Source organism: Fistularia commersonii, chromosome 8 (genome assembly GCF_037954325.1).
Source record: "Fistularia commersonii isolate RoL2024-O1a breed Wild chromosome 8, RoL_Fcom_v1.0, whole genome shotgun sequence".
Lineage (NCBI taxonomy): Eukaryota > Metazoa > Chordata > Actinopteri > Syngnathiformes > Fistulariidae > Fistularia > Fistularia commersonii.
Window position 1 is genome coordinate 18,603,649 of NC_141291.1, and position 139,279 is coordinate 18,742,927.

A 139,279-nucleotide genomic window follows, 5' to 3' on the forward strand; every position below is an offset into this window, starting at 1 on the left:
AGAGCATACCTCCGCCTCTCTAGATGATGAGCCGTTCAAAGCGGGCACTTCCTTTTGACTCCATGAAGGATTTAACAATATCCACATTTGTTCTGTGAGGGACTTTGACCTCAGCAGAGCAACAAAGAACCAATCCAGTGTTGTTAGATGCCGATCATATTATCACGTGTGTTGAAATGACGTCACACACAAGCAAAACGATGGGAAGCAGGCAAGCCGGAGCACCAGACGGACAGCATTCTCCCGCCGCACGGTTATCTCAAAGAGAGTTGTGATGATATGTTGTGTCTGCAAACAGCTCAAGTATTCATAAGCGATGGCCGGAATATTTTATGTTGGAGGTCGACTCCGGCATGCAAAGAAAATAACCGAAATAATAAAAAAAAGGAAATAATGCAAAGCACTCACGTGTGCACGTTTTCCTGTCGGCATTCAACATGTAACCCACTTGGCACTGGCACATGTAAGAGTCACCGCTGTTGATGCATATCTGCTGGCAGTCGTGTCCTCGAGCACATGGATCTGAGACTGCAGATAGACATTCTCTCAGACAACACCCTTTATTTCATCTTTTTCTCAGCCTAGGCTTCTACAACATCCCATTCATAACATTGCCTGGACTGGAGTAAAAGCAAGATACAAACAAAGACTCTTACTTGAGCACGTTCTCTTGTCCGGGTTCAAGACGTAGCCTGTCCAGCACTTGCAGGTGAATGAGTTGCCACTGGTGATACAAATATGCTGGCAATCGTGTCCTTGAGCGCACACATCCAACCCTGAGGAGAAAGGTTCTGGTGTTGGATCAGCTTGGGCCTGGCCGAGTCCATCAGGTTGCGTTAGAGGAGGATTAGTTACCGGTTAGTAGATATTAATAGCAAATTGAAAGTCTACGTGGCGACGTGAAGCTGAATTTTCTCGCTTGCTGTGCTCCAGATATGGAGACATTGGGAACTCTAGAGAAATCAATTAGGTGTTCCAAATCTTTTTGATTTTTTTGTCACTTGCAAACACAGAATTCCATCCATGGAGTCAATCAAAAAGCAGCAGAGCAACAGCGAGTATTAAGTACCACCTTAATACACAGAGGAATACTTGTGTTGTTATTTGTTGTTAGTCGTTCCTCCTTTTCATAGTGAAACAAGTGACTTGGTGAATATCGATGCTTTGTTTGAAGGAAGTTTTATACTTTTCTTCACTTGACCCTGGGTACGCCGGAGGGACTTTGTTCTTCCATTTTCCATCCTCAATCAAACGATGCGCTCAGAACATCGACCGTCATTTCAGCCTGCTGTGTCTTATCCACAGATACCTTTGAGTTTTTCTCCAAACACGTATTTTTCCCTCCAAAATGTCCTGCATTAAAAACGTCCGTACAAGTTTACTTTGAGGAAATATTACGGTGGAGAAGAAGCTCTACCGGCTAACCCGCTTCGCACACCTTTATGCAAATGAGCCGAACGCGAGGCAAAGGTTGCGTCTCAGAATCCAGAGCGGCTGTGAAAAGTACAGGCAGCGTCATATTGGATTCGAACCGTTCGCGTGTTGAGGACTGCGGGATTTGCCGATTAGCAGATCTGAGTGCGTCTTTCTTCTTTGGGTCGGTTCGTGCATCAGCCAATACGTGAAGCAGAGCTCCTTCAAGCCGTCCGCGTGGCTCGGCTTAGGGCTGACCCTTCGGACAACAATAAATCGACGAGTGGAAAATACCTCTGTTAATCTGGGGCCCAAAGAAGAGGACGTCAAATGGAAAGTCCCTCTATGATGCTGCCTATCCCATCACCGATCGAAAGGTCGATTACTTGACCTACTGTCATTTCTCTTCTCGTCGTTTGCATTTTCTTCCCCTATGACCTTCTTTCCTGCCCTCTAACTCTGTTCGTCCGTCACCTACTCCGCTCGCGATCGGGTTAAACGTTCCTCCCACATCATCCTTACCACACAAGGTCTCTCTAAATTTGGCAATGAGCTTCTCGATGACACCATACGTCTCCACGTAGAAGACGTGGTCGTCCAGAGGGTGGCTGGCCATGAGCCGGAGGGACATCAGGTCTGCTCGATCGACGCCCACCGCGTAGATTTCAATCCCGGACGCTCTGGCGGCTGCCGACACCTCCTCCACGCTGTCCTGTGGCCTCCCGTCGGTCACAATGATAGCTACTTTGGCGATGTTCATGGAGCTCGGTCGAGCTCCCGCATCTGCGACGAACACTTTCTCCATCGCGGTCTTGATGGCCACGCCGGTCATGGTGCCCGAAGCCAGAGGCTCCACCCGGGCCAGCGCCTGCTTCAAGGCGGCTTTGTCAAAGTAGGTCTGCAGGTGAAACTCGATCTTTACTGTGCTGGCGTAATTGACCAGGCCCACTCGGGTGGCGTCCGAGCCGATCTCCAGGCTGTCCACCATGTGCTGCAGGAACTCTTTGGCCTTCTCAAATTCTGCGGGCCTCACACTGCGGGAGCTGTCGATGATGAAGACCAGATCTATGGGCCGATTCCTGCAGTTTAACCTGGTTTCTGTTTGAAAAGAAACGGCAAAAGGAGGTTTTTTTTTAGAAAGACACACTGAACCCTTGGAGGAGAAAAGCTTTCGAGGCGTTTGTCAAAATCATGATCAAGAGGTGGAAGCGTTCACTTCACACCTCAACGGCATCAAATTCACAAGGGAAGATACCACTGATGACCAACTCCCCTTCTTGGACTGTTACGGTCACAGGACCAAGAACATCCCATCGACCACTGGAGGAAGGAAGACCGATATGCTGTACGCATCTAAGGAAAGCCCTGAGATCCTGTGACTACCCTAATTGGGCATTCGCCAAATGACAAACCACCAGACGCCGGAACGTAGAACAGGAGGAAGACACCAACAAACAGAAGAACATCGTCATACCGTATGTCGCAGGTGTTTCGGAAAAACTCCAAAGGGTGTTCAACAAACACCGTACATTTTAAACCACACACCACCCTGAGACCAAAACTGGTGCACGACAAGGACAAAACACCTGGGCGTGTGATAGAGAATGCGGGGTGTACTGTCACTTGCGCTGAGGATTGTGACGACGTTGACATTGGAGAGACCGAACAACCTCTGCACACACGGATGTCCCAAAACAGGACGGCCACCGCTTCAGGACAGGGACTCTGCAGTCCACCTCCACCTGAAGGTCAATGGTCGTTCTTTCAAAGACAGCAATGTTCGTATTCTGACTCCTCTTTCGAACCATCTGTTCCCTCTGGCCAAAGAAGCCATCTCAGAAAAAACGTCCCGAATAGAGGAAGGGGGCTTCAGACACGACCTTTCACCCACATACAATGCCGTACTGGGATCAATACTACATCTGCATCCTCCAAACAACCCGGAAAGATCCACCTCTAGAACCGTCTCTTGGTAACTTCCACAGGATCCTACACCACATTCTGTGAGGTTTGGCTTTACTTTTCAGAGTCTAAACCGGGTAATCCCTAAAAGTTGGACCTTTGTCCCCACCTAAGGACACCCCGATCGCCTTCCACGAAATTTCTGCCGATCTACTCCCTCATTTGCATAACAAGCTACCTTAACCTAAACCCGCGCACAACCCTGGCGGGTATATTCAGAAACTCCTCACAGGCCATGAGAAGGGAGGAAGCTTCTGAGATGAAGGGTGAAACATCTTTAGGTGAAAAATTCAAGTCCAATTGCCACAACAAGAGCATTTTTGTCAAGAATTCCCTGTGTCTCGGATGACTGAGAACCTCCGCATAACCTTCTTCGGTCACTGAACAATCTTCTCCAAGTAGAGTGGAAAGAAAAATATTTTTCACCCCAAAAAGAAGGCTCAGCGTTAAAGTGTCTTCGTTCTGCTGTTCTGGGAGCCTTAAGACGATAGAGAAGGAGAAAGAGGAGGTTTACAAATGTTCTGAGCAGAAATGTCCTCCTCAGAAATGTACCTCCATCAACCCTCGCACAGTGTGAGGGTTTATAAGCCGAACCTTCGGCGTGACAGAACCGAGAAAGACATCTTCTCGGTGAAATTTAATTTTTTTTGTATCTAAAAATGAACGCACGGTCCGTCGGTCGTGCGATGGCGGCTGCTCTTCCTGTTCTAAATGAGGCTCTAATTAAATTTGCTCTGTAAGTGATTTCAGCATTTTTTTGGACGGATGGCACCAGATCCCTTCAGACTCAGATTCTCCACCAACGGCGGGGAGCTTGAAGGTTCTGTTCTCCTCTCTCCCTCCCTCACACACACACACACACACACAAACACACACCCACCACATGGATCCCGACTTCTGAACCTGAAAGACTTGGCTGAGATCCTGAACAGGGTCGAACCCACGACTCAACCAACGGGTGTGAAAGACGCAGCTGACGAAGCGCCTGAAACCTGAGCGTTTTCTGCAGGACGTTCTCGGCTGCTTTAGATGTTTGGGGACGACAATCCCGAACCGTTAAGTCTGGCTGTTGGTGTGTTTTTCACCCCGCGGATTCCTCCAAAAGGCCGCACTGGGAGGGAGCACGCTGCTTTCCAGTCTGGGAGGTTCATCCATCGATATATTTTTGATTCCGAGTGGATTCAAAAAAACAAGACGAACTAAAATAAAGTGAAGTAAACTAAGTCAACTCAACCACATAAGGCGTTTGCGCATCATCTCCCATCTCTCCATCCAGCACGCAGGACGCAGGAGCTGAACCCACCTCCAGAGGAGGCTCTCTGGCCCTCCCGGCCCGGCCGTCCCGGCTGCGGGAACCCCCGCACGGTGTACCCGCTCATCTGGACCTCCTGGAAATTCTCCCGGTTCGGTTTGTCTTCTCCTCGGACCCTCGGTGGGGGTCGCTTCCTCACGCCGGAGGCTCCCAAGGTCTCCGACGCCAGGACGCAGAGGACGCACGCCAGGCTCCACGGCAACCGAGTCATTTCGCCGACACTGAGGTCCGATCCAGCGCCGGCCAGGACGCAGGAGTTTATACGGCCTCGTCCACAGCCCGCGGGGCGTGGACACCCGTGGACCAATGCACCTGCTGGAGGAGGCGCTGCGTGCTCTGCGGGAGGTGCAGAAGAACTGCTCCTCCACGCCCACCGAGGTGTACGCGCCAGGTCGGGGTCGGGATGAAATAAACCTACGCGCAATCCCGGGGGTCCTGGATGGAGACGCAGGCTCTCTGGAAGGAAGGGTTATCTGGAGACAGGACTCACACAGCTGCAGAAGGTGTGGCGGCCACTGTGGTGAAACCAGACGCAGAGGGAGTGCAGAGTTCAGCCGGTGCAGAGGGAGGGCGCTCCAAAAAAAAAAAAAAAAAAATGTAAAACCCACTTGTCCCTGTCTCATCACGGTGAAAAACAATAATAGTGAACCTGGTGCAACCTGATGTCATGTAAAATCAATAAATTCACACACACATAAAAAAAAATAAATAAATGGGCCCACATTTAGGCAGGTGGCGGATATTCTATACCGATTTGAAAGATAGAAAGGACATGTCTAAAATGTTTAAAAATACTCAAAGTTCTTGCTGTATTTGCTCTATGTTCTCCACACCAGCGTTTCTCTGTTTAGTTTTAGACTTCACTCATTTCTGGTTACAGTAGTAACTGGGAATAAATGTTATTTATTTCTCTCGTTACAATTGCTACACTCAAAACACAATACGTCTCATTACCATTTTGTTCTGTCTTATCTATATATGTGTTCTACATGTCGTTCTGTCTTGCATTTTAATGTCCGTCCAGTCTCCGTCCAAGCATGGGATGGTGAGAAACGTCATTTCAACTCCGTATGTCCAGTGCATGTGAAAGGAACTGACTATAAAAACTGACTTGACTGTATTTATAAGAAATGAGTTCATAAAATTTGGCGAAGTGACCCTCTGTTGTGTGCATGTATAGGTGAGTGTGTGATTGGTTTTGTCTGTGAATGGTTCAACTCCATCAATAAATCGCGATCGTGAATCCCCAAATCTCGGATCGAGTCAGTAAACAGGGAACCGTGAGCCCTCCTCCTCAAAACTGGTCATGATGTAGAACTCCTTTCATTGCAGAAGATCCATAGAACCAGTTTTCAGATCAGCTCCTGACTCTACGCCAGAACAAGGTACCGTAAATATGAACGGAGATCAAACTTCCAGGAGTTTTTTTAAGAGGAAACCAGAAACCCGGCCTCGCAGCTTTAGGCATCGGTTCACTCGGTCGAAGTCAAAGCCGGACACCTGGGGATAAAAATGCACAAGAGAGCCAAAATAATAGGAAATGATCTGGCTTCGGTCATTTTCCCCGAGGCCCAGAAGTCTTTCGGAGGAATCCAAAGCTCTGCAATTCTGCGCTCTGCTGGCCAATCTGGTGAACAACCATTTTTAGGAATTCCCTGATTTCCATGCACCGTCCACTTTTTATCACACTTCAGGTGTGTGTTTTGTCTTGATATATCCGCGGAGGGTTGGACGTGTCTAGCATAGGCCACTGCAGAGTTCCTGGTTAGGATTTTAGTGCGACACTGCTGATCTTTAAGAACAATGAAGGTGTGCGGAATTATGGCAACTAAAGAGGAACCAGGTTGATTGAGCCATAAAATGAAGTTATAGGAAAGAGCAGTGGAAACTAGACTGACAGCAGAAGTTAGCATTTGTGAACAGCAGTATGGCTTCATGCCTAGACAGAGAAATACAGAAGCGGTATTTACTTTTAGAATGCTAATAGAGATGAACAGAGAAGGTGTGACGGAGGCGTGACAGAGAAGAGGAATTCCTCCATCAGGGATCAGGTGGAGCAGGCGGAGGTATGAGTTGGAGAGGAGAGGAATGAACTTCGGACGGAATACATGCGTGTGAATGAGAGGGACCCAAACGGAACGGGGTGGAGATGAAGAAGGTCCAGAGAGAAAAAGTCCGGAGATTCGGAGAGTGTGGAAAAGGGATGAAGAAACGCGTTCAAGCGTGTTGGCACGGGTGGAGAAAACTGTCAGGGGTGACAATTACAGGAAAGGCACATGGAGATGTTGAGGATTCAAAGGATCAGGATGGAGTCCATCAGAGGGACAGTATGTGCTAGATATTTTGGGGAGAAGGTCAGAGAAGCCAGACTGAGAAGGCTATGCTAATCATGATTTTCTGTATGTATTGTTGACGATGGAACTGACACAGGAGAGATGTGAGCATTATGTGCTGTACCGAAAACAAATTCCACCAATGCTGTTGTGTGGCCTTTCATAAATGATTCTGATTTCTATGCTCTGTCTATGAGCATGACTATACTGCTCAAAAAAATAAAGTTAACACTTGAACAACACAATGTAACTCCAAGTCAATCACACTTCTGTGAAATCATAGTGTCCACTCAGGAAGCAACACAGATTCATTTTGACTTGTTTTAAGGGCATTACATCAAAGTTGGATCAGCCTGGAGTGCGTTTTTACACTTTAATTTTGAGTGTGATTCCTAATCCAGACCTCCATGGGTTGATACAATTGATTTCCGTTGATCATTTTTGTGTGATTTTGTTGTCAGCACATTCAACTGTGTAAAGAGCAAAGTATTTCATAAGAATATTTCATTCATTTAGAAATTAGGATGTGTTTTTTAAGTGTTCCCTTTATTTTTTTGAGCAGTGTATATACATATATTCATTTTATCCTTTTCTTATTTTTTTGGTGTGGGGGTTAAGTGCCATTAGTAAGGTAGTGCTTGATGAAGAGGTATGTTTTCAAGGTATATGTGCATGCGTGCTTGTATGCATGCTTGTGCGTGTGTGTGTGTGCATGTTGTGTTCATGCTGTGTCGAAGCACAACATGCACTTCCCGGGAACATTTCCCCTGGGACGGAAGTCTGTCTTTAACTATTAAAAGAGGTTTGGCCGGAATGGAGTTGGTTGGAAAGCAGCGAGTCGCGACTTGGGATGCGCTCAGTGCATGCTTGTGCGTGTGCGTGTGGCGTGCGTCCCGCCTTCCGCACGCCTCCCATCCCTTCCCGCAGCGCGCAAGCAGCCTCCGGTCCGAGAACATCTGCAGGCTCTCGGACAGGTAAGAGCCCGTCGTCTCCCGCGGCGTCCGAATGCAGAGCTCCGGTGATCGTGCACGGTCCGAGTCCGTGCACGAAGTTTGGAATTATGGTGTAGCTGGACGCGTTTTATGCTGAAGGTAACAAAAAGTCTGGGAAAGACCTTCATTTGTGAGGTTCAACCAGGTCAAACTATCGTTGCTTCTGCTTGCACGGTGTTTGGATGGTTGTTTTTCCTTTCGTCTTCATCCCGACGACGTCCTGGTAAATGTATTTTGCGTCCGTCGCCCGAAGTAACTGAGTGATCTTGTCCTTTGACTCGATGTCACAGGAACCCGGCCGGAACCTGATCCGTGACAGCGGCCGTGGAGGGCACGGCAGTGTGAGATTACACGGGGGGGGGGAAAAGGAGAAGAACTAATTGGAGTGTGTTTGTGCGCAGGCGACGAGCCCTCTGAGATTTCCGATGACGACGACCCGGCCGGCTGTGCGGGCCGCGTACGCCTCCGTGCCGCCATGGTGTTCGGACAGATCCGTCGTCACCGCGGCCCAGAAGATCCTTACATCAACGTGAACGTCGGAGGGCACAAACAAAGAATGGAGCTGAGCGTCCTGGAGAGATTCCCTCGGACGCGTCTGGGACGTCTCCTGTCTTGCAGCTCCAAAGAAGCAATCCTGGAGCTCTGCGACGACTTCAACCCCTCGGATATGGAGTACTACTTTGACCGCAGTCCCACTTTTTTCTCTTACATTCTCAACTTCTACGACACGGGAAAAATCCACCTCGTCGACGGGTTGTGTGTCGTTTCCTTCTTCCAAGAGATAGATTACTGGGGAATCATGGAGAGTCACCTGGATCTCTGCTGCAGCGGCAGGTTCTATGAACTCATGCATCTGGCAGGGGATAGAAGCTGGGATGAGGAGAGCGTGGACCAGCGGCCGACTAGTACGGGCTCATCCGTCGAGGATCTGTCACCTTCAGAAGAGGATCACGCCGAGCTCTTTGACGGCTCCTGGTGCGCCGATTACCGCAGAAACGTTTGGATTCGACTCGAGAATCCGTCTCACTCCACCTCCGCTAAAGTGATGGCGGTGGCGTCCTTAAGCGTTGCGCTGATCTCCATCGTTGCCATGTGCGTGCACAGCATGCCCGACTTCAAGCGGGTGGATCTCGACGACAAGGAGGTGGAAAACCCGGTGTTGACGTTTTTCGAGACTCTCTGCGTCTTGCTGTTCTCTGCGGAATTCGTTCTACGTCTGGCCGTCGCGCCGTCGGCCAGGAGGTTCTTGCGCAGTCCCCTTAATATTATTGACCTGATGTCGATCATGCCCTTCTACGTCACCGCCGCCTTCGATGAAGGCCCGGTGGATGAAGGCGAGAACACGGAGCTCAAGAACCTGGGTAAAGTGATGCAGATCTTCAAGTTGATGCGGGTCTTTCGCGTCCTGAAACTGGCTCGCCACTCGGCCGGCCTGCGCTCGCTCGGTGCCACGCTTCGACACAGTTCTCGCGAAGTCGGACTGCTCGTGCTTTTCTTGTTTGTCGGAATCTCCGTGTTTTCCGCTCTCATCTACTTCGTAGAGAAAGAATCGGTCGAGTCGGAGCTGCAGACCATCCCCATCGGCTGGTGGTGGGCCACCATCAGCATGACCACGGTGGGCTACGGGGACACTTTTCCCGTCTCGCCGGCCGGGAAGCTGATAGGAACTTTGTGCATAATCTGTGGGCTGCTGATCGTAGCTCTGCCCATTACCAACATCTTCAATAAGTTCTCCAAATTCTACCAGAGGCAAAAACACGTAGATCTAAGGTGAAGCAAAACTTCAGTCCCCTGCAGCATATTGGAGCGTTCCCAGGGTGAGGCTCAGAAAATCATCTGGCATCCAGTACCTTCATGAACAAGGCTTCTTTGCTGAGAATTGTAACAGGGGATCTCAAATAGTCCAATTCAAAGTGTAGAAAAATAGAGAAGTGTTTTGGTTTTCCTCCTCACAGGAGGGTCTGTGGTTTAACTCACCGATTAAAAAACAAGAGGCACGTTTGTTCTCCAGCTCTCACTCGTATCTTTAATAATAATGATAATTTATCGTTTATTAATCGCTGTAGGGAAATTCATTTTCTGCAATGAACCCATCATGGATGAACCATGGACAGTAGGCGGCGAGGGTGTTGCTCGACAACACTTGGACACACTAGGAGGAGCCGGGAATCCAACCGGGAACGTTCGGTTCCAAAGACGATCGCCGTACCAACTATTTACGACTCCAAGAAAGCCCCGGCAAACCTAAGTCGGTCAGTCAGTTCCGCTGTGGATCTTTGACCGAATCGGACGAGAAGTTTTCCTTAAGTTTCCAGTCAAAACCAAGGTGACCTGCTCGACCTTCTTCGTGGTCAAAGTCCTCGCACCATCTCTTTGGAAGCCAGTAGTTTTCAGAAATGTGCGTCCATAGCGCGGAGAAGGCAACCTAAATGTAAGAGCCTCTTTTGAGGCCAAAAATGTGGGTTGTGAGACAAAGTCCGAAGGTCCAACTGTCCGCCCGATCCACTGCTGCAGGGCTCGAGGTCATTGATCCCTGCATCCTGTTCTCAAATCTCTGTCTTTTGTTTCAAGAGCAGTGGCTCAGTGGCTCGATCCTGCTGCTCGCTGTGCCGTCAGTGGGAGGAGCTTCTCGTCGGTGTCCGCTTGAAGAAAGACGAAGGCAATGTTAACATCTTTACAAGGCGCTCAATTAACTTTCCATCCGACCATGACGTCGTGATCCAGACCTCCGCTCTCTATAAATCAAGAAAAGGCAAAACCCCGGGATCCGTTTTTTTCTCACTGTCATCAGCGAGTTTTGGAGTCCACCTTGTCAAAGTTGGTGGATCCACGTGAGTCGTGACTATTTCCTGCAGTCACCTTCAAAAAACCCATTTCTCGTAATCTCTTTCCCTGATAAGATGGCGCAGATCGATGAGAGGCAGCCAAACCTCAGAGCCGCCCTTCAAAGGATGCCAACGTTGAAGACAACAGAAAAAGCCGCCGGTTTATTCCCGCTGCCAGCGGATGCGGGCAATTTCATTGAATTCTGCAGCTGTCAGGAAGTTTCTGTAAGGCTGTTGGCTTCTGCCCCGAAATAAAGGTCCGCATCAGCACTCGGGTCTCCCTGGTCACCTTTCCCGGTGATCTTCCCTTCATGCTTAAAGTCCCAAAGTACTGCGGGGTGTTTTCAGGTCAGAGCCTGCAGGTTTAGAAATGAAAGTCACTGTCCTGGTTTTGATAGTGAAGGACAGGCAGGTGCACGGGAGCACACGGATGACGTCCACCGCTGAGCTTCTGCGTCACCGTAAATTCGGGCTCATCCCTCAGTAGCGGGTCATTGACAGGATCCCACCGAGACGAAGTCACAACATATCATCGCTTCATCGACGAAAATAAACTGTTTCCCATTTTTGACTGTACAGGCATTTAACTGTCACTCACAACTCCATCCCACTGTATGATAAAGTTCCAACTAATGACCATCTTTACAAATATACATGGGTCGACAAAGTGTTTACAAAGAGTTTAACACTTTTCATGTCAGGATTCTACAATAATGATCTGTACTGTCAACACAAACTTCTTTCGCGATAATGTTTCCCAGAATGCAAGCAGACGGACTCTTATACCTGCTCAACTTGTTAACACACTCGTTGGCTCATAAACGTTTAATCATAGTTGTTATTGTTGACCGTATTTAAATCTTACGGACTCGGTTAGCGCCGGTCTCCTTTTTGAATCACGGAAACACTGTTGATACAATGGATATACAGATCTCAAAGAGATCATCTCGAGGAGCAACAGCGCCTCCTCCTGAGAAGACTAGCAAAGTTCAGCAGGCAGCTTCAGTCAGTCAGTCTTGTTTTGAAATTGAGTAAAGAAGCACATAGTGTCACCAACACAGTGTGTGTGTGTGTGTGTGTAAACACTGAACATGATACACCCTGTCATTAGTTTCTGTAGTTTGTACAGCTTTACAATCATGCTTTATCATTATTAACACGGTATTAGTCATTATTACAATAATATCCATTAAGCCAAACCACTAGCGCCTTATTTAGCGCATGAAGATGTCATGAAGATCAGGAGTGCGTCAGTAAAACATGGTGTCCTCAATCAAAACAATATTATGTGCACGGGCAGCTCAGGATGGAGACGTAGAGATAAAAAGAGTGTGCATTGCACGTCAGATAACTGTCAGACTTGACTGAAGAACATGATTGTAAAATAAACCAAGACAAATCTTCAGATAGAGGAGGTGAACTTGTCAACTTGTATATTGCAGTTCTGAGGAACCAAAAAGATGTAAGGAGTCAATCCGTGGAAGCTACATCTTGGGGAGAAGACCGTCACAACTGTCACCAACAAGTGTGCATTTCATTCTTTGTATTATAAGTACAGTGGGTCGGGGAAAAATAGCCAGTCAGGCTTCATGAACTGACATGTTGTTAATAGAAGATTGGACACAGAGCTCTGGATATTTTGACTGCTGAATAAAATGGTGATTTAAGCCTAAATATCGTCTGCTATTGCTTCATCGACAAACACGCAGGATCCAACCGCTCAGGGTGCCGAGGCAGAATCCGACAAGATTTAATGTACAGTGATCCCTCGCTATAACGCGGTTTACTTTTCGCGGATTCGCTACTTCACGGATTTGGGTCGTGCATTTCTGTTCTGCATTCTGATTGGCTAAAAAGTCACTCCACTTCTTCTCTACCTGTGCGTCAATAACGTTGCAGTTTAATACGTACACGTACGTAAAACAGCTTGCCAAATTTACATCACGTACGAGCAAATTCTCTCGCAATTTCGAGTTTCTCTAAAACCCATAATGTTGACGAAACGTTCTGGAGCGACAAAAGCACCTGCGGCAGGAAGATGCTATCTATCGCAGATAAAGTTAAACTTCTGGACATGCTAAGGGAAGGTAAAAGCTATGCGGCTGTAGGTCGGCATTACGGAATTAATGAATCTTCTGTTCGTTCAATAAGGAAGGAAGAAAAAAACTTAAGGATGACAACAGCCATGTTTAATAGAGTATTTAATTGTATAATAATTGTAAAAAAAAAACAAAGGTTCCACGGGTTCTTTTTGGAACGTAAGCCCCGGGAAAAACAAGGGTATGCTGTATTTGCATTTTTCCGTCACGACTCAAAGAAAAGAAGCCATTGCACGCGATCGTCTCTCGATGCCACAGTGAGTTAAAGCTGCGCTGATCCGCTGATTCACATCCAGTCTAGTTTGATCCAGAAGTCGGACCTTAATACGAAGGAACTGATCTAAGTATCAATGCGGAAGGAGGGGTCAGAGGGAGTTTCAACTCCCACCTCCGGCAGAGCTACAACCACGTTCCGAGGGAGGCGGGGTGACATTGAACTCCCATATCATAGGTATCAGAACATGGCGCTGGAAAAGCAGGTGGAGGTCGATCCTCCATTCGGCTCGCTTCTCGTCACGTTCATGTGTTTCGATTGATTTCCACCCTCCGATCCGATTTTACCTCAGCCAATTAAAAGATGTCCTTTTGGAGCAGGGGTGGGCAAACTTTTTGGCTCAGGGGCCGCATTGACTTTTAAAATTTGACAGACGGGCCGGGTCAGCACAAGGTACGATACATATAATAAAAAACACATTTGTGAACCGTACATATCAGACTCGACTGACATTGCTTGCATTTCATGCACAAACCGTTTTTTCCCTTGTAGCTTCACGTCCGGCTCATTCATGTGTGTCAGTATATCCACAGTAAAGGCTGAATCACAAAGCCAATCTGTGTCATTCAGCTCAGGAAAATTCTCAAGTAGCTTGAAAAATGAAACTGTCTCCTGTTTGAGCTCCCACATTCATTGATCCAATCACTCACATCAAGTTTGAATTCCGCACCAATCTTTGGCGGGCCGGATTAAAAAGAGCAACGGGCCGGATGTGGCCCGCGGGCCGTAGTTTGTCCACCTCTGTTTTGGAGCTTTGGACTTTATCAACCCTGATATTTCAACAGCAGAAAAACAAGACCGCATTTAAAGGACAAGTCCCTGACGTGAATCAGCCTCCACCATTATGCTGGAATGAGTGTGTGATAAGGAAGAGGATCAGCCCACAGCTGGGGAGTAAACTAGAAGTAGAAGTGATTTCACTGTTGTGTAAAACCAGCAAAGCCGTTTCGTAACTCGGAGCAGCTCATTTCTGACATATTTCAGAGAAAACACTGTGTGGTAACTTTCTGAAGAATTGCGTTGTAAATGTGCAAAATAAATAAAATCAGAAAATGTCAAACGATAAAGACCCATTCTGCAGACATTCTGCAGACCTCCCAAATCCCCGAAAGCAGATGTTTCCGGGACAGAACGTGCTTGAAGAGCCTCGTTCTATTCGCCCCTTTTTTGACCGCTTTTCGTGTAACTAAGGGACCGACGGGTCAAGAATCATCTGCTGTCTCAAACTTTAAGAACACATTGGATTGAAGGCCATCACATTTGTTCTTCTCAAACTCTGCTCTCCTGACTCCCTCCCTCCGACTGAGTTAGCCATTAAATCAATGGCACTCTGGCTTGTTTTTATTTTTCTGTTAGCTAGTCTGAACTCTCAGGAGCTCTCTGAGATGGACTGTGGCTGCAGGCAGAGGTTCTGAGGTGCTGGCTGGCTTCTCATTCAGTGTCACTTCACATCACCTTCATTTTGTTTGTAATCAGGCAACACCGGGGTTCCAAAACCCATGATATCCCGTGGGGTAAGGTAAGGACTCTGTGCAGGGACTTGTATCTCCTGCTCATTCCAGGAAGGATGAAACTTGACTGAGATCTCATCACAAATGTGTAGGAGGTCCAGACTGGACCATCAGATGTCCACCGTTGGTTTCAATGCAGATGCTTGTGCTCCTTTTCCCTTCAGCTTCCTTTCAAGATTCAGATTCAAAGATTCGTTTCTTGTCACATGTACAGTGTAGAAACATGTTTCCCGGGACAGTGAAATTCCTACTTTGCTGGCCGCAGTGCGTTTTGATATGTGCTGATAGGAAGAGTGTAAACATTGTTATGAATATGATTCTAGATATGAATATGAGCAGTACAATAGAACAGTGATGTTTGAGTGCAGCTTGGCATGCAACTCACAAAATGCAGGTGCAAAGAAGAGTGCAGTTAAAGTGGGCAGTAGACTTTACATGTGCAGGGAGAAGAATGAGTGTCTGACGGTAGTCGGGTAGAATGAGTTATTTAATCGTGTCGTTCACATTTCACAACCCTGTATCTCCAGCTGGACGGTAGGAGTGTAAACAGTCCATGTCGGGGGTGGGCGTGGTCCTTGGTAATAGAGGCAGCTCTCCTGTGGACTATCATGCTACTGACAGGAAGAGAAGTGGAGCAGGAGTTATCTTGAAGGAGGAGCTTGTTAGGAATGTTCTGAAGGAGCAAAGGGTGTCAGATAGACTGACGAATCTGAAGATAGAGACTGAAGGTGTGATGCTCATTGTTGTTAATGGCTATGACCCGCAGATGGGACGTAAGGTAGAGGAGAAGGGGGACTTCTGGAGGGAGTTAGATGAAGTGATGCAGAATATCCCCAAGAGATGAGAGAGTGATAATTGGAGCAAACTTCAATGGACATGTTGGTGCAGGTAATAGAGGGGATGAAGAAGTGATGGGCAGATTTGATATACAGGATAGGAACGCAGAGGGTAGATTTTGCAAAAAGGATTGAAATGTTGTGAAGTGTTGTATGGTTTTCAGGGAGGAGTTGAGAAAGGCTCTGGGTTGTCAGGGAGAGCTTCCAGATGATTAGACAACTACAACTAATGTGATTAGGGAGACAGGTAAGAGAGTACTTGGTCTGTCGCCTGGAAGGAAAGTAGATAAGGAGACTTGGTGGTAGAATGAGGAAGTGCAGGAGTATATACAGAGAAAGCAGTTGGCTAAGAAGAAGCGGGACACTGAGGAAACAGGCAGGTGCACAGGGAGATAGACATAGACATAATGAAGGTCAAACAAAGAGCATATGATGACTTGAATCTGTTGGCAAAACAGAGAGATGGAGATGGGAAGGATGTGCAGCAGGATCAGGTGACTAAGGACAGAGAGGGAAATGTATTGACAGATGCTAGAAGAGTGATGGGAAGAGTACTTTGCAGAGCTGAGGACTGAGGGAAAGGACACAGAGGGATGGGTAGAAGAGGCGACTAATGGGGACCACAAAGTAGTTAAGACTAGTAAAGGTGAAGTGAGGAGGGCACTGAAGAGGATGACGAGTAGCAATGCAGTTGGTTCTGATGATGTGCCTGTGGAGGTATGGAAACATCTAGGAGAGGCAGCAGCCAGAGTTTTGGGTTAGATCGTTCAACAGTATCTGAAAGAGAGAGAAGATGCCTGAGGAATGAAGAAGTGTGACGCTGCTGATCTTTAAGAATAATTAAGATGTGCAAAGGTGTGGAGAATACAGAGGAATACAGTTGATGAGCCAAACAATGAAGTCATGGGGAAGAGTAGTCAAAGTCAGCATTCCTGAACAGTAGTATGGCTTCATGCCTAAAAAGAGTACTGCAGATGCAGTACTTGTTTTGACCTACCCTGTACTTCTCGACCAGCATTCTCAGAGGGCGCTGCATTGTGCCTTTGCAGACCTGGAAAAAGCGCACAACAGGGTGCTGAGAAAGGAACTATGGTACTGTACGAGGAAGTCTGGAATGGCAGAGAAGTATGTTAGACTGGTGCAGGACATGTATGCTAGCTGTGAGACAGTGGTGAGGTGTGCTGTAGGTGTGACAGGGAACTTCAAGGTGGAGGAGGGACTCCATCAGGGATCAGGTCTGAGCCTCTTCCTGTTTGTAGTGGTGATGGACAAGTTGACAGATGAGGTTAGACAGGAATTTCCACGGACTATGACATTTTCAGTTGACATTGTGATCTGTAGTGAGAGCAGGGAGAAGGCACCAAGAGAGGTGCGGGTGTGATCTGGAAAGGAGCGTAATAGAGGTTAGCTGAAGCAAGGCAGAATACTTGTGTGTGAATGAGAGAAACCCAAGTGGAAACCACAGGGAGCTGAGATGGAAAAGGTGGAGGATTTGAAGTACCAGGGGTCAAGAGTCCTCCCCACATGGAAGAAGTGGCTTCTGAATATTTCCAATGCCACAGATTCTGCTCTGATATTTTGCTTTTAGATTTAAAGTGAGCAAAGACCTGATATGCCACCAGTGAACACACCATCCCAAGCAAGCAGGAAGAAGTCCAAACGTGACTTGCAAGTTATCTCCCAAGTGGAGGTCATCGAGAAGAAATCGCATGAGGAGCCCACCCTCAGTGACAGAACTCTCGTAAAGTATAGCGCATTTGGTATTACTGTGTCCAGAATCATTTGCTTCATATTCACTGGGGAGGTTTATCAACGGCAGGAAGGAGTAGCCATGGCTTCACCGATAGTAGCCAATGCCAACAGGGAGCAGCATGAAGTTAGCCCACATCCAACACTGTACCAGCTTTTGGGGGTCCATACCTTGAGGACACCTTCGTCATGTCATAACAGAGTGGAATGGAGAATTCAAAACCAACAATAATAGCCTCCACCGTCCATCAAGCTCACGACAGAAAAAATGGGAAATTAGCAGACCGCTATGCAGCACAACCTGGGCAACTCTATGCAGACAATCGTCTACAAAAGGAAAACACTCAGACCAGCACCTGGCAGCTAACTTACAACACGGTTTACAACATAAACTGGGCATAATCAGAACATTATACCACTGAACTTGAACAGTCAACACCACCAAGCAGGGCACGTACAGAAAGAACATCAGAAAATCCTTGAACAAGCGGAGCTCCGAGAATCTGGCAATAAAGAGGGCAAGATGGAGGACTCCTGTTCCATCAGTAGGCAGTATCACCCTTCCATACTTCCTGGAATGCACTGAAACGCACTGTGATAGGGTCATTTTACCAACAAGGGATCCGAGTCCCAAAGAAAGCCTGGGACACCGTGAGGGAGAAACTGGTAACACCTGAGGACTTACAGGAAAACAGAGCTATCGCCCCCAGTGAGCAATGACTGGGTGAAACCAGGCCGGAGGCTCTAGTTAAAGGCAATCGGTGAGGCGCTCACATGTATTTGTAGTGAGAACCTGTTTACACACGCATTGTACTCAGAAGTTTAATGTAGATAAAGTGTGTGATTGCAGTCAAAAATAAAGATAAACAAATACCGCATCACGAAGACAAACAAAGCTATGCAATGAAGCTAACATTTAAGTAACCACCCAAATAATCTCAATGAAACACATTTAACAAGAAATAATGAGTTATGAGTAATATGAAAGCTGGGAAATAATATTTCTCACCGATGATGCAATGTGAAAGTGCCGAGGAAAAGGATGGCACTGGATGGCGGGGAACTGTAGTAGACATGGACCTGCGGTCCCTGACTCATAACAGGAAGTGACCTTGCTTCCCTGCTTTTGAAGCATACTGTAAGAAAAACTAAAAGCACATAGTACCACCACTTGGGGCAGAAAACACCACTGGCTCCACAAAAAGAGGTGTGAGTCATGCGTTGGTGTCGGTTGTCGGCATGTAAATAACTTCGGTTTTGTCATTCAACACTAGAGAAATACAAACCTGTGGAAGAGGGAAGACCTTCATCACTTCAGGCATTCCCTTGGATGTTTACGTGACCGGTGCGGCACAAGTATTACAGGCATACGAGTCAAAAGTCCTGACATGGGTCACCAGGTGAACCCACAAGCAGCAGAGTGACCAAGTACTGCTGTATCCAAGTATCCATGCTGTATTTATTTCAGCTCCCCCATAACCACAGGATGGCACTAAAGATTCATGCTACCGCTTGAGCACAGCGCCATGAGCAAGGATGAGGTTTTCTGATCGGCGCTGACCGATGGATGGAATGAAATACCGGCACTGGGGTCGGCGATAACTTAGGGAGTGTCAGACGAGGTATTTTCCTTGAGGAAGTGAGGTATCTGTAAGTAATTCGCTCGAGCTCTTGGAGCAGAAAGGGTATGAAGAGACAATGTCCGATACACCGTTGCGCCTAAGGAACAACGCCGCTCTACGCTCAGATATGCAATCGCACGTCGAGTTGTAGAAGTTGAACTTTTTGACAGCGATATTCAAAATCCTCCCATCAAATCTGGAAACCCGATTGTCTTCAGAAGAGCTGCTGATCCAGAAATACAGGAAATATCAGGAAACAGCGACAACTCCAGTCCAAGATCAAAGGGTTTTTATTATTATTCATTTAAATTAACAAACACTGCTATACATATTGCTGTTTTTATTAATTTTGAATCATTTTTGACAGTTAAAGCATTTGAAAATAGTAGTTGACACAGACGACAGACAGAGACGGTACAGTAGAAGATCTACAGTCAATGGCTTTTCTAAGAGAATCTCAACATATAGAAACGTCCGATTCAGAAACAACGGAGGCTTTTTTTTTTTCAAATCACGTAACACGTTTTGTCGTCTAAGATCGGAGACCTTTTTTCATTGCATCCAAACAAAACACAACACAACCAAATGATAATCCGCCAACGTGTCCTCTCCGAACCGACGACAGCCGCTCGTCCTGAATCAAAAAGTCAATTTTCTGCCTCCGGGGCAACAAAAGTCTTCCAGTCGCAACTCGATTTCCGAATTCAGCAAGAGGGTCCGGGCAAAGACGACACCTCCCTTTTCACCCCTGACATAGAATTCATTAGGAATGTTTGAAGTGAACACAAAAGTCCCAGATGTCACTGTTCTGTCCCTCTCAGTGCACAGAAAATCAAACCCTCATCCCTGCAAGACATGAAAAAAAAGTCTTTAAAAAGAAGTGCTTCACAGAACTCCAGAGATACCAGGTGTTCTCCAGGCGCCCTCTCTCTCCTGTCAGACCAGCTGTATAGAGTCTTCTGATCCCTTCCTTATTATAATAAAGTAAACTCCTCACTGCTTCTAGTCCTTGTTGGAGCCAGGAAGGCTTCCACCAGTGGACCTTAACACCAAGTACCTGGACGATGGCTAGTGCCTGCGCGCTCAGCAAAGGAAACAAAGTTTGACTTCAACTCAGATGTGTTGACCTCTAAGAGTGACAGATTTACAAACAGCAAAAAAAGAGGTGTTGGCCCCGGTGGCTATTTACCGAATCCCTCCTTTAGAGACAATAACAAACAGAGTACAAGATTGCATGTGTCTGGCTTTGTGAAAGCTAACCTGCCTTGCTGCAGGGAGGGGGGGCAGAGTTGAGCAAGGTAAGATCTTTATTCACAGAATGAATGTCAACGGAAACTGCAGAATCTGATGGAAGAGGGATTTTTCTTTTTTTTTTTTTTTTTTTTTTAACTTTTGTGTTGGATCAGAAATATGGGAAGTGAAAGGCAAAGCTCTTAGAGACGTGACATAAATAACTGATGAGGTTTAGTACCGACGCAGCGAGCCTTTGGCTGGACCGCACCGCCCCTGCAGTCCTGTGATTGGTTTCCACTACACATGAGAGAAATCCCTGACATCACTGTAAATCACATACACTTTGTCATCAACATGTTCAAAGATCAGGTACAGAATCACCGAGGAAAAGCACACCGATACTACTGTAGTCAAGCCACAATGGCAAAAGAGAAGGAATAGAGTACTGAGGAACTAGTCATTGATTGAATATTGGCTCGTATCCTTTGCAACACTGAGAAGGAGTGGGTCAGCCTCTGCGGGACCACGCTGCTTTTCTACAGGCGTGTTGAGGAGAGGACGAAGTCTCAAAAAATGCATTTCAAACGTTCTCGGCGCAGGTCGTAAATACGGTCCGAGACGGAGAACGAGACGCCGACGCGCTCCCGGACGGAGGTCCGAGTGCGCGGGGTGCGACAGGACAGATCCAAAAAAGGGTAAAAGACGGAGGAAGTCTCTGCTCGGCTCGGGCCTCTCCTCGGGCGCTCCGGCAGAACGCTGACCTCGCTTGGCGATTTATTGATTCATCTTGGCGGAGTGCAAGTGTTGACCACATGGCTTTTAATTACATTTCTCAAAAATATATATATATATTTAAATCACAAACACACTCTGGTCATTTGAAGTCATCTCAACTCACGACGGCCAGGCCGGACGCGGCCTCTCCCGATGAAACGCCATCGGCCCCGGAAAGGAGAAGACGCCGTGAAGTTGAAATGGCGATGGGTGTCGCTCGGCGGGCGCGGACACGCTTTTACGGGTAGAAAAATATCACGCTGAGGAGGAACACGGGGAAAGACGCAGCGTAGCCCTTGCGAAGGGGGAGCGGCTCACACGGTCAGCTTGGTCTGGACTTCGATGTGCTCTTGGGTTGTTCCTCGTGTCGACTCGGGCCACAGTGTTCGTTTCCCGGCCCCCCTCAGAGGGCCAGCAGGGTGGGGGAGTTGAGCGAGTCTGACGACTGGTCGCCGCTGCTGCTGCTGCGCCGGTGGGCCTTGGAGCAGGACTCGGAGGAGGGCGAGGGGCTCTCGGGTTCCAGCATGCTCGGGTAGGTGAATATGAGGCTGGGGGCGTTGGGCGTGGCGGCCGGGGTGGACGCCGCCACCACCGGCGTGTTCAGGCTGTCTCCGTCTGTACAGTACATCCCTCCGATGCCGCCGCCGCCGCCCAGACAAATGGGTTTGATGACTGAGCGCTGGGGCTTCCCCACCTCCTCCTCCATGTCCTCCGGCTCCTGCTTGACAACCACCTGGTTCATGTGACCCCGGGTGGCCATGTTTGGGCGCATGGTCAGAGGGAGCGGAGCGCACTGCTGGTGCGGGTGCTGCTGCTGCTGCTGCTGCTGCTGCTGCTGGTGCGCCGGTGGCGCATGGCGCTCCTCGGTGGGCAGCTTGCAAACAGGGTTGTGGGCGACCAGCATGAACTCCAACTTGTCCTTCTCCTTCTGCAGGTTCTCGATCTCCTTCTGCAAGTCGGCTTTCTGCCCCTCTAGTTTCTCCGTCTCCTGCTCGGAGAGAAGGAAACAGCTGGTGAGCAACGAGGACTTTCATAGAGATTTCGCCGAAGAGACAAGGGCGCAGGCGGTCCACCGAGCAGGCTAGACGAAGGCGCGAGATTCAGCGAGATGATGTCGAGAACGGAGAAAATCTCCAGCCGGTGATCCCGAATTACCGGTTCCTGTTCTAAGAGACGGCAGAAGAGGGCACTGTTTCCCAAACCTGGACGGCTTCGCCGCGCGGCTGAACCGCAGGCAGCACATTGAAACTAAAGTTCCCCCCGAACCTCCTACATCTACAACACTTCCTCACCCAGACCTCCTCTGCCGGAGCCTCGGAGAAGACCCGCATGCCATTGGCGTGTCACCGGCTGCAAACGCGAAGCCACGCTGACGTGCTGTCTGAGACCTTTGACTCAAGGGCAAAGGTATGAGGAAGTAGTTGAGGAGGAGGCAGGAGAGGAGGTGCCAGAGTGTGAAAGCCGACGATATCGACCAAAGAGGACACTTCGTTTCACAGGAAGCGGCCACTTCCTTATTTGGAGATTTACAAATACGCATGTTAAAGCCAGGGTGAATTTCCGCCCTGGAAGCCGAGGCTGCGGCGTCTGTGTGTTTGTGTGTGGGATTCCGAGACGAGCAATTTGCCCGTTGCACTAAATGTCCCGCATTCATGGAGACGGCTGCCTACAGCGAATTCCATTCCTGGGAGTTCTAAAGGTCTGACAAGCTCAACCTCACTGTAAATCGGTAATTAGTCCATTTAGATGCAGTTACTGTCTGCGTCCCCAGCTGCCGGAGACAAAAAGCCTTTGAGCCTTTCCTGCCGCGCTGCAGCTCAGAGTCAAACCAGTAACGCCAGCTCGTAGCTTTGGGTGGAGCTCAGCGGCTCCTCAGAAGCCCGGGCGACCGACAGACACTCGCGAACACGTCGCCCCTTTGTGCTTCTCCTCTGCACAAATCATTTCTTTTCCGGCTTTGCCCAGAAGATCCGAGGGACTCTGCCCCACAGCCCTCCGCTCACCCCTTGAAGCATTTCGGTGAGCTCCCGTCTGCGGTTACGGCATTTGGCGGCGGCCAACTTGTTCCTCTCACGCCTCACCCTCCTCTTCTCCTCTTCCTCCGGGGTGAGCTGAGGGTGAAACAGAGCAAACGGGGCGGGTGAGACGAGTCGCCCGAGCGGGAACGATAACGGGAGCTGGTTCTACAGCCTGCGAGCGGAGCCGCGAAAGATAGCTTTCCGGAACCTCTACCTGCTCGTCCCTCTTGCGTCGCCCTCTGGCGTCTCCGATGGAGCGGATGACGCCGGGACGGGCCAGCGTGTTGTGGCCCAGCAGCCCCGGTCCGTTGCTCAGGTGATGGCTGTAGGGGTGGGAGCGGGAGTAGGGGTTGGACATGGAGGTGATGACGGTGGGCTGCACCATCCACTGAAGGTCTTGGCTCGTGGTGATTGCATTGATCGTGGGGATGAAGGCACTGTTGGAGCCGGGCATGTCGACCCTGTACTTCTGGGAGGCAGAAAAAAGAAATGCGGTGAGGCGTTTTCAGAGAGCAGGGTGGCATCCGCATGTACGGGCATGAACCTGGAGGCGAGGACCGGCAAGAGGCCCGCACCGACGACGGATCGCATCAGACGCCCGCGCTTTTTCCACGAGATCACCGTTCGGTCCCCGGGTGCGTGCGGACCCCACGGAGGAGGGAAGCCAGAGGTGTCCTTTGCGGGGACCCCCACTCTGAGGGTCCCCGCCGACGTGGCGCCCGGCCTCCTCTCCGGCTGGATTTCAGCGCTTTGGCTTCTGAAGCCTTAAAAAGGATCCAAAGGTGTTTGGGATCCTCTCCACATCGTGAGGAGAGCAGACAGCCCTTCACAATAGAGGCATGTCGGTTGAGCTGAACATGTTCGAACGTGCGTGAGCAAACCTTGGACCGGACCCACGAAGGTTTCTGTGGACTTCCCAGTAGAGCGCGTAATTGACGCACGTCCTGAAATCCCTTCCATCCCCGACTTTCCGCAGGGCCTCCTGCGGCCTCCCGGCGCGGTGACTCACCGTGGACGGGATTTGGTAAACACACGTGAAGAACGCGCACAATTCCAGTAAACCGACGCTCGCCCAGCCCTGACGGGACGCGCACTTCTCCTGAATTACGTGAGCAGCCGCTTTGGAGCCGGCCTTCAAAATAAGAGCTGGTTATGCAGGGGGTGGGGGGTGGGGGGGGCGAATAAACCCGGAGACACGGCGGCGGCGGACACGTCTGTCTGACCTGAAAATGGGGAAAATGTCAAGTTCGTGTTTGCGACATAAATGGGAAGAGAACCCGCTGGGAGATCATTTAGAGATCGTCGAGAGAAGATCCGGCCAGCTGAGACCGAGTCTACGAAACGCCGTGTGAGCCGTGGCAGGACGCGCCGCCCGCGGCTCTCCTGCTCCTCTGCGGATGAAACGACGGTTTTCACAGGAAAGATATGAACCGGCGGCTTCGGCGAGATCTGCGGTTTAGGATAAGGGGAAAACACTAAACGTCTCCTGGTTTGTGACCTCCGGAGGAACATGGACCTCCGGGAGCTCAACCCGTCTGGAAAGGACGGCGTCAGCGGGAACCGACGGCTGCCGAAGGCTGTGGCCGCCGCGGCAGCCTGTTGCACATCGAGTACCCACATAACCCCCGGGAGCCCCCGTTAGCCCCAGAGCGGACTGCTGGTTCCGGGTTCGGTCTGGGTACATGCAAAGTTCGCGGAGGAAAATGAGCCCGTCGGTCACGTTCATAACAGCGGAAGGCGGCGAACAGCGGCTCCGGACCCGGCCGCGGGGTCCAGACGGGAGTCCGTCTGACGGCTTTCAACGAGCCGCCGTTTGAGGGCCATGCAGGTCTCCGTTCCTGGGGGATTCGGGGGGTTTCGGACCGCCGGGGTTACCTGGTAGCCTGAGGTAGAGATCGGACTGCCGATCGTGCTGCTGCCGCTGGTGAAGGACTCTGGCTGGGCCGGAGAGGTGCTGCTGCCGCGGGACGAGGTGTCGTAATTCCCGGGGTAGTCCTGGTACATGGTCCGGGTGAGGAGAAGGTCGGGGGGGGGGTGACGTGGAGCCGGACGGCGGCGTTAAATCCCCGGGAAAATCCTCCGGCTGGAAATCCAGGGAGGACCAGGTGTCACGGGTGGCCTTCTGGTTCCGGATCTTCTCAGGAGTCCGGGTGACTCACAGGTAAACAGTCTCCTCTCCGAACCCCCCCGAACTGGCGGTTCCGCTGCGCTCGCCAAACTTCTCCGGTGACTCACTCCAATGGCACCGGCGAGACCCGCACGCGCTTTTCAACGGGGAACGCGCTGACGTCACGGCCGGGCGTCGCCACTCCTCCCGGGGAGGGGTGGGTCCGGACCAAGCCGCGGACGGGAGGGACAGGCGGCCGCCGTTTCCCCTCAGTCCGCGGACCGAGGAGGAGCGGAAGCGGCGTTCGGAGAGCGCCGCCGCCGCCGAAGCCGCGCTACCGGGACGTGGACCGCCGCCCGCTTCAGCGGCCAGCCCCCTCGCCGGACACCTTCCTTCGGCCGCCGTGAGCCGGTCCGCTGACGCGGGGCTCCGAAAATGGGCAGTGACGTCAGCGGCGCGAGCGGGTTTCCTTGGCGAAAAACGCGCGCGACTCGGGAGGGATTCCCCCCACCACCACCACCACCACCTCGCGCGCCGATCCACTTCCTGTTAAACCCGGAAACGACCGGACGGACGGACGGTCCCTCGGAGACGTGCGTTTGTCGTCACATCCGGTCGCGGGTCCAAACAGACCTGCTTCCTGGAGGGGGGGGGAGACGGGTTCGGATCCGGATGTCATGAGCCTCCATCAGCGCACCGATCCGGAACTCCCCCGCCCTTAGGCCCCCTCGCAGATGTTCGATCAATTCCTCCGTGAATGATATTAATCGGTGATTAATATTTATCAGCTGCCGGCGGTTGCTAAGCGACGCCCCCCTCCGCCCGCAGCAATGTAATCTGCCACAATCCCGTAATTAATGCAACCTGATTGGAGACGCGCCCGTCGGCAGGGGGCGGGGCTCCGAGACGGGCTCCGTTCCCATTGGCCCGCGGCTTTACGTGCACGACGAGCACAAACAAACGGAGACGCCCGTTCATCAAACATGCAGCCAGGAAGTTCTTTACTCCCCACGCCTTATCACCTTCTCCGGTTCACATCACCTCCTTCACCCGGAACGCAAGGCACCTGCAGCTGGGTTGAGGGCCAAAGGATGCAACAGGTCACTGATGCACCCCTAAGAGCAGCACACACTCTGCAGTGTGTGTGTGTGTGTTTCAAAATAAAAGGCAAACGGACCAAAGAGATTTTGAAGTGTGAGAAGAAGTGGAGCAAGAGCGCAAAATGTGAAGACAAGCGCCGGTGAGGAGGACAAACGGGAATTAGAGGACATGTGGGAGGGTCACACCTGCGGGTCATTTTACTCGACCTCTGATTTGTCCTCGGATGTTGTCAACTAGATAATCAGTGGATGGAGAAAAGCTCCCTCCTCTCTCTCTCTCTGTCTCTCTCTCTCTCACACACACACACACACACACACACACACACACACACACACACACAATGAATTACACCCGTTGCTGTGACATTTGGTTTTATTCCTCGGGTCGGAGCTGAACTTTGGAGCAGAGGTCGGCTCCGATGAAGGATCTGCGAAGGTTCTTCAGTTGGTTTTCTCCTCAGAGCCTCTTGGCTCGTCGACTCGGAAGCAGCTCCGGATTCCCGACCCACGTGAACACGACTGAGACGAACTTCCTCCCGGTGAAGGGTGCGTTTGCCTCACCCTGGGCTTCCAGAGAATAGCCGCTCTTCTCTTCTTGTCAGCATTGCTTCATCGCTTTCTGTCCTGATGATTAACTGGAAACCAGATAGAGAAGAAGGCTCGGATTTCCTCAGCGCGGCTCCTCCCGGGCCGAGCCCCCCTTCTCCTCGCCTGTCAGCATGGAGCACCTTAACCCAGATCCAAGCTCAGCCTGATCCTTCTGCTAATCCCTCAGCTCAGGTGCAGCCGGGGGGGGGGCAAAGTGCTGACACTGGAGGTGGAGAGGGTTCAAGAACATCGGCGAGACCGACTGGTTAGCGGGACATCTTTACGCGCGATGATGCTGCTGAGATCAGGAGGCCGCCAAGCTGCCGTTCAGGAGCAGAAGGTGGACACCTGTCCTTGGACTGTTGGGTTTCCAGATCTGGAGTCTGGAGGCCAAGGAGTCAAGTTTCTCCACAGTGAAGATAAAATGGTTCTGACCATCAGGTTAGGTCTTTCAGCTCAGAGAGCAGGCAGTCTGCTTCGGCCCATTTCTTTGAGAGGCAGAACCAGGGCTGAGGTAAAGGTCGATGTCCTTCCGGACCTTCTCGGACCCAACACATGGAGGACCTTTCAGTTTTCTGAACCTCTAAGAATCAGGTTTTGTCCCGTGAGGTCCTTAGGAAACAGAGCGTTCTGCAGAGGCCACCATCGAACCGGCTGGTGGAGCTGGAGGTGTGTGAAGAACCGATCTCCTCCTCAGACCTGTTTCTTGCAAACTTTCATTGACCAAACTGGAACATTTTCAGAGGAAACTTTAAAGTACCTGTGAAGAACTAACAGCCCCTTCAGTTCTTTCTCACACACACACACACACACACACACACACACACACACACACACACACACACACAGTTGACAGTCACTCGGCAGCAGTCAGACATGGCTTCCTGATACAATGGAAGGAAGTGCGTCACGGCTGTCAGACAAAGGAGAATGGAAGCCGCTCCGCTCGGAGACGAGAGCGGAGGAATGTTCTGGAAGGAGCGAACAAAGAGCAGAAACCGTGACGAGCCGTTTGGGGCGCCGAGCGCCGGCCGACCACCTGCAGGACGGTGGTAAACACCAGGCGCCGTGCGCGTGGGAGGCGCCAGCGCTCTGGCAGAGGAGAGCTTCCTCTCATTTGACCCTCCCCACCGGTCTGAGGACCTCCACGGACCTCCCGGGTTCTGCTATAGTTCTCCTGTGGAGCCGCGCTCCTGTCCTCCTCAACCTGGGGAGAAAGGCTTCAAAACACAGAGACACTTTGGTTTCAACTCTGAGATCAGTTTCTATTTCTCTCTCCACTTCCTGGAATCACCTGCGCTGATGGTGCTCTGTGTGTGTGTGTGTGTGTGTGTTCCCTGGTCGGAGGGAACCTTCAAATGGGTTTTGGAGATACATGATCTCATGAGCATTGCCCCCCCCCCCCCCCCCCCACACACACACACACACACACCAGAGGGGCTTTCAAAGCAAAAGCTTTCCTGCACAGGAACTGAAGACGTTCCATCTTCATCACCTGGTTTCTGACCGAGAAAGAAGATCCAGGCTGCTGATGCAGTCACACAGGGACTTCATCCTGTGTGTGTGTGTGTGTGTGTGTGTGTGTGTTTGAGAGAGAGAACTTTCAGCAGGCACACCTCCATCCTGCCGTTGTTAAACCCTATGGGCCATCAGGTCAGAGCTGGAGAACCTCTGGGATGGAGGTGAAATGTCTCCTGTTGCTATCACAAGAAGTGATAGGACCTCCTTTGACACCTCCATCCCGCGTCGGCACGTTCCTTTGTGCTCCTTTTCTTGTATTTTTCTTGGTTTCTCATCATCTTCCGTGGCTGCAAAACCCTCCTGACGGTGAACAAATGTCTCGACCGTGTCCTCGGGTGACCGTCGTCTTGGCCGATGGGTGGAATCGGTAATTGAGGGAGCCGGATCCGCTAAGATCCCGGTGCTGACTGCGGTGGGAGTTGGTGGGGGTGGGGCGACTCCATCTCCTTCCTGGGGTGGCCTCCTCCAGTGCGTCCATTCCTTCTGGCTCGGTGGACGCCTAATGTGAGTGTGGAAAAGTGGAAGATTTAATTAGGCTGCCAAGGGGCGTTTGTGTCACTTGGCACGAGCCCCCCCCCACCCCACCCCACCCATATCCCCCTCTTAACCCCCCACTTCCACCATCACCCCTCCTCCAACCCCCCTTGCCATCTAATGTGCAGCATCAATCCTGCTGTTTGCTCCCCCAGTGTTTTGATGGGAGGTGACCTGCTGGAGGAGGAGCGGCCAGACGCTGCCGCACTCCAGCCAGCAGAAACGCCACCGAGCAGCCGGAGCGAGGGTCCGGATGCAGCGAGACCTTGAGGTCCTTAGAAAAACAAGATGCTCTTTGGCTTCTTTGTTTCACCTCGTGAGCTCTGAAGGACCTCAGTGCAGTTTGAACCGCTCTTCAGGGGCGGGGCTCGTCTGGCCGAGAGGCGGAGATGCAGAAATCAAAGTTCGACGATGCTCCTTTTAGACCTGAACGTGATGAAGAAAGATCTTCTTTTTTTGTTCCTCTTCGAGGCCAACAGCTTCTCCAGCTGATTGTCACATCCACCCGGATGTGTCTCCAAACTCTCCATGGTGACCGACGCATGAGAAGATTTGATAACATCCAGGACTGAGTTACATATCACCTTCTCCTTGTTATTAGTCCAAGGTCGGTCCACGAAGGCCTGCAAATGTCTTCATCAATCGCAGTCTGATCGGAGGGGAAGTCCACTTGTTGCTCGGCCAGAAGAACGCACCTAACGAACTACAGAGAGCGAGTGCGACAGTTCCGGAAAAAAAAGCTGAAAAGTAAACGGGCGGTTCTGGTCTCGGACCTGGTCCGCGGTGTGGAGCCCGCTGATCCCGCCGGTTAGAGGTGAGACCGAAGCTGCGGATCCCGGTCCGTCCCACGTTCGGAGCACGGGAAGGACTCGCCGTGGCACCGGATCGGGAACCCGCGGGGCCTCGTTCCCGGCGGTTTGAGCAGAATAACATTCAACCTTCGAGGAGACGTGAGACAGAAGAGCTTCATCACGTGGCCTCTTCACATCCATTCAGGCTCAAAGGACAACTTTCCTCCAACTCGTCCCTCATGGCCCCCCCTGCTCCCGACTCCCGATGCACGGATATTTATCATTCGGGCGAAGGAGTCTTGTCACATTACATGTCCCTGTCTGCTGGCATCTTCACTGGTGGTTGTCATCTCACCTGACAGGTCTATCAGTGTCCACGGCCCATCAGAACACGTCCCTCAGCCTGACAGGCTGAACCGACAGCCCGGCAATCCAGACTGACAGCTCCTCAGGTAGCGGCGGAGGGAGGGATGGAGGGCGAGAATTGCGAGGAGCCGCCAGGGAGTGCGAGAAGACGCGCAACAACAGGAGTCAACCAAAATCAGAAGACCCTCGGAATCCTCCCAGCACGCTGCTTCCCGGATCCCGCCATCCAGGACGGCGGACGACTCCCGGCGGCTCCGCCCCCCCCCCCCCCCCCCCGCCAGGTCGGGAGGGCCACGCTTTTACGGCCGAGGCCTCCGAGTGCAACGTCGTGCCCAAAAAGACACCCGTCTCTCCGTTCCACAGGAACGTCTTCGTTCTGTGAAAAACAAGCCGTCGGTGTGGGACGCGCTGCAGAGAGGAGACGTTTGATCAGCTTAGCCACGCTCTCCTGGCTGCTCGTGTACGAGGAGTAATTAGCAATTAACAATCAGGGTTTAGCTCGATCCAGTTATTATCTGGGAGATGGGGGGGGGGGAGGTCTGCCGCTTTGACTCGAGAGTACATTAGACTTCCTGTGCTACTTTGGCGTCAGAAAAAAAGAAGAGTGAGGGACCGCAGCCGTAATTCTCCTGTTTTCACGACATCTCTGGGCCATTTTTTTCCTGTTCCCAGATCAAACAGGAGGCAACAAAAGGCCCAAATCCCCCCCACCACCACCCGCTCTCCTCCTCCTGCTCCCTCTTTCCAAAATTAGTTAAGCCTCTCAGCTCCATCATCCTCAACATGGCTCACATCAACAACCCTACGCTGCATTGCAAATTCTGCATAGCCCCTGAAATCCCCCCCGAACACACACACATACACACACACACACACACACACATACACGCGCCTCCCCTTCCCCCTCCCCCTCCAAACACGCCGAAGACAAGGGGGGGAGAAAATTCCCCAAATGTCACTCTGAATTTGTACTTGCAGACGAAGCCAGGAGTTACTGGAGTTTGAGCGCTGCCTTGGTGTTTCCCGGGGCCGGAGGTCAGAGGTCGCGCTGCAGGAGCGCTGATGAATAAGGGCCGCCTGACGGACGGGAACACGGGGACGCAGAGACAGAGGACAAAGTAAACACCGGAATCAGATTTGCGCGTCGGGCCTCAGCGCGCTGACACATTCAGGGCTTTCTGCCGTCTGATTACCTCCTCCTCCGAAGACGGGTGGTGATTCAGGATGTCCGATCGCTTCCTCCGACTTCCTCCCGGTCCTTGTCCGCGAATGTCCCCGCCCTCCACCCCGCTGAAGTTTACGCCGTCGCCCCCCTCCCCCCCCCCCCCTTCGGAGGTGAAGCCGGGTGAGCCGCGCCAGCCGCAAACGTGGGGTTTTGCCCCGAAGGTGCTTGTTCCTCAGCTTTCGGTGATCCTGTTTCACACATCTGTCAGTTCTCCGGGCTGGCAGGTCTTCGCTGCCTCTGAGCTCGCCGCTCAAAGGGCTGTCAGCTCCTCTGATGCTAATATGAATGTTTGCCAGCTCCCCGGAGCGGGCGGGCCTTCGGCGCCGCCACGAGAGTCCCTGTCCCGCCGGCGGCCGGGCTACGGGCACGGAGGACGTTTCCGTGACCTTGAGCGAGGCGGCAACGGAGGACCGACGGCCCGGAAACAAAGTCGGACTCGATGTCGAAACACCCGTCGAATGTCTGCGCCTCCGAAAGGGCCGTCGCAGGACGGCGCGCTGGCGCGGACCACCAAACGTCCCTCTCACGGTTTAATCTCCCGTCCGGATTCAGAGCTAATTATTCAGCCTCTAATGATCCCATCCGGCTGCAGCTGAGATCTCGTAAAGACGTCTGGATTAATGGATTTGGAGAATTAGCTGGGAGGGTTGGCAGACCTCTGCTCTGTGATTCAGGCTGAGAAGCACATCTTCAAAAGCTACCTTGTGCAGCACCTTCACGGGATCATTACGGCGGATAAATCCGTGTTAATTTGCTTAAGACGTCTGTAAAGGTGAGCCACGTTTTGGCGCAAACACTCCAGGAGGCGAAGTAAATGTGACTTTGGCTCTGCAGTCACTTCCAGACGCGTCGCTAGTTCCCGTCTTTCGGTACCCGGGACCGACTCCGAGAGAGATGTCCTTCGGACGCTCTCGATCAGGGTTCCGATCCGGGAAATACCCCGTGGTCCAAACGGCGTTTGACAGGTGGATCGGCCCCCGGGGTTCATCGCCGTGGAAACCCTTTGACCTCTAGGGGCGGCGTGAACCCCGTGAACCCCGTGAAGCCTCTCCCGGGAGCGGCTGACAGAGATGTTTTGTGCGCGGGCAGGAAAGGTTAGCGCTGGAAACATAGAGCGGGGCGGCCAAAAGACAAAAAGAATCTTGCTTTTTAATTATTTCATTAAGAGCCTTGATGCTATTAAATGCCCCAGATACACTCAGCCCGCAGCCCCGATGAGACCTGACAGCTGCTGCTTTAGCAACAATAAATATAGCAAAGGGCTGCGCCCGGGGACACGAGGGACCCCTGCCCGTGACCCTCATCTTTAATGATGAAAACAAGCAGGCGCACACACACACACACACACACACATTCTCCTTGTTACTGAAGTGTGCTGGAGGCTTGCAGGAGCACTCCAGTGCTCTGCAGCTTCGCTACCATCTGATGGAAAACTTGAAGACACGCACACTCTCTCGGTCTTAGCAAACATTCATGAGTCAGGGGTTTGACAAGTCTGTTTGCAGGTGTGTGTGTGTGTGTGTGTGTGTGTCTTGGTCCTGGGACAATCAGCGAGATATCTGTTGGATTTTTGGTCGAAGTGATCAGGTGGAATATTTGATCTGCTGCCACAGAAACAGCATGGCGAGCTCCACGTGGAGGTAAAGTCTGAGAGAGGCCGCACTACGAGGAGAGTCTTAAGCTGAAGGTAAAACTGGTTCCTTCAAGAGGACGAGCTTCTGGCGGGAGACGAAGAGCCGAGCCGACTGGACGGGCCTGAACGCGATCTTCAGATTGGTTGTGTATCTGAACGAGCTCCAAACACACACCTTTGAAAAGTGGCTGCACCTGTTTGTGGACCTCTGCTCCCGCAGCTCCACAAAGCCCTTCCTTCCGTGTACAGCAGGAAGCAGCTGATGGTCCTGGTGAGAAGAATGTTGTTGTGAAGCCGTGCATTTTGTTTTCACAGGATTCCAGCCTGCAGTCCTGACGTTCCCGCGCAGAAGACAACTCTCTCAAGCTTCCTGCTTTCCAAACATGGAGGGAATGGAGGCAAACCAATTTCCTGCCCTGTGGGGATCATCTCCGCGGGGTGAGGAGGACCAGCCAGCAGGTCTGAAGGGGGAATCCATTCCACACTGTAGCTACGTCACACCTTCTCCTCCCCACTGGAGTTTGAAGCAGCTCAAACCCACAAACTCAACACACACACACAGGATTACACAAGGTAGGGCGTTGGAAAGCAGATTTTTATTGGGTTGGAACCGGACAGAACGGAAACACATGACAGAACTTCCTGTTGGTCGACAAGGCAGAAAAAAACCTCACGTGATTCAGCATGGTGAGGGTGAACTCTGGAGGTCCAACTCCATGGAAGGCTGTGTCAAACTGGTGCGCGCACACACACACACACACATACACACACACGCACACACACACACACTCACATTCACACACATCAAGCCGGCACTTGACTAGAGCTTCCCGTTGGCAAAGGCCCCTTCTTGAAACTGAGGGATGAAACTCTTAAAGTACGCCCTGAGAAAAGAGGAGGAAAGAGGACATCATAAGCACTGAATAGTAACATTAATTATGATTATTCTGAATCAAAGCATCCACCAGCTACAAATAATGCTGCGTTTACTTGCAGTAGGACAAGTGTGCGCTAATGAGTGAAGGCGGGAAACCTTCCTTTGAACGCCCCTCTAAAAATGGAGACCTTTGTGTCCAGAACATCCAACCGAATCATTTTCCTGGACTGGTTGGAAATCTTTGGATCTCCCCACAACGTCCATCCATCTCCATGGTGATTTTCCCACTTTCCGTCCACTCACTGCTAGCGACACCTCCGGCTATGCACTAGAAGGTCACACTAGAAGGTCCTCCACTAACAGCCTGATCCTGCATCACAGAAGGAAGCTTACTTCGCCCTCTTGGCCATCTCGTTGCCGTCCCAGCGCGGGCTGTAAGGATAGGACTTCTGCACCTGGGAGTAGAGCTGCCCACTGTTGGTGAAGTGGTAGACGGATTGGAAGGTGAGGGTTGGCTGGTCTCGGGGGAAGTAGAGAGGGAGGTCCACTGGCCGAGCGAAGGAGAAAAGGGCCGTATGTTAGGGGTTCGAGCCGGAACGAGAAGATGTGTTTCGGGGACTTCCTTACCGTGGACTAAGAAGCAGAAGTCCTTCCACATGAGGAGAAGAGAGAGTTTGGTGAAGCCCTCGGCGTCGTACTCCACCACCCCCCTTCAACACACACAGACCAGACAGGTGAGACGGAGACGGCGGCCGCTGGAGGCCCGGGCGGTCTGGGGTCTACTCACATCCCAAAGTGGCTGAGGAAGGCGGCGATGTACTCCCTCCTTTTGTGGTAGCCCTGGATGACGTACTGGACCTGCAGGAGGACGAAGCAGAGCAACTCCTTACCTTACGAGCAAAACACTGTGCCAGACAGCTGGACCTCGGTTAAATGTCCAGGACGAAGAAACACAAACGTGTCCTTTTGAGTGGCTGACCTGATGGCTAGACCTTCACCTTCTGTCAGTGAGACCCCCGAAAGAAGACGTCGGGCCTCGACTACAACTGACTCTCTTCGCCTAGAAGCATTTTCCGCAACCCGAAGGGCTATTTCATTGTTTGACTCTGAGGAACAGGACAGGGGGGTCTACTGCGCTTTCCGCTGTGAACGAGGCCCTGCCTTTTAGTGAACCGACCCGGAATGTCAACACGGTCTCCGTCGGCAGAAACAAACAAAGGCGGGGGATTTCGTGATCGTTTTCAGTCGACGGGCGGGCGGCTGAGAGGGCGAGAGTGGAATTACAACCCATCTTTGTGTCGGACCGAAGAGCCGTCAAAGGGATCCAAAAGCCATCCAAAAGTCGGGTGTGTTCATTTGGTACTTGGGGTCTTCACCCAGAGCCTCCAATGCAGCTGCTCATTGGTTCCCTCTTAAACTTGACTTCCTCCACCTTCATGAACATGACCTTTTCAGGATCGGACGGAAGAAGAGTCCGGCTTGACCGATGTTCACTGTCCACAAAGGACAGCGGAAATGTTCCACCATCAAATGGCATCCATCCATCCATCATACTCCTCATTCAGAGACGGACTTTGACTCGTGCGGCGTGTTGACAGGTAACGGATTATCTGCGGGTTGAACGAGGGAACTCAGGACCCGTGAGAGAACATTGACATGCAACAGTTATTGGCAGCAGGGGAAGTGAGCAGTCGACCATTCGGCCATGAAGGTCACCTCTCTCTTCATCTGCTGCGAGCAGTCCTCTGCAGCAAGGGGTCACCGCTCAACAGGTCTGGGACCAAAAAGTTTCCATTTGTGCAGAAGGTGAGCGAACAGCTCTTTCAGCGGGAGGTCGGTATCAACAGGTGAAGATCAGCCCAAACCAAATGGGTTAAACGGTCCAGTCCGTCACTGGGACAAAGACGGTCTTCTTCTACTTCCTTTGCGGTATCTTGAGGAACAGTTCTGGACCAGCTGTCCATGAATTAGGATCATTCACCTCCTTGTTTATCACTTCTTGTTACCCGAGCTAGCTTCCGTATGTAGCTGTGGCCGCTCTGACCCTCTGAGCTTTAGAGGACAGGCCTTGGAAAGGCTGACAGAGGGCTGCCACGCTGGCTCCGAGCAAACGGGCCTCGTCTGGGCGGGAGTGGTTCCGAAACGGGAACCATAGCTTAGCTATGATCTGAATGTTTCTGAAAAGCAGACCCTTATCTCCTGAACACCATGATGCCTTTGTACCGTCTCTTCAGACTCCAGATTCACATTGAATTGTACTTTCTATCTGAGCAGATACCTGATAAGAGTCAATGAAAGGCTCTAAGAGGACCAGGCCTGCTAGAAGGATAAGTTAGAGCATACAAGTGTGATTACTACCACAGTGGTCTCCTGTATCGCCACACATACAACATGCAGTGAAGCTCCAGCTCCATGTCTTTGTCTCTAAGGTCCAGAAAGAACATCTAGTCCAACCAAGACTCAGCCTTGGACATTTATGTGCGATGTGTGCTGCCACGTGTGTGTGTTGGGAGGGGTCTTATCTGTGCAGCCTCCTGTGCGAGGTCTTCCTACAGATGCAGCCCATCAGGGAGGTTCCACAGGACAGCAGAGGCAGCGATGCAGCATTTGGAAAAGCTGCAAGGCCGCATACTCAAGCTCCGGTTTATTTAGCCACACTGCGTGTGTGTGTGTGTGTGTGTGTGTGTGTGCACATCTCACAGGAACTATGCTTTACTGAACCTTCACGCCCATGCAGAGACAGGATTTCCCACCTCCAGCCCAGCAGGTTTCAGAGCCCGGCCCTTCCCCTGGCGGTGTGTTGGGTTGATGTGGCCCTGCAGGCATTCCAAGCCGCCTGCACACAAGGCTGCTTAACTGTGTGTGTGTGTGTGTGTGTGTGTGCGTGTGTGTGTGTCGCAACCCCACCGGAAGTGCTTCCTGCTGCAAGATGAAGAAATGCATCGTGTCACGTGTTCACGCCACCCCTCCTTTCCCCGCTTAGAATGAAGGACCTGCTATTGGGCTTCTTCCCTTTCTGCGGCTCAAATTCCACCCAGCCTCCGAAGCTCCTCATGCTCGGTCAGATCTCAGGAGGCAGGAGACACTGAGGATGTAAGCTTTTTGGACCTTTGGTGATCTACTCAGTGCAGGTCACATCTTCTCACCCCAAGTATCTAGGCTCCTCAAAGTCCTGGCTCTCCTAGGATTAATTAGTAGTAGCTCCTCCATAACCAGCATTCTACATCCTTCACCATCCTAGCCTGCGGCCGTCAAGCGTGGTGGCTCTTTTATTCGGGTATTTCTTTCTGAAGACGTCCGCTGTCCGTCTGTCCCTGTGGAGGGGAGCTTCTCCGGAGGCTCTCCCTGCAGGTTTCCTTCACCTCTCAAGCTTTGCTATTAGGGCAGATGGCTTTCAGTCTCCACTGGTCTGCGTTCCTGGGCTCCTGAGAGGAAGGAGATGATGTGAGGTCCACAGAGCAGGCGTGTTACTTTCAAAGGTCTACCCTCACCATGGAGCGCTGACGGACATCCCTTCGGCGTAGGGCAGCACGTCTCCTGTCCGATGCCACCTGTTGGCTAGTTCCTCAGGAGGTTAACAGCCTGACTGACTCGAGGCCAAACAACCCCTTCATTAAAGACTCCCTGGACATCTGGTGTCTAGAAGCGCATTCGAAGAAATCAAGAGCTCCTCCTTCTTCGTTGGATTTTCCACAACAAGACGCACCACCCAAGTGATCACTGCGTTGTTCCTCCGGGAACTTCATGTCTGAACGAAGCGCCGAGATCACACGAAATCACGGAACATATGATGAAACCTTTGTGCAGAAGAGCCGAGAGATGATCAGCTCCACCAGTATCAGGTATAATCCAGACTGGAGACCGATGACCGACGAGCAAGGGGCGAATGTTCTGCTGGAAATGAATTGAAGGTTCTCGCGCTCTTCTCTGGATGATCTAAACTGATCGGCCCGCCGACGTGACCTTCGGACATGTCACCTCCACAACGCTCATGAGGTGGCTGAGAGAGCAGCTCCTGGTCCTGGATGCCCATCAGAAGGTCGGACAAGGAACTGCCGGAGGACCCAAACTACAGATCGATCTGGATGCATGATATCTATGCATCAGTCCGTGTGTGTGTGTGTGTGTGTGTGTGTGTGTGTGTGAGGCTGTCCTCTGTCCCCAGGAAAAATGGTATTCCATCCCGTCTGCACTGCAGAGCTACCTGTCAACCTGTGGAGACCAAGCAGCGCTCAGATGTTCTCTGGAGGCTGGCCAGAACACCCACGCCAGCAGACAGGCGACACGTGCACGAACACACGACCACACACACACACAGAAGGCACACACAGGCAAATGTCATCAGACACTAGCTGAGCTGCACCGAGGCTGAAGAACATCAGGCACCGCGTGATCCCAGAATCTGTGGCTTCAACGAACAAACAATAACAAATACCTGCGTGGCAGTAAAAATAAACAACCATGGCGGAAGTAGCGCTAGTTCTAGAGCAGGGGTCGGCAACCCGTAACACCCAAAGAGCCATTTGGACCCGGTTTCCTCGGAAAAGAAAACACTGGGAGCCGCGATTACTTTTTGACGTCTAAAATGAAGGTACCGCTGTATATATTGCTTTTTATTACCTTTACACTTTTTATACATAAGTGTGTAGTGTGTTGCTTCTGAAATTCACAAAGTGTTACAGAGAAAATTAAATTTTATTTATGTAATGAACTCATTTTGAGCTTTGGGCTTTCAGAGCGTTTAGCTTTTCATTTTAAAAATAAATCGGGAAAAAAATCACTGTGTCAGTAAACAATAATAAATAAATATTGGCAAAATATCTTCATAAATATTTATTTTACCTGGTTTATGGGACTTCTGCTCCTGAACTTCTGCGCACAGCATCCGCAAATCAGGACTTTACCGGCTGGCGGGTACACCGGCTTCCGCGAAGGTGACGTTATTTTAAGCGGCGAAAAATAATAAATATAATTTTTATTTAATATTTAACTATAATATTTAACTATAATATAACTAAAAGTTAAAAAAAAAAGGAATTAACACAAATGAAATATACTTCAATTAAATATTTATCATTTATTTTCCCAAGCCACTCGGAGTCGCAGTGTAAAGATGCGGGTTGCCGACGCCTGCGCTAGAACTAGTAGCCCTCATAGTAGCAGAACTAGTAGTACCTGAAGCGCAGCTCGCCCCGGCAGACACTCACCTTGTTGGTGAGCAGCTGGCAGACCTGGGGGACGTAGTCAATGAGGCAGCCGCCGCTGGGAAATGCAGGGATGTGGAGAGCAGAGGAGCCCCCGAGGGCGCTGTGTGGAGGACAGACACAGGACAGGGTCAAGACCGATCCACGCCGGATCCGCTCTCCTGGATCAGAGCTCAGAGCGGAGCTCATTACTTCTATCTGCTTAACTTGTTGAATTAAAGGCAAAGACGTGGCGCCGCCCCCCCCCCCCCCCAATTCTCCTTCACTCCGACATTTATTCTTCTGACGTGCTCCTGACTCAGTCTTCAGCGCGGCTCCATTAGTGATTAGTGTACGCTTGTATAATCAGGAAATCTGCTGCAGCGTCCCGATGACTAACCGAGCGCGGCGGTCGCTCTCTGAGTTTTCCCGGGCCGGGGCGAATACGAGGGAAAACCCCGAGGACGGGTCAGAGGTCCCGAGGAGCCGCTTACTGCCTTTTATTGCTCATTTTTCACATAGAGGCGCATTTTCCTCCGCCGCTTTCTATTTTCATTTCATCTTTCCTTCCAGCCGGACGCTCGCAGTTTACCCGGGCTCTTATGTCATTGCCCGGGCGGCGCTCGGGAGCACCTCCTGCGGGGGGTTCCTCGAACCATCAGAAGGTCCTGGGAGGGGGGGAAGGGGGCAAACAGAAACGTGGAGGTGACGCCGTGCCGTCCTGAGCGGGCGACATCGAGAGACCTTTCCCGGGTTTGCGCCGGACGGGCCGAATCCCGAGAGGAGCCTGAAGTCTGCGGCGGAGCCGTGGGAACGAGCGGAAACCCCCTCGCTGTGAGGGACAGGTGTCAGGAGAAGGTCGGGGGAGATGGAGCTCGTCGTCGCCTCCGGTGGCTCGTCGCACCCGAACCGCGATACCCGACGAATCCACCGAACATCAGCGAGGTCCTCTTTTCGGAGGAGCGCCACAACCCGCCGTGAAGGCATCTCCATTGTGAGCCCTCCAAAGAGGCTTTGCGAGCATCATTTGCATTATCCCGTGCGTCTGTGCGCCGACAACAGACGTGTGAGAGGAGAGGCCTCGCAGCCATGAGGAGAAGCCTTTCAACATGCAAATGTGAGCGATGCCCCTCGTTCCTCCCACAGCTCTAAGAATAGCTCCACAGCTTTCACATGGAAATGTGGACAGCGGGACAAAACGCACGCCGCCGCGTTCGCCGCTCGTCTTTGTCGGCGGCCGACGGATCCCCGCCGCTGCTCTCTCAAATCACCGGGAGCTGCGGCGGGCGTTTGGACCGTTAGCCGAGGAGCAACTCGGCCCAGACGTCCAGATGTTTATTAGATGGAGGACGGCGGGCGGAAGGGCGTCGCCGTCTGCGGCCGCCCCGTCAGTCTACCTCCAGCCCGTGGAGAGGAGGAGGTCTGTGGAGGTGGAGAACAGGGGGGAGTTCAAACTCCTGTTTTCAGTGAAACGCCTGCTCTCTCAAGGTGAGGGATGTTGGTTGTCATGGTTACCATCAGAACCTCGGTCTCACCGCGCGGCATATACGGAAGATAGCGGGTGATGTAACGGCGGGCCGAGGAGGAGCTCCGGCGCGAAGAGACCCGAGGGGACGGCGTCCGCCTGACGGACCCCTTCAGACCCGGTCCGTCACGCACAAGAACACGCGCATGAACCCAAGACGCGGAGCCGTCGTCCTCGGAAGCGAACCTTCCCGGTCGGATTCCCGGCTCCTCCTCGAGCGTCCGAGAGTTGTTGAGCGACACGCCGAAGCCCTCAGCAGCCTACTGCTCATGGCTCATCCGTGATGGCTTCGATGCAGAGAAGGAATTTCCCCATGTGGGATTAATAAAGGATAAATTACTAGTCTTTTTATTTATTTTTATTAACCTGCACGTTCTCCTCAGGGCTTCCTCAGGATGCACCTGCTAGAGGTAGCAGTAGATGTTCCACAAATGGCTCTTTGTCCATTACAGATAAGAGGATCCCTGGTGGGGCTGAGGAGCAGGCCGGTGGAAGAAACATCTGCTTGCCAAAGTCTTCAAACCAGAAGAACGTCAGCCTTCAACGGCTGGTCTTCGGACTGATCTGAGGCTCAAGATACCTACTAATTGGAGCTTGAGGGGACGGACCAGATTCTCGACGTGATGGTGTTCTACCGTCACCCTGAAGAACCCCGTCTCCACCGGTGACGCTGCTCTGAACACCACCCACACGTTCTGGAGTCACCACACCGAGCAGTGGACTCACACGACCCTCTGAGCAAGGCGGCTACTGTATGACATATTTACAGTAGCAGTAGAACACACACACACACACACACACACACATGTGCAATGACAGGGTTGCCTGTGACTTCATCAAGCAGAGAAATTATCCTGTGTGACTCAGGTATGTGTGTGACAGGGATGCGCTTGATTATGTGGTGTTTTGCGCCGTCTGTATGTGTGTGTGTGTGTGTGTGTGTGACATGCAGTGATACTCCAGAGCCAGGATGAGCTAAGAAGACAGACCCAAAGAGAGAGGGAGATGGATGAAAAAGATCCCAGAATCCGTGAAATGATCTTGAGAGAAACTGATTGGAAATGAAGGGTTTCCAAGGATCTGGCAAGGAGGTCTCCTGGTGGCCTGAGGAGCAGGGTCCTGTGGAGAAGCAAGATCCTCCATCCTTCCTCCCTCCCTTTTAACCAAAGCGGTTTCTCCTGGCTGCTGGATCGCAGTTGGGGTCGAGATCTGTTGGCGATTTGTGTCACCGCTGACGGATGAGGAAACGGGAAGATGGGTTCCACCTCGGCGGCTCAGGATGGACATCCGACCTTCATTGGACAGGCGATCACAAGAATCCCAGTCTGGACAGAGGAGGAGACGCTTCAAGCTCGGCGGCAGCCGAACATCCACGGCGTGATGGAATTCACGGAGGGACCAGGAGATGTTCACAAAGCCCAGAAACACCCTATCAAATACAAGCATTTTTCAAAGCTATAAAACACCTCTACAGACCCTGGAGAAGGGACACGCTCAAAGTGAACACCCACACAGGCGCGTACACACACACACACACACACACACACGCTTGCACATACACACACACACATGCACGCACACACGTACACACACACACCGGCACCTCAAGGCAAATGCAGATACACAAACATTAGTGCACCGCAGCCTCAAACTGTCTGTGCGCGTTGGGTTTTCTGGGCTGCTGACGGAGCTTTGGGGGCAGAGACGGTGCCCACTCCATCCTTTCATGCACGGCAGCAGGTTTTCTGGGGGAAGCGCAGACGGATCCGGCTCCTCTCATGGGCTCCGACCATCAGGTGGAGGAGAATTCAAAGTGAGCAGAGCCGTGGGTCCGCTTCCTTCCGACGCCGCGCCTCAAACGGACAAGCGACGGGTCCGGTCCGAAGCCGGGCTCCGCTCCGACGATCTCGGCCACGTCGGACCGGATCAGAAAACGAGGGCCATCGTCACCTGTCTGCATCCCTCCTACTGATGAAGAGAGAGAGCCAGGCCTTTCGAGGCGCGAGGACAGAAATGTCCCAGAAGACCCCGCCGGTGGAGAGGACAAACAAGAACTTGAAGATCCGGAAGGGTCTCCTAGTGAGGTCGGCGGAGACCGGCTCTAAAGGGACGGACTCCCTCCGGAGTCGATCATTTTGACGTCTTCATCTCCTCCGCGGTTTCCGGCCCGGTCGCCTCCACAACCGACGCTCCTTTACATCTCATAAACGTCTCCTTCCATTACCGATTGCATATCTTTGGTGAGATTACCATCATGCTTCTCACTACAGATCTTCTTCTGGGGCCTGTGAGGCGTTATATAACCCGCGCTGAATGCTAAGCAGGTGCAGCCAGAATTAGAGCCTGGTGATCGATACGCTCCCAGAAAGAGCAGCAGATCCGTCCCATCAAGGAGGCGGTCCGTGCACAACACTTTACATTAGCGCTGGAGGCGTGGGTGTCAGTTAGGGTCTTTCAACATCTCTTCGTCTTCCTCCTGCCACTGCGCGGAGCGGAAAGCCGCTGTGATGGTGCGTTTGAAGGCAGAAGGAAGGAAGGAGTGGAGGTAGAGCGCTGTAGCTCAGGGGTTTTACCGGCGCTCTTCGCCGCGCTCAGACTCGAGCCCCTGCTGAAACGAAATAAAAGTGAGATATCAAACAGCTCGGGAATGATGGGAGAGAAGCGCGGAGAGGCGGAGGGGGGGGGAGGAGAGAAGCCGAGAGAGGGGAAGCTCTCCCCTCCGCTGTGTCAAGTGTGCTGCCTTTTTCCTGCTCTGTGCGAGAGGAGCCGGCGACGACCTTGCTGCTGGAGAACAGGCTCCTCTCGCTTTCAAGTCCCACTCACTCTCTGGCTTCCCTTTGAGGATCAGCCAGAGGGATCGGCGGAGGAGAGCGAGCGATCGAGAAGCAGAGCGAGAGAGAGAGAGAGAAAGAGAGAGAGGAGACGGGCTGCAGACGTGCGGAGACATAAGGGAAGGGGGGGGGGGGGGGGGGGGGCGGAGGTAAGGCCGAGGAGACAAGAGTTAAAAACTGGAAAATGAATAAAAAGAGACAGACGACCCGGGGAGGGAGAGGATGACGAGCGCGTCAGCCGAACCGGGGTCACAAACGGAACCGACCCGGGAAGTGACGGCGGTCCCGGCGCCTGCAGACGCTCCAAGTGATTTAAACAATTTCCAAAGCCGCTTTGACGTGGCTTTCATTCTCCTATTATAGGAACATTTGCGGCGGCCAGGGTTAATGCACAACATCGCCGTCTGTCAAAAACAAGAGAAATGTGGCGGCGAGCTGCCGACAAATGACTCTTCCTCTTCAGCGGAGCCGATGCGGGGCTAATGGGCAGCGCCGCGGCCGGGCAGGGAGGGTCGGCGATGACGCGGGGGGGGGGGGGGCGAGCGGATCTGCATAAACACGTGCGGTAAAAGGTTGTCAACGCGCGCGTTCACGAGTTAAATTAAGGGGCGCAATGCAGACGCGGTCAAGCGCGAACCCGTGCACACATGCAATCTTTGTCGACGAACGGACGGCGCGGGAGACGTACGTTTGCGCCCGGGGTCATGAATTAACGCCCTCCCACACAGCTGACAGGAAGGTGCACGGAGGCAGACAGGACCTACTCCGTCCGCAGAGGAACACGGGGCCGGAGAAGGTGTAGACCTCGGTTTGCGCGGAGCCCCTCCCTCAAAAGCCACCCCCTCACGCATCGGCGGCACACGTTCCAGCATCGCTGAAGCTTCGGTTGGGTCTCCAGCCTCGGTAAGGTCAGTCTCACACACCGACGTGACACGGACGCGCGATCGCTACTTTCCATTTCGGAAATGACCCGGGTGGATTTTAGCGCGGAACAACCGTGACCTTCGGCATGTGGTTCGACGACAGGAAGGAGGAACGGCAAATATAGGTGGGAGGATTCGAGGTGTTTTTCCGACATAGAAAACTCAGATTTGAATGTTGTAACTAATGAGGAGGAGGAGGTGACCTTTGGTCTGTTTATCGTCAACCCTATACGTTGTTCACAAGGTGCATGAATCTGTGATAACGCTGAAAGTGCGCACACACACATCACAGAAGACTGGAATAATCTGCAAAACCGGGATGAGGATGTCCTGAGACAGATGAGGAAAGGATTATCGGAAAAGAAAAAAAAAAAGCAGAACGGAGCCGAGGAGTTACAACTGAGGATGAGGATGAGGATGAAGAGGGAACGCGGTCAGACAGGAGGCGGGAGGGGAAGAGTGCTGGAGTCCAGGGGAGGAGAGCAGAGGTCCGCTAACCTGGTGCGACGGGGCGTGTGCTTGTAAATAAACATCAGATTATTCCGAGCACGAGAGCCTGGACCGTAGGGCCCTGAGGTCAGAGTGGGCCCATACCTGGCGCACATACACACACACACACAAAAACAAGCACACAAAAACACACAAGCCCGCGTGCCCACACACACACACACACACACACACACACACACACACACACATGCATGGAATGTGTTCGTGGAACGGCCTTTTTTCAAATGCAGCACGCAACAAACACATAACACAGACTCATACGTTCACGCAAGAACCTCCACGGCGTGCACGAGTCCAAACACACTGCGCGTCCATCAGCAGACCGGAGCAGAACAACAGCTGACAAATGAATACGTGCACACCAAATCTACCCAGACACAACAAGGATGGAGACACACACACACACACACACACACACACACTCCATCTGCAGACAGCAGTCATCTGAAGCAGAGCAGAGTCTTTCTTCTCATTGTTTTTGAGGAAACCACTGAGGATCCCACTGAATGCTCATGGAAGCCTCCCTCCACCCGGCAGGAGGTGTGTGTGTTCTCACAGGCAGACACACCGCGGTGACCTTTAACACAGGTTCCACTGCCGACGGGACCAAACCTGGCGTCAGGTTTTACCCTTCCAAACACTCTCAAAGATGCTGGATTAGATCCCGTGCCAATCTGAAGCCCGACCTTGATAATGGAGATCCAACATCTACTGGTATCATGGACATCAGAACATGAAGGTAACCCCAGACAGCTCCAGTAAATTGCAAACAGCTCCAGTCCAGACTGACTTTTCCACCTGATGACACCAGACGGGGGGGGGGGGGTGTACTCACTGCTCCACACTGGGGGAAAGGTAGAGCTTCGGCAGGACCTGCGTGGCTTCGGCATCTTCGAAGCTCACTGACAGCAGGGCCACATCTTCTCCGGGGTCCAGCGCCGTGTCCTGACAAACACAGAGGGAAGATAAAAACGGTCCAGCAGACAAAAAAATCAGCCGAGCCTTCACTCCCCTGGACCTGCCTGTGCAGATGTCTCACCGGGTCGAAGCTGCTGACCAGAGGTCCAGAAGAAACATGCACTAAGAGAGCATTACATTCATTCTTCTTCAGAGACTTGTCCTGTCCTTCAGGCCACACACTCCAGAGGACAATATGGCCGCTTTTCCTCAAAACCAGTGTGGTCTTATGAAGATGCCTTTACATCCATCCATCCATCCATCCATCCATCCATCCATCCATCCATCTTGCTTTCCTTCCTTCCATGTAAAATAAGTGCTATCACACACACACTCTTGGTTCAACAAGTGTTCTCTTCCTCAAATATTGAGTGGGAGGAGAGGAGATGAGCGAAGACACCAGGAGAAACATCTGCATGGTTTCATGGTGCATTGCTTCCAGCAGCTGCAGCCGGAGACCTCATGGCAGCCGGGAGCACCGATGGGATGGTGTGTGAGGCCGAGGCCGCCAGGAGCTCGGCTCCCCGTTCTCGGAGGTTCTAATCTGTGCATTTCCTGGAGCGTGGCGTGGACCGGCCCGCCGTCATTAGCGAGGCTCCACATTAGACACGCCGGCCGCCCTCCTCCTCCCACGGAGGCTCCTTTCATTAATCAGATGTCTTACAGATGGTTTGAAGTCACCCATTTGTTAAAATCGCCGTCCGGCGCCCGTCGAGGAGTCGTGACCACCATACATGTCAGACAGAGGCGAAGTGGAACCGGCGCCCTCCATCCAATCAGGCCCTCTTGCTAATTGAACACCCCGGTCTGCTGACTACAGCGCCCAGGGAACTGTGGCTCAGTGGGTGGAGGAGAAACCTCCTCGGAGAAGATCCACGGCGGAGTACGACTCATTTCTTTGGTGCGATCCAGGTTGACCAAAATCTGCTCGCTCAATCAAATCAGCTTGATCCAGAAAAGACCAGATCTGACAAGAGGATCTGAGAGCCTGGTGTATGATGGCGGGTCAGAAGGCGGGCCGGGGTTTTTCTGCTTTGCTCAAACTGGACCGGCCGGAGGACACGGTGGAGGAGTGCACCAGTGCTCTGAGTCTTGGGTGCAAATCCACACAGCGAGGCGGAGAGGAAGCTCGCCTCCCGAGGTGCACGAGCGCTCTGCTCCGTCTGCTCACAAATAAACACCCGGCAGGACGGTTAGCGGGGCCGCGGTGGAGCCTCGGCTAATGGGAAGTGGGACGTCAACAGACGGATGGGCCACGGGCGGGACCTTAATGAAGAGCTCTTCATCGGGGGTGGGGGGGGGGATGAGCTCAGAGACGGCCTCGGTCAGAGGAGCCGGGGACGAGGGCGGCGTCTTGCGGGGACGAGGGCGGCGACGGAGCGCTGTTTACCACGTCCCCTAGGAGAATGTGACTCAGCTGCTCAGGGACTGGACTTGAGAAGGCGGGTGAAGAGTGTGCACAAGCGCGTAGACATCAAGGTTAGAGGCCGCCTGCGGGACAAAGCCGTCCACGTGGCCACCAACCCTCTTCTTCTGCTCCCTCTCCCTTTCAAACGCACGGCGACACGGACGCACAACATGGCAGCGGCGCTGTCTTGTGTCCGTCCTTGTGTCTTCCCGATGCCCCGGCCTCTGGCGTCTCCTCTGCGCCGCATGTGACAGGTTGGAGATGTGACAGCTGTCCTTATGCCAGACCAAGTCTGGCCAAAGTCACCACACACACCGACACACTCATCCACACGCGCTCCATGGGGGCTCCACTGCAGGCCTTGTACGGAGGAGGTAAGGGCACTTTGTCCGCCTTCTTCGCCCAACTTTAAATGTCACGGCCGATGTAATGGGCAGCTTGAGTGACAGCAGGGCTGCAGTGCGCGGACGTGTCCGGTTTCTAGGCCAGCGCCGAGCACGCGTTAGAGGCACAAAGCGAGAACCCCGCATCCTCGAACCACGACGAGAAATATCGAGCGTCCGGAAAGCAGGTCGAGCGTGACGAACCGCCCCGCCACTTCGTTTGAAATGAATCCACAAGACATTGGCTCACTCAGAAACAGAAACAGAAATGAAAGTTAGACGCCGGCTTCTCATTTCAACGGGCTGTCCCTTACTTTGGCTTTTGGAACATCAAACACGGTTGAGTCCAATCCACCGGCTGGTGGATGGAGGTTGGTGTGTGAAGGCCTTCAGGAGACCGGTTCCTCTCGCCGTGAGGTTGGACTTTACCCCGGCCTGTTTGCTTGCCGTCCAACTGCTGGTATTTGTGTCAGGAGGGAAAAGTCAAAGCTGGAGTTCAGAGCCTCCTTTCTTTTGCTACAAAGAGGATAAGATTGCTGTCCTCCAACAACAGGCACCAAGGAGGTTGATGACCTGGGAAAGAGGTTGGGTCAATATTTAACTTCTCCTTCCAAACCCGCCCGACATGCCTCATGCCTCCGAGTCACAACAGTAAATCTGGACAAAGGTAGGCACTTCTTGTTGTGGATGACAGGAGGGGGGCTGAAACCCTTCAGTCCAGGTCCCTCCAGCCAAGCCCTGGGATGTTGTCTGCACTGACATTAAGACGGCCTCCGGCCTCGAACCCCCCCGGGGTCCGGAGCTGCCGCATCTCTGACCTCTGACCTCCAGCAGAGCTGAGGGCCAAGAGTTCGAACCTGTGAGGTCCTTCCTGAACATGAACACGTTTCCTGGTCCAAATGAAGAGTCAATATTATCACAGTCCAGAATGAACAGAGCTGAAGGGAGATGAGGGCGAATCCAAACTGCTCATCGCATTCATGCACGAAGTCCAACCCATCTGGAGCCTCCATCTTAGGATACTACGGATCGCCGTATGTACTCGGCTACAGGAGTACTTTATTCTCAATGTCGGGGTGGAAGGAGTACTGGGGGGGGGGGGAGAACCATCAAAGTAGTCATATGATGTTCTGAGCTCCATGTTTGCGTCAGCCTCCTGGTAGGTTTGACAAAGCCTGACGTCATCACAGCTTGAGGCCCAGAGGCACGAGGTCAAGGTGGCAGCTGCCAAAACGTCCCGCCGTGTGACGTGAAACGTTCTGATGGAGAAGGAGAGCGCAGCGTTTCATCCCTAATGATGTCCTGCTGCAGCTGCTCGTGGGGACCGCGCTGCACTCCGGGTGCACGAGGATCCCGATTCCCGGTCGCCGCTAACCAGAGAGGTGCCGCCGTCCTCCACACACACACACACACACACACACACACACAGGTCGGGTTTTCCTATCGGTGCTGCGCTGCCTCCCAAACCCTGATGGGACCTTCGGCTCCAGACCCGACTTCAGGCCAAGGTGAAGAAACTCCGGTTAACCATTAACCAGGCCGCTTTGTTCGGCACGGGCTCGGCCCACCGCAACCTCACTCTGTAACAGGAAATGGACGGCCGATTTTGCAGCACACACTCCACACCTGCGGCACCCAGACACACCTCTGCACTGCCCTACTACCACAGCCACCCTGTGTGTGTTTGCACACTGAAGAACACGAGGTGTTTGTTAAAACTGCAGCTCTGTCACACCAACGCAGTTAATTTTTCTCTGTTGTTTTGTTCAAGAACACAAGGGCTGGGAGATATATGTATGTGTGTGTGTGTGTGTGTGTGTGTGTGTGTGTGTGTGTGTGTGTGAGAGAAATAGAAAACAAATCACATTGTATTGCAAAAATATTATCGAATGTTGTCTCCACCCTTAAAAATGACCCTGGAAAATGAATCCCTCCCTGTTCTTTCGCTCGGAGCGGCAGGCAGGTCAGGCACTTTCATGGAGGAACCGAGCAGCGGTCAGGCTTCCGTGCACGTTCTGAACCCACGTTCACACTCGAATCCACGTCTGCATGTGTGTGGAGCGGGCGGGAGAGGCCGGGTGACAATAACGGCCCGTGGCGTCACGGCGACGGTGCCTCTGATGGGATGTCCGAGTCGTGTGTCACGGTGTGAATGCGGAGCGTGATCTCAGAGCTTCCAGCCACCACAGTGACTCAAGCATGTTTGTTTGCATGTTGAGAAGCGCACGCCTGGACCGCTAAGGACATTCATGCATTCATGCATTGCCGCCGCACGGTCATGATGTCACAACGCGGTTAAGACACCACGTGACCGGGGAGGAGCGCAGAGGGTGACATCCGACCATCTTCCGTCTCACATAAACGGACCGGGAGTAGTTTTTTATCTTCTCACTGTTGACATCGGATTGGAAAAACAGTGGACTTTGAGGAGAGGGCCTCACGCACGGTGGTGTCTGTGGCATTTTCTGAGGCAATAATTGTAATTGCGTTAGCACTGCTTGACTGACGATGTTGGAGGGTGTTTTTGTCCCAGTGCACCGTTAATGAGATGATTACGCTGATTTGAGGCGGCGCAGCGACGGGACGCTTTGGAAACACACTCACGGCAAATCATTTCACTGGTCAGAAAACGCCGCGCTTCCTTCTGCGGCCTTCTCGTACTCGGGAAATCTCAGGATACCTCCTCCGCCTCCACCTATGATCCGGATGGGACATTTCCATGCGGACATTCGTCGATACCGGACATGACCTGGGGTGGATGGGGTCTCATTTTAGGGGCAGAGCTGCATTTATCACTTTGCGCACGGACCAGCGGGGTGAGATAACGCTGACCCTCAAGAAGAACACGCCGGAGGTCGATCGACGTCTTCGGAATGCCAGACGGGAAATGCGGTGCCGGAACTTCATCCGGAGACACAATAGGTGTGCTCCGATACTTCTCCGAGTCCACTTTTGGCTAAAATGTATTATTCATTTCCCCGCTCCGCACGATTATCAGTCGGGCAGAAATCGCAGGCTTTCGGGAGCTCTGTCCGGGGAGAGCAAAGGCCGAGCCCTTGAGGTGAAAACGGGAGGCGCGGAGGAGCGCCGCGACCCCGGCTGCTACAGACGTGTTAGAAAACACCAGAAGATCTGAGGAAAGAGGTGGGAACACACAAAGACAACGGGCTGAGCGTGAAGTGGAAGCTCCACAAACCGGGGATGAGATAAAAAAAAAAAAAAAAAAAAAAAATTCCACAAAGGATTAGGAGGGGGAACATTTGGAGATGTTTCAGAGAAAAGATATAAAAAAAAAAAAAAAAAAAAAAAAAAAACCCATCATATAGTGAACAAGTTGATAAACAGTGAGGGCGGAAAGTAGGCCAGATGGAAGTAATTCCGCAGAGGCGGAGAGGAGTGTGGGGGAGGAGAGGGAGGTTCTCCTCCTGAGACAGGAATACCGGGAAGCTCCACAGCTCTACGGGGGGTTCAAGCAGGTAGGAAGGGATCTGGGTTCACGCCCGGCGCGGAGTCGCTCGTGGAGGACCGTCGCGGATCTCCGTCCCCGGGGGAAGACGGGCGGAAGTCGCCGTGACCTTTAGTGCGGCGGAGTCACGTCAGGGTCAGGGAGCATCGGGGAGCGTCGGGGACCGGAGGAACTTCACGCTCCCCGACTAACAATCCCGAGGCTGATTTCTCCCTCTCTTTTTCTTTTTTTTTTTTTTTTTCCGAACTGCTCGCCTTCATCTCCTCAAATCCTGTGCCATTATTGTCCTCTCTTCAGAAGCCCACCCACGCATGCACACGCCCACGCATGCAAACACTTAACTCAAAGCATATTTTAAAACATGTCAAATAAAAGCAAAAGGTCTTCGCCGCGGCGTCGGGATGTTCTCCCGATGATGTGCTCGGGATCCGCGACGGACGAGATGACTCGCGTTTCTCATCCGCAAACAGTTATCAATCCGGCGGCATCACCGACACCCGTCGATCGATTCTCATTTCTGCTAACTAGCTTAGCATTGCAGATAACGGTAGGCGGCGTTGATATGGTAAGAACATGAGTAACGGGGAGCAAAGGAAAGCGCAGATGTGGGCCATACGGCAAAGAGGAAGTGGGAGAAATTAAAGGTCAAGCAGCTCCGTTGCTCTGTTGTTGCTTAGCACCTCATCAAGCAGGGAGGTTCTGGTGGCAGCAGTCATGTGTCACAACAAGGCATGACGGAAGAGGCCTGACTCCTGCACCACAGGGCAGGACCTTTGTGACAACACGCCTGTCAACGTGGCACTCGGGCTGCTGCTATGAGTGACAGGTCAGAGGGAGTGCACTGAAAAGGTGACGATGTTCATTCTCTTCCACAGAAACCCCGATGCCGCTGATAGATCGTAGGTAACGTCGGTAGGCGTAACGACCGATCTTCTCGGAGCGTAACAAAACAAACCCGTGCAGAGGAGATGAAATCAGTATTTCCCGTTTAGGTCTTGAAGGTAGCGAGGACAAGTCTCTGCCTGAACCGCTTGGTTGTTGCTCAACATTCCATCTGCGTTCTGGTTTACGTACCAGGCTCTGGTTGTTTCATAATGAGGGAACATCCAGGCAAGTCACTGGGGCCCAGACGGGAAACCTTCTGTCAAAACATATGAGTTGTTCCTTCTTTATCTTCTAATCATTTTGATCCCTCCAGACTTCTGGCTGCCCCAGTGGGTCACGGTGGGTCCGGGTGTTTCTTTCGGCATTCGGGTTGGTGGGAAACACAATTCCACAATGGTTCCTGACACCGAAGACTTCCTCTCACGTCTCTGCTCGCCCAAACCGGCAGGGTTACCTTTCTCTACAGCCGAGCGGCAGACGATTGCCAGATAAAATGCTGTTTTATCTGGGACCTTACATCAGAGTCCTCTTCCCTGGCACATCTACAGGAGGTCTGTCATTGTGGTGCCATGGGAAACATGGCCCTTCTGCATGGGGTTCACTCACTCACTGGCCTTGGTGGGCTTCTTGGGGTCACCTTAGACTTTCTGGCCCCCAGAAGTAAACATGAGGGTAGGGTCGGTTTGAGACCGTCCATCGTCCACGGGAATGACCACAGGTCTGAACCGCAGGTCTGGTTTGGAGCAAAGTACTGCTGAGGAACACGACTGATCTCAGAGTTGAAGAGTGGTGAGACCAGAGGTCAAGCTTGTCAGGAGTTGCACCTGGCAAAAGGGAAGCCGGTGAGCGGCGTCCACCCCCCAGGATCAAGACAGGGACGCCAACCCAACCTCCGTGGTGGGCCTCCTCCGTCATGGCCGTCCAATAAAACACATCTCTGGGTTGAACAGTGGAGAGCTGAAATCAGACAGTCTGGGGATTTTTTTGCCCACTCGCTCACAGGCTTTTATTCCAAAGCCTTAATCTGAAGGTACTTAATCCAGCTCGTTGTCTTTTCTCTTGGCGTCAGCCAGCGGAGGCAATGTGGAGTGCGGTGGAAGCAGACGGAACGAAATACAGAATATCAGCCTGGAGCCGGAAGGGTGGCGAGGGTTATTAGACGCACAAATGAACTTGAAAGCAGAGTCCTGGCAGACTTTACGAACTGAAATCATACCAGACCGCTCCGAAGGGAACAGGCAGGATCTGATGAATTTAGACAAAACTGGACTAATGTGAGAATGAGGGGCAGATGAAAAAGCAGGAGGGCGAACGGGAGCCGGTTATCTGCAACAGGACGGGACTGAGGAGACCGAGGGACATAAACAACCTGGAGCTGAACATCAGAATGCGCCCGCTTCAAAATAATGTTTATTTTCCCGAGTAAAACATTCAACTGGGAAAAACCCCACGAGACTCAGGACCAAGAGGAGCGACTCCATGACACCCGAGGTCCGGGTCTCAAAACCAGCTGGACACTTTTGGATAGGTTTTGTCCTCAAAGAGGTTTCAAACAGAAAGTGTAGCGGATGCCGCTCTCTCCGAAGCCGATAGGACATTGTCCCTTCCACGCTGAACCGGTGGCGGTCAGCTGCACTGCTCGGCGCCATCCAGGAGGGACTACGGAACCAGTCCTCCCGGGAAGCCCGTTGACGGAAACTGGACCCTCAAACTGAGCCGGGCGGGTAAACCAACACACAGGGGCGGTTTGATACACTGCAAGGAGCCCGCTTCCAAAGCTCTGGCAGCATTCGAGTATCTCCAGCAGCAACATCAACAAGTTTTGACAACCCCGAGTCAGGGATCGACACGAGGAGCGACACGTTTTTAGATTGCGGTGAACTCAGTCTGTATTGTGTAACGCCCAGCACAGCTTTCACTGAGTTTACCCTCACACAGCTGTTTCCATAGGACACACACACACACTGCATTTTGTTCCTGTTCAGCTCTGCGCTTTTGGTGTTTGAACGTTTATCTCTGGAGGATATTTTAAATACGAGTCGTAGATCATTTTCTTCCAAAGTGATGTATGAAACAATCGGCAATTAAAAAGCAAAGCAAACGAGCTTGAGAGAAGAGAAAGCGCTTTTGAGATGGGCCTGCTGACAGAGGAGTTTAACTGGACCTTCAGATCTCAATCAAATATTGACATTGGGCTCTCGGCGTTCCAGGGAGTGGGCAGCACCAGCCGTAATTTCGTACTTACAGGCACGCGGGCTTTATACTTTTAGGAATAAGCCCGAGATTGACTACAAGCCCGGTCATATCTATTCCAGGATATTTGCCAGCCAAACTTGCAGCCTCTATTAATTATCTCACACCCTTCAGGTCAGAAGGAACAGCCTGGACCAGCTGGACGATCGCGGCTACTTGAGCATGCTAACATTAAACATAATATTTGCGTTATTAAGTCATGACTGAGCTCTTTCCACAAGTGTCAGAATTAGGGGAAGGAGGTTGGAGGAGCTTTGGATGGATGGAAGGTGATTTCAATGCATCCGATGGTGTCCACTGTTGGACCACGCCGCTTCTTGCAAAACCCGGCGAGGCCAAAACCCGATAACGTGACGGAAACCATCTCGTTCTGCTCTGGTAGCAGGAAGCCCGAGGACTGGGGTTTTATGGGAGCAGGTGCTTTTCAGGGAGGCCTCAGAAGTTCTCCTCAGCCATGTGATTAGCGGCGTTAACTGTCTGGGGTCTCGGGGCCGCTTTTTCCAGATTATTTGTTTACACGGCAGCATACAGATGCCCTTTGATTTCTATATGGTCATTATATGGCTTGGCTCTGCCTTCTTCGTGACAGCGTGAAGCTCCAGGGAGATGAAAGCTCGCTCTAATAGGAGGGGCAGCTTTCAACTTTCCCGTTGTACGACATTCTCTCAGAGGCCTGGGAGTTGTGGAGCTCCAGATGTTGAAGCACCTGGCTGTAATCTCAGCGGGGGTTTGCAACCAACCCAGCTGGTGACTAAGACAACTTTAGAGGGATGCAAGCTCTGAGGCCTAGACTTGGAAATCAGACCCTGGCTGATCTGGACCTCCAGGATGAAGCAGCCGTGTGATGACAATTGCAAAAAGTTGCAGATGAAAGCTTTGGAGATAAACCGAGGTGAGCGGGTCCCAGCGTGACATGTTGTCAGCTGTTAGCCTAGCCATTATTAGCTATGACTGCAGCATTATCTGAGCATGTTCAAGTGGCGCAATCCAAGCTCCCCAAAACACCCAAGACTAAATATCACAAGAAGTGCCTCAAAGACACTCCGCTCTGCAGATTCCCCCCCAGGTCATGTCAATACACCGATTGAAGTATCTTTTTGTCCCTTTTCTGATTGCCGCTGGCCTAAGCGAGCACGCAGGAACCATCCCTTGGTCAAACCGGCCAAAACGACCCACCGACACAGTTAGATCTCTTTCGCAACTCCAGATTTTCAGATCTGCTGTTTCAGCAACCTGAGGGAGGGTGTTCGTTTCCTGGCATCACTCTGAACTGACAGACCACGGGACGCCGCTGGTGGTCACTGTAAATGCCAGACTTTGTGTGGAAATGCGGAGACTTATACTCACGATGAGGGTGACTATTCTTAAGAACATCAACCGTTCAAAGGCTACCTTGTCATAAAGTCAATCCTAAAACCAGCTGCCTGTTCTTCAGGGTGTGAAAAGTCCGTTCGATCCGGAGCAGCTTTAATTCGTGTCAATCGTCGTTTAACCTTCATGTCCGGTGGCTTACTACAGGCCGCAGAAGGCGTTCGGTCAACTGACAGTGGGGCCGGAGACGAGAAGGAGATGGGACTGAGAGGGCTGAGGTAAGGAGCCGCACACCCTGGGCATTATGGGAGGAACCTACAATTATTTTATAGCTCTAAAGATTCCTGAGCTCTTAGTCAGTGTTTACCGTGCAAGGACATGGCGAGGCCACAAATTACAACCACTTGCTTTGGCACCAAATCTTCGGGAGTCACGCAAAGCTCCGAGTTTGCTCTGTGAGTAAGAGGCATGTCAGAAATAGAACGGCGAGAGGGTAGTGGACGCTTGCCACTTTGCAGCTTGTCATGTGATCGACACATGGGCCAACCTCGGCGCAGCACCACTCAGAAACAAGCACTCGCCGCAACTCCTCCGTCTCGGCGGGTTGAGTCCGAAGGCTGCTCCGAGAGAACCTTCTGGGACCTTTGACCTCGGCTGCAGGAGGAACTCTGGATGTTACCGCTTGAGCCGCCTCCCTAGAACTGGTATGCTCCTGTGTATTTGGGCACGTCACTGTTTTGCTGCCTGTGCATGTGCGCGCGCGCACACACACACACACACAGACCACAGTGTTGTGAAACAGTCATGTGACGCAGTCGGCCATCTTCAGCCACAACTTCTCCAAAATCCCAACTGCCATGAAGGCGGCGGACGTGAGTGGGACAGAAAACCGCAGCAACAAAAGCCTCATGCAGAGTTGGGAAAGGAGCAGCAATTATGTGGCAAGAGGAAAGACAAGGTAACCACAGCTGCTGCGGGCTGAGAAGGTCTGGAGCTCAGGCCTGCACAGAGTCTTCAAAGAAAACAATCACAAAACCGGTCAGCTAGCGGGACGCTATCCCAGCTAGCGGGATGCCATCCCACTGTAATCCAGAGCTGCAGTTTGCTGGGGTCCAGGCCCTGGCGAAGGCTGGAATTGCAGCAGAGTCCGCGGACATCTGGGTTTCTGAGGAGGCGGTGAAAAACCTAACTCCCCTTTCCAAACGGCAGTCGGGAGATAGTACAGCTCTGAGGATGGAGAATCTGCGGATGCGGTTCCAAGGGGATGGACTCCACAGGCTACCTCCACTGAAGAGATAGAGGGCCATGTTCCCGATGCTAGGCTATCAAGCCGTCTGAGATCTGAGGACCTTCTCCTGGTCTGAGGACCAGGAGAACTCCTTATCCAGCTTGCCGCTTCTCCAACAGTCACGTTATCGGAGGTAAATGAGTAAGCCTGGTCAGGAACGTCCGCGGTAAAGCTGTGCTGTGATGCGTGGTTGACGAGTGGGCTGTTCCAATCAATTGATTACACCAACGAACACCCACATCATCCGGCCCGCATTAATCAGGAGCTGACCTGCCGCTCCAGCTGATAACATCATTCCTGACCGACATCGAGAAGAAAGCTTCAAAGCGGCGATGGGTTAAACAGATGCTCTGCTTTCCATCTTCACGTCAAAGCGGGATAGAGCAGAGGAGGAGCCGCCGGTGAGAGGCCCCGAGGCTCGGCGGCACAGAGGAGAAATATCAAACAGGTTCAAGGAGCGAACATGGGAACGTTCAACTGGTGGTCTTTTCTGGAGGAGGTATGGATATTGTCAGAGAGAAAAACTACCTGTGCATTTCCAGACGCAATAAATCAACAACTTTGACTTTAAACGACTGGGTTCTAGCTGGGAGGACCAGGACTTTAAAAGCTTCTCCCTCGTCTCCTCCTGAACGCCCCCTGCCGGCCTGAGCTCTGGCCGTCCTGATGGCGAAGGTGAGGACAAAAGCCCGCGCTCGGCCAGGATCGCGCCAAGAGCACTATAGGAGTCCTGTTCTAACACAGGTGTCACTAGCAACCTGTGATGCCTGGGCTGGCGCGCTAGATCTTATCAAAAGTTACTTGCTGCTTTGTCGACTCTCTGTGACAGAAAGCTCAGCGCCAATAAACATTCTTTTGGTGGAATCAAGAGTGATCTATTTATTCCACCTGAATGCAATACATCATATTAAGCAAAGTATCCACAAGCCAAGTTCCAACTGAAAATGAGCTAATGTAGCCTATAGCACTTAGCGTTTTACAGCCTGCTTCAGCGTCCTGTGTCTTCAGCGTAGCAGTCAAACACCCTTCACAATTCTGGGTAGGACACAAACCAACAACAAACAGTTCCCACCTTTTATACCTGACAAATGGCCAACCCACATGCGCCCCCAGTGGACAAAATAAAAACAAATAAATCACACCCAAAACATGGTGAGCCTGGAACGTCCGTGTTCTCTGCCCGCCTGCGAGGTGTTTACCGAGCTCATTCCACGGCAAATAGCGCTGTGATATGGCCGGCGTTAAAACAGCAGCCAAAATCCTCACGACTTCCACTGATAAGCTAATTTCTATTAACGGACACCGAGAGCGGCGGTAGGTGCAGGAGGGAGACGGGAGGAGGCTCCGAGCCGTGTGGTTTCTTTTGGTCGTCCCTTCGTATTGGGAGAGCTATTGATCAGCTGCGTTTGTGTGGGCTTTGCGCTGGAAGCCAAGAGCAAAAGCATTTGCCCAAGCTAAATCCTGACGAGGTATATCTTTATTCTATACCCCTTCCGCTTTTAGTCGGCTGCAGCGTTTACCTGCTGTCGTCTACCGGCTGCGGGTCAGCAGATCCTCTCAACTACATCTTCACTTTTGACTGTGAATGCTGATGGACTGATGAGGGGAGGAGATGATTGGATGCCAGCTGGGGACACCCGCATCCATGACAACCATCCCATGAGCGCAAGCATCAACTGGACCAGTGTGTTTGACACATAAGGGAGACTGCGGTAACCTAAGAAGTCTTATTGGCTTCACAGCTAAACGTCACTCCATTAAGCGGCAGACCAACTCTGGATTTCAAATTTAAAAACACATAAAATGAAAAAAAAAAAGATAAACAGAAGTATTGGAGGCAGTGACAAATGAGAAAGAGTGAGCGAGAGCCCCGGGGGTGGAGCAACCCCACCCCACCCCACCGCACCCCTCCCCACCCCCACCCTCCGCAGGCTGCTGCAGCCTGTGGAGCTGCAGAGGTTAAAGTGTGTGTGTGTGTGTGTGTGTGTGTGTGTGCATGCATGTGTGTTTGTGCATGTGTGCATGTGTGTGAGAGAGAGAGAGATGGATGGGGGAGGATGCAGTGCCCAAATTAAGTAGGGTAAAAATAATGAGATGTAAGTCCTCTTGTTGGAGCATGCATGGCTTACGGAGGAGGAGCGCGGGAGCAGGGACGCCCTGAGCTGCAGTCGGCCCTGCACGGCACGGCACGGCACACCGAGCGCCAGGGGGGTCACGCACCACGCAACCACAATGTGGAATACAAAGCGGACCTTGATGCGAGGGAGGTTCCTGGACAAGAGGACGAGCAGAGCGCCAGATTTGACAAACAACTGTTGTTGTTTGGCCGCGAGCCCAGGCCATCGGGCAGCTCCAGACCTTCACGTTCACCAACACCGCCATCCTTGTAGGACGGATCTGTCCCCTGAAAGCCGCCAGGTCCAACAACGCTTGGTCTTCACACTGGAATCCACAGCAGGAGAAGATCTAACTTCCTGTGAGTGCCTGCTGTTGAAGCGTCACCTGAAATGTAGGACACATACTGATACCAATCCCAACCTGGAACCCAGGCACAGATACTTGGAGACAGCCCTGATGTTCTCAGCCTGGTCTGTCCTCCAGAGGCAGAGTAATCGGTGTCAGAGAGACGATTTGTGCAAAAACACGCACGACTATCAGGTCCGTTTCACTTGATATCCCACCGACCCTTTGCAGCAAAAACTGCATGAAGGGCTGGATCCTCCTTCCCGGGAACATCAAACTTCCATTTTCAAGAGCGACCTAACCCGCACTGTGGTGGTCCATCGCTGGACGCCATGGGACAGACCGAAGACGAGCGCGTTGATCGTTACCGAATTAATTCCCCGTCGCCGCGTGCACCGCATCACGCCGCCTGACACACATCCTCTCTGAGGCAGGAGCAGAGGGCTCGGTCACTCAGCCCTGATCCGTGTGGACATTCGGAGACAAGATGCCGCTGCGGATTTCGGAGCCGAGGACACAAACAGCCTGCAAAGACGCAAACAACCAGAAAAGGCAGGGGCTGTTACCCGGGGAGTGTTTGCGTTCTGATCTTTAGAATCCTGAAAGCGCAGAGCTGTGATTCCACATCGAGGGAGGCCTGAATGAGGGTCTCTGGGCCAAAAGGGAGGCCCTGCGTGACCTTGGAAAGGAAGGCCTCGGTTATCAGATGTAGTCACATTCAAAGACTTGAATGTTACACCAACACGACCCGGGGAGGGAAACATCGACCCAGAGGAGGAGGTTCAGGGGAAGAACAACCACAGGACCACGTCCCCTGTAGATGAAAAGAAGAACATCTGCTCTCTGTGTGGGCCTCCAGCCCAAAATGATGAAATACATAACCAAAGAAGTAATCCAGTAGACCCCCCCACCCCCACCCCCCACCTCACCCACTTCCCCGAGGCTGGGCCGTCCATGCAGGAAGGTAAACATGTCCACTGTGGTGAGTTCAGACCACACGGATGCTTTGCTGCAGGTAATGGTCGTCCTCCACATCTCAGCATTCACAAGCGGCGTGGAGGTACCCGTGTCTGAACACATTTCTGCCTCGCTGCCAAACCCACCCTCCTCCTCCAGCAAGGACAACTCTAGACCTGATGGGAGGTTCACTCAAATCACTGCCAACTCACTTAGCACACACATAAGACGTGCCTGGCACCTTTTATTCTCTTTGCAGAGAAACACCTTCCTGGAGGGAGTAATCTATTACCAATTACTGCTGGTTGAGGACAGCAAACAAACTTGTGTTTCGTGTACACAAATGAACAAATATAATCATGAATATACCAGTCAAAACCTAAGTGGAGGAGAGGCGGAGGTTGTCTTAGTGGATTCGGGCAGCTTCACCCGGAAATCCCCCAGATGAACACGTGGGCCGTGCTCCGAGCTGTCGACCACGGTGACCACAGTGTGCAGCTTAAATGCTAAATGCTAACTGAGACCAACAAGACAGGAATCGCCCGGAGCGCACCGCCTTGGTCTGCTCCAAAGTAATCGGCCAGTCCCTCAGTCCTCTCACTTGCTTTAACCACACTCGAATATTAAAAACTGCCAAAAAGATCCTGGCAGATCAGTCCGACATCCTACACCCGGCTTAAAAGTGGCTCCCCTCTGGTCTCAAATTCGGCTGCCCCGCCTGCAAAACCCGGAGGAGAAGGGCAACCTTTGTCCAACTCCTCAATTCCCCCTATCCCACTGAGTGTAATTAATGCTGCTCATGTTATATTTATTATAAAAATTTAGAGCGATTTTGTACCAACATTTTGCACAATTTCGTAAAGTAATTTATTCATATATACACACACACACACACATACAGACACACAGACACACATATATATATATATATATGTATGTATGTATGTATGTATGTACCGTAATTTCCGGACTATTGAGCGCACCTCAATATAAGCCGCATCGGCTAGCCGATCGCTATCTCGGTCTTCCTCCTGCGCACTAAAACCGTCAAAGTTGTCTTCCTCGGTGTCGGAGTTGAACGGACTCAGAATTTCCCGGTCGTTTCATCGGTCCGATGTGACGAGGATAAATGTTTTAGTGGCGTGAAGCTTGTTAGCCCCCCCCCCAAAAGTCCATATATTAGCCGCATTGTTGTTTACGTGAAAAACGTCGCGGCTAATTGCCCGGAAATTACGGTATATATACACATATATATATATATATATATATAAAATTCTGATTTTCTTCTTTAATTTTTTTTTTTTAATTTTTCTCTTGATGTTCACATGTTCCCAACTTTGATGCTGCGAACCCGTGTCCCCCCCCCCAATTGGCGCTCGAGGACTGATTCTGATTCTGACCTGCTGAAGGAGCTACCGATGGAGCTGTAGCCAAAGACTAGGCCGCTCAGCTCGGAGAGGAAGTGCTTTCCGTCTCGTCATGCGACACCGATACATCTATTAGGACTGTAATTTTAGCGATCATATTGTTACCAGCAGCCGACTGTGCAGCTCTGCCGTCCACGGGGCAGTGGCTTAGACCTGATCTCCAGCGTTAGGGTCCCGCCCCGGGTTCACATGAAGGTCTCCACGGCCCGAGCTGTATCTGACCGGCGGCCCGGTGGATCTCGACCACTCTGGTTCTGACAGCCAAGATCCCGCTCGTGTGCTCCACTCTAGTTTTCACGATGAGTCCCGAAGCGGTAAGTCTGTGTGATCTCAGCTCGGTCGGAGCTAGCTGTCATCTCGATGAACGTCAGCTAGCCTCTTAGCTGCTGGCGCTGAACTCAATATATGGTGGTGCAAAGCGGCCGGCGTTGAGTTAAGACCTTCTATGCGTCAGAAGGTGTGTCACACAGGTGCAGACACAGGCTCAGGTAGGCACACAGGTAATCCCAGGACTTGGCACAGAACCTGAGCCGAGCGAGCGAACAAAAGGAGAGCCGGGGGCCGCTTGTGATTGGAGGGTGGAAGCGGCCCGGCCCCCGCGACAAAGGCGGCCATGTTGGGGAGGGGCTGAGAAAAATGAGGAGGTCACACCCCAGAGCTGTCTGCTTCCGCCATGCGGACACAAGCGGGAGAAGGCGCGCCCTCCCCCCCTCGCTGCAGGATCAGACGCGGACAAAAGGAGGGGTTTCAAAGCAAGAGCGGCAAAACCAGACAAACAAACATCCTAACACGGCGGCGAAGCCCTTTTCCCTGCATCCAAAGTAGGAGAACGCCAGTTGTCCTGCAGAAAGGTCGAAATCGCTCGGGGTAGAGTGACATCATGCAGGAGTGCTGAGGGAAGATAAGAAGTGAAAGATCATCGGAGAGAGAGAGGGAGACGTCGGCGTCCAGGTTGGACCGGCCGCCCGTGCCGTCTAATCCCCTTTCCCTGAGTGTGTGGGTGGACAAGGTGTGGGCTGATGTTATTACTCTCCAGGGATGTCGGCTGGACCGTCTGCGAGACGGCACGACGGCTGAACTTTCGCCCGTGGCCGGGATCCGTCCGATGAACCCGCACCGGCACGCCAACGCGACACGCTGGGTACACGCACAAGCAGTACCGGCTGCGGCCAACAGGGGTCAGCGCGCTCGGATCGGGGTTCGGCAGAGAGGTCGACGTCGGGGCTGGGACTCGAACTCCCGGCAGAAGACGCGGAAAAAACCCTCCTCTCCGGTCTGAGATTGGAGGGGCGTCTCGAAAATACGGCCGGATGAGAGTCGGCCTGGCCCGGCGCTCCGGGTCGGAGACAGGGGGGACGGCGGCTGACGTGAGGACGAGGAGGACCAGGCTGATGATGATGATGGAGGCTGTTTCCCTTATGTTTACCATCATTTCCCTTCACAAACACAGCCTGTGGTGGAAAAGGCCAGAGAGCCAAGGCCTCCGGGGAGGGGGTGAGAAAAAGACAGAGAGATGGAAAGAGAGACAGAGAGAGACAGGGAGAGAGAGGGATGGAGAGGGGAAAGGGAAAGAGAGAGGGAGGCTGGGCGAAGCTGCCTGCAGACACCACACAGCTCAGAGCAGATCAGGAGTGACGGCTTGCTGATTAGTCAACTTGCAGCCCCAAGACCAGAGACAGCGCGCACAGGCACGCACACACACACACACACACACACGCGCGCATGCATACACTCATATGCACACATGTGCAAACACACACACATGCTTGCAGTCTTTATTTGAATAACCCATGATAAACCATCTTCCTATCAAATACATGCCATCCAACCAGCATACAGACACATTTGCAGCAAACAGCTGCCCATGAAGGTGTGTGTGTGAAGGGTTCACCAGCTCCGAGGTGTGAGGAGGCGTCTGCTTGCTTACCTTGAGCAGATACACAGGAATATTGCTGAAGTCCACGGGAAGTTTGAGAAGGAAACGGGCTGAAAACTCTCCTGTCTGAAAGACAAGACGATTCACATTCAGGAGGAACATTTTACAACTATGAGATGTTCAGGATGCAGGAATGGATGTCCGCTCGCGCACGCACACACACACACACACACACACACACACACACACACACACACACACACACACACACACACACACACACACACCACAAAGGAGATCATGTGATGGATAATTCTTCATTGATATTTACATTTTGCTGTTCAAAAACAACCATCTCTTCAGAGTGAGGAATGACTGACTTGCTTCATAGCAGACCAAGGTCTCCTGGGAAGGTCACCTTTAAAAGAGGCTTCCGTGGAAATCTAAACAACTCATTTTCTAAATCTGTTCCTGTTCCTTAGAACTCCTCAGCTTGCATTGTATTCACTTCAATGTTTCCTGTCCTGCAGACGCCCACTGGACACCAGGATGATGCATGGAGGCAAGTCCAGAACCAAACCACCTAAAAACGTCTGACTTAAAGACTTCAGGCTTTGTTTCTTTCCGTTGCCGCTCTGCCAGTTTGATTATGAAAAAAAATCGGAGCTGAGGTAACCTTTGTGCCGTGGACTTTGTGATAGGACGTGCACCTTGTACTGATCTCCGTCTCCTTACCCAGCTGTTCTTGTGTCCGGCGTAGATCTCCATGTTGCGACCGTAGTTGGGATCTTCCAGGAGGCTGTCGTACTCAAACAGCAGCCGGGAGCTTTCCCGGAGGCGCTGGCACTGGTAGAGGTGGTACTGCTGGATCAGCTCCTTTACCAGCTGAAGCAAGCACTCCGGGTTCCCGGCATCCCACTGGACCAGGTGCTGAGGTCCAGAGAAGACACACAAGCAAACATTGGGACTGCGTTAGACTGGAAATGGTCTCAAGAGAGCTTTCATCGCCTTGGAATCCAAAAGAGCTTCACACCGGATCGCATTCCCACACTCATGCACTGGCGTTAACCCTCTCAGGCTCAAATTAAGTTGTAGTTGCAGGAAAAATCTGATATTTGGCTGTCGCAAATCTGCAACATCTGCCTGGAGAAGGTTAACCAGACCATTGGGAGCAACTGGGAGTTCAGTGTGTTGTCCAAGGACACTACAGTACGCAGACACGAGGAGCCGGGACTCGAACCGTCGACCTTTGGATTTGACGGCCGCCCGCTCTCCCCGGCAAGATACTCAGACGGACATGAGGGCCAAACGCCCCGTGAATGATCATGGGTTCATGAGAAAACCCGAGGAGAAAAACTCAATGTTTCCAACCCGAGTAGGTTTTAATCGGCGGCCAAAAGCAATAAATCTCAGCGGGAGGGCTTATTTACACGAGCACTTCACGGCTCTGTAACATGACAAAACTGGAGCCATTTCCTCCTCCACTTCTGGTCAGTTCTCAGGAAGAGAAACAATACAATGATACGACAACAGCTACTGCCAGAGGTGAAGGCTACATCATGGAGATGACTGGAGAGACAACCTGATGTGGGCCGGAGGTACGAGCGGGGTCAGCAGGGACCTGTTCTCCAGGAATGAAACATGCAAAGACCAAGAGCTGGATTTAAAAGTTCACTTTCAAATTCAAGAGTTTCGGAACTACATCTGCATGTGTGTGTGTGTGTGTGTGTGTGTGTGTGTGTGTGTGTGCGGAGCTGAATCAGTACGAAAAGGAGAAAAGGAAGAAGCCAGGGATCAGTGGCTGACACTTTTGACACATAGTTCAAGTGTTAAATCTCCTGAGGATCCAAAGTACCTTCAAGTGACTAACTAAAGTGAGGGAGCCTCCTTCTGGCTGGCTGAGGGTGCAAGGAATCAGGCTGAAACCAAAAGCGTTCTCATTGATCCATCATTCGATTTTCTAGGATCATGGAAATTCAGACACATGTACCCAATTCCACTCAAGTGTGTGTCAGCCCGACCTCCTGCAGCGCTAGTCCAACCAAACATGCGGCACCATTGGTGCAAATACGAAGAAGCGGGAAGATGCGGCTCTAAGGGCGGCTCAGCTTTGTCAGAGAAAGTCACAAGCCTGGTCCGATGGAGTCGTACGGCATACAAGTAACGACCGGAGCGGAACAACAACAAAACAAAGATAAACTAACAGCCAATTGATCTGCAGAGTTGACTTTGGACCTTCAAAGTGAGACTCTGGAGGGATGCGAGGAGCGAATGTTTACCAGGGGAAAGTGTTTTTCCATAAAGTGAAGAAATGTATAATAACAAGGACAATGTGTGTCTCGTGTTTGGGGATGATTCAGCCGCTGAGCCTGTAAAAGTGAAAGTGGTTCCTTTCCCCGGCTCCTCCTGATGGCGAAACAGCTGACGGACTCAAACTGGGATTCGACAAACAATAAGCTAAGCTAGCCCAATGACATAACTGCAATACCGCGCAAATGTGAAACTTGTGTTCATCATTGTGCCTGCCCTGCTGATGCGTGCGAGTCAAACCGAGGTCAGTTTACGGACTGGATGAATCAGAGCTCTTTCCCAATGTCTGCAGGATGGAAGGTACGTTCGGAGCAGCTGCGAGCACCCGAATTTGTCGCCCCGTGACATATTTAGGTGTCAAAGCGGGATGTCTTGGCTTGCCGGAACACGTCTCCACGGCCGACTGTCTGTCGGCCCCCATCGGCCCCGCGGAGAAAGCTTCCATTGTTCTAGAGAGACTCGCAACACTCGCAACGGCGAGGACAGGCTAAACAGAGACGGTGACCTCATCGCCCCGATCCACTGGCGGTTACCAGCAACGCCGGGATTCCCGAAATGAGCGGGCAACGCAAACAAGGATGGGCTTTGTCCAAAACAGGCAGTCAGCAGCCTGGAGCGGCAGCAGCGGCGGGCTGAAACGGAGGAAGTGCTGTGTCAGGGTTGTGACACAGAATATCAGTGGAACTTCAAGGAGGGGGAGGAAGAGGAGGAGGAAGCTTTAGAAACGGGACAAGAGGAAGGAAAAACTATTGGGAGAGCTGAAGAGTCTAATCTGAGGCAGGGAAAAGAAAGGCTGCTCTCCTCTGGATTGTTTTTATTGGGTTCTAATGAACAACAACTGCAAACACAGATGAGGTCACGGCGTGAAGCAACTGATGTCGAGCAGCAGCAGACCTCCTGGGAGACCGTCCTGGAGTAAAGGGGAGTAGTTTCACGTCGACCCACGTTCAGATCCGTCCGCGGATTATCGGAAAAGCCAGACAAGCGCCGTAATTACACCTCGGACTCATGACTGCACCTCAGTTATTCAGACACACCTCAAGGAATTCTGTTCACGGGAGAATCTTGGCACAGATCTAGACGGGAAACTTGAGAATCATTAAAAAATAGAAACAGTGAAATCCCACGGCGTTGATACGAGTCTAAGAGCCGGCCAGCCCCTCTGTCAGCGGATCCCGACTCCACTCCTCCGATCCGTTCGGATCAGAGATCCGAGAGATCGAACCTGTCCGGGCCTTCTGGGGCCAACCTGGACCGCCGTCCTTTTCGGGCCCTCCTGAGATACGAGCGGAAAGGAAAGGATGACCGACCAACGGACAAACATTTGCGCAGCCCACGTCGCCGGAGCGGGCGGACGCTCACAGCTTTGGCAAACAACAGAACGATGTGCTGATTCTCTAGGCGCTGTACTGACTGTTCTGACGTCGGGTTAACAAGGTAGCGCTCTGACGCTGCAGAGAACCGTTGGTCCGACGTGCAGGGGAACGTTGTGAAGAGTGAAGAGCACTGAGCCAAAAACCAATGTCCATGTGTCGCAATGTGCGCGTGTGAAGACGAGCGAGACTCTTCCCCGAATTGATTTTATACGCTCTGCTGAAGGCTGCCGGCGCCAAAACAAATCTGAGGTTGTTTTTTTCATGAAACGGATAAGCCCTTTGGAAAATGTACAGTTCTGAAACACGCAGATGAATCCGTCCCCGCCGTTTGAGAGCTGAGATTTCACCCGATGAGCTGATGGAAGAGAATCCTCCCTCCTGCCCTCCGCATCACTCCGGATGGGAGGAAAACGTCTCAGGGCTTAAATCCACAGGGGGTAGAAATCGTTGCCCTCCACAGCACCGGCTCATCCTGGACCTCCTAATCCAATTACTTTGTCACAACGCACCGGTTTAACATGTGTCACATGATTTAGTCGGAACTTGGCTGGTGATAAACCCCGACACCTCCGATACATAAAACGACATCCTCCTCTTTGAAAAACAAAACAAATACAGAAAGAAAAAAAAAAAAAAAACAAGTACAAAGCGATCCATAATCATATTAGCGCGAGATATTAAGATTTATTTCAATAAATGTTCGAACTGCATATTTAAAAATATATTGGATTAGCACTAGGATTAATTTCTCTAGCGGTGTTCTAGTGTTCTGGCGACTGTAACTAAAAAAGTAAAAGACCAGATGTGTGTGTATGTGTAGATATATATATATATATGTATACAATGTTCAAATATTATCGAGAACGTGCCCTGGTAGGACCAGGCTTGTGTTTCCAGAGAACATTAAAACATTGACTTCTTGCTGGTTTGAAGCAGTTTGGTGTTTCTTTCTTAAAATGTAACTCAGGCCATGAACAACAACAACAACAACAACAGTGGCAGCTGGTTCAGTCCAACTCTACACTCCTACACTCCAATTCTGAGACACAGTTCGAGAACAACACTCTTCTCCTGGCACTTCCACCACACTGTCATGATGTTCTTCAAAAGGTTTCTTCCAAAGGTCTGCGTCATTTTCTGGAGCAGACAGGGCCTACAGTGGGTCCACTTCGCCATCAGAAGAGAACCCACGAGTCTGGGGCTCAAGAGCATAAGGACAGACCAGAAACAACAGCAACCGATCACGACAAGTCTGGGTAGAACATAAATCTGAGGACAGAACTCCTGCCTTCGCAGACTGCCGGGGACGTCGACCCGTTGTCCCTTTCGTCACAAGGCAACGATTGCCTTCTTGGGTCACCTCGCGCCGATTGCTTCTTGTTTTATCTTCGGGGATTTCCTGCTGATTTGAGCGACTCGCTATGTTTACTTACAAAACATCTGGTTGGTCCGACATTTGAAAGACACCGCGGAGCTGTAGCCGCGAGGAGAGGACATCGGCACGGACCGAGAAGACCCGGCTGGATGACGAAGCGGAAGGTCTGACCCGAAAAAAGGCTGATTCGGTCTTCGATTTGTTGAAGGATCAGTCGCGGTCGGGGAGAGAGGGTTCACGTTTGAGCAACAAGTCTATGGGGTCTACTGGATATTTGTCGAGGATAAGGGTTTTCCTTTAAAAACAAAATGTGCACCTAAATTGGGCATCTTCACACTAAATAGACCCAAGTTGACAGAATTATGTCTTCCTGTGCCATCCGTCTGTACCATCTTCGATCCAATAATTATCTTTGGCCAATAAGAGAGGGGCTGGCATCTGAAAAGGCAAGATAATTATATAGGCCAAGAGAAGATATTTGTTTTTACGTATTTAATGTGATTTTTATAGATGCTGGCAAGCTGATCCAATAAATCGCTGTAGACTTGAAAGTGTAAGGCATTAAAAAACTCCCAAGTATTAAATTAATCTCTGTTAGTCTCTAATTCAAGTGTGGGCTCACACCCTGTTTCGCCCCCGGAGAGCGCCAAGTCTAAGATCATGCTAAATTGCTCTTGTCATGTGTTGAAGACATTTGGCATTCTCAGCCCCCTGTTTTTAACTGCGATTTGCGCAGTTTGTGTCCAACACAGTACAACTTGTTGACTCTCTCCGCACTTTTAGAGCGACTTCCGGCCCGGAGACGTCGTAGCCCGGGGCCGTCGCGCGTCCATGGCAACTGCTGTCGCATCCATGGCGACCACTGTCGCATGCATGGCCTGGCGCCCGGCCAGCCCATGTTCTTCCATCCTTCGGCTGGTGTTTAGGAATTGCCAAAGCGGTTTTTATCAACCATCTCTAGCTGCAAACAATAGGCTGCCCACTAAAAGCTTTCCCAGACCTGTCAGTGAGTGTTGCCAATAATAAACGCCAATAAAAGCTGGAACACATTACTCCCTGAAGCAGGAAGGAAGCAGGGTAGCGGCTGGTACGCCATGCCCAGGTTGACATAATTCTGCTTTACGGGCCATCTGAGGTCCATTGTTAGAGCGGGAACAGGGGACGAGCTGCAGAGGTAGATAGGAAGCACTCATCGATGCCTGGCATTCAGGACCGCCGGGGGTAGTACGTCCTCGGAAAGGTTTCCTTTTCCTCGACGGGAAAAGGCTTCGATTGGCTTTCCACTCCATGTTCCTACTGGGAGTTGTCCTGAAGTTGAAATGGCAAACAATGTCTCAACCTTGTACAACACGGCACCTTCTGAGGAGCATTAACGATGTTTCTTGAAGAAGATTCGAGGGGAACCCGATGACAGGACACCGACGATGGCCTGAGATTAGTCGTCGTTTCCCGACAGGGACGCTCAGGGACAAACGTCCTGATGCCGCCGCTCTTCGGATCAGAAGTCACAGTGAAGAACACTGGAAGTGAAGATGGAGCTGGCGTCAAACAAGTGCTCGCCAACGACATCACCACGGTTCAATGTTCTGACCGTCCCTCAGTTTACAGGGGGGAGGGGGGATCTATTGGTCCTCGATGTACGCGATTGGTCTCAGTCCACAGAAGCATTTCTTCCAGCCCAATGACATTTACTACAGGTTTGAAAGGAAACCTGCCCTATTTCAACTGCCATGTGGAACTATAAGAACATTATTCCAGTCAGATGACACTAAAGGCTGGGGGTTAACCTGACCATCATTACAGCTGTTGGTCATTGGAGAGGAAAACAAACAGGTCTATTAGGCTTATGAACCCTTCCTTTCAGGCTGTTAATGTCCATCAGTACAAACGACCACTCATGCTGTCACTAATTCGTTCGGATGCGGCAAATTGTGTGGACTTGGAGAAGCGCAAGATGCAGAGCGGGCCATCTCAGCTGGATATTCCAGTGCCTGTCTCAGAGGCTCCCTGCTGAATGGGCAGGTACTCGGTCGGTTCTGGGCCTGGGGAGGACTTGCAGGCCAACCCTTAGAGCCTCAGTTAAACACACACAGAAAAGGCTGAGGCACGGCGGGGAACTCCCCAAATGTTGAGTGCTTGCTTTGCACCGTCAGACAAGTCGAAACCTGACAAATCACAGGCTCTGCACAAACAAGAGGGCAGGGGGGCAGGCAAGTTGCGGCACCGGAGGAGGAACAAAGAGGCTTGATCAGACATACTTCGTCTGATCCACTTTCCTTACCCAGTGCAGGGCAAAGGCTTCCTGGTTTTTGCAGAACTTTTATGGGGAGCACTTTATAAACAAATGTATTATCATCATGAGCAGCTGCTGAGGAACTCGACAACTGCGACCAGAGGCGGCCTGATTCTCGGGATCAAATGTTTGACTGAAGGCTGTGATGGATAGATGAGGTGGAGTGTATCAGAAGATCCAGCGAGAGTCGATAATGTGACGGGTGTTCCTACTCGACTTTCTCCTGACGTTTCACTCGGCCACCATGGCCCAATTATGTCATCCTTTCACAACTTTCAGAGATGCGGAGGATACTTGATCGTTCCTCCACAGGGTGTGTGTGTGTGTATACAAAGCGGATCACGTGGGGGAGGGGGAGGGCAAAGATAGTTTATCTATTCATCTAGTTTAAAGATTATTTCAGAAGGTTAGTGTTAAACTTGGGAGCAGGGTACCTCCATTCAATCAAACCGTCTGCAACAACAGAGTGGACTTGGACATCGTTTTCCCTTTTCCCAATTTCGAAAAGCAAAGACAGACCTCCGGGGGTACCGAGGTCTTTGCAGGTACGGTGAGAAGAAACATGGCAGAGACGACAAATATTCAAACTACAAAAACAATACTGTGAGACGGACCGATGGACCGCCAATGTCTGGATTCGAAGGGGCTCCGTGGACTCCAGCTCACAGAAGGTCGTGAAGGAAAGGGGATGAACGACATGGATTCTCCAGCGACATGTTCCTTGAACTTCACCGTGAGATGACTTTTTGTCTGGCACTGAGTCTGCGCTCGCAGACGTCAGGGGTCTGCTCAGGAGCATCCAGAATGTTGCTTCGACGCTGGCTACGCTAACTGTGATCTTCAACGTTGCTCACAGGACGGGAGATGGTGAAGGATTCTTCTGCCCGTGTTAAACTGTTCAACAGCTGCTAGAACCCAAAGCTGCTCATCCTGCGGTGGACAATTCAAACTAAACAAGTCCATTTTCCAGGTCTGTTGGGCTCTCCTCAGAGGTCCCATCTGTCCTTTGTTTTCAGACCCCATTTTGTCCTGGTTTGCGTAGCAGACAACAACCGGGCTCAACATCTGCAACAGCTGGACAAAGCGGGCCGCTAATGATACCCTGGGACCGCCGTAAACAACTGCGGCGTGTCGCCGAGACATCAAGAACTCGGGCGGGACTGAAATTAGCCTAATGTTTGCCCCGTTATGTTGGACGGGTCCCTCTCTTCAAACGTCCGAGTTTATCACGAGAAGGACTGGAATCTTAACCGATCATTTTGTTAATGGACAAGTGGGTCAGACTTTACTGTAAGTACTCGAAGGGGAAGAAACAGCCTGCAAACAAGCAGCTCCTTTTTATACATTCTTTTGAAGAGCCGTCCCAGGAGATATGGGGGGAAATTTAACAATTTGCTGGGAATTCAGGGTTTTAAAGAGCAAGAGGGGGACGTACTTACTGAAAACTTACAGGAAAAGAGAGGAGTGAGCATGGGAGGAGGGTCGCTGGCAAAAACAGAGGCAGGAAAATTACTAAAGTATGAAGAGAAAAACACAGTATAAGCGAGAAAATAAACACAGGAGGGGCTGCCAAGCACTGGCTGCACGGCGGTACTTCCCCTTATGTGCACAGCTGGATTTATGAGACGGTGAGCAATCCTCCGCTCTCCTCTCCCAGACTCTGACACAACAAGGGGAATTTAGCTGCTCCGTGCTAGCCCGCGACAGAAATAGCCCCGGACGGCACCCACGGCAACGAGGAAGCGTCCGTACACCTGGGCCGGCGACTGAGGGCTTAAACACACACGGCTCGGAGGGAAGGGAAGAACAACACGAGGTGTGTGAGGTCACACACGCACACGCAATCCAGCTCTGCAAACAGAGCGGATTGTTGTGGAGACAGAGGGGCCTTCAGGCCGAAGCCCGAGCCGACCGGACGGTCGTTTCGTCCGCATTCTTCGTCTCTAGGGACTCGATGGCAACCCCGGCACCTAATCCAGCCTCGGACCAAAACATCTGAAAAAGTGCACTTTTAACCCAAGGTGCACATGTGGCCTTTAAAGTATTCAAACTATTTCCTCTCTGAGAAGGCCGCGGATCTCAGCAAGTTCTCAGGAACTCCAGGACTGCACAATCAAACTCCCGCCAGAGACCGTTAAGTTAAAAACAACTGATATTTATAAAGAGCCCTCCCGGCTCCCCACTCGTGGCAGAAGGTTCAAAGTCTCATCAGACATGACGGGATGTGACTGTTCTGTGCGGGTCAATGCTCTCAGGCCCTCCAACTTTGGCCGCACTTGTCCCTCACTCGCTGGTGTGCGCAGTTTGGACCTCCGAGGCCGGATCCCGGGTCAGAACCGAGGACAACACCTCCGCCTTCGCCACGGACTAGCAGAATAGCACGTGCTGGTCATCCGCGGAGCGCTCGGATACTTACAGGTAGTTGTGAAGGCTCTGGGAGAAACTCGGCATCTTCTCCAAAAATAAAGTCCGGTGGCAATTCTGGGTATCGTGCATTGAAGATAATATCCCCTGGAACAGGAGAGGGAGAGGGGTCATTGTCAGCAGAATGGCGGGGCCACGAGACCCGACCTAGAAGATCTACATCCGCTCTTCTGAAAAGGTGAGATGTGTTTTCGCAACCGGGGACAAAGGTTAGGACCTGGACCCTGTCGCAGAGAAGTAACGGAGTATTTGGCTGTGCCTGAGACTCAATATCAAAATTACCGTCGCCGTTAATTGGTAAACGGACGTCCTCACCGAGGGCACAGATCACATGACGCCGATATTATATTTCACAATTCTATTTTTTGTGCTGCAAGTCTTCTCCTTCTTCTTTTCTGTGCCATCAGACGGCAGCAAATATGGAAGTAAGTTTCCAGTGAGGAAGAGTCCGTCCAACAGACAGGAAGTGCTCGATGTGTCAGCGGCAACGCGTGGCTCTGGTGGCCCCTCAGGTGCAAATGTAGGCCTTATAGACAGACTCTCCCACACGTAGGTATGTGGGCATGCACGTGCACGCACACATGCACGCAGTTGCCAAAAGAAATCTATCCAACAACTGAGAGCGCAGCTCGTTGTTTAGCAGCGCCAGCCTGCACGGTGGGGGACACAGAGGCAGGGCAGCCCTGCAGCCCTGATTACACAAACATTCCTCCTCGGGCCGAGTCACAACAGAGAGCGGCGACCAGTAGCGTGGCTGCAGAGAGGTCACATGACGCCAGGGAACGCCGGCGGCCTGTTTTGTGTTTATCCCAAGTCGCAGCCTTCGTGACGCCGTGAATTAAAGACTGCCGAACCTGTGGCGGCGTAAAGACAGGGTGGGCTGCGCCGTCCCGGCGCAGAATCAACAACCTTTTCTGCGTATTCTCATAACAGATCAAAATCTGCGGCGTCTTCCTGGCGGCACCTCCGCTGAACTTCTTCCCCACTGGACGGTTAGATTCGAGCTTCTGTCCATGCAGGTGACTGGATGAATCAGCCGCTCCTCAAACAGCAGACGCATTTCGGGAAAGCAGAATATTGTTGGCCTGCTGCCTGCAGGGCGTGCTGCTGCACGGCTCTGTGTGGATCAACAACACCGCAGGTAGGAGGAACTGGCTGCCGCCGTTGACGCGAAAGCAAGAGAAATCTGTCGCGCCGCCGCACGGAAACTCAAATATAGTTTGCGGCTGTCGATCAAGGCTCTCGTATCATGATATAAGCGCTCGGCATGTTTAGCTAGCAGCCAGCTTTAGAATACAGAGAGCCGGCGTGCCAGCGAACGCATGGCGTCATCTTGGTGTTTTTCCTGAGACCAGGGAAAGAAAGTTCAGTCTCCCTAACTGCAGTCACACACTCCTGCGGCCGAGGAGGATCACGGCCTCGCTGACAGTCACTATCGCAGAGCAGCCCCTTCCACGGCGTGTAATTTGAAGACAGGTTTGAGTGTCGTGGAAGGGAACGTGACGCAACGGCAGAACGCTCGCTCTGTTGCTATGGTTTCCACCATTGACTCGCTTCATAAATTCAATTCAGGGATGGTTTATTAACATCCAGGTGGACCCGTTTGACCTGAGGACGGGGATGTCTGAAGCCCGTCTGACCTCCGTGATCTGCCGGCCGACATTCTCCCGCTGTTTATATCTCCAATCATCTCGATCATAAAATTTTTCGAGACCTTTGCACCGTTCTATCTTGGCTCCCGCTTCTTATCAGGCTGAAAATAAACCTTTGGCTTGTCTTCACATTTGGTTGTCTGACAAAAGCCCTCATGGTTCTTTTCAGGGTCATCTGGCTGGATTTGGAGAGCACTTGTAAGAACATTTCTTGAAGAGAAGATATTTAAAGGGCAATGTGTATGCGACCCTTTAAAAGACCGTTTTGAGGAGGTTTTCTTTTGATATCCGAATAAACTGTGGTTCTTCATCTCCGCTTTACCCGACAACCTCCCCACTTCATGTTGACGATAAACATCTGTGGACTCGGGTCTCGTTGGTTTTACTGTAGGAGCTCTAAACACACACGCACAGAAGTGAGGTTTGATGACTGTACACGAAAGCCGAGCATGGCCTGCTGACTCAGCAGGGAGCCAGTGACGCCCCGCTGGAAACATTTGGGAGCTGTTCCCGTCGAGGGAACTCCAGCAGCTGGTTTGGACGCCCGAACCACTGGTTCACTTCAAGTGTCTCCATCAACGTCATCAGAAAATACTCATGCTTTCAAAGTCTTGATGCCTATTATAGTTAAATAAACAACTTTAAAGATGTTTTAGAGGGAAAGTAAGAGAAGCCAGACTGAGATGGTTGGGTCATGTACAGAGGAGGGATAGTGAATATATTGGTAGACGGATGCTGGGATTGGAGCTGCCAGGCAGGAGGTCTCGAGGAAGACCGAAGAGAAGATTTATGGACGTAGTGAGAGAGGATATGAAGGTAGTTGGTGTGAGAGAGGAGGATACAGAGAATAGGGTCAGATGGAGAGGGGGGATGTGATCGTTCAGTAAATGTGCTGTGAAGGCATTGTGACCCCTGAAGGGAAAAGCCCAAAAGAAAAGGAGTTCTTGAACAAAAGATTTGACTACTGTCTTTTTGAGACACCACACTATTTCCACTCCAAATGCATTCTAATTGGTATTATTATTATTATTATTGTTTAGCACTAACAATCCAGAGTGACGAACTCTGGCAGCCATCAAGCCTGTTTCTGAATGCCTTCGCAGCAGATTTACATCATTCATCATTCAGTGAGATGTATTAATACAATATGGACTCAGCTGAAGATTCAAACGGCCGTGCATCTGGATACTTCATGTGTAGTAATGAGGTGGACCTGTCAATCTGTTCAAATCCAGTTTTCTAAAGTGTGGTCACACTGTCCTGGACAGGAGACTTTTTTTTCTGTTTTCAGTTTCTTCACTTACACTTGAGGGTTTCTCCAGCGTAGGGGATGTGAAGTTTGAAGCGATCGCAGCAGGGCCCGGGGGTCAGGGACGTACACCTGAACACAAGATGGGACGAAACCGGCAACAGTCAATCAGCTGCCTGTGCTTTCATCATGATGCTCACCAATAAAACCAAAGTCGCAATGCAGCTCCTCCATTAAACATCAAACGTTCTCGTGGGAAGCTGGGCTTCGTGAGTCAAAGGCTGAATTATTCCCGCACTCAATGCTAAACGCTCCCCGCGGCTGAAACATCGCTCGCTCATTATGGTCTTTCCATGTAAGCTTGTTCAAGCATTAGCATCTTCTGATGTTCATGTGAGTTCGTCCTCCTTCACCCAGCCCTCTGCTCACACAAGACATCAAGCCTCGACCAACGCTGTCCAGAAAAGTCTTCTCATTGACAGATTCCCGCTGTGTTAAAACTAAAAATCAAACAAATGTCCATCTGTTTGATGGACTTTGGCGGGTGAAAACTGGCCTAGGGTCATTAAATGCTTGCAGAAGAGCTCTACACCACAGGGACGTTCCAGCAGCACAGAGTTTATCGAAACAGTCCTTCCAGAAGCAGGTGTCAGCGATCTGCCCCCTGCACTCGAACGAGTGAAATTAAATTTGACCGGATTGTCCCCGAGTGCACTCGTCTCCCCGGCATTCCAGTTCAGGAAGGTGGGGGGGGGGAAAAACTAGCATCTCACCCCGTTTTGAGGTCCGTGACCCGCAGACAGTTTGTGGAGTCCAGTCCCACTCGGCCATTTCGCACCACGCTGCACAGCAAGGGCCGCAGCTCCGAAGAGATCCTGTGCAGGGCCACCTCTGGGGACATGTTGTTCATCTTACCCACTCTGTGGAGATGGACCAGGAACATGGGGGTTCTCAGGATGATGCAGCCATACAAAATATAAGCTCACTGAATTATTTTCACAGGTGAATAAACAAAAGTCCGATTTCATAGCGTCAGCGTGGCGAGCGTACAAGACAATGAGTTTGAGATCAAACCCACTCAATATCCTGCATCCTTTAGGTCAGTGTTATTTGCATTTTAAGATGAACTTATACTTATATTCTAACTAATGCAGAATGCGTTGGAAATTGTATCGCTTTAGATTTTGTCACAAACAGTTGTCTGTCCTGCAGCTGCCTATCAGGCCCCAATAGAAGTCACTGGCCATTTAACTTATGCATGGGTGGACTCGGAAGTTTCTGCTGAGGTGGTTCGCGGTTCGTAACATTTCCGCGTGTCAGGGAAACGCCCAGAACCACGTCCGGACCTGATGTGTTTCAGCCTGTGAACCAAACTAACTCGTGCAGAGGGGAATAGACCACATGTCTGTACTAGGAGGAGACCAGGTCGAATCCTGGTGAACTTTAGAGCAGATCGTTGTTGGCAGTTTGCATCAGAGAACCCACGAGGTGTGGAAGAATCAGAACCACTGATTTTAAAGTCACATCTTCTGAGGAATTCGTTCAGACGTCAGGCTAGTCATTAGCCGGTTAGCTTCAGCAAGCGATGCTAAAAACTCTATCAGTAAATAAAATCCGATTTTACCGAAGACAACACTTTCTCGTTGTCCATTGCAATAAAAGACACAATGTGCATGCAAGTACCTGAGAGGACTGGAAGCAAAATGATTCTAGCGTTCACGCTAATGTTTACTTCATGCTCTGAAAAGTTCCTGTTCGTGTTGTTTGGGTCCTTCAGACTGCTCTTCTGTGGGTGTCTGTTGCGCTGCCTGACGAGAATGCGGTTCCTTGACCACGGAAATCCAGATTTATTGTAATATTTAAGCCACAAGACAAGCTCAAGTTGACAGAAAGTAACTCTTTATTTTATTTTTAAATCGATAAACATGTGCTTTTTCTGCATACGTTGAAAAGATGGTTTTATTTTGAGGCACCTGCTTTGGGCAGCTATCAAATGCATCCTGACCGTCGGGGTCTTCCAGATGTTGTAGTCCTGCTGCTGCGGCTGATCGGAGAAGGTAAATGTCATGTTGCATTTCTCTGCAAGTTTATCTCGGCACGATCGGACCTCCAACGGATCTTATTCTCGCTGTCTGCAATACACGCAGACTCTGTGACATCTCTGAACAACTTCAAATCATAGTGTTTATGCTCTATGACATTTGATTGGCGAATCAAAAATCCAGTTTTAGGATATTTATGTAATTACATGCGCATTTTCGTCAGGTGCATCAGCACTGCACAACGGTTTTATGTCAATATAACACCATTTATCAATGAAGTGGTGAGACTGGAATCACTCTTTCAAACTCCAGTGAATGAATCAGCTTTGTGTTACTGTCGAGCACAAGTACTTGACTGTTGACCCATGTCTTTTACCATCCAAACATGTTACAAATGTTAATGATTACCATCGAGGCGTCAGAGATGCTTGTTATTGTGGCGACATTTATTATAATAAATATTTCATATCAACCAAAATGAGTATGGGCTAAATGTCCATTTAAACACACACACACACACACACACACACAAACACATATACATATATGTGTATGTATGTGTGTTGCTAAGTCTTATTGTTGTCCTGATAACAGCAGTTGATATGAGACTTACTCCTGTAATCTGAAGAACATATTTTTAATCTGCCAGGTAATTAGATTAAGTCTCCAGAAAGATGTAGAAATGAAGATCTCAGATGATTGCTGACAGTTCTGTAGGTAATAAATATTTAACTCAGCACCCGTGAACATAATTACATTTAAAGGGATAAGGCACTTTTTATAATACCGGAGTAAACACAGCCCCAGGGTTCTCTGTGAAGCGGTTCAAAGCTGAGGCTTGTGTCTGGACGGGCGTCCAAACAGAAAACCTGTGTCAAACCAGACATGGGAATCGAACCTATGACTTCCATACCGGGTGGGTCGGGGCCCGGGTTAGCGACGACCGACAACTGCGCTCATAACTTGAGACTGTGGGTTGGAGAAGAGAATAATGGAGGAGTCTGGAGTGGCAGAGATGCATGTTAGACAGGTGCACCACACGGAGGAGAACCGTGAGACAGGACTGTGCGACAGTGGTGAGAGGTGACGGAGGACTTCGCAGTGGAGCTGGGAGGACATCAGGAGCAGCTCTGAGCCCCTTCTTGTTTGCTGTTGAGATGGACAGGCAGACAGATGAGGTTGGACAGGAACCTCCATGACCGTGATGTGTGCAGATGACACTGTGATGTGTTGTGAGAGCAGGGAGCAGGCAAGGTGGAGGAACATCTAGAGAGGTGGAGGTATGAGCTGCAGAGGACTGGGATGAAGGTTAGCTGTAGCAATACACCAAATATGTGTATCAGACTGAGATGGTTTGGACAGAGGATGGTGAAGATCCGGGTAGGAGGATGCTGAGGTTGGAACTGCCGTGCGGGAGGTCTGAAGGAAGACCAGAGAGGAGGTCTATGGATGGAGGACAGGAAGTTAGTTGATGCGAGAGAAGAGGATGCAGATGATTGGCTGTGGAGACTCATGAGGAGAGCAGCCCATAGGAGAAGAGGAAAAATGATAAGATATACTTTATTGATCCCCATAGGGTAAATTCCTTTGTCACAGCAGCGTATCAGTTATAATGTCAAAAAAAAAAGAAAGACATATGAAAATAGATATAAATAGGGAGGCAGAAGATAGCAAGATGAAAAAATTAATGAATAAATAGACAGCAGACAACATCAACAACAACGTCAGGGATGACAATGGGAAACATCAAGGAACAGTGAGGGTGAAAAATACAAAACCAGAACTAAACAACAATATTTAAAAAGAGTGACAAAAATGAATAAAATAAATAAACAAAAATAGTCAGGATGTGTGCTGGCTGGTACAAGCAAGGAGAAGAGAGACAGTAGAGTTAGGACATGATGTGAATGGGGAAGGGTAGTGAGATTGTGTAATTGTGGAAGCAGCACAGATGCACCTCAGGCCATTCAGAGTCGTCCAGACTGCTGTCGTACTGTCTCACGGCCGTGGGCATAAAGGAGCGTCTGAGTGTCCAGAGTAGTTCCATTGGAATTGTTCATTCACGTCCATGAATGTGGATGAATCTTCTACTTCCCTTCCTTCTATTGCAGGAGAACTCAGAGTCAAAGGAACTCCGACTCAAAACCTTAGGGGCGGCGTGCCGCGGGCGGACGCGCGATCGTCTTTGGAAGCGAACAATCCTGGTTGGATTCCCGGCTCCTCATAGTCTGTTCAAGTGTTGTTGAGCAACACACTGAGGCCTTCGCTGCTCCCCTGGCAGCCTACCGCTCATGGTTCATCCATAATGGCTTCATTGCAAAGAACCAATTTCCTCATGGGGATCAATAAAGGATAGATTAACTGCCGCCACTCTGTTGCAGAAGCACTCCTGCAGAAACTGCAGTTTTAATCAAAGACATACATTTATCGAATTTCACGTCTGGTGGGAGTTAAGTTTCCTGACCTCCTGCCCAGTTTGTAGGAACATCAACCGAACCGCCGACGTGCAGCTGGCAAAAGGATGTCGTTGCTATTAGCCAGATGTGGTAGCAAGAATAGCACACGCCAACAGAACGCTGACACGGCAACGGCTTCTGGAGAAGGAACTGCTCCGGTGCCTTTGAGCACTCCAGTTCCTCCGGATCAGATCTGCCCATCAGGAAGTCACTGATTGCAAGCAGAGCTGTGCTGAGGGATAAAGTGTGCAGTGTTAGCATTGGCTCCGCTGCGAAATTAACCAATAAACCCATTTTAAACAAAGTGATCCATCCCTCCCGCTGTATGCGACCTCTCGTCTGTTCTGGATCCTTGTAGTATCCAACTGGACTCGGGTACTTCCACGTAAGGAGTGGGTCTGGACAGCCCCGGGATTAGATTGGATTAGTTTAGTCGGCGCGTTCACGTGCCAGCCATCTATCTTCTGACGTGTTTACCGTTCATCCTAAAGCTGGGCGGAACCACATTGTCTTCACAAACTATGACCAGGTGTGCAATTAAACCCCGCATTAATGCGCAGATTGTAATTTTCAGAGGCTCCTCTCAACGGTCGGACAATGTTCTGCGGTTCTCCGGTTAGCCTCCCGCAGCGGAGGCGCGGAGGCTTCTTCGCTCGCTTTAGGATGCCTGCAGAGAGAGAACAATATGCTGCGAGATGTGGGAGAGAAGTGAACCATCCTACAGCCAGCGGCCAGGCTTTCCAAGTACTCCACTGCAAAGGAAGAGATTTGAAGAGATTAACACACTAGCATTAGCTCCGATACGAGCCGAGGATTGAATTAATTAAAGACTTTGCCGGGCTGCGGAGCATTCATGCGCCTCAGCGATGAAACCTCCACACCCACATCCCCAAAGACTGGAACCTGTCCAACTCAGCCAGTGATGAATGCTCTATTTTTACTTTCATCCTCCATTCAGTCAAGCTAATGCTAATGTAGGAGATAAATAATACGACTCGATTCTGGTTTGGAAGCCACCGAGACGCCGGTTTACACACTGAGACTGAGATTCCCCGGAGGAGTCCAACGTGGACGTGCTTGTCCTGGTTCGTGAATGCGGAGCGAACGCAGAGAGATCCTTGTTCATCTATTCATTCTGAATCCTGATCTTCCACTTGCAGATACTGTAACCCACAAATAACAAACGTGTCTCGACAATATGGCGTCGGAGGAGGCTTTCGATGTGACCGTGGTCGGTTCCTGCATGACCGACTTGGTGAGGTAAGAAAAGTCCCCCTTCCTTACCTTCATCCATCCACAGACCGCCGGCTATCCAATGTGTGGTTCATCCGCACGCCTTCAGATCCACAGAAAGCGGTGGGTTAGCTTACCAGAAGAAGCACTATGGCGTGGACGTGTCGGGGTTGGATCTCGCGGGAAACACTTTAAAAGCCCACGCCTGATTCAGGCGTGTATTTTCATACCACACGTTGTCCACCTTTGATGCAGCCTGGTGTGTAAATGATGGACGGGACCAGTGTGAGAACCGCTCTGGTACAGCTGGTGCACAGATAGCTGAAGAATCTGCTAGTCTGCACATTTTATTTTGAATCTTGTGGCTGACCACCAAAGGAACCGGGGCTCCGGCGGGTCTTGGGATGAAATGAAAAACAAGAAAACAAGACCATTCATCAATGAAATAGGAGTATATGAGTGTGTGCAGACACAGCGATGATTTTCACGCAGAAACTTCCGGCACGAACGAAGACGTCGATAACACAAGTAAGGCACGAGAGCTGTGACCTCGGTTGCATGGCTCATCCCGATTGGTTCCCGATCAGTTCCGAAAGGTGACGACACCTTCAGAAAGCACACAGGTAGAACCAGCTCTGCCAGCAAAGCAGCTTCCGGCTCCGTCCAGCTGGACCACGGTGAGCTGATGGACGGCCGGATCTGGTTCTGGTTCCCGTCGGCTCCTCTTGGTCGCGCAGATCATAGGCCATCCATAGATTCGAGGGGCGTTCAACCGTCGAATGAGATCCTGCTGTCTCTTTCAACGCCGCCCGATGAGAAAGCAGGTTTTTAAAGAAGATCGCTGGAATTCTGAATTCTCTGCGCTCGGGAATGAAGAGACAAACACTTCCAGACAATGTGGAATTTGTCTGGCCATTAATAACACAATGGCTGTTGACGTTTGGCTGACTCAGCAGCAGACCCAGGTCTGGCTCCTTGTCGCAGAGATCCAAACGGACTGCTTCACACCTGCTTGTCCAGCTCTGCTTCCACAACTGTTTTATGCCGTTTATTCTCCTGCATCTCTTTGGACGTTTGGATGAATTGTTTCCATACAATGAGACAGATGGAAAAGGGAAGCACGTGGACAGAGAAGGTTCAGGAATGTGAGCAGAAGAAGCAGAGCGAGGAACCAGCGAGTGACCCGGTCAATCCCGGAACCCTGTCCGGGATCCCTCCTCACCGGGTAATCATGGACCATCCCTCTGCAGGACGTCCTGTAGGGTGAGAAAACCAAACCGGTAAATGTTGGCACACACCATCGGAGAGCAGAAGTTGTCGCGTCCACCACTGACGGATAGCCTGAAGCATCTCCGCTTGACAACCTCCTCTGTTATTTCCCAAAACCTGATCGGTTCAGAGCTCCTGCTCCGACTACCGGCCCGTAATGACAGTTGGGTTTTCTTCAAGGACGTTTCCTTCTGTTACCATATTCCTCACCGCCGCTTTCCTCCGACAGGCCGCTCTGTGGAAATGCTGGTGTGCCGAGGCACGGGGTGTTTTCCACTGCGGCTGGAAATGACTCCTCCGTCTCCGCAGAAAGGAGGAAGTGGTCTACTCTTGGCTGACGCTGCTAGATCTCAGGGAACATGTGACAGGGAACATCTAGGGGTTGACGGGACGGAGTCCACCGCTCCAGCGCTGTGGATGGACAACGAGCAGGTTCCTGTCACAAATTATTTTAACCCTCTGCCGCCAAAATGAGGAATCTGTTGCGGCCGCAAGACCGTCATCCATTCGCCATCTTTCTGTCACCCATCCATCAATTATCCATGCACCATCTCGCCATTCTCAACCCAACTGCAAAAACGGAAGGTCGGGTCTTCACCTCTTCACCTTTAACTTGTTTTCGGGATCCTTCTGTCGGCCCTCCTGGCTGACTGCGCTGCCGGGGTCGCATCAGGCCTGCATCTGCTGGGATGTGTGGACCAAACACAGCCCTGACATGGAACCAATCAGAGAGCATTGCCACCCCTGCGTTCAGCCTCGGCTCAGCGTCACCCCCGGTTCAAAAATCCGTGCTTCGCTTTCACTTCAAATGAAAGGAAAACCCGGGTGTCAGCCGGCGGATCCGGAGAGCATCGGTGCAGATACCTTCTCCAAAGGTCACATTCAGCTGTCACTCAAACACTTTGAGGAATCCACATGGCTCTTCAGCTGCAAAGGATGTTCTCCTGCTCATTAGCATTAGCAGGGGTTGTCAATCCATCTCTAATCAGGAAATGGGAAACTGCCTGCTTTTGCGGTGTGTGTGTGTATGTGTGTGTGTGTGTGTGTGTGTGTGTGTGTGTGTGAGGGGGGGGGTCATAATGCAGGCGGGGGTGTAGCTGGAATGCTGCCGCAGCCCTTCAAAGTGATATGCATCACTTTGAAGTTTAAAAATCCAGTTGTCTTGAGCAGACAGTGTTTGTGCATTGGTGCAGTTGACAGACACACACACACACACACACATGCCTATTCTGCCACCTTTCTGGAGAGTTGAGGTCATGTCTGTGAGGATCAGGCTGGTTCTGTAGACCACGGAGAGCCTGTGTGCTTGCGGTCCACAGGCAGATGTGCAGCAGCTGCCAAAGCCATGCAGCGCCTCCTACTGGCCCGGCACTGAGCCCGGCCGGACGTTCCTGCGCTTACAACCCCGCTTACCTGGCTGATTTTTACCATTTGTTAGTCTGAAGAGTTCTCCGTCTGGAGCTCAGTGTCTGTCCCTGAAGGCAGAACTAAAGGGGGTAGAGAGGTCGGTCTGGACTGAGTCCAAAGTCAGCTGTGCGTTCCAACCTGTTTGTAGAAGTCGAACTGTTGAACTATGAAGTCCTGAGAACCAGTTTGGTAAGGCAGGAGTTGGAAGAGTCCGCCTCTGGCCGGCCCGCGGGCGCCACACCCCGCCGTAATGCCCTGCTCCACAGGTCGTCGGCCCGTGGCGGCGGCTCCACGTCACTGTTTCAGGTGCTCCTCAAAGCCCGCCCACCAGATGTTCACCGACAGGCTCGCCTCGCAGACACTACTTCTAGAGAGCCGGTCTCAAAAATTCAAACCAGGTACACGTCTAGCTCACCACACGTGTGATCGCCCGGGACGGAGACCCAGCTCTTTTCTCTCCGTTGACTCGTTGGGGCTGAAAGTGGTGTCGACCTGCTGCTCTTGCAGGTCATAAGAAACCAACTGAGGTGTTTTGGGCAGACAGGCCTCCGGCATGACTTTCACTTGTCTGCACCTGCCCCATGTACATGTAGGAGGCCCTTTCTGGAGAATGTTGCAGGATTGTTAATCTGGGCCGGGCTGGAGAATCCTTCAAGACCATCAGGTGCGGCTGCATTTTGTCAGCTGGCGCACGGGTTGTCCTCGGCCTTCGCTCTGTACGGTCTGACGTGTGGTCCTACAGTGGCTTCGGTTGAGTCCGCCATGTCTTTTTTTTATCCTTGTTTTTCAGGTGATTTATTTCATAAATCTCAGGTGAAGTTTCTCCTTCTCCCCTCCTCCTTAACAGCATGAGCTGTGTCACAGAGAAGGTGCCATCGGTGCAAAGAGTCCAGGGAGTGAATAAGCGGGAGAGCTGCTCGTTTTAGCGTGGCGCCCGCAACCCCGGAGAAGACCATCCAGGTGCGCCAAAACAGACGCCCACGTCTTCTTCTGCATCGCATCTCCTGGCTTTGTTCGACCTGCCCTTTGTGGAGGCCATTACCTCCTCCTGCTTCTCTGCAGTGTGAACCGAAGGGACTTTCGTCGCCCGCAAACTAAAACCAGACCAGACAGAAGTCCTCTCTGTGGAGCAGCAGCTTCTCAAAGGACCTCAGATGGTCACAATCCTGCAGACGTCTCCAGGCATAGATTTCCAATTAACAACACGCACATACTGTATGTGCACATATAGATAGGTGCTGTGCTTAGGGTGAGGGTTAACATAACCTAAGGTTGGGTTATATCTGGGTTAGAGTTAGCCAGGCGTGGCTGGGTTCGGCCGTAGATGAGGACTTTCCTGATGCTCGCTTCCAGATCTTTGCCTGTAGACGATCTTCCCTCCCGGTCTCCCGTTTGGGTGGAGACCTGGACCCGGACCTGGGCTGCCGAGCGTGTCCTCCCCGTCTTGAAGTGGGTGCCTGCGTAGAGCAAACGCTTCCTGTCAGCAAACATCTGCCGCAGCTCCGTGGGAGACAAGGTCCCGGGGGTCGCACTTCGACAAACGACGTCCTGTTTGTTTGGCGGACGCCGCCGGCCACGCTTCCCCTGGGCGTGAAGGGCTGCCCTCCCCTGGAGTCTCCTCGCATCTTCGTCTGTCCTCCTTCAGCTCACGCGGGCAGGAAAGCATCGTCTGCCATCTCAGATTTTCCAAAAGAAACCTTTCAACCAGCCGGCCTGTGTCCGTTCGGCACGTGAAGACACGTTTGATGTCTCTTCCGTTTGTCAGCGGCCGGACAGGGTTCCCTCATCTTGCACTTGCATGTTCTCCAGCTCTTTGCTGTGGAGACTCCTGCTGACGCCTTCAGACTTTATATAGGAGCTATCGGGTGATTGAAACCTTTAACCACCAATGAGGCAGCTTGTAACTGGTTTGTGTGTGTGTGTGTGTGTGTGTGTGTGTGTGTTCGGTCCATCTGGGAACCACGGTCCTCAGGGTTCCTGTTGTAGCTCTGGGTGAAGGAGTGTTTCCACACACAGCAGCCAGTCTTCCCACCTCCTGCGTTTGCCTTCAACAGAGAGCCTGACTCTGAACGACCTTCTGAAACCACACACTCGCTCACACACCAGTGAGGAAAGAGCAACACCCGTTTGGAGAAATCACCAAATAAATAAACAAGTAAAGTTTATGACATCATTCTGCCATCCACCAATCCTCTGGGTCCGGGTCGCTGCGGCTGGAAGCCCAAACCGCAGCATCCTGCCCCCCCCGGCCCATGGAACGGGAAGTTCCTCCTGGAATAGTCCATCCAGGCGGAGGGGAGAGGGGCCATCTCAGCCAATAGGGATGGCGGGAACAAGAACATCCATGACCTGTCTGGTGGGTGTGAGGACACAAACCACTGGACCACGATATCCAGAGTATGGACTGGCGGCTGGAGAGGTGAAGGTCCATCTCCCAATCACTGCTAGGTGCCCTGGAGCAAAATACAGGACCCCTGCACTCACCTCAACAGTGAGGCGTATTTGCAAGTTTTGTGTATGTTTGCGTGTGTGTGTGTGTGTGTGTGTGTGTGTGTGATTCAGACCTGCATATCTTAATGATAACAGGGTGTTGAACCATTAGTTCCAAAGCGTGTGACTGAACTTCAGGGGCTCCAGTGATTTTTTTCAAAGGTTGTTGACTTTCTTGTGAAGGAACCTCAGTCAACCAAAGGAAAACTCCTGCTGATCTGCAGAGGAGCCTGGAGGTTGTGTGTTTCCAACTATGGAGAACTGTGTGAACCAGGGGAGGGTTGTTCCGGAAGGATCAGCTTCAGTATTTGATGTTGGTCTTTGTCTTTCGGTATTCGCAATGAAAACGTCCATGGGGCTAATTTTCGCATAGACGAGTAATTAACACATGGTACGTAGACTTGTATACCTTAACATGAAGATAAAGTTCATGTCAGCTCAGATGTTGAAAACAAACAATTCCAGGAAGTGACAGGTCCTTTTGTGAGTTCTTGGGATTTTTCGGAACAGAAGCCTCTGTTTGGACAGAGCTGTCGTCCTGGACTTATGCTGACTGTCTAGCTAATGCTACGTACTCATAATCCATTTGTCGTCAGTGCCTTGGAGATGGGAGGCTACTTTGTTTTGATGGCACCCCATTCTTCCATGTAGTTGTCCTGTTATACGGCCAACAAAATTTGGTGAGTTTTTTTACTGCTGCCAAAAAAATTACGAGCTCATCTAAGCCCCTTTGTTTTGGCCCGATTGACGAGTCCAGGCCAAAGAAGCGCTTTCGGTATCGGAACATCTTTGGCCCTTACTCTTCTCACCCTCAGTCAGGCGCCGAGGCTACCCAAAGAAGGGGAGACCATCCATGGTCACAAGTTCTTCATTGGCTTTGGAGGCAAAGGTGCCAACCAGTGCATCCAGGCTGCCAGGTTGGGGGCGAAGACGGCAATGGTCGGCAAGGTACGTCTGACACCGCCGGTCGCGGCCGATTGATGCCGGCGGATGCTCGTTGGGAACTTCTGCCCGAATTTGGGCACCTTCAGTAACTAGTTAGTAAGTCTGAAAAAACTTTAATTCACTCTTGAGTCAGTTTACTACATCAAGCCTCCATGTCTCATTTTCTCTTGATCAATAAAGTACTGCATGCATACGCCCACCCACACTTGCGCGCCTTCAAACAAGCCTATTCCCATACCATCCAACCCTAAGTCTCCAATCAGTAAGTGCAGAGTGGCCTTTCAACCCGAACACTAAAGCACGGAAACCCCACCTCTGTCAGAACAAAGAGTCCCGATCGATAACAACCCAGTGCGGGAGGAGCTCTCCGGGCATGGGGAGAACCCAAAAATAGACACCCTGGCTTGTCAAAAACATCCAAGACAGAAGGCCATTCTTCAAAGAGAAGAGGGCCAAGCAGCCGATACCAGCCCAACCCACTATCACAGACAGCTAAAAGTGCCCACGTTTTGGCACGTTTTTTGGTAAGCGTGGGTTCGATGTTGGTGCCTTAGGGCAAGGTGGGGACCCCTTCTCCAACCCAAAGAAGCTACAGATGTGGACATCCCAGTGCGGATCCGGAAAAGAGCGGAAGGAGGGAAAAAAACGATGCGAGGTGGGCTTGAAGAGGCGTAAAGGCGGGGTAATCGTGTCTTCGAGGCTTGGCGCAGCTGGTCGTGTGTTTGCACGTGTGTGCTTTTGTTTGCTTTTGTGTGTTGGGTTTTGCACATTTTCGGTGGCGGCACCATGCCAGTATGCTGGCAGGGCACACGAGATCCAGCCCAACTGAGGTTTAAGTATACCACTTTTCAAAAGTTGCCGCTAACCAAGTCTGACCCCGCTTGACACTCTCTTTGTTGTAAATGTTTTGCCTTCCATCTGTTCTAGGTTGGTAAAGACTTCTTTGGAGACAATTATATCCAGAATTTCAAGGACAATGGCGTACAAACAGGTAACAGAAGCCTTCTCCGCTTTTATGAATGGCTGTTTCAAATTGCGTGGCACCAAGAGGGAACCTCGGGCGGTTTTTAAGACGTGCTTTTGCGAAATGTTTCGGGTTGCTCTAGGCTTTTACATCTACTGTACCTTTTCGGACCTTTTGAAACAATGGCGTGATTGTGAGGCGAAAGGCTTTTTGGGTGGACTTGCTCTTCCCAGCCTACGGTCAGCTAGAAGAAGATTTGCAGAATGACAGTTTACTGTTTCCAATTACCTTTCTCAGGGTACCTCCACAAATTATTGATCATTTCTAAACTTGCATCTCAACATGTGCTGTCCCATTTTGTCTCAGACTTTGTAGGGCAAACCTCCGATGCAGCTACCGGAGCTGCTTCCATTGTCGTCACTAACACAGGTAATTGGTTTATCTCTCATCTCGATCCAGATACTCGAGGCTCCGATGCTTGTCGAAATTGTATCTTCCAACGTTCACTGGATGCCCTGTGGTTGTCAGACATACTGTAGAGGCAGGAGTACATTTGCAGCGCTAGCCCTACCAACAAGCCCTCATGTGGAGAAGTGCGTCGTGTCGTGTCCTTACCCGCTTGCTATAGTCTCTCATTTTAGGATTTTTGCTCAGACGGGCAAAACACCCCTTTACTGCAAATTGAACAGCTAACCTTGAAATGTAGCTTACCTTGAAATGAACCGATGCGAAGTAGACACAGGTGCGTCTTAGTGTGGTACACACAGAAGCTAATTCACTACAAATAGATGCAGGCCTTTGTGCAAGACGACGGCTCAATTATTTGAATACGGTTCATCATTCCTTCAATTAGTCAATCGCGAACGGCATGGCGTACAAACAGGGAACAGCTGAGAACCTCCACAGACATGAAGGGAATTAAAATGCATTTGAAAGGTGCATTTTTAAAATGTGATATTGAGTGCCTTAAAGCTACAATTCCATGACAGACAGAGTCCATGAATGCCCTTTAATTTGCAACCCACGAATCAAGTCCTTTAACGAATGTACAGAGCCGCCAGCAGGTGGCCCGGTGAGTCATGCGGTAACGGAAGAAACCGTTTCGCATTCGAGGCTTTGGGGTTCAAAAAAACGGTCCTGGTTATTCATGGCCAGTCTTCAAAAGTGTATAAAATAGCATAATGGACTCTGGATTCTGTTCCGCAAGGCCCGATGTTTGGAACCAGAGAGTCTGACAGAGGCTGGAGGTCATCCAGCGCTCTTCGCTCACCCTCAAGTTCCAAAACGCTTTGCACTGCATCGCCTTCACCAATTCACCCATTCGCACGCTCACTCACCGATGGCGGCGGAGCTCCCGTGCAAGGCGCAGCTCGGGGTTCGGCGTTTTGCCCAAGTTCATGGCACGTGGACTCGGAAGCCGAGGACCGAGCCGCATACCTTCCGATCGGCGGCTCCGGCGGCTGAGCCACGACCCCCCCCCTCAGGGCGGTGGTGTCCTCAAACATCTGCTCTGCACGGACAGGTGAGAACGCCATCGTGATCGTGGCCGGAGCCAACATGCTGTTGAGCAGCGAGGGCCTGCAGGAGGCTCTCCCGGCAATCAAACGAGCGAAAGTACTGGTTTGCCAGCTGGAGATCAGCGCCAGGACATCCTTGCAGGCACTACGCTTGGCTCAAGAGTACAAAGGTCAGTCGTGCTGCAATCAATGCAACAATTTGTGATTACTAGGAATATTCCCGATTCCATCTCAAACAAAGGTTACCAACCACCTTGCGTCGTTCAAGTAGCAGCGGGACCGTGAGCCTGGGGTACGAGGGGAGGGCAGCCGGCCCTGCGTACCCTGTGTATTATATGTGTACGCATGAGTCCGTTGGAGAAGGCGTTTCAAATGCGTCTTCCAGTTGGACTGTCCCATTTCAAAAGCTCTTTCAACGGCAGGCAACGGTCTGAAATGCTCCAGACAAGTCGTGTTTGCAAACTTCACATGCAAACTGCCGGGTTACTGACTTCCCTGTGTGAGTTTTCCCGCTGTGAAACTTCACAAGTGAAACTTTTGCACTCTGTTTTTATTGTGTCAAAGACGAACACAAACTTCTTTCCCTCTGCTGGGAGCCCAAAGGTCAGTGCGCCGCGAGTGCTGCTGCAGATGTTTCAATAATCATACCCGCCACGCTCGTGGTCTCCTTGTCCCGCCGGACCGGCCGGGGTCCCGGGGTTGATGTAATCGTCGGAGTTCAGTTTTGAAACATCTGACCTCTGTGTCACGGCACCGTTTGGCTGAATGGAAGAAAGTAAAGTCAGAAACGGAAGATGAAAATGTACAGCGCTTTGGAGTTTGTTCTTCCTCTGTGAGCGGCAGCTCCGATCGAACGGCTTCACCTGAACCGTTGGATCGGCTACCTCCCTCCGCCTTCCCCCAGGTGACAAAGCCCGTCATTGCAGCCTCCTATTATTAGAAACCCGTAGCGTCATTCGGGACGTCAGGAGGCCGCTCTCCCCTGTCATCGGGGCCCGTCACCAGTAATCGCTTGCCGGGGGCGGCCGAAGCCAAAGAGTCGCGGCCATAAGTGTGCTGCAGATGGGATACCCAGATGGCCTCCGCGAGCGCCGCCCTCCCTCTCCGAGCCCCCTCCTCCCCGCAGCCACCGCGATGCGGGCCCGGGATCGGCATGTGGCGGGCGGGCGAAGGCGCTTGGCAAAGACGCCGCCTCGGTGCCGCCGCGCTGAATCATTGCGTAAACGGTGCTCTGCAGGGATCGGGTGTGAACGAGTGTGACGCCGAAGGCTGAGGCGCTGCTCAAATTACGCAAATGTCACCGTGGAGCCACACGTGCCTTCGCTGCCAGTGTTCACAGGAGGTGAACGGAGAAGACCTCCAGAAACAAGCACAAGACTCCGCAGCAGCTTTCACTTTTCTCAGCCACTCCTATAGTGTACTAGGTGTGTGAGTGTGTGTGTGTGTGTGTGTGTGTCACTTTCCTCCTGTGAGGCTCCTGCGCTGAGGTCTTCATGCAAAGCAGGTTCTCAAAGTTTTCTTTGCCACCTTTCAACATCTGAGCAGCGTCTGAAAGTGAACAAAAGAGGCTGCGGCTGTGACACACACACACACACACACACACCAGACATGACTCAGCGTGTGATGTCCCAGTATTACCACATATGTCCCGCCAGCTGTGCACAGGTGTGTGTGTCTGTGTGTGTGTGTGTGTGTGTGAGACCGACCCGAGACTTAAACCCCAATGACTGTCCTGTTTTTGTGCACCGCTGGGGCCATTTCTCCGTTGCGCTGTCGGACCGTACGGGTCCCAGATGGCGGCCCCGGCCTTGGATGGAGGACCACATGGACCGGCCTCCCCGGTGGTCCGGGAGCCCGTGGTTGACCCGATGTGGGTCAACCTCCAGCCCCCCGTCTTATCTGCACGCTGCTCGTGGACAATAACACACATCAGGACGCACCTCTGACTTCAGATATTGGACCTTCATGCCGCCGTGCAGCTCAGAAGGCGGCTTCGCTCACGAGAGCTTGAAGACATCTCCAGATGGTTGCTGGTGCTAAACGGGGGCACCTCCGTGGAGCAGAGGTTAGCCTGGTCGCGGAGTCTCCACGTTCTCCCCGTATCTGCGTGGGGTTTCTCGGGGTTCCTTCACCGACACTCGTCTCCGGTGTTTGGCCGCTGGTTGAGATGTGAAGATCCAGCCGTCGTGTGAGGAGAGAAAATTAACACCCGCCGCCGCCGCCGCCTCCGGTGGGCGAGTGTGTCTCTTTGTGTGTTGGACTCAGAGCAAAATATATGAGAACATCTCGCTGGAGGCTTGCCGAGGTATCCTGGAGAGCGCAGACACCAGAAGGACTCGCGGTAACGTTTGAAACGAATCCCGTCGAGAACATTGAAGGTCCCGGGTAAAAGAAGCCCTGCTCAGAAAGGTGGAGATACTAAGCGATGGTCAACATTGAGCTCAGCAGCAGTGTCCAATCAGACGCGCCGTTCAGGGTCCACTTATTTTCCTCGCAGACACAATGCCGGCTGCTCACCCTCCACCCACCGGCCCGAGATTTGAACCCGAACTCAACCCGGACTAAACCTGAACTGAACCGAAGTTGAACCTGATCTAAACCTGAACGTAACCTACACTACACCTGTACTAGAGCTGAACTGAGCAGGAACCTGAAGTCACTCTGAAGTGAACCGAAATCAAACTTGATCTAAACCCGAACTTAACCTGAATTGAACCTCAACTGAACCTGAACCGAACCTGACCTAAACCTGAGCTGAGCAGAGCTCTGAGGTTGGTCTTGGAGAACGTGGCCTTTTGCCCACCGGTAATGAGATGGTTGAAGATAAAGGCAATCTTCTCTCCTCAAGCCCTGAGTGAAGGTGCTGTGAGATGTTGGATCTGGTCTTTTCTGATCCAACACAGTCCAGGTGAGAGTCTGGCTGAGAGCAGACGCCTGCAGAGCTCTTCTTCAGTGTTCTCCATCGATGTCCTGCAGAGAGAGAGAACCAGAAGATGAATTTTCAGTTCATCATGAAAAACTAGAGGAGATCCAGAACCTCCAGGCTGAGGAACGGAAGGGAAGGCTGTGAGCTCCTGGGTCCTGGACCGGAACCTATGTAGAGCCACACATAGAGTAGGGTGTGTGTGTGTGTGTGTGTGTGAGACAGAAGACTAGTTCCTTCTGGTCTCTGGTGATCAGCCCAACATCCACCTGGGAGCTCCAGGTGGCCAAAGCCCTTTGCAAACCCACGCAGCTGCTCTGCAGCTCCCACGCAAACACTCTGGAAAGAGCTACACACTTTCACACAACAGACTTTGATGTCACCAAGACTGAGCGCACCCCCCCCCTCCCACGTGCACAAGCGCATACACACGCTCACATACAGACATGCACAATCTCACACATGCACACACACACTGTCATAAATGGACATGCACCCTCTCTCTCTCGCTCACACACTCAAACACACACCGGCTGCGTCTCCAGCAGCATCCATGTTCTGCTAATGCTACCTTCTCCGTTGGAGGTCTCCAGGTTCTTCATTCCCCTCCAGCTGTGGCGGCGAAGGGAGGCGGCGGGACGGTGGCGGCGGGTCAAAGTGCTTTGAGAATAAAAGCCAATGAAGGACGAGATCTTTGTTCAGGACTTTGTTGCTGCTCCTTGTTCTCCAGTTTACTAGGATCAACTCATCACAGCAGACATCTACTGGAGACTTCTCTGCTACTCAGACACCTTTAGGTCCTCCTTGACTGATTTCTCCATGTATCTACCCCCGAGGGGAGGCAACACACACCTCGTCCCCTTTCTCAGTATCGAACCCTACTTCAGTACCTGCTCCAGACACCGTCAGAAGAAGCTGAAAACACAGAGGACAATGGATGGAGGGAAAGTCGAGGAGGCTAGTGGGTGGAGAGGGTTGGATGGAGAAGAAGAAGATGATCTCAGTAATGGCTCCATAGTTGTCCCCCCCATCAGTCCAGGGGTTCAGGGTGATCACTCCTCAGGACGCTCCTGAAATCAGAGGGGAGCGTTTGGGGGGCTTAAAGTGAGACAGTAGGAAAACAAAGTGGCTGTTTTGCTTTGTTCACTGTGATGGAGAAGATGTGAGATGTTCTCCTTTCATAGAAAAGTAAAGTCTTCTGTCCTTCCAGTTAGGACCATCTTCAACCCGGCACCTGCTGCTCCATACCTGGACCCTGGGTTCTTCTCCCTCTCTGATGTGTTCTGCTGCAACGAGTCCGAGGTCAGAAAGCACACACACACACACACACACACTGGGTCCAAAGTGCTCTGCGGACACAGTTGGTGTCGTCGCCGTTTGTCGGACGAAGTGAGTGGTGGAGCAGATCTAACAGGCCAGACTAGCCGCTGATTCCACAGAAGACAGGAGCACGCTACTGAGGTGGTAGATATCAGCAGAACCTAAAACAGTCAAATGGAGATGTTCTCCAGGAGATCGTGAGCAGGCTCTTCTCCTGGGCTCAGCCTGCCGGAGCGGTTGCTCCTTCAAATGCCGCCGCTTGGCAACCGCGGTCGGAGGGTGGACGTAGCCGCCGTTCGGATGCCGCCCGCTACGGTGAGAAGGTCGCCGAGATCAGAGGCTCCCAGGCCTTCAGGTGAACTCTGGAACAAGAAGCGGCCCTCTTACGGTAAACCCGCTGTCGCCGTGACGACCGACGATGACGGACGAGTATCCGAGGGCAGGCCCGGGTGGGAACCGAGTTAGAAACTCAGAGCAGATGTTCTCCTGGGCTGAGTCAGCTGCCCCGGAGGGGTGATGTGGCGATGACGGGCGGGCGAGAACCGAGGCCAGGTGCTGCCGAGAAGGTGATCTGGAGGAGGACATTTCTACTCAGAAGATCTGCTGGAGCTCTCTGCTCTCAGGGTCTCCTCAGCTGGAGAAGAACTTCTCCGTCAGACTCCAGAAATCGGAATTAGCATGGAAAGATGAGCATTTGTTTCTGAACAAGAGATTCATCAGTCAGACTGGGTGCGCGCGTGTGTGTGTGTGTGTGTGTGTGTGTGATCTCCTGCCTGGTGTGAAGCTGGTGATTCATGTGAGGGGCTCCTCCCCCCGCTGCCTGCAGGGGGTGCCGTTCTGAGGCTCCGCCTCCATGTCTGAGGTGATTGTTCCCCTGACAGCACCTGGAGCAGAGGGCTCGGGTTCCACGCTGAATGTCAGCCACACACTCCACACAGGTGTGTATGTGTGTGTTTTTTTTGTGTGTGTGTGTGTGTGTGTGTGGTCTCAGTGTACCCAGGTGGGGGTGGAGCAGACAAAGTGCAGGCGTTCTTTGATGGTTGCCCACGTTCTGCACCAGAGCCTCCAGAGTGGCCATGTTTGAAGTCACCTGTGCCCAACACACACACACACACCTCGCAGAGCTCACACACACAGCGTAGAGTTACAGTGACATTCCGGGCTGTGTGTGTGTGTGTGTACTCTTTGATCAGGATCTGGTTTCACCTTCACAAACATGCCAGAACTTTGAAAGCAGGTTTGAAGTGGAGACGCGTGGAAATCAAACCTTCATCTTCTCTGTGTTCAGCAGGTCATTCAGTTCAGAAGGTGTTGTGGAACAAAACCAGCATCTTCTCATCCATGTTTGAGCGACTATTGGAAAGACACACACGTGTGTGTGTGTGTGTGTGTGTGTGAACCCTCCAGGAGAAAGTGAGACCTCCTCCTCCCTGTCTGACTTCATCCTGTTCGGTCTTCTGAGGAACCCTTTTCTCTTGCGATTGAAGTTCTCTGATGTCTACTGATGCTGAGCAAAGGAATTATGGGATGTCTCAGTCAGCGTCCTGTTGCTGTGGAGACAACTGATGTCCGTTTGAGGTCCAATTATCGCCATAATGACCGCTTTGTCGCGCAGAGTTTTGAGATGTAAGAAGACCGTCGGTCAGTCAGAACACGTAGGAGAACCGACGTGAGATACAGAACTTCGGGTCGGCTCGGTGAAACACGGCCTCTTGGAATCCGCCCTCGTTTCCATCCGGCTCCTCTTCTTCTCCCTCAGGCGGAGCTCCTGACGGGCGTCAGCGTGGCCGGCGTGGCCGAGGCGGGCCGGGCGGCGGAGCTGCTGCAGAGGAGAGGCTGCCGCTCGGTGGTCATCACCCTGGGAGCCCAGGGCTGCGTGGTGGTGGAGAGCCCGGGGTCGAACCCCAGGCACGTTCCCACGGAGGCGGTGGCGGCGGTGGACACCACGGTGAGGACCGCCGTCTCTCTCTGAAACTATCTGGAGCCCCCTCCTTTGGCGCCACCACCCCGTGGTCGCGGGCTGGAAAGGGTTAATCGATCGATGAGGGCCGAGGTCTCGAGGAGGTCGGTGACCTTTGACCCGTGAATCAAACGCTGTAATCCTGTCTTTGAACTTGAACTTTAAACCTGAAGAAGCTCAGATCCTCTTTGATGTCTGCAGGTTTGACTTTGTCTCTTTCATCTGCAAACATCAATGAGTCAAAGAGCGGGCAGCAGCTGGACCTCCTCTTGGTTCCTGCAGATGTTCCTCACCACTTGGTCTGCTGTGAGCAGGTGTTGTCCTCTTCTCTCCTTCTTGTCCCGCTAAAGGTGACCGTTTCTCAGGTTCAACCTGAGATGAAGTCCCCGCCTGCTCCTCCTCCAGATCTTCATCTTCTCTTGGTTCTCCGGATCGAGGTGGCGAGGAGGCGCGGTTCTCCGCCTTCTCTCGGCAGCAGCTCCTGACTCATTTCCCAGCAGCCTCTGGGGTTAGTGAATTTGATCAGTGCATCCTTGGCAACACGTCTGGTATCGGTCCGTGGATTATCTTGTGCGACGGACCGGCCAAGTAGACCTTCTCCACCTCTGGTGAGGAGCTGCCCTTCCGCAACCCCAGCTTCTCACCACATCTCCAACCCGTTCTGCTCCCCCCCCCCGGAGAATGTGCCCCCCCCATACCCGCATCCTCTCACATGACTCATCTCTGAGGCTGACTACCCCCCTCCTGCGCGCACACACACACACACACACACACACACACACACACCGCAGTCTTTTGTTCTCTGATGGACTCATAAATCCTGAAGTGTTTAAGGATTGAGGACATCATGACCCTCCTTCCAGTAAAACCCTCTTCTACTGAGGGGGAAAGGAAAACAAGTTGCTATCATGGCCTCCTGCAGGACTACCGCCGTTCGCCTCCCAGGCTTTGACTCGACCTCTGAGTCCCAAGGTGTTTCCGAGTCAGATTACCGAAGGTCTTGTTGGAGCGAGAGATCTCCAAGAAGAAACGCTGGACGGAGATGGTCATCACAACAGATCCAGGGCCTTCAACCCCCAGCGGGTCTTGGGTGGCCTCGGATTCCGGAGTCCCAGGAGGTCGGATAGAAGGTAGACCTCCCCGTCCGACCCAGAAAACATCACCGCTCTGCTTCGGCCGGGGACGTCCGACTACCTCCCGCCAGATCTCCGGCCGCAGGAGCCCTCCCTGGGGGGGGCGGTGAGGAGAGTGGAGCTTCTGAGTAGGACATTCCTCAGGTCTGCCCAGTTCTGCTCTTCGTGTCCCGGTGAAGCCGCCACGTCAGCGGGTTGTAATGGGCCGCACATGCGCCGCCAGCTGCTGCTCACCGGCCCAGATGTTTGGCCAGACCCCTGCCAGAGCACCATCATGGCGACCAGAGCTCCAGAGAGAGCTCCGGATCGGACACAAGGAAGCCGTGATTGGATTCCCGCTCCGGACGCTCCCTGTCCGCCATGCCAAGATGGTGGTGAGGACGGCAGGAGAGACGCACTCAGCGCTCGTGGAAACCTGGAGTCTCAAATAGGTGCGAGGTCTTCTCCGCGCTTCTCGTCTTCAGCACGTCTGCGCTGCACTTTATAAATATCAGCTGTCAATCAAAATGTGTGGGCGCCGCTCTCATCTTTGTCCTTGGACTCTGTTGATGGACTCGGGAGCGCCGGGATGCGGCGCCTCGGTTGCTCCTGTTAGCTCTTTATTTCAAAACACGTCGCAAAGCGTCAGGCAGGGTCAGACGGCCGGCACCGCCAGCCAATCGGACGAACCGCCTCGGACGGACGCGGACGGAAAAGCTTTTATCGGCCGCGCTGCTCGGCGGCGGCGCTAAATTGGCCGACGGTGAGCGGCTGAGATGCAGCGCTTCTAATGTTCTCAACCAGGAGGAGGTTCCTGTTGGGACTAGAACAACAAGAAACGGTAGTCAGTAGTCCCGGGGTTGGAGACGGCGGCGCTTCAGACAACTTCTCTCCGACTCCTGGGGGCGGGTACAAAGGTCACAGCGGACAAACACAACCAGCGCCGGCATCACGCTTCATCCTCGGCGAACGCTTGTGTCACTTGATTGACAGCCCTCCAGATCTAACCTTCGCCAAAGTGTGTCTCGGGCGGCGGCGGGGCGGGGGGGGTCTGTCAGCCTCACTGAGCCTCACGTAGGAGATCCGGTAGCGTCACGTGCCAGTCTTGGAGCAAGAGACGACAACGAGACGCTCGGAGGCTGGAGGCTCGGAGAACCCGGAAACCAAATGCAATGAAATCTTCTCAACGGTTGAGAAACTTCCAGTATCTGGACACGGAAAGGAAGCGGCGCTTTCTGGGGACGGGACCCCGAATCTGAACAGACCAAAGGAGGCTCCCGATGATCCCCGCCCAGACGTTCTCCTGCTCTGCAGCGGTCAGAAGCTCCACGCCCAGGCAGGCGCCAGTGCGTGGCGTTAGCGGGCCGAGTCCGGCGGCCTTCAGCCCCTTCGTGGCCACCGATTTGGTTGCAACCTGAGCAGAGCTCCAGAGCGTCACCATGACTGAGTGTCAGAGCAGAAAGCCACAAGATTCTACTTTCTGATCACGCAATTTATTTGTTGCTGTCATTCTGACCCCCCCCCTCTGGTCATGTTTCTGGGCCTCGACCCACACGCCGGTGACATCACCGCCGCAACAACGCCGTGATCGGGGCAACGGGGCCAGGCAGAGGCTGACCGCAGCCGGCCAGCAGACAGGAGACATAAACACCCCCGGGTTTAAACATGGAAATCCACCAGGGCCGTGAAATGTCCGGGCCCTGATCTCACTTTTTCCAGCCTCCCCGGGCCACGAGCCGCCCATGGCGTGCACCGGCGTGGGGGCGGGGCCATCTGAGATCTCCAATCTTGGCCTTCACACGTCGCCGGAGTGTGCTGGCCGGCTGAGCAGGAATTTATATAAAATGTGTTGGGGGGGAAGGGGTGGGGGTTCGAACCGCCGCTCCACTGCTGGTCGACCCAAGTGTTAGTCATAGTCTTAGCCCGGGTCAGGGTTTGCGCTGGATCCTCTGCACAACCGACAGCCTCTTCATTAGCAAGCGCCTGACAAAAGGGTTACATTGAGTTAAATTCTGGGGGGGGGGCGGAGGTAATCAGGAGAGCAACAAGAGCCAAAGTGGTGAGTAATGGAGTGCTTCTGTGAGAACTGGAGTCGGAGGGGGGCATCTGCGGTTAGACGAGAGCATGTCGCCACATGCCATTGTGCCGTTTCCCATCAATGACCCCCCCCCGCCCCCGATCCCAGCCGGCCCCCTCCAGGGCGGAGACGCTACATTCCACCTCTATCAATAGCTGGGGGGGGGGGGGGGGGTCTGGACATTCAGACGGTCACAGCCCGCAGGGATCTGCCTTTAGGATCTACGTTTACAAAAAAAAAAAAAACACCGGATCCTTGAAATCTCAATACTCGCCGGCCGGCCTCTGTTGCTCTCCATACCGGTCCCTCTGCTGGTTTCCAACCCACACGCCGTGCTTCAGTGTTTAAACCTCTGTAAACCTGTTGGTTGAAAGACGAGGTCTGTCCAGAAAGCACATTGGACAGAAACCTGTCTGAGCACTGAGCTCTCCCTCAGCCTTCAGCTGGAGTCAGATGTCACAGCGCCCCCTGCTGTCAGGACCTCCTGAAGCAGACCAGGAGCTGGTCCTCCTCTGCCCGTCAGCTGCAGCACACAGCTTCGACTTAACGTCTTCAACCGGACATCATCTCCAGGCTCCGAGGGCGTCCTCTGTATTACCCTTCCTCCGTGGTGTTTGTTCCCAGGGAGCCGGTGACAGCTTCATCGGCGCGCTGGCCTTCTACATGGCCCTCCAGCCCTACCTGTCTCTGGAGGAGATGGCCCGCAGAGCCGGTCGGGTGGCGACGCTGAGCGTTCAGGCCACGGGCACGCAGACCTCCTACCCCTTCAGACGGGACCTGCCGGCTGAGCTGTTCTGAAGCAGAGGAACCACCTTTATCAGAAGCTCCTCTCTGGAAATCAACATGTGAATTGTGATTTCAAGTGATGTGATTATTCATTATAAAAGCCAAATATGAGTTTTGTTGTTATTCTTCACATTATAAAGGTACAATTAAATCTTTCCGACCCCTCGTCTCAGGGTGAAATGACTGACAACATCTGGACCCTTCAAGGGAATTTATTAGATTTCTCGGTGGGTAACAATCCGTCCCTGGTTCTAGTCTTCAGGAGTGAAACCGCTGTTTTTGAGTCGGACGTTGTCTTTTAGGAGTTCATCGAATAAAGAACTGAGCTTCAACACATGAAGTTTCTTCTGATAATAAACTTGCTGGGCAGCTCAGCCGATGGGCATCCATCCATCTGCAGAGGAAGGTGTTTCCCACATTCAGCAATCGTCTGGCGTGTTGTTTCACCCACTTTGACTGTTCGTACCCGCAGATTCCATCAGTCCATCAATTCCTGTGAATTCTCAGATGGACCTGATCTTCCTCTTCTCGAAGAACAGAACGTGTTTGTTGACTGCAACCACAGGAAACACATTGAAATGAGGGTCAGTTTGATGAAGAAACACACTCTGTAAACTGATACTCCTTCAGAGCAACTAATGTGCATCCTGGTTTAAATGAAAGGTTTCTCCTAATTCTCACGGTTAACTTCGGTGACTTGAAAAGCGCCGTTGCTGTTTCATTGATTTGGAATTCGAATAGATGGAGAGCACGAAGGCAAAAGGACAATGCTGATAACTGCAACAGTGTTACATTTTCATCCAAAAGAAAAGATTGTGGAGAACCAACAGATAGCATCATGTCATTAACCTCTACAGCACTGAAGCACCCGTTACCTGGAGGTCACCTGAGCCTTCAGGCATTACACCGAGCGCAAGACAGGTCCTCTGTGTTCTCTTTAAGAGCGAAAAGTCCAAAAAGGCCTATGTTAGATTTCACAACGTGACCAGGATTGCCTTCAACACATCCAAAATGTGGAACACTCGGAGTCACACTGTTACATCAGTGGAAACTGAGCGCCTTCGTGTGTCCATCCTATGGCCAGCTTAGCCTAGAAAGAAAACTGTGTTGTCTTGACGAACCTGAGATGTTCCTGTCCAGGTGGGCATTTCCCTTTGATTTCCCAGAATAGTCATTTGGCAGATGCTTTTATCCAAAGCGGCTTACAGTGGAGATGCCGTGAATTGAACCCAGGACCTCATACCTGCGCCCTATCACTGAGCTATACGTCCATGCAACTGGAGACGTCTACTATTCGACTACATGCTGCTTCCCGCGGATGAGTGTGTGCGTCCAGTGATGTCTTACCCACAGGGTCGTGTTTACGAAGCACCAGTTTCTCCCGCAGCCGATTCCTCTTGGTGTTGAAACGGACGCCTGTCCCGGCAGCGCTCATCATCTGGACCAGAACCGTCCTGAACCCGGAGACAACAGGTCAGCAATGACTGTCTCTTGATTTGAGAGCGTGTGAGACAACAGCGATAATCCAGAAACATTTCAGCACTTTGAACCTCAGGAATATTCATTGTTAATTACTTACTTGGACTTGGCCTTGGCCACTGAAACAGGAGAAAAAGCAGGTTCAGTGATGGACGCCGAGACAGTTTATCCATTCAGCATGTGATGACTCAAAATATACAAGACGTAAGACCAAGCAATTTAAACTGAGAAGCTATGACAGTCGTAAATACTGGAGAATGATACCCCTAGAAAATTACCCAGGTAGATAGTACTGACCAGCTAGCACCGTGTTACTCGCAGCGTTACTAAACGCGTTGAGACTGCAGTGATGCTAACCATCATATTGTAGCTGCGATGCTACCGTAATACTTTTGCAGCGATGCTATGCTGCACTATATTATAGCAGCGATGCTAACCGCGTTACGACAGCAGTGATGCTAATGGTGTTACTATAGTAGCGGTGCTAATGGTGTTACTATAGCAGCGGTGCTAACACTATTACTAAGGTAGCGATGCTAACCGTGTACAGTAGCAGCGATGCGAACAGGAGAGCTAATTTGCCAAGGGACGTTTGAAAATCGTTTCTTAAAAGATAAATACTCACAGTTTACGGCGGTGAGAAACATCCCGTAGACTTTACGATGTCAAATAACGATGGTTCTTTCATTCACTGTTACGGTGCGAAAGTAGCAGGTAACCACCGTAAGTCACATTGAAAACAGTACATCCGGTTGAAGGGATCGTATTTCCGGTGATACCCGGAAGTTCCTCGTCTTGTTGTTGGCTGGTTTTATTTTCAACAGGAGGAAAATAGTAGGGATTCCTTTTTCTTTCTGCAATGCATACAGTTATATCCGGTTGAACCAGATGCACTTTAAAACTTGTCATACTTATTTCAATTGTCCTGTACTATGTTGAGTATGCTTCTTCTAAATGTTGGTGTTCCTTGAGGATTCTGCTGGAGCTCAGAGAAATAAAGCAAGTAATTCTACTGGAAAAGCATATCAAGTGAGCAGATATGCTAAAACACACACCTGCCACGCTGTTCATCCTCTACGATACGGATGGCAAAATTATTTTAAAGGTTATTAAAGGTAGTTGGTGAGAGACAGGAGGATACAGAGAATAGGGTTGGATGGAGAAGGTTGATTCGCTGTGGCGACCCCTGAAGGGAAAAGCCCAATGGAGAACAAGAAGAAGATTAAAGGGGTTGAAGATAGCAGGGAAGGCATTATAGTATAGGAGTATAACATGTACTCTTTGTATGGGCACATCTGTATGCTGTCCTTGAGTGTCAGGACAGGCGCCGTCAAATAAAATGCATCATTATCGCTATTATTATCCTTATGCAACAGACCTTGTGTGAGGAATAATAATATCATCCGCCTGAAACATAATGTGAAAAAAATCAGTGCAAACCAAATACCTTCCTGACACACAACACATACACACAGCGTGACTTTTGGAGGGATTTCTGACTTGTACTTTCCTACTTTGCCCCTCATGTGACAATCTTACATTATGGAACAAATAATGATTTGACTGAAGCCAAAGCACGTGAGGGAAGGATGGAGCGGGAGATGGACGGGGGATTGGTGCACTGATGCAGACTCTGGGCTGGACCATCTTGGTGAAGAAGGAGCTGAGCCAAAAGGCAAGGGCTCAGTGTACTGATTGATCCACGTTCCTCCCCCCAAGGTCGCGGACCGAAAGAAGGAGGTTGCGGATCCAAGCGGCCAAAAAGAGCTTTCTCATCAGGGTGACCAGGCTCTCCCTTGGAGATGGGATGAGGAGCTCAGCCATCCTGGAGTGGCTCGGTGCAGTTGCCGCTTCTCCACGTGGAGACGAGTCCAATAAGGTGGCTCGGGCATTTGGTCAGGATGCCTGCCTGATGAAGTGGTCTGAGTGCGTCCAACCGGAAGAGGTCCCAGGGAAGACAAAGACATGCTTGAGGGACTGTGTCTCTAGGATGGCCTGGGAAAGCCGCACTTTGACCGAAATCGCTCTCTAGATGCATTTGTGGTTATTATAATCATTGTTATTGCTGCTGCGGCTGTTGTTGTTGTGAAAAGCAACATTCATGGTCTCAGTTCAGGCTAAAAGGGATTGTGATGGAGTCAAATCTAGGTCTTTGTCCTCGTCACGTCTTGTATTTCTTGTTAAAACTCCTCTTGCCCGTGAGACATCGTCCGATTTTAAATATAGTTACACTTTTCATTTACAGTTGTGTTGAAAAACGGCCAAGCAGATGAAACGTGTCCTGGTAGCAGATCCCTTGGATCCCTGTGGCTGGTCGTCACGTCTGCCTCGGGGGAATCACATTCCAGAGTGGATTGTATGGGAAGATAAAAGGCTGCCTGGAATGTCCCTGATTGCGCTGAACTTGGCAAAGGATGTTGGTAATGCCATGCTGGAAGTCCCCTCCACTTCTCAGAAGGAAGAGCTGTCCCCGAGGACCCGAGTCAAGGAAGGCCTTCCCTCTTCGTTCCCCATTTTCTGAGTTCTGTGGGGCCTCGGCCTTCATCTCACAGTCAGGCTGGGGCCGGGGGTCCTCAGATGTTCCCTAGCCAATGCAGATGATGACGCAGCTCTTCTTCATCACCCGTCCATCTAGACGCCATCTGTCCATGTTCTTCTGTGCTGGTCACCTGGGTGCCTGAGCCAGGTACCTCTCAGTATCCTCATACAGCCCGGTATGGACCATTGACAAGCCAAACAGCTGCTGATGCCAAAGTGGACTGTTCCTTACGCCAGGATCTAAACACCTGGAATACAGGGGTTTCCAAAGAAGATGAGGAGAAGGAAAGGCTTTCTCAGCGCTGAGTGACGGCGTGAAGACAGTTTTTGTCCCCAAACCTAAGTTGCCAACCGTCATTAGGACTTGGTGTTGAACCCAGGTTCTGTCTCCTTGGATACACCTAAACTGGTCTCTATGAAGTCCTTTGGACTAAATGAAGAGGTCTTGGCCCACATCTGCCGCCAGTTCTGGTCTAAGATCCTTCTGGTTCACCGAGGACCTCGATCTCCTTCTGTGGTCATCACTTAGAAAGAAGGGGGTCTGAGAATAACGGCTGATGTTCCTTCCTGAAGGGAAGGTGGGTTCCCGCCGGAGCCGGGATTAGTGGAGACAGAAGACAGAAATAGTGAGGAACGTCTGCTAATGAGGCTAAATGGACCAGCGGTGGAGAGGGGGGGGTGAACCTGAACCCCATTGGTCCGGCTGTAACCAGGCAGCAGGCAGGATGTGTGGAGGAGCTTGCGTCACTCTGGGATCCTTCTGAGAAGGAGGCAGCGACCGCCAGCTCTGTGCAGCTTCAGCCCTCCACCCCCCACCCACCCACCCACTCAGCACTAAGCAGCCACTCCAGACATTAGCTTCTTTTTCTTCCTGCCACTTCATCACACTTCAGTGGATTTCACCAGCACCTTCTCCATGTCTGCAGCCCATCTCCTCCCAGCAGCTGAGGACCCGGTCCCGGCTCTGAGGCCCCCCAGGCCAGATGCTTCACACTGAAACTGCTCCTAATGATTTCAAGATGGCAATCCATCATTTATTCTCACCTGTAGTCAGCTGTTGAGAGATCACGGCTCCATTTTTATACAACCTACTCTTTTGGATCTCGAAATGCAGCCTCCGAGGGGCACGGGCCGGTGTTTTGCTAAGCCGGTCCCAGGCCCAGATATATGCAGAGGGTTGCGTCAAGAAGGGCATCTGGCATAAAACCCTTGCCAAAACCAAACCTCCACTGATCTTACCGGATCGGTGGAAGCCCTGGTTAACAGCATCGGTGATGCCGATAACCTACAGGGTACCAGTGGAAATTGGGCTACTGTGGGTCCAGGAAGGAGAGGAGTAAGGTGTGTTTGGAAGCAGAGAGAGAAGAGGAAAGGCAAGAGTCTGAGACTGACAGTAGGGACTTTGAATAATAGGACTATGACAGGAAATGGTAGAGAGTTGGTCGACATGATGCAGAGAAGGAAGGTGGATACACTGTGTGTCCAGGAGACCAGGTGGAAAGGTAGTGAGGCTAGAAGCTTAGGAGCAGGATTTCAGTTGTACTATCATGGTACTGACAGGAAGAGAAATGGAGTAGGAGTTATCTTGAAGGAGGAGTTTGTTAGAAATGTGTCGGAGGTGAAAAGGATGTCAGACAGACTTATGAGTCTGAAACTGGAAGCTGAAGGTGTGATGCTCAATCCCACCTGCCCCGCAGGTGGGATGTGAGTTTGAAGAGAAGGAGAAGTTATGGAATGAGCTAGATGAAGTGATGCAGAATATCCCCAGATATGAAAGAGTGGTCATTGGTGCAGACTTCAATGGGCATGTTGGTGCAGGCAATTGACAAGATGAAGAAGTGATGCACACATTTGGTATCCAGGATAGGAACGCAGAGCGAAGAATGGTGGTAGACTTTGCAAAAAGGATGGAAATGGCTGTAGTGAACACTCTTTTCCAGAAAAGACAGGAACATAGGGTAACGTATAAGAGCGGCAGTAGGCGCATGCAGGTGGACTACATCTTGTATAGATGAGGTAACCTGAAAGAGATGCTGTAGGGGTAACAGAGAAGTTCAAGGTGGAGGTGGGACTCCATCGGGGATCAGCTCTGAGCCCCTTCTTGTTTGCAGTTGTGATGGAGAGGCTGACAGATGACGTCAGACAGGAATCTCCATGGACCATGATGTTTGCAGATGACATTGTGATCTGTAGTGAGAGCGGAGAACAGGTTGAGGAAAATCTAGACAGGTGGAGGTATGCTCTGGAAAGGAGAGGAACAAAGGTTAGTCACAGTAAGACAGAATATATGTGTGTGAATGAGAGGAACCCGGGTGGAACGATGAGGCTACAGGGAGTGGAGATCAAGAAGTTGGAGGATTTCAAGTACTTAGGGTTAACAGTTCAGAGCAGCGGAGAGTGCGGAAAAGAGGTGAAGAGACGGGTTCAAGCAGGTTGGAATGGGTGGAGAAAAGTGTCAGGGGCACTTTGCAAAAGAGGACTGTCAGCCAGAATGAAAGGAAAGGTGCATAAGACAGTGGTGAGACCAGTGATGCTGTATGGACTAGAAACAATGATAATGACAAAAAGACAGCAGGCAGAACTAGAGGTTGCAGAGATGAAGATGTTGAGGTTCTCTCTGGGAGTGACCAGGGTGGATAGGATCAGGAATGAGTCTATCAGAGGAAGAACATGTGTTTTGATGAGAAGGTCAGAGAAGCCAGACTGAGATGGTTGGGTCATGTACAGAGGAGGTAGAGTGAATATATTGGTAGACGGATGCTGGAATTGTAGCTACCAAGCAGGAGGTGTAGAGGAAGACCAAAGAGAAGATTGATGGACGTCTTAGAGAGGATGTGAAGGTAGATGGTATGAGAGAGGAGGATCCAGAGAATAGGGTAAGATGGAGAGGGTTGATTCACTGTGGCGACCCCTGAAGGGAAAAGCCAAAAGAAGAAGAAGAAGATGGTCTTGAGGTGCCTCACTGCTTCCTGGGATCTCCTGGCTTCTGATCAGACCTAATGACCTCCTCTAAGGCCCACAGTCATTGTGCCACTGCCCAGTCCTGCTTCTCACCTCAAAGGATTCTAATCGTCTCCCCCTCGTCCGAGGTGCTACCTCAGCAAAGGCCGAGGAGCCCCCCGTCGCCTCTTAGACACTGATATGATGACTCCAGGCAGGACTTCACCTCCCACCAGCCTGCTCCACATTCCTGCTCCACCCATCTCCTATAGAAAAGGGATTTTTCTATCTTCATGGTTTCACATACACTCTCGTTTGCAGGAGCAGCCTACCTTCATTCCAAGTCCTGGTCCATCTAAATCAGATCCTCAGATGGAGGAGGTCCTCTCTGTGATCTGCTACTGAGGGACGTTGGAGAAGAAGCTGCTGGGGGTTGGGGGGTGGTGGGGGTGGTAGCTTTGTGACCCCATGACTGTCTGGGTTTGAGGAAAGGACCTCCTGATCTCTGGCTGATGTTGACAGGACGCTCATTGGTCAATGGTGATCCGCCCCATAACGACGCCAGTCAAAGTCATCGACTGCAAATCCATGTTTTTGTCCACCAGGTTAGATCTTCAGGTGCTGCAGAAGGTTTGATGGACTCTCATTCTATTTGAGGCCTGCTTTCGGCGAGCGGCGGAGACCACGGAACTCCATGGCTGCTCCTCAGGTGGAGGAAGGTCAGTCATCGACACCCATTAACATAACGACTCTCACCCCAGCGAGCGGGTGTCAAGCAGAACCTCCCCACAGCCTGTTCGAAGGGAAGAACCTCCGGGATGAGAGGAGGGATCTGACCACGGTTTTTTGGTTGTCCATGTCTAACAGATACTGCAGTCACCTGGAGGAGTCCTCCATGGTCTCCTCAGGAGCCAGCATCACAGATATGTACAGTGGATTCTTTTGTCTGAGGGTCCAGAGTACCTCCAGACAGCAGAGTCTCAGGTTGTGAAAATCAGGCCGGAGGTTGGTCCGAGCCCAGATTCTCCCCCATCTCCTGGCCCGAAGACTCCCCTCTGTGGGATCTGATTGTGGACCAAAGGGGATCGGGTGTGATTGAAATCCCTCTTCTGGTGGGCCAACCCAGGGATCTTCACACTTCATGTTTCCATCAATGATGTTCTGCCATTTTAGTGTTGAGGATCCATCTCAGAGTAGATGTACGAAAGCCTCTCCACTTTCAGAAGGTTCTGGTGGTTTTCCTCCCAAGTCATCTAAGCATTGCGCTAAGCCATGGTCTTGCCGGGTCCTGTCAGGTTCTCCTTCCATGAACTTGGTAAAGTTGACTGGGTCAATCAACGAAGCTGTTCCAGAACATCTTCACAGCTCTACGTTCCTCTGGCAGCTTTGAAGCCTCGGTTCACGTCTGAAGGAGCTGATGGAGGTGTCCCAGACCTCCAGGGGACGAGGGCCTTCTGCTGTCCCTGTGAACCACGTTAGACAGCTCATGCTCACGGACCTGCTGTGGGGCCACTGTCCTCCGAAAGCCCACCAGAACCGGATAAAACGCGGGTTTGGAGCGGCGGGCGGAGGCGGTCCTGCAGATGCAGACACTCTCCATTTGTCTCCACCTGCGTACGTGCCGGTGATTCTGTCACTCATGATGTCACGCAGTCAAGTGCGTCTGGTCGCCATGGTTACGCCAATCTGCCAGCAGCGACACCCTCACATTGGATTCCCAGGGTGATGAAATGAAAAGATCTGACTGTCAAGCACCGTGATATTGGGTTTGGACCTTGCAGTGTGTGTGTATGTGTATGTATGTGTGTGTGTGTGTGTGTGTGTGTTTTATCCCAAAGGCTGACGTTGTTGTGAAAGCCACCTCCCTCTCTGCTCCATCTTCAGCCTGCACTCTATTTTTAGGACCTCCTGGCGGCTCCACGAGGGTCTGCTGCTCTCCACCGTGGAAGTGATGACCACAGCGTTGTCAGGAGTGAAGTTATAAAACAGGCAGCCAGTGTGTCCTCCTCCCATCTGCTGCCTCTCCTCTGTTCCATGACGCAAAGCCTGAGTGGGAGTGGACAAACCTTCTGCTCCCTCGGAGGACTGAGTGGGCCGCTGCTATCCGCTGCCATGGAGGCAGAGAGGGAGGAGATGGAGGAGATGGAGAGGAGGGGGGCGTCAAAGGGGAAACATGAAGAGGAGTCAGGTACTAACCCCATATGAACTTATGTCCTCTAATGTGAGAAGGTCCAAATAAACACCGGATATTGATATCTGTATAAATCATCTATCTCTCTTAAAATACAAACACACACATATATATATATGTGTGTGCGTGTGTGTGTGTGTGTGTGTGTGTGTGTACATATATAGATATATATACTGATAGAGATATAGATTTATAGATTTATAGATAGATCGAGAGGAGGCAAAACAAAAGGGCGTACGATGACCTGTATGCTCGGTTGGACAGTAAGGAGGGAGAGAATGATCCGTGCAGGTTGGTGAAATAGAGATAGAAAGATGGAAAGGATGTACAACGGGTCTGGGTGATTAAGGATGTGTTGACAGATGCTAGAACAGTGATGGGAAGATGGAAAGAGTACTTTGAAGAGCTGATGAATTTGGAAAATGTAAGAGAGGCAAGGGTAGAAGAAGTGACTATTGTAGACCATGAAGTAGCAGAGATTAGTAAAAGTGAAGTGAGGAAGGCATTGAAGAGGATGAGGAGTGGAAAGGCCGTTAGGCCGATCATATACCCGTGGAGGTGTGGAAGTGTCTAGGAGAGGCTGCAGTAGAGTTTCTGACTAGATTATTCAACAGGATCTTTAAGAGTGAGAAGATGCCTGAAGAATTGAGAAGAAGTGTGATGGTGCCCATTTTTAAAAATCAGGGGGATTTTCAGAATTGCAGCAGCTATAGTGAGATAAAGTTGATGAGCTGTAAAATAAATTTATGGGAAAGAGTAATGGAAACTAGACTGAGAGCAGAAGTCAGCATTTGTGAACAGCAGTATGGCTTCATGCTTTGAAAGAGTACTCCAGATGCAGTATTTGCTTTGAGAATGCAAATAGAGAAGTCGGAGTAGGTCAGAGGGAGCTGTGTTGTGTTTTTCTAGACCTAGAAAAAGCATATGACAGGGTGCCAAGAGAGGAGCTCTGGTATTGTATGAGGAAGTCTGGAATGGCAGAGAAGTATGTTAGACTGGTGCAGGACATGTATGCTAGCTGTGAGACACTGGTACGGTGTGCTGTTGGGGTAACAGAGAAGATCAAGGTGGAGTTGGGACTCCATCAGGGATCAGCTGTGAGCCCCTTCTAGTTTGCAGTGGTGATGGAGAGGCTGACAGATGAGCTTAGACAGGAATCTCCATGGACCATGATGTTTGCGGATGACATTGTGATCTTTAGTGAGAGCAGAGAACAGGTTGAGGAAAATCTAGAGAGGTGGAGGTATGCGCTAGAAAGGAGAGGAACAATAGTTAGTCAAAGCAAGACGGAGTATATGTATGTGAATGACAGGAACTCAGGTGGAACGGTGAGGCTTCAGGGATCGGAGATCAGGAAGTTGGAAGATTTCTGGCACTTGGGGTCCAGAGCAGTCCAGAGCAACGGAGAGTGTGGAAAAGAGGTGAAGAGACGGGTTCAAGCAGGTTGGAATGGGTGGAGAAAAGTGTCAGTGGTACTATGTGATAGAGGACTATCAGCCAGAATGAAAGGTGGACAAGACATTGGTGAGACCAGTGATGCTGTGTGGACTAGAAACAGAGGAGTGAGCTCAGGACCTCCGTCTGACCTCTGCCAATTCAGTCACTGCCCTCTTCCAACACTGGCTATTTTGTAATTTGGCTAAATCCAGCTCTGAGGTAACGAGTGACACCTTCTGTTTCCATGCTTCCGGTTGCTAGGCAACCTCAGCAATTATTTCAGTGCCAGCAGAGGGCGGGAGGAAGCGTCCCCCCGAGGACCCCTGCCTCCGCTCACACCGCTTCATCGCGCACAGCCCGCACTCAAGCCCGGCTCCCGGGCCCGGTCCTTCGACAAAACGGTGGTGACGAAGCTCCTGCAGCTCTTGCAGCTCCTGCGGCTCCGGGTGATCTGATCCCTCACAGGTGGTCCAGAAGCGGCAGCTCTGAAGGACAAACATGGAGAAAGCCCCAGCGCCGCAGCGCTCTACTGCCCCCTGCTGGGCCCTGTAGCCCGAGACGGAGAACATAAGCAGGATCTCAGAGGGAACAGGGAGTCCTTCTTCTGAGCTCCACCAAGAGGTCCGTTCACGGACAATGGAGCTATTTACTAACTATTTACCACAGAGGTTCCTTCACGTCTGAAGCACCAAACAAAGAAGTAGTCCACCTGAGCTCCTGGGCTGGCGGCAGCTGAATTTAGAAGCTGAAGAACCTATTTCCTTCAGGGAGAAGAATCGGGATCACACTATTGTCCTTCTGCTCCAAAGTCCAAGTCCAGACACGAGCGGGCCGAAGGCCATCGTGTCTCAGGAGCTCAGCAGACGAGATAAGGATGACCTTTGGTCAAAATACCACCAGGTCTCCATCCTCTGAAGCTCGGGGCCTGGACCGGCTCGGACCCCATCCTAAAGTCCGGTCCAATTCCTGACGGAACTGGATCTGGAGGCTGTTGTCACCCCGCTGGGCTCAGGGGTCAGGGGTCACATTTGAAATAATGCCATCTTTGATGTCATCCAAGGCGTCCTCTGGACAGTTAGCATATCCAGGTGGCTCTGGTTGGGTGGGCTGGTCATCTTCTCTGAGGGGACATGAAGAAGATCTGCTTCTCACGTTGTGAGATGGTTGGTTGTTGTCTCTGTCCTCAGCCGCCGGTCAGACTGAGGCTGGAAAACCCTGGTCATCTTCATCTCCATGACGACCAAGCCATAATAACCAGAGAGGAACCCAAGATGGAGAGGATACAGATGTTACTTTTCCAGGAACTTATTTGAAACCGGAACTGAAAACCGGAACTTCTGGAAAAATGGGTCACGAGTCCTCCTGACATCAGCAGCTCATCATGGTGAGGGTTCAAGGCCTTTGACCACTTCACTGTGTGTGTGTGTGTGTGTGTGTGTGTGTGTGTGTTTGTGAGGGGGTTCTCACCGGGAGCCTTTCTGTGTTGGGTCTCCATGTTCTCCTCATATCTGCCTTGGTTCTCCTTATGTACTCCAGTTTCCTCCCACCTTCCAGAGACCTGCAGGATGACCTTCTTCCCTGGTCACTGGATTAAAAGATGAATGGTTTGGGATTGTCCTTCTCTCTCTGCATGACTTCCTCTCCTTTGAGGAGCACTGCGGTGGAAAGGGTTTTATAAATTAAATTTATTCATGTTTTTATTGCTTGTTGTTGGTGTCATTATTAGCGTCACCATTATTATTATTATTAATATCATTATTATTATGTGTGAAAGAAGAAAAGAGCAGCAGCTTCCGGGGAAAAACAAATCCTCCACCTTTCACGATCACACACACACACACACACACACACACACACACATACACACAGACACATTTATATAAACTTGCAGGAGCGCTGGCGTTTTCCTCATGGGAGGAATGGAGATGGTGACAGACACCAGAGCAGCTTGGGCAGCTGGAACAGCAATGTTTCCTGAGGTTCTACATGTTCTCTGCAGTACTTTCATGTACAAGTGCCTCAGTGAGAGTACATGTAGTACTATTGTTCCAGCGAGTATTACTGCATCCAGGAGGGGAAGCGGGACATGTTGGACGCCCAGGGTGGCTGTCTTCTATTGGGGAGGAGAACCGGGGACGATAACCATGGAGAAGAACTGAGGAGGAACATTGCGTAAGCTGTCCTGTGCCTCAGTTCCTTTCACAAGCGGCGAAGAGAAAATAGCAGCCTGGTCTAAAAGTAGCCTCCTTGCCATCAGTGGTGCCCACGCTTTCCGCCAGTGGGTCAGTGGGTGACAGATGAGTGGAGGAAAGGAGGGGGAGGAGGAGAGGAGGGAGGGTGGAGGATGGAGAGGATGGAGAGGATGGAGAGGAGGACAGGAGAGGAGTAGCTGGGCTGTCCGCCACCCTGCAGGAAGGAGCGTGGGCCTCCAGCGGGCTGAAGCTTCCTAAAACGGTCCGATGACGCCCGTCTGCCCCGCCAGCACAGACATCACCACTTCCTGGAGGAGCGCCCGACCATTTTTGGTAGGCCTGACGTCTAATCCACCCGGGGACGGGCTCGCAGCGCCACCCGCCGGAGCCAGGGGGCACAAACCACGGTCTTCTCTGGTTTCACGAGGAACGGCCGATGACGTCAGGATGACCTTTGGGACGAACTTCCTTGGAGCGACCGACCTCCGACGGGCAGGAAGTGACTCAACCTGAATGAGGAAGGAACCTTTTCTGAAGAACCTGACCGAGAGCTCATGGTTTTCCATGGAACACAGTGACGATACCACCCCTTACTGTCAGAGAGGAATTAAGAAACACACACACACACGCACACTCATACACACACTTGCACGTGCTCCGGTGATCCCCGCAATGCTAGTAACCCGTTAGCCGAGCGCAGACCTTCTCCGCTTCATCCCCATCGGAGGTCAAAGGTCCATGATGGACATCCAGTGAACATCCCGCGGGACCCGATGGAGAAGAGATCTGGAGATCATGGACTGTTTTAATGAGGAGTAAGAGATGAAGCACAATGTTTATCAGTAGAAGATGTTGTGACCCCACCCTCGGCTTACATCACCTTCCTCTTCACATAAAGCCATGTGGAGGTCTTGGCATTGAGGACCTCCTCTTCCTCCGGATCCGTTTATGGCTGGCTTCTAAAAGAAAACAGATGCTGCCCCCGTGTGGACAAGAGCCTCTAGGATCTCCGGCAGCCCAAGAAGGTGACGTCCTGGCGCTGGTCGGAGTAACGGCGTAGGTTCACTGGAGATTGGAGGGATGTGGAGCAGAGCTAGTTCTGTCCTCCTAGTGGCTATATCCAGCCTCAAAGTGGATTTGCTCTGAGCCTGACCTGGCTCCAGGCCACGGCTCCTGGAGGAGGTCACCAGGTTGATGACCGGAGGTGTTAGACGACAAAGCCTCTCTCACGCTTGCACACACACACACACACACACACACACACATGTAAGCCTGAGGCCTTCAAGACTGGCACTCTACTGGCTGCTGGAGAAGAACACACTCTGGAGGTGTCCCTTCTCCTCAGAGCAGCCAGTGGGCATGACAGAACACCTATGTGAACCTCTGGCTGACAGCGTTCCTCATAGGAAGTGTTCTTATTGCAGGAGCGACGGCCTTGCCTTTGGAAATATCAGACATGTTTCTGAAGGTACGCACCGTCGCTGCGGTCTTGAAAGACATCCACCATCATCCTTGTCAGATGAGTGTGTCATCACAGGCTCGGCCGTTGGGATAAGACCTGGTTCTTCTCCTGCCGGAAGACAAACGATAAGCTAGTATTCAAATAATAAAGGAGGAAAGTAAACATACTTTCCCAATTAATCCTTCGGGATTAATAAAGTTGTTCTTATCTTATCTTATCTTATACAAGGTGGTGTTTCTTTAATTTCACAGATGAAAAACACAATCAGCTTGAAAGTCCTGCCGCTCATCAGTCCTGACAATGGGATGAAGTGCCACGTGAATGATAATAATAACAATCATAATAATAGTATTATTAATAACAATAACCTGTGGAGGAACTTCTCCCCAGGTGGTGACCCTGGCTTGACCTGTAATTTTCCCGCACCTCATATTTAGCTCCTTCTCATGTGAGGGAAGAGTTGAATAAATAAAAAGTGGATACATTAGTTAACATCAATAAAGCACAATAACACTACAAGCAGTAATAATTATAATAACAAGATGTCTATAAAAATGTAACCTCAATAGTTATAACAATGATACTAATGATAAGGAAACTAATCATTGACTACAATATGATGATAATAATATTAATGATAATGATAATGATAGGCTATAAAGTCACACCAGGGTTTGGACCAGGTGTGTTCATGACGTCACTTCCGGGCTGGGACCGGAAGTGGGTCGCGTTCAGCGCTCCACAGCGCACCGACAGGACAGCGTCCTTACAATTTGTAAATCTTTTGTGACCATTGAATTCCCCCACCGTGGAGTCAGTAAACATCTTATATTATCTTATTTTATCTTATCTTATCTGTCCTCGTCCTCGCCGGGGAGCCGTGACGTCATGCGACAGCGCAGCCAATCAGAAAGCGAGATGCCAGCCTGCCGAGCCCTCCGTGAGCTCGGGACGCATTTGGATGTGCGTGTGCGTGTGAACGCGAACAACTTGGATTCACTCGGCGCTCCTCCGAGCGGGTCCGAGGAAACCGGGCCGGTCCGGAGGAGGAGGGAGGAGAAGAAGAAGAAGAAGAAGAAGAAGAAGAAGAGGAGGAAGAAGGAGGAGTTGGACTCGGACCGACACCAAGTTGTGTGCGCGGAGCGGCGGTGCGCACTTTAAACAACTTTTGTGTTCCGGAAGGGACCGGAACTGGACCGACCGGGAACGGGAACAGCCGAACACGTCCGAGAAAAACCGATTCCCACCGAACCGAGCCGGTTCGCTCATGAAGCTGTAGCGGCGCGGAGCCGCCTGGAGGGACGGACAATGCTGAAGACCCTGACCAAGAAGCTGAGGAGACATTCTCTGAACGACATTCATCCCTTCCAACTCAAGGTGGGCTTCCACAACTCTCTGTGTGTGTGTGTGTGTGTGTGTGAGAGAGAGAGAGAGAAAGTGGGTGCACCCCAGCTGGGAGGACGGGAGTGCGTTTGTGAACGGCGGGGTTGTGACACTGAGTACACCCAGGGTGTGCAAACACCAAAACAGCTGGAGATACTCTCTGCAGTATGTGTGTGTGCACGCTTTCCAGACCTTCATGCTCATGCAATGTATTTTCCTGCTGGCCCCGAGGTCACACCAGCAAACCTGTGGCCATGGTAACACACACACACACATTGACACACGCCCCAGAGAGGTCAGCAAGCAGTGTGTGTGTGTGTGTGTGTGTGTGTGTGTGAGACAGTGGGTGAAGCCTCAGGTGTGTCCCTTTCATACATCGTGTGTGTGTGTGTGTGTGTGTGTGTGTGTGTGTGTGTGTGTGTGTGTGTGTGGGCACTGCCTGGGTCTCTGGTCGGCCACAGCATCACCTGCAGCCGCACGTCCCGGGCAGCCATTTTGTGTCAAAGTGCTGCTGTTTGAAGGCCCCGGTCTGGGGAAAGTGTGTGTGTGTTCCTTGGAAGGAACTATCTTCCTGAGTCAATCAGGGTCTTTATCCCTCCAGTTCACCTGAGTGACGCGCACACACACACACACATACACACACACACCTGTGTGGGTTCGACGTTCGACCTTTGGTCGGGCCTCCGCACCATCAGGGTTCAACTTCAGCGCCCGCAGGTTCGTCTTAGCAACGGAAGACAAAGAGGTCCATAATGATTCAATGCGTTACCATAGCAACATAGTCTCATCCTCAGGTGGAGGTAGCACCGGTTTGCTCCAGAAATGACTGCTCAAATAATCCCAACAGTGTAATCTGTGTGTGTCCAGTAGTAAACTGTCTGTAAGCGCATCGGTTACCTGTCAGGGAATCTAATCTGCAGTCCAGTACACTGTGTGTGTGTGATGGAGGGTGACAGTTGACGCTCCTTTCTGATGGTTGAGGGGTCATCACACCGCTAAGTGACCAATTCTGACCTCCCTGTCCTGCTGTCATCTATATGTATGTGTGTGTGTGTGTGTGTGTGTGTGTGTGTGTGTGTGTGTGTGTGTGTGTTGTGAAGCTGCCATTGATCCAGCTTAGCAAAGCTCTCAGCGGTGCAGGGAACTGACAAGGATTCCATTCAAGTGTTCTTCACGCACACACACACACACACACACACACACACATACACACAATCTTTTTCACAACTCTTTGTAGTGTGTGTGTGCACGTACCGGATCCATTGCAGTGTTGTCTCCTCTCGTCAGTGTCTGAGGTGATTTCTGTGAGTGATCGTGTCAAAGTTCTGTCACCATGGACGCGCCCCTGAGGTGGACCCCATGGCCCCCTTCCTTCAGAGGCTGCTCTCCTCTGAGATGACCTGATTTGACTGTGTCACGGGGCTGTGGGTTCTCCACCCGAGAACCTGCTCGTGCACAAAGCCAATGTGTGCCATGGCTGTTTTTAGCCGGTGAGCTCGTAGGAGACCCCGGGCCACAGTTGGAGACCGTATGAACAAATGGCACAACAGAAACATGATCTCAGGAAGCACCTCTGCATGTTAGGAAAGGAAAATGTCAGTTGTGGTTCGTGGAGGAACTCAGAAGAGAGAAGAGTCTGTCAAGAGCAGTCTCAAATCCCACCAGATACCCTCATGGCAGAAGGAGCTCCAGCGCTGGAAGCTCCTCAAAAAAAAAGATCTCCTTCCTTCACCATCCTGATGTTCAGACTGAGGACTTGTCCAAGGGTCCTGGTCTGTCTGACATCCCTAGACTCCAAGTGGGTGAAAAGGTGAAGTGACGAAAAAAAGCCCAGCTTGGTGTCAGTGTGAGACGGAGGTTGAAAGATCTCAAGGGTCTGCTGGAGGTTTGTCCTTTCAAAAGTTGTTTTTTTTTCCAGATCTCCTACCACGGCAGCGGGGAAGCAGAGGAGAGCGATGACTCCGAGGGGGAGAACCAGGAGCTGGCTCAGATCGATAGAGGTAGGAGAAGAAGCCGGCCCTCCGGCCCTGTAGGGTCGGTGTTCCCGCGGCGTCTCCAGGCTCTCCTGTTCTTTGTTCCAGAGAGGAGGAGGATCTGCACCCTCACGCCGCTGGCCACCAGCCAGCAGCACAACCAGGGCCCGCCGTCGCCGGCCCGGCCGCGCCGCCTGAGGCTCCTCCTGGAGGCCGGCCCAGACCTGCACTCCTCCGAGGAGGAGCTGGAGAGGATCGGCGGAGTGGACGGCGGGAGGCGGGCCTTCCCCCGCCTCCACGCCGACCGCCACAGCGGGGCGTCCAGCGACGAGGAGGTGCGGGACCTTTGCCGCCGCGGCTCCCCGGCCGAGTCGTCCTCCTCCGGCCCGGTGCTCTTCAGCTCCAGCCCTCCGCGGGGCCTGGGGCCCCGGCCTCGGCCCGCCACGCGCCACGCCTTCTTCGGCTACTCGGACCAGGCGGCTCCGTACAGGAGGCGTCGCCATGGCTGCGGCGGGGAGCCGGAGAGGCCCAGCCTAGACCTGGAGAAGATGCGACAGGTCAGTGGTTCTTCCTTTCACACCGAATATGGAGATCTCGCCGGATTCTCCGGGTTCCGCCTCGGGGTCGGGTGCTTCTACCCGGACCTCGTTCATGGAGTGTAGGTTTGTTGAGCTTAATTTTACAACCTGCAGACGGTACTCTGGGGGTCACCTGAGGGTGCAGTGAAAAACGTCATGAGGGGGTTCCTCGGAGATGCAGGCATATCCCACATCAGCGAGATGATGTCCACTCACAAGGACCTTGACCCGCCGGGAGCTATTGGGTAGATGTTCATCTCTTTCGAGGCATGTTTTAGACTTTTAGTTGTAGATGAACGTTCTGACTGTCTGGTCTTTTGATCTCCGTCCAGTCACACAAACACACACACACACTCTTCACTCTCCACAGCAGGGTGTTGGCCACCATGGTGGTCTGGCTGGAGAGCGATGAAAGGGAGGGAGGGTTGGCAGACGTCCACCCTGGTCCTTCACAAAGGCAGTGGGCGAGGGGAGGGTGGAGGAGGCTGCAGGTGGAGGAGAGGATTAAACAACAAGAGGGGAACCACAGACACTAATGAGTCATGGAGAAGCTGGTCCACCATCATTAAACCCAATCGACTCGTTGGCCCTCAACAAACATGAAACACGCTTGCGTGTGTGTGTGTGTGTGTGTGTTTGTAGAAACTCCAGGTTTCAGGGGTCCATATGTCCACGAGGTTTGTCTGAGGGAAACACCAGATGACTGGAGACAGCGGGGAGAGAGGAAGAACACGTGTGTGTGTGAGTGTGTGTATGTCCTGCTGTGGTACACTTCTATCATCTCGCTTGTCTTTTTGTGTGTGTGTGTGTGTGTGTGTGTGTGTGTGCATGCATCCTCCCATCATTGAGTTTGTTGAAGGATTAGTGTGTGTGTGTGTGTGTGCGTGCACCCAGTCAAGTGGAAGGGGAGGTCCTACAGGAACAATAGGAGGCCTGGCGTGGCTAGCAGACGGAGGCTGGTCTCCTGTTAACCCTTGAGTTGTCAAACCTACTTTGACGCCTTACTCCAGAGCAGAAGGAAGGAGGTTCCACTAGAAGAGGTTCTCCAGGGCGTCCATCCTGCAGAAGGAAGGGGGCTCCTCAAGAGGAGACCGTCCCTGGGAGACCCTGCCAATCGTGCAGGAGGGCAGACCAGTCAAACAGATTGATAATCAGGATTAATCTGGGTCACGGTGTCGGTGTCCTCAGCGGGCCATGGATGCTCCTCCTGCTCCTTCCCTGCATGAGCTGCTCCTCCTGGTCCATCTGAATCAAGCCTGGCACATCTTTTACTTGTACTTTTGCTGATGTCTGATTTTAGAAGTTCACCAGTTTGCTCTGTCGCCTGCTAATCCTGGTCCAGCTGCTCAGATGGAACCACCATTGGTCTGGTTTCCATGGAGAATCAACCGTTTGGAGACGGATGTCAGTTGATTCTGACGCCCAACCTTAACATCAGAGGGTCCAGAAGACCAAGAATTACAATTGTCTCATCTTGACGGAGCATAGTCCTGCTTCTGGTCCTCAGTCACCAAGGAACCTTTGCTTCCCAGCAGGTAGAACCTCTGCAGCTCGATGTTGGTGTAGGTTCCGCTTTTGTCATTGACTCGTGTTCCAGAGCGTGCAGCTCAGCGTCGGAGGTCCTGAAGATACACCCCGGGCCAGGGCGTCTGGACAGGTGGACACTGTGGAGCATGATGTTCAGGGTTCCTCAGCGACCGGGCCAGATGTTCTCCCTGATTGAGGGGTGGATGGAGAGCGGATCAGTGCCGGATCTTCGGGGCAGCGGGCAAATTCCCACCATTGGCAGGAGAACATGGGAGATGTTTGAGGCAGCAGAGCTTTGAGCTTCAGGATTGGTTGAGGTCGGTTTGTCATTTGTCGGACACCACACAAATCAATTCTCAGAACGTTCGATCGACGACCGTGAGAACCAGATCTCCTGCCCAGCATCAGTCTGTCCTGCAGACCGGCAGTTTTGGGTGGACACCAGATCAGCTTTGACAAAAAGGGGGCGTGAGGTCATAGGTGCCTCATCTCTGCAGCTTCATGCAACTCCTTCTATTGGTTCCTGCTTCTTGTTCCCCCCTGAGAAGCCACCTCCTGGACTCCAGACCGCTAGATGTTCACAGTGCTCTTCCCCCTGCTGGAGAACAGTGGGGCTGAGTGGGAAGCAGGGAGCAGCAGAATCTGTTGGCTTCAGTGACTCATCTCCATCATCTAGAATGGTTGAGAACTCTCCCAGAGGTCACCTCTGGTTTGTAGATGTTCCTCATGTAGTGGAGAAAACAGGTATTCTGCTGAAGGTGGTGGTCCATGAGAGCAGGAGCTCTGCTCCTGAGGATCACATGAGGGATGAGCTTTGCTCGCTGCTCCGTCCGGGTGGTGCTCACTGTCCGGGAGCCTGTGGAAGATGTTCTCCTGTGTGGAGAAGTCGCAGCTGCATGATCTCCTTCTGACACCCTGCTTTTGCTTCCTCCACAGAAGATGCTGCTGAAGAAGAACTGCGGAGGAAAAACACGGACCTTAAAAATCCGGGTGAGTTGATTTCTGCACATCCGAAGGTCTCCACCCTACACGTGTGGACGCTCATCACCGCCGTCTGAGCTCTGCATTCCACCTCTTTCTGACCTGCTGGGCCAAACCGAGGCCTCCGCTACCGGCCTGAGAAGGTCCAGTCCGGTCCCCGGCACCTTGATGGTTGTCCGGCCGCAGCATTTGGCAGCCGTGCACGTTCTCCTGCCCTGACAGCAGCAGGGCAGAGGCTGAGATGTTTGCTCATCTGAGGCTCCCTGAACAATCAAAGAACAAGGTCTCCTCAGCTCCTCCCATCCAAGGTCGCTTGATGTCCAACACCCTGTGAAGATCTCAGTTCTCCATCCTCCGTGACGTGGGTTCCAACCCCAGAACCCGGTCTGAGGGTTCTCCAGCCCAGAGCTCCACGGGTGGAGGAAGCTTCAGCCAGCCTGGAGCCTTGGCATAGAAGAGAAGCTTCCAGAAGGACGCGCAGTGTGCTGAGGAGAGTGACGTTATTATCACCTCGTGTATGTGGGATAGAGCCTCACACACACACACACACGAGCTGGAAGGAGAGGTGTGTGTGTGTCAGCCAGACAGATCAATAACAACCATCTTTTGAAAGGATTTGAGGAGGAACAGAGGAACGTGTGAATGTTTGTGATGGGATGGAGTAGAGGAGAAGGAGGAGTGTTGTCCCTGGTGTGTGTGTGTGTGTGTGTGTGTGTGTGTGGATGAAGTCATGGTGCATGAATATCCTCCTGCTGCTCCGTTGGCTCTCGCTGGTGTTGTTGCTGACGTCCACAGGCCCTGGGAACCATCCAGGTCTTAGAGGGGCCTTCAAGCATGGACAGTCTGGACTGAGGAACCACCTCAAAGGAGAAGATGAACAGTCTGAGATGATCGCAGAGGGTCACCATTCTTGCAGCTCGATGACACGCTGCAGGAGGTCTGGAGATTCAGAGCTACGTGGAGGGGCGGGGCTTATGGGGGGAAGTGGGCGGGGCTTGTGGAGCGGTTGTCCTTGAAGCAAAGTTCCCGGGTGTATTCCCGAGCTCCTCCCAGCCTGCAGAAGTGCCGCTGAGCAAGGCACAGAATCCCCGCTGCAAAGTGGCTGCACTCGATTGGCTTCTCCGTGGAGGTCCAACGCGGGACGGCGACTCAAAGATCATCATCTCTGGGTGCAGGACCGGAGAAGAACTTTCATTAGCAGAACATCAATCACTGATGTGAAGTGTAGCCTCACACACACTTTCTCGGTGGTGTGAAGGCCGTCCGGTGTGATTGCCCAGTCAGATGGTCCTGGAGAAGAAGGCTGGTTGTTTGGAAACATGTGTTGGAGATGAGTTTGTCTGGACCCTCTGCTTCTCACGAAGGCTGTGACTCTCCTCTAAACTCCAGATGTCCCTGAGGGGAGCACTGACAGAACCCCCACAGCCTCTGTATGGTCCATTACGGTGACCCGCCTGGTTCTGCCTCAAGGTGTGTCCTTCAGGCTGTTTATGTTGACGTGGATGAAGAGGCTGAGATGTTAGGAGATTTGTTTCCATGTCTCGACTGCCAGCAGATCCCTGAAGTTATAGCGGTATCAGGAGGCTCTTCCCGTGTGCATGGACACCACCAGGCATGTCTCCAATAGGTGGAGGACATCATGTATATCCCTCTGGACACGCAGATGTAGGTGGTCCACGCACACTCCAGATTGCAGTGGTTCTGGACACTCTGGAGGACCAGAGTCCATTATCATTTCCTGTGGAAAAGGAATTGACCAGGGCTAATTTTAGGGTGGGGGCTTCTAGAGCAGAAGGCGAGGTTCTGCTGGGGGGGGGGGCGTTAGAACATGGTGAGGTCCTTCTCTCACATCCTCTGTAGGCGGTGAACCTTCCAGAACCTCACCTGCCACTCATGGTCTCCTCTGTCTCCTGTCTCCACAGACTGTAAGCGGCATGCGTCCTCCACCCAGGTCCACGTGCGACCCCTCCGCCTTCTCCTTCTGCTCCCTGAACATGGTTCCCCTGCCCCAGGAGCCCCAGCTCACCGAGGGAGAGAGGGTTTGAAGGACTGCTGATGCTTGAACTCAGGAACCCTTCCTTTGGTCCATGTTCTCCACCTGGACTCAGCAGGAACATTGGCAGAAGCGGCTAACCCAAGCGGAACATTTCTAAAGGACCTTCAGGGATTTGGATCTAAAGCCTCATCTGGAAAACCACCTTTTCATTGAGGGTCTCCTGCAGACCTGAGGAGGTGCTGGCTTGACGGCGCTTGAGGAGCGGACCTCCTGGTCCTGGATCCAACGCGCGCTAAACGATGCATGTTAGACAATCAGTGGCTTCTGGCTTCCTCGGGTCACGTGGTTGCCAGAACGTTCTGCGGTTCGGACCGCGGGGCGGGAAGTCGAGTGGGATCTCAGCAAGAATGCTGGGAAACGTGTTCTTCAGATGTTTTTTCTGTCCGCAGGTCGTGAAGAGCTGTAGAATGCTATCCTTTGCATGAGCCCTGCAGGCACAGCTGGAGGTCATGAGGAGGTACGAAGGTCTTCCGCTCGACCGAGAGGGTCCAGGTGCCAGCGCACAGCAGGGACCACGGTGTCTCCATTGTCTGACCTCAGGGCCTCCAAAGTCGGAGAGGACCGGGGGGACAGCACACCATCCAGGGTTCTCTGAGGATCTCTCAATGCCTTCAAAACACATTCTGGTTGTGTGGAATGAGCTTCTCTGTATCGAGAAGTTTCAGCCTCTAGAGGTCCAGGTGTCTGAATGTCAGCAGAAGTGAGTGGCTGTCACGTGGTTTGTTTCTTGTGCACAAAAAAAAAAAAAAAATCAATAAATGCCCTGTGGCTTCCGGTGTCTGAGGAGCTTCTTTGTATCTTCATCCTGGACATGGAGCCAGGTGAGATCGGAAGAGGCCTGGGTAGTTTAGCATTTGGAAGATCTCAGCAGGTGAAGGTACAGATGGGCTGCGACTCAGTGCCTCCCCCTCTACTCGTCCTTCTCGCCGGGACTGAGGGACACCGAGGTGGACGGCTGGGGCCTCCGCTCTGGAGGTCAGATGATTGCTGCCTGGCGGACCTGCAGACTGGAGCCGGGAACCTGCTGCTCTGGACCAAAGCAGACTTTGGAAAGTGTTACTGCAGAATTTTATTTCATGGAAGCAACTTTTTGTGTGTGTGTGTGTGTGTGTGGACCATAAGCACCTGGCACAAGAGGATGGGCAGGGCTTTCTCAGTGGAATGCGAGCAGGATGGACTCAGGGACTCCTCTGTGTTTGAGGGCAGGGAGATATTCTCCATCTGTGGTCAGTGGGTCATACCTCGGAACATCTTGGACAAAGCCCTGTATGTGTGTGTGTGTGTGTGTGAGGTCCAGGGGCTTCAGCAGAGCAAACCTTGTCCATGACAAGCAGCTAAGCAGCAGGTCATATACAAACCTTTATTACAAATGTTTGGAGCAGAGACCCCACAGAAGCACAGAAGAGTTTGGAGGAACACACAGTGGGAGGAGGCCGCATATACACACAAACTCCTATTAAAGGGAGAGCTCTGGGAGGGTTGGGCTTACACACACACACACACACACACACACACACACACACACACACACACGCACTCACACAGTTGAGTCATTATCAGCTTGTGCCTCATCCAATAAGCATCCAAGTGTCCAGATGGCCTGAAAAGCTGCTTCAGTCCTCCTCCTCCTCCTCTCTTCTCCCTCTCCTCTCTCCGGAAAAAAAAAGATAAATAAAGGAGGTGTACCAGCGATGGAGGGGTCAGAGAACATGTCAGGTGGTTTGGAGTGGAGGAGTATGAAGACCAGGGAGGTCAAGATCACTGGGTGGAGATGTTCTCTGAGAGGAGCACCCCTCTCTATTGTTGCCTAGGGAACCAGGAGGTGCTGGGTTGAAGTGGTGCCTCCAGGTTCAGGTGGTCCCACCCGCTTCTCCTTGAGGTGGTGCCATCCCTCCTGGTCCAGGTCTCGGTCCAGGTCCTGGTGGTTCCCTCGGTATCCATACTTCTCGTTGAGATGATGCCGTCCCTCTTGGTCCAGGTCCAGGTCCGGGCAGTTCCCTCAGTATCCATACTTGTCGTTGAGGTGTGTGCGTCCGTCCCCGGTCTGACCTACCAAACAGGACAACCTGGATTTAGCTCCAAACCACGCAGCACTCATAAAGTTTCCATTGGAGGTCCAGCGTCTCTGCTGCTGAAGCCCCTTCAGATCCTTCATCCATCCTCTGTGTTCCTCTGCGCTAACCGGGCCAGGGGGTTTGGTTCCTCAGCCTGTCCCGAGGGTCTACACCGGGTCCTTTATGCTGCTCCAACATTCTGGGTGTCGGAGCGAAGATGACACAGAACACTTTGATCGGCTGATGAGGAGATGTTTACCTGCGGGAGGCATCCAGACGCAGTAGTCGGGATCGTCTTCCGGATACTGTCCCAGGAGCTTCCCGGGCGGCTGCAGACACACACCAGGACAACAATGAGAGGATGTCCTGTGACGGACAGGCGTGTCTTCCAGATGGCGGGACCTACCCTGCTGGGACCCAGGACCTTCTTCTTTCCAGCCTGCCTGGTACCCGGAGCTGCAACGACAGCGGAGCTCAGAGCTGCTGGGGGCTTACGGGTTCTTCAGCAGAGGAAAGCCCAAAACTAACCTGCACTTGATGCTTCTGCCGGTGGTCTGCTGCTCTGAGGAGGAACCGGGTTCTGGGCTCTCCTTCCGGGTCCTGGACCTGACAGAGGGAACAGGAACGAAGACCTTGGAGAGAATGTTCCTATGGGACAGAATCATGCACTTTCCCCCAGAGACCTGAAGAGACCAGGGAGGTCGAGGCCCAGGTGTGAACCTTCTCGGTGAAGAGCCAAACCCTGAGGTGTGATGTTCTCCCAGAGGATGTGACTTGATCAGGACAGAACTGAGTGTATGGATCTCACCCAAGACATTTGTGATAGACCTCTTCACTTCTGTCACTTGGAGCTCCAATGGCTCCACCGCCTTTGAGGAACTAGCAACATGCCATCATTGTGCTTTTTCTCTCTGAAGCACCGATGCGATGATCTCTGGGTTTCTGTGGGCCCCCGGGAGCCCTCGTGTCCTAGCTTGACCATCCTGGTTTGGTGCCGCCAAGATCGTGAGGAGGCCCTGTGCTTTGCTCTAATGCTGGAACTCTGGAGGCCTGTGGGAGCTCCTTCCAGGTCTCTCCTCCTCAGATGTCTACACCTGCAGGCTTTGGAAAACTAACTTGGGAGTTGACCCTCTAAAGAGCTGAAGAGTGAAGCTGGAAAACTACAAGCTGCTTTCAAATACTGAACTGAAATTTTCTCCATGCAAGTCCAGGTTAAGAGGACCATCTGGCTGAAACTCAACGTTCTTCAACTCTCATGAGCGGGACAAAGAGGACCCACTCGAGTCCTGATAAATGTGGACCTAAACCTGCTCCTCCCCTCCTCCAAAACATCTGATGAAGACCAACCTGATGGTTCTGGTGACGAAGCTGGTTCCTCCAGGTTCTGTTCTGACATCTCCTGGATCATTGAAGGCCTGGATTCTTCAGTCTCAACATTAGACTCCGTGGTCCTTATGTACACCTCCTCATCATTGTTGTCCTCCTTTTTCTTCTCCTGCTGCTGCTGATGCTCCTCTTCCTCCTCCTCTTCCTCCTCCTCCTCCCCTCCAGGTGGGAGCTCCTTCATGTTGAAGAAGTCTGCAGGTAGGTTAGGTCGCTTCAGCGGCATCTTCTGTGGGAGATCAGTGAGAGTGAGGAGATGGTGGACCAGCAGAGTTCAACAAGAGCCTGTCCAACGGAGAAGACAGGACCAACCCCGATGGTTCCGGTCTTCAGCTTGAACTTCCTCCCTCCCTTCATGGCTCCAAACAGCGGTAAGGCCTTTTTCTGCCCGGAGGACTCGGAGCTGCCACTGTGGAAGCAGAGCGAGACGACTCCGTCACCTGGTCCGGGTGGAAATTCCTGTTGACCCTCCTGAGCAGAAGCTGCAGGCTCACCTGGGGACCAATGAGGGCATCTGGGCCGGACGGGTCAGGTCCACCAGCTTCTGCAGACGCTGGCGGCTTTTGTTGAGTTCGGCCAGGTGACGGTGCAGCTTCCTGCGCTCCATGCCGTCCATGGCCGTCTGGCTCTGCATGGAGGTCATGAAGGCCTCCAGGGTGTCCTCAGAGGAGGAGTTGGAGGTGTCTGGGAGGAGATGAAGAGCAGGTTGAGCAGGAGATATGCGGCATGGAGACCTACCTGCCAATACTCACCTTTCAAACCAACACTGAGCTTCCCCTGTGTCTCCACCAGCTCCTTCTCCACCTCTGAGAGCTTGGACAACTGGAGAAACAGAGACATGAAAAAGAGGAAGGTCATGGAAGCTCTCAGCCTAGAAGGTACGGAACACCACCATCCCTTATGGAAGGAGGCGTCAGAAGGTCAAGTCCTGGAGGAAAACTATCTGAACACACACACGAGTGAAGGTATCAGAGGGCTATGAACACCTCCTGCCCGCTCAGCAGACACACCAAGGAGGTGGAGGGCACTCCTCAAACTATTAGAAGAACAGTGAACACTTCTGTGACTCGAGGTCAACCGCCTGAAGATCTGAGAGTAGAAGCGGTGTGACAGCAGCTGTGGTCCTGGATATCACCAAGTCTCTCAAGCAGGCTTTCACCAATATCGAAGCAATGGACCTTCAGCCGCCGATCTCCGGCAGAGGAACACTCTCCGTGGAGTGGTTCTTCTTACCAGGGACTCATAGGTCTCCGGCTTCTCCTCGATCTTCCCGGCCTTCTTCATCCGCTCCTGCCTCTTCTTCTCCACGGTGCCGGTTCGGTCCAGGAAGGTGTCGTCGTCACTGTCATAGTAGTCCTCGTCCTCCCAGTTTTTCTTCTTGCGCTTGCGAGACACTGGAGAAGAAGGAGAGCAGACAGAAGTCCTGCTAGAGCCCACTCCGCAGACCCGCAGACCCCTCCCTGACTCGGGATCTCCACCTGCTTCCTGTCGGAGCAGCCCTCGTGCCTCCAGCATGCGGCAGGCCTCCAGGCAGCACTGCACCGCCGCCTCCTTCTTCTTCCCAGTGTGGGTCACCTCGGCGACCAGCTGTCGGCCCATGGCGTCATCCACCGGCAGCCTGGTGGAGACAGGAGGAGCTGCGGGACCTCTGGGCCGTCGCAGCCGACGGAGAAGGTCCGGCATACTCACTTTATCCTGCAGAGCCAGGTGCCGTGATTTTTGTCTTCGTACTCCAACTCCAACTCCTCGTCTGCGGCAAAGCACATGCGGTTAGCTCCTTCTGGCCTCCTCCCAGGCTTAGCTCCCCGGGGCGAGAACCTCCTCTTACCTTCTCGGTCGTAGAAACCCTGTAGAGCCTTCTTGGGGTCCTTCAGATACGCGGCCTCCTGGTCTTCGTGGAACTCCGTTGAAAAGGGGTTCTCCTCGTTCTCATCTTCCTCCGCAGCTGCCTCCTCAGCTACGGAGGAGGAGGTTGGAGCTCAGGGATCATCCATCCATCCATCCATCCATCCATCCATCCTTATGCTGATCACCCAGCACTTTCCCATCCAAGACTCACCCATCCCCCAGGAACAGCCTGAGTCCTCCTTGGACACTTTTCTCTGGGCCTTGTCATCTTCCCCTCCCTCCTCCTGGTCCTCCTTCTCCTCATCATCCGAGCCATCTCCCATCATCCTCTTCTCCAGCTCCTCCCTCTGCTTCCGAGCTCGCTCCTTCAGCTCCGTCACGCTCAGCTCGCACTCCTCCTCCTCGTCGAACTCCGGGCCCTGAGGAGGGAAGCGGGCGCCATGAGACCAGGATTGGACTTTTGACACTGCAGGGGAACCTGCAGCTGCTTGGGAGGAAATGACCTTCAGAGAGACAATGACAGAAATCTAGATGAAGAAGAAGCTCCATCATCTGGATGAACCACATAGAACAGTGGGGTGTTCCACTGCTGGGTGTGATGCTTTCAGGGTCGTGTTTTACAACCAGCAACAGCAGAAGGTCAAGTCTCGTCTGGGGCCTCCACCTCACATTCATCTGGACAGATGTGGATCCATTAGTTAATCGGATGATCGGTTAGGAGAAGGAAGAACAGAGTCCAAAGTGAGGTCCGAAAATGTCCAATACATAAGAAGAGGAAAACACCCACAGACAGAACCCAGGGGAGGAGAACATGGAGAGAACGCACCTAGAGAACCCTATCAAAGAGCCGGGCATCTTGAGGTACCAAAACTGATCACCAAACCTTCCGTGCTCATGATAATGATCACCCACTGGTGCAGGCGTCTCTTCAGAAGACCTCTCCGGGTAGGTCAGGCTGGTGCTGTGAGCGGGCCTTGAACCGGAGGAGATCGGTCACCTGCGGGCAGAGAGGACCTGGAGGACCAGCAGGTGTCTCACCTGCAGGATGAAAAGCCTGGTGCTTCCACCGAACTTCAGGACGTGTCCCACCCGGATCCTGATGTAGGTATTGGGCGGGATCTTGTTCTTATTCACCACGGTTCCGTGGGTGCTGCCCAAATCGTGGACATAGAAGCCCCGTTCCTCCTCGGGCTGCCCGCGGTACTGGACCACGGCGTGGTACCGGGAGATGGACGGGTGCTCCAGGGGGACGTCGCACACCGGCAGCCGCCCGACTACGAAGAAGCTCCTGTGCGTAAGCGGCACCGTATCCACGATCGAGCCGTTCTTCAGGATTTCCAGGCCGTACGGGTCGTCCGGAGCCTGGCCGCCCCAGGACGGCTCCGAGTACGGCAGCGGGGGGGCCTTCCCGACCGGGGGAGCCTTCCCGGCCGGGGGAGCCCTGGGCCGGGCCTCCGCCTTGCCTCCGCCAGGTGCGGCGTCCGGGGCTTTCCCCTCGCCATGGCGGTGCTCCTCTTCGGTCCGGGGAGGAGGCTCCTCTCCGGGATCGGCCCGGGGAGGAGACCCCGGGGATTCTCCGATCCCGGTTGCGGTTTTGGACGGAGCCGCGCCGTTAGCATTACGCCTGCTAGCAAGAGACGGCGCGGAGAAAATAAAGGGCTTTTTAAAAGGGTCTGCGGACTCCGGCTCAGTTTTCGGAGAATCTCTCCCCCGAGCCGCGGTGCCGCCTCCTGGGCCCGGGCCTTCGGCCGCCTCCATCGGGGAGGTCGGCTCTTCCCCGCCGGTGCTTCCCACACAGGAGACGGACGTCGAGGAGGCGGCCATGTTTGTTTGGTCTGCCGTAAACCGAACACACTTGGCGTTTATAAACCTGTTTAAGGTTGAGGTAGGACCACAAACAGCTTTTTGAATTAATATAAGCGTATGGGTGTTTCATACCGAGTTATAGTATTTCTAAACTTGTTTTTTAACACTACCTGGTGGTGGACTTTGTTGCGGAACTAAAAGGGCGTCGCTCAGTTTCGCTCCGGACCTTTTTCCAGGACGGGCGGACGGAACTTCCGGTTTGACATCCCGTCACAGGAACAACGCTCCATGGCGCCAGTGTCAACATACACCCCGATTATCTTCCTGTAACGTGAGTGGCGTTTTTAAGATGTTTTTTTTTTCTTATTTAGATGTCTTTAGTACGGTCATCGGGGCGATCCGGTCCTTTACATGACTCGCCATCATTAGTTGGCGGTGCGTCTGTCGAGTGTGAAAGTCGGACAACAGCCGTAGCGGACACACAGGCGTAGCGGTCCGATATTCATTCAATGTCGGGATGAAATCGCTTAGGTTTCCTCCGTGGGTCAACTCGGGGAAAAACACCGGTTGTCCCTTGAACCCTGACGCGAATCCCCAGACTGTTTGCTGGGTAAATCCTGGGCGATTCGTCCAGCGGACGTTCACCGCCATCCGGAACGATGACGGCGTAACAACGCGGGATCAGACGTCTTTCCGCCTGTCATTAACTTCTTCGTTCGGTCTAATGGGGACACATGACGTTTTTGAATTTGAAAGCAAACCCATCGCGATGGTTAAGTTTGAAGTTGACACTGTGGTTTGTTGGATCAAGAGGGAAAACCTGTGAGATACTTGAACAGGAGCGTACCAACTTGTGGGACAGTGAAAAGTTCGAACATTTTTAGTTTACTGACTAGTAACACTGTTAAAACGGACCGGAGCCGCAAAGTGCAAACCTCTGTGTAGTCACATCAGATCTGGAGTCGCTATGATTGTTTGGTTGCCGACCTGCCTTGTGACTGTCCTCTATGTCCTCCATGTCTTCCCTTGTTCTCCTGGCTCTCAGCATCCAGACTGGACAGCATCTGAATCCAGGTGGCATCTGTGGTTGCTCACCATGATGCGTTACTGGGGGGAGATCCCGGGACCCGCGGGAGCTCCGGCCGGCCGCAGCTCCTTCGACCTGCTGCAGCGCGAGTTCCGCTCGGTGGAGATGCAGGACCCCCCCCTCCACCAGCCGTCGGCCCAACGCCCCCGGCCCACCACCATGCTGGACGTCCCCTCGGAGCCCTGCAGCCTGACCATCCACACGGTGCAGCTCTGCCAGCACGCCCGCCGCCTCCGCGCTCTTTTGGCGGCGGCTCAGGGTCAAAACTCGGCGTCCTCCGAAGCCGGCGGCAGGCCGGAGGAGGTGGACGCCGGCCTACCGCTGAGACCCCCCACCCCCCCGCTCATGCCCGATGACCTCCTGCCGGCAGACAGCAAAGGCCCCTCGCAGCCCTTCCAGCTGCGCCACAGCGACCCCGAGAGCGATTTCTACAAGTAAGTGCGGCCCAATGTTCACGTCCCACTTGTAGAAGATCGGCACGGGAAATCCCAGAAACGTCTCAACCTGTCTCCTGTGCGCTCAGAGGTAAAGGCGAGCCGGTCACAGAGCTGAGCTGGCCCTCTTGCAGGCAGCTCCTCTACCAGTCCGTGGCCACGGTCCTGGCCCACGCCGGCTTCGAGTCCGCACAGGAGAGCGTGCTGGAGTGTCTGACCGACCTGGTCCACGAGCACTACCTGCGGCTCACCCGGCTGCTGCGGGTGGCGGTGGACCGGGAGGCTCGGCTGGGGGCCAGCCCCTTCCCCGACGTGGTGGAGCAGGTGTTCCACGAGGTGGGCATCGGCAGCGTGCTCGCCCTGCAGCGCTTCTGGCAAGTGCGCATCAAAGACTACCATGACTACATGCTGCAGGTGAGGGCGCACAAACGGGACAGTTTACTATCTGCCGAGGGCTTTTGGACCATCGACACCAAGTCCTTTGGTTGAAGCTGTCGGGTTATTGGCCGTTCCCGTGTAATCTTTCATCCCAGCCACAAAGCACCGACAAAGACCTTTCTCCTTCAGGTCAGTAGATCTCTGTCGGAGGAATACGAGTGGCTGGTGAATCCGGAGAAGGCTCCGGAGGACTCTAAGCCCCCCAGGATCAAGGAGGAACCCCTGAGCGACATCTCCTTCCCCGTGAGCGAGGAGCCCGAGGCCGACCCGGCGTCCGGGGACCAGGCCCTGCCCATGGGGGTCCTGGGGGCCCACGGGGAGAGGCTGGCCTCGGGCCTGGACAACGACCACTCTCCTCACGCCGCAGGTGAGAGCTCTGTTGAGATGGAAGGTGATGTGGAGGGGTTCACAGGTGAAGGTGCGCGTCGCAGCCTCCCGGTTTCCTCGGAGGAGGATCTCAGCAGGCGTCCCTCAGCCGGGAGGCCCTGTTAAGCTGTCCTGTCTTTACAGGTGGGGGTGGGGCCAACAACTCGCCCCTGTGGCCGCAAGTAAAGATGGAACCTCACGATGGCGAGGACGGGCAGGCGGGCAGTCATCACCAGCAGCACCACCAGCAGCACCACCAGCACCACCACCACCACGGCGTCCTGGGTGGAGACGTGTTCGAGGAGGGCGGGCCCATGTCCACCATGAGTGAGTCGGGCGGCGCGATGGCGCCCTCCCCCGCAGGCGCCGCATCGGACGGCAGCTACGCCTCGCACTCCCCCGACTCCCTGATGGGCACCTCGCCCGTCTTCAACCAGAGGCCCAGGAAACGAGCTAAGAAGATGTGAGGAGCGGCTCCATCCGCCTGAGCCTGGGAGCACCGGGACACTGTGGAGGTAGCTCCTGAAAAACACCGCACATGTCATCAAGAGAACACACACCTCCTCCCAAAGGGCTCGTCCCAGTCGTACCCTGGACGGAGGACACACCCGTCAGGGGACTCTGGTCCGGAGCAAGTGGAGTGGCAGCAGAGTTTACCCTCCTAAAGATGAAATCTTGATCTCCTCTGACACCAAGTGCTCCTGAGGGATCCTCCTCTCAGCATCACGTAACAGACAGTTGGTGCTCCGCCGCCGCTCTCCTCCGCGTGACACGTGCACGTCATTCCTCTCCGCACGGGAGGTGTCCATACTCCAGCCTTCCTCCTGCGGCATGCGGTGTCGCCCTCTTTCAGTCCAGAAATGAAGGTTCTTGATTTTGCTGAAGGCGAAACATCTCCCGCCTGTGAGATTTTCAATCGTGGCTGAAGTGCCTTCACACTCTCCGGATCCGTCCCAGGAAACTGCACCTCCCGGTTTGAAGCTGCCTCAGTAGGACCCGTGGGCCGAGAAGCTCCGACAAGAACCTTCAGACACCTTCATTTCAACGGACTCTTATTTTGAAACATTGTCAAATGTCAATGTCCTGTTTCCCTGTTCGACAGAAAGTAAACGTTGACGCGCCTGTAAAAGCTGCCTACTGGTTCTTTGTAGGATTAGCCCGCTGTGCTAGGTGCATGCTAGCTAGCCTGGTTCAATGAGACACTATGTACAAATACTGTTTCTATTTATCTATAAATATAATTCCAAATGTATAAATCTACATCTAAAATGAAATCTGTACATTCATCTCTCAATCTAATAATCGTACAAACATCCAAATATCTACAATGAGATCCAGATAAATGATCTAAATGTAAATTATTCATAAATAGGAATATATTTTCCTTTATATTCAAATAAGAATGTACATTAACCTAATGTATGTATAGAATCAGACCTCATATCCTCCACTGTGTGTATCCACACAAATGCAGGGTCTGGAAAAAGACCCAGAGGCCGCCAGTCCACGTTCTTAACGGTCCGGGTTATAATTGGTCCAGGTTGTAATCGGTCCATCTCATTGGTCCAGGTTACAATTGGTCCATGTTCTCATTGGTCCACGTTCTCATCGGTCCAGGTTGTAATTGGCCTACGTTCTCATTGGTCCAGGTGTAATTGCTCCAATTTCTCATTGGTCCGATCTGGTCTGAGCCCATGGTTAATGGGATCGGTCAATGAATTCAAACCTTCTCACCATGATGCCGGAGAAATCCAGAAACCTGTACTCTAAAGAGTCAAGATCAGCAGAGGAAGAACTCCTTCAATCCAAAGAGTTTTACTGTTCATCTCCACCTCCCTGGACCAGTTCCAGTCTTCATCCTGCAGATAGCAGGCAACACCATCTGAACATCAGTGGATGAAAGCTGCTGCTCTTGGAGAGGATGATCTGCTGTGGAGATGTTTCCAGCTTCAGCACCTGAAACCTCAAAGAGACGGAAGTGGAGCTGATGGCGGATTGAAGCGTGAAAAGACGACGAGGAGTTCCATCTGATGTATCGTCCCCACGTGATGCCATTTCTGAGGGAACATCTTAGCAGGATGTCAGAGAAGATTGGAGCAGGCCCCGTCCTGAAGCATGCGAGGGCTAAGTGTGGAGCTTCACGCTCCACTTTCATGCCGTCCTCCCTAAGGAGCTTTCAAACCAAAGCTGTCATCCTTAGAACGGGGAGGTCTTTGGAGATGGAGCTTCTCTCCTGAAATCCCTCTTGCTGGAAACAAAGTTGCTCTTCTGAAACCAGGACCTTCTCATTTGTGGTCCTGCCCTGGACCACCAGGGGGCAGCGACGAGCTGCATAGAACCGTTGTCAGAAGGCCAACTCTTCTTCAGGTGGAGGTTTTCCGCTTCTCCAGGTGTGAGAGTCGATCGCGCAGATGTTCAGACGGACATGGAACGACGGGGTCCTGAAGATCAGAGATGATAAGAGACCTAAAATGTGAAGCTGCAGAACCTGGACTAGACATCCACCATGGAGTGGCCACCACAGGTGACGTCTCCCAGGAAGACCCTGGCCTCACAACGTAAAAGCAAAGGGGAAAAACCGAGGAGCATCAAGCAGAAGCAGAACATCCGGCTTCTGCCGCTGATTCTTCTAAAAGACCAACATTCTTCTTGTCTACAAAGATCTGAGATGTTCCCCACATGAGCCCAGGAACGTCTCCTATGAGAACATCTCAGCTCAGATCCACCGCTGACCTGCTAACCTTCATCCCGATCCTCCTGAGGATGGAGCTCTATGGTGTCCTCAGGTTGTCCTCCTGCAGAGGGAGGTCTTTACGAGGACCTCATTCTTCACGTCTTCAGTTGTCAAACTGTGGCCTTCAAAGGTCTCAGAAGAACCGAGGATCCAGTTCCTGCTCTGAGATGTCCAACCTTCTGGAGGGGGACTTACCCTCCGTCGTGTCCTCCTCCACCATCCCACCACCACCTCCATCTCCTCTTACATTCTCTTCGCAAGTGCCACCTTTGTCCTGATGACTTCCAGAGTCTGGAGGAGAGTGTGTGCTCAGTGTGTGTTCAGAGTGGGTTCGGTGTGTGTTTAGCGTGTGTGTGTGTGTGTGTGTGTGTGTGTGTGCTCAGTTGATGGAGCAGCAGTTCCAGGTTCCTCCACAAGGTTACCTCACCTTTAGATGGTAGAAGTGGTGATGGATTTCATTCATACTGATTACTGATGATTGATTGACATCCTGTGCGTGTGTGTGTGTGTGTGTGTGTGTGTGTGTGTGTGAGAGAGAAAGAGAGAGAGTGGCACAGAGGTGTGTTTCACATCAAAGCATGTTTGTGTTGCAGACTGCACAGATGTGTGTGTGTGTGTGTGTTTCTGAGGCGCTGAACGGGATCAGATTGCGCAGACGGACGGGAAGCAGCTGTTGCCATGGTAACCTTCTGAATGGAGATCAGTGGCTCCAGATGCTGGAGATGCAGGGGGGGGGGGGATCACCCACAGGTCACGTGCACTGGGAGTGACTCACATGCACTTCTGTGCCCTGCAAGCAGCTGATGGAGCCATGCAGGTAATGTAGCTTGCCCAGGTTGCCCCCCCCTCCAGGGTAAACAGCTGTTTTTGCCCCCCCTTGACATGGATCCATGTCTGCAGACCCTGAGGAGCCTGGCACCCCATCTCCCCCTCAGAAGGTCCCCCCCCGGGGGGTGGAGATCAGAGAGGTGCTTCATGAGACACGGTCGCCTCTTCCTTCTGCGTCGCCTCCTTGTCTCACAGGAGCAGACGCTCCGCCGGGCGGCGGCGGCGGCGGTCATGACGGCTCAGCAGAGTCGGGCGGAGACGTGGATCAGAGCTTTTCCTTTCCGACCAGAAGGTGTCATTCTATGTCTGGATATGAGGTAGATTGGAATCTTCTCGGACAGATAATTAATCCTAATTTCTCATTTATCCTTCATTAATCCCCGTCGGGAAATCCGTTCTCTGCAATGAAGGCATCATGGATGAACATGAGCAGTTGAGGGCTTCAGTGTGTTGCTCAGCAACACTTGGACACAAGAGTAAGAGCCGGCAATCTGACTAGGAATGTTTGCTTCCAAAGACGACCTAGATCCTCCTAGTAATTGACCCCAGGAGGTAAATAAAGTTTTTTGAATTTGAATAGAGATCCCTGTAGATCCTCACAGATCCCGGAGGACAGGTCCCTCAGGTGTCCAAACCCCGTTCAGGTCCAGAACCGGGAATCCGAGTCGTATGTTGAGGCAGAGGAACGGGAGGAAGCGATGAGAAGATCTAAACTGAAGCAGACAGATCTTGTGATCTGTCCTCCAGGAGGTTCTCTGGAGGTTCTTCTTCATAAAATCACAGAGCGGTTGCTCTTTAAAGACACAAGGTGGATATTTTTAGCTTTGCGAATGGTCCGACCTCCTCCCTTCTCCTCAGAACCTTCATCTGAAGGTGTCGTTTCACCAGGATTCCAGCTGTCGCTTGTTTACGGAGGAACCGGTTCTCTTGTTCCAAACTTCACCGCCTCCTTTTAATCATCCTTGGAAAGCTGTAGACGTGTGGGAGGTGTCCTCAGACGCTCCGGGTTTGATATGTTAATGCTCCGGGTCGCAGCTCCGTTGTTGCTCCTTCAAACGCGGCTTTGCTCCACAGCCTCCGAGGCAGGAGGAAACAAAACATCTGCTGGAGAGCAAACAGCTCCTGGAGATAACGAGCCGCTTTCCGTTTAAGGCACAACGAAGCGCCACATGATGCCTCGTGCTGGGGTGCAGGAGAGCCGCTGAGTTTCTCCGGGTTCTCCACAGAACAACGGACGCTCGCCGACAAACGGGACGTCTGGTGGAGCTCCGGCCGAGTGTGTGGTCAGCCTAGAGAGAACCTCCAGGGAAAGTTCTCCTTGCAGTGAGTGTGTGTGTCCACTGACTGCGGAACCAGGAGAAGCACCTCAGATCCACTCCAGAAATCTTCTGGGCCCAAGAGGCTAAAGGTTCTCCTGAAGATACCCACCTGCCATAGTCCCCTGATCTCCACCCTGAAACACCAACTTCCCTGTTTCTGGGAGGGGAGAGGTTCTTCTCAGCAGACCTGATGGAGATTACAGGAGATGTTTGTGTGTGTGTGTGTTCTGCAATAAAGAGAGGAGGCCAGTGGTTGCACGGCTGGGACCTCCAGTGGTCATCTCCATCGACCGGTAACTTTTCATTTCAGAGGGTCCAGCCTGTGGAGTCTGCAAGTCTGCAGAACCTGGGATGGAGGTAGAACATACCTGAGGTTGCTCTGGTCTTCGGGAGTCCACTGCAGGTTCAGGGAGACCCTTTACACAATCACAACTGGGGGTTTAGCATCTTGGCTAGGGGCATGCTGGCAGGCAGACAGAAGGACCAGGATTTGAACCACCAACCTTCTGATCTGCTGCCTGCAGGACCCTCTGACACACAAGACAAAAGATGGAGAACAAAGTCCACCGGAACATCCGTCATCTGGCCTGCTTGTCTTCAAGAGGGGGAAGGGTGCTGAAATACAAGGAACACACACACACTCCTAAAGCACGTCCAGGCTTTAAGACCTCAGCCTGTGATTGATCAACCAATACATTATCGATCAGCAGCAGTTTCAGTCTCAGAATGCTCCTTATTCCTGACACACACACCGACTGCTCCTGGATTATTGATTATTGATCAAAAATGTGGAAACAATAGCACTCCTTTGGATCCAAACCCTCAGAGGAAAACAGACCTTCTCCACATCAGAGCGTATGTGTGTGTGGGTGTGTGTGTGACTGACATTTGAATTCTGTGTGTGTTCAGATTCTATCAGCTTCATGCAAATGTTTTTCCTTGAGAAGAAAAACTGCTTGACATTCAGTGAGTGGAGGAGAAGGAGCGCAGAGACGAGGAGCCGAGGAACCGGGTTGAACCGGACCAGACTGGAGCTGGCGTGAAGGACAGAAGGTCAGCTGGAGACTTTTGTGCTGCTCAATGTCTGGCTGACAGAGGACATCTTCTGCCTCCACCACCCACCCCTTCGTCCATCCATCCATCCATCCATCCATCCATCCACTGTGGGATGGTGGGAATCATCTTCTGGATTCCTCTGTATGTCCATGTGGAGAACTTCAACTTCTTGGTCCTTCTTGAAGGCCCAAGCTCATTTGAAGATGCTAATGTTGCTAATCTGGTCACGAGTGACACTATTGGCCGGAGAATCGGGGGAGAATGAGGAGGAGTTCTTTCTCCTCGACATGGTTCTTCTTCTTCTCAGTCCCGAGCAGCTCAGGTCCATCCTGTGTGTGGGAACCATCAAGCTGCCGGAAGCTTCTCTCAGCTTTGTGCGATCCTATACCGGTGGCATCTCACGTCTCTGCAGGATCTCTGAGAACCTGAAACCAAACCATCTCCCTCAGCCTCTATCCTGGACTGATCCGGAGGTCCGGAGCCGGCTTCTGGGCAGAGAACCCACGTCCTGTCGTATCTGCCCTTGTTGACGGCAAACCCGGGTGCTGTCCAGAGGAGAAGATCTGCAGCTGCTCAGCCGCGCGTCTCCGTCTTCTCCTGCCTGCCTCAGTGATCGCCTCCTCTCTCAGGCCTGCAGGCGTCGGCCCCGCCGCCCACATCCACCTGCA

The 139,279-nt window shown here is 52.1% G+C and overlaps 9 protein-coding genes across 18 annotated transcripts in view; 4 read left to right on the forward strand and 5 right to left on the reverse strand.

The window, feature by feature from the left end:
- LOC147232179 (uncharacterized) overlaps positions 1–4,903 on the reverse strand; it is a 12,080-nt gene extending 7,177 nt beyond the window's left edge. For both annotated transcript variants that reach the window (XM_086150427.1, XM_086150426.1), the window contains exons 1-4: positions 4,679–4,903; positions 1,936–2,511; positions 657–776; positions 409–528 (exon numbers count right to left, since the gene is read on the reverse strand). In XM_086150427.1, the coding sequence (XP_086006553.1) occupies positions 409–528; positions 657–776; positions 1,936–2,511; positions 4,679–4,898 (1,036 nt within the window). In that variant the 5' untranslated portion in view covers positions 4,899–4,903. The remainder of the gene's footprint in view (positions 1–408; positions 529–656; positions 777–1,935; positions 2,512–4,678) is intronic.
- Positions 4,904–8,487: 3,584 nt separating this feature from the next.
- Positions 8,488–9,786, forward strand: LOC147232180 (delayed-rectifier potassium channel regulatory subunit KCNS3-like). The gene has a single exon (XM_086151647.1). The coding sequence runs from the start codon at positions 8,488–8,490 to the stop codon at positions 9,784–9,786; it is 1,299 nt and encodes a 432-aa protein (XP_086007773.1).
- Positions 9,787–19,200: 9,414 nt separating this feature from the next.
- fosl2 (FOS like 2, AP-1 transcription factor subunit) lies at positions 19,201–25,208 on the reverse strand. 2 transcript variants are annotated; one of them, XM_086151514.1, is made up of 4 exons: positions 24,829–25,207; positions 23,168–23,422; positions 22,939–23,046; positions 19,201–21,923 (listed from the first exon to the last, which is right to left on the reverse strand). In XM_086151514.1, exons 1-4 carry the CDS (start codon positions 24,955–24,957, stop codon positions 21,339–21,341), a joined length of 1,077 nt encoding a protein of 358 aa, XP_086007640.1. In that variant the 5' UTR covers positions 24,958–25,207; the 3' UTR covers positions 19,201–21,338. The 2 variants fall into 2 exon arrangements, with proteins under 2 accessions (XP_086007640.1, XP_086007641.1); XM_086151515.1 differs by lacking the exon at positions 22,939–23,046 and having other exon boundaries at positions 24,829–25,208.
- Positions 25,209–33,392: 8,184 nt separating this feature from the next.
- babam2 (BRISC and BRCA1 A complex member 2) lies at positions 33,393–77,797 on the reverse strand. Its single transcript, XM_086151520.1, has 12 exons — positions 77,704–77,797; positions 76,794–76,940; positions 76,076–76,152; positions 73,112–73,206; positions 64,077–64,271; positions 63,393–63,467; positions 45,503–45,612; positions 38,903–39,002; positions 34,483–34,553; positions 34,323–34,405; positions 34,089–34,242; positions 33,393–33,702 (listed from the first exon to the last, which is right to left on the reverse strand). The coding sequence occupies exons 2-12, from the start codon at positions 76,928–76,930 to the stop codon at positions 33,639–33,641; spliced, it is 1,161 nt and encodes a 386-aa protein (XP_086007646.1). The 5' UTR covers positions 76,931–76,940; positions 77,704–77,797; the 3' UTR covers positions 33,393–33,638.
- Positions 72,346–100,688, forward strand: rbks (ribokinase). 7 transcript variants are annotated; one of them, XM_086151523.1, is made up of 12 exons: positions 72,346–73,113; positions 73,216–73,297; positions 73,527–73,639; positions 74,053–74,260; positions 81,679–81,778; positions 87,733–87,865; positions 88,790–88,853; positions 89,193–89,255; positions 90,349–90,513; positions 94,477–94,568; positions 96,346–96,534; positions 100,360–100,688. In XM_086151523.1, exons 5-12 carry the CDS (start codon positions 81,717–81,719, stop codon positions 100,531–100,533), a joined length of 942 nt encoding a protein of 313 aa, XP_086007649.1. In that variant the 5' UTR covers positions 72,346–73,113; positions 73,216–73,297; positions 73,527–73,639; positions 74,053–74,260; positions 81,679–81,716; the 3' UTR covers positions 100,534–100,688. The 7 variants fall into 7 exon arrangements, with proteins under 7 accessions (XP_086007649.1, XP_086007648.1, XP_086007650.1 ...); XM_086151522.1 differs by having other exon boundaries at positions 73,527–73,631; XM_086151524.1 differs by lacking the exon at positions 74,053–74,260 and having other exon boundaries at positions 73,527–73,631.
- A 29-nt stretch (positions 100,689–100,717) lies between these two features.
- mrpl33 (mitochondrial ribosomal protein L33) lies at positions 100,718–102,765 on the reverse strand. The gene is made up of 4 exons (XM_086151530.1): positions 102,626–102,765; positions 102,101–102,119; positions 101,869–101,975; positions 100,718–101,074 (listed from the first exon to the last, which is right to left on the reverse strand). The coding sequence occupies exons 1-4, from the start codon at positions 102,645–102,647 to the stop codon at positions 101,025–101,027; spliced, it is 198 nt and encodes a 65-aa protein (XP_086007656.1). The 5' UTR covers positions 102,648–102,765; the 3' UTR covers positions 100,718–101,024.
- A 12,924-nt stretch (positions 102,766–115,689) lies between these two features.
- LOC147232185 (uncharacterized) lies at positions 115,690–124,036 on the forward strand. Its single transcript, XM_086151529.1, has 5 exons — positions 115,690–116,137; positions 118,062–118,143; positions 118,225–118,673; positions 121,158–121,211; positions 123,125–124,036. The coding sequence occupies exons 1-5, from the start codon at positions 116,069–116,071 to the stop codon at positions 123,245–123,247; spliced, it is 777 nt and encodes a 258-aa protein (XP_086007655.1). The 5' UTR covers positions 115,690–116,068; the 3' UTR covers positions 123,248–124,036.
- Positions 124,037–124,309: 273 nt separating this feature from the next.
- slc4a1ap (solute carrier family 4 member 1 adaptor protein) lies at positions 124,310–130,367 on the reverse strand. Its single transcript, XM_086151517.1, has 14 exons — positions 129,582–130,367; positions 128,755–128,962; positions 128,524–128,652; positions 128,385–128,445; positions 128,174–128,313; positions 127,929–128,089; positions 127,448–127,517; positions 127,190–127,379; positions 127,008–127,104; positions 126,660–126,924; positions 125,841–125,918; positions 125,719–125,768; positions 125,572–125,641; positions 124,310–125,307 (listed from the first exon to the last, which is right to left on the reverse strand). The coding sequence occupies exons 1-14, from the start codon at positions 130,365–130,367 to the stop codon at positions 125,258–125,260; spliced, it is 2,355 nt and encodes a 784-aa protein (XP_086007643.1). The 3' UTR covers positions 124,310–125,257.
- On the forward strand, positions 129,952–133,803 carry supt7l (SPT7 like, STAGA complex subunit gamma). 2 transcript variants are annotated; one of them, XM_086151518.1, is made up of 6 exons: positions 129,952–130,428; positions 130,586–130,680; positions 131,395–131,870; positions 131,960–132,284; positions 132,438–132,675; positions 132,819–133,803. In XM_086151518.1, exons 3-6 carry the CDS (start codon positions 131,446–131,448, stop codon positions 133,139–133,141), a joined length of 1,311 nt encoding a protein of 436 aa, XP_086007644.1. In that variant the 5' UTR covers positions 129,952–130,428; positions 130,586–130,680; positions 131,395–131,445; the 3' UTR covers positions 133,142–133,803. The 2 variants fall into 2 exon arrangements, with proteins under 2 accessions (XP_086007644.1, XP_086007645.1); XM_086151519.1 differs by lacking the exon at positions 129,952–130,428 and having other exon boundaries at positions 130,568–130,680.
- The last annotated feature ends 5,476 nt before the right edge of the window (positions 133,804–139,279 follow it).

Bases quoted from the DNA above. Each gene is read 5' to 3' on its own strand.
- LOC147232185 (XM_086151529.1), top strand. From the start codon at position 116,069: ATGCTGAAGACCCTGACCAAGAAGCTGAGGAGACATTCTCTGAACGAC. The intron at 118,144-118,224 runs GTAGGAGAAGAA...TCTTTGTTCCAG, and splicing joins GCTGGCTCAGATCGATAGAG to AGAGGAGGAGGATCTGCACC. The intron at 118,674-121,157 runs GTCAGTGGTTCT...CTTCCTCCACAG, and splicing joins ACCTGGAGAAGATGCGACAG to AAGATGCTGCTGAAGAAGAA.
- fosl2 (XM_086151514.1), bottom strand. From the start codon at position 24,957: ATGTACCAGGACTACCCCGGGAATTACGACACCTCGTCCCGCGGCAGC. The intron at 23,423-24,828 runs GTAACCCCGGCG...TCTGCCTCCCAG, and splicing joins TCTCTACCTCAGGCTACCAG to AAGTACAGGGTCGACATGCC. The intron at 21,924-22,938 runs GTGAGCGGAGGG...CTCTCCGAGCAG, and splicing joins TCACCGAAATGCTTCAAGGG to GAGACGGAGAAACTAGAGGG.
- babam2 (XM_086151520.1), bottom strand. From the start codon at position 76,930: ATGAACAACATGTCCCCAGAGGTGGCCCTGCACAGGATCTCTTCGGAG. The intron at 64,272-73,111 runs GTAAGTATCCGA...TCTGGACCTCAG, and splicing joins CAGAGCCTTCACAACTACCT to CACCTGGTCCAGTGGGATGC. The intron at 34,406-34,482 runs GTGAGTAGACCC...TGTGTGTTGAAG, and splicing joins TTCCTCAGCCACTTTGGGAT to GGGGGTGGTGGAGTACGACG.
- slc4a1ap (XM_086151517.1), bottom strand. From the start codon at position 130,367: ATGGCCGCCTCCTCGACGTCCGTCTCCTGTGTGGGAAGCACCGGCGGG. The intron at 128,653-128,754 runs GTGAGTCTTGGA...CCTCCTCCGTAG, and splicing joins AGGCTGTTCCTGGGGGATGG to CTGAGGAGGCAGCTGCGGAG. The intron at 127,518-127,928 runs GTAAGAAGAACC...CTGTTTCTCCAG, and splicing joins CGGAGACCTATGAGTCCCTG to TTGTCCAAGCTCTCAGAGGT.
- LOC147232180 (XM_086151647.1), top strand. From the start codon at position 8,488: ATGGTGTTCGGACAGATCCGTCGTCACCGCGGCCCAGAAGATCCTTAC.
- supt7l (XM_086151518.1), top strand. From the start codon at position 131,446: ATGATGCGTTACTGGGGGGAGATCCCGGGACCCGCGGGAGCTCCGGCC. The intron at 131,871-131,959 runs GTAAGTGCGGCC...CTGTGCGCTCAG, and splicing joins CCCGAGAGCGATTTCTACAA to AGGTAAAGGCGAGCCGGTCA. The intron at 132,285-132,437 runs GTGAGGGCGCAC...TTTCTCCTTCAG, and splicing joins ACCATGACTACATGCTGCAG to GTCAGTAGATCTCTGTCGGA.
- rbks (XM_086151523.1), top strand. From the start codon at position 81,717: ATGGCGTCGGAGGAGGCTTTCGATGTGACCGTGGTCGGTTCCTGCATG. The intron at 81,779-87,732 runs GTAAGAAAAGTC...TCTCACCCTCAG, and splicing joins TGCATGACCGACTTGGTGAG to TCAGGCGCCGAGGCTACCCA. The intron at 96,535-100,359 runs GTGAGGACCGCC...GTTTGTTCCCAG, and splicing joins TGGCGGCGGTGGACACCACG to GGAGCCGGTGACAGCTTCAT.
- mrpl33 (XM_086151530.1), bottom strand. From the start codon at position 102,647: ATGTTTCTCACCGCCGTAAACT. The intron at 101,075-101,868 runs GTAAGACATCAC...CTGTGGTTGCAG, and splicing joins TCGTAAACACGACCCTGTGG to TCAACAAACACGTTCTGTTC.